The following is a 143,453-nucleotide window of genomic DNA, read 5'->3' on the forward strand; positions in this document are numbered from 1 at the left end:
CAGGTTTGCCTAAATGTAATTAGTTGAAAATGGATTTAATCTGCATGAGTAAAAAACGCTCTGTACTTTATACGAAATTAACAGTGTCTGCTATATTGAAAAAAATAAAATCGCACACAGTAGGCGCTGTGTAGGAGTTATCACCGTTCGTCTGTTAGTGAGCAAATCTCTTTTCCCTCCCACATCCCTAAAATCACAATTCCAGGTTCGTCCTCTTGGTGTTCGCTCAAAATCTCCTTCTCTTTCCATAAGTACTTTCTAATCTGCTTGCACCTCGAGTCGAATACTTACCTCCCACGGCCTCTCTCGGTGATGGTAATATCATAACAACTTGTTTCACAGTACGTGCTGTAGAGTACATACTTCTCTTTATAACGAGAGGATTTCTTAAATGATTAAAAAATTTGAGAATATGACAGGAATAAATGGCTCGCGCCACTGCATTCTCTGCTCATAATTTTAATTGAAAATTAAGCACTTAAATAATAGAGAAGTTTTCGCTTATATAAGTACTTTCATCAAGAAGAATCTTCACCGCCACTTCCTCATGGCGTGACCTTTTGCGCATGTTAAAATATAGCTTTGTGTGAAAGTTTACAAAATTGAATTAATAAACCAGGCGGGGGTTTGAATTTCGAAACATCGCCATTTTGCTGCCCCCAGCGTCAAAAAGCGCTCCGCTTAATAACACATATCTCCTCCTTTCTTCCCAGAATTCTACGTTTTTATGAAATAAATAGAAATAAAGAATTGGTAAATGTACTGCGACAGGAGAAAGGCCTATTTTGAGAAACGCGGGACATCACTAAAGTAAAAACGTTAACTGAATGGATGAGTGAGCAAAGCGACTGATCTTTCTCGCACCTAGAAATCACTATACATCATTCACCAAGTCAATATTTGAGATGTCATTACAACAATTAGCTCAAATGTGTCAATCGTAGTACTACCACTGAGTTGGACAAATACGGAAAGAGAAAGCATTCTACCACCACAGCCATGCTTATGGTCGAGTGTACTCTAGTACTTAGATATCAATGCCCTAAAACCCATTTTTAACCCAAAAAATGAAAACAGAGGAGGATGTTGAAGTAGAAGATGAGATGAGGTTTATGAATGGAGGCAACCTTGCAGTAAACTTTGAATGTGGAAATCAGCATGGAGGGCATTATGGTTGCCCAAGTTGTGATGGGCATTTAAGCATGTGCCACCATCTAAATTACATGGCCCAAAGAAAGAACAGAACATTAACCGAACGCCAACAACTTGTGTTAACAGGAACAAAAGGAAAAGAGGCAAGGCAACTCTTGAAACATTTTAAAGATATGAAGGTCAATGAGCTGCAAGCTGAAATTGAAGCTAGAGGACTCGAAGATTCAACCAAAACCAAACCGGAACTTGCACAAGTTTTAAATGAAGAACTTGTAGGGGCAACAAGAATTCCACCACTGTTATTTGGGGATGAGAGTGTAACTAAGGAAGGTCTTAACCTCCATTCCCATGTGGTACTGTATTTTGAAGCTCTTCACTGCTCCATGAATCACATAAAAAACATTCTGGAAAAAATCCCACAGTGCATTTCTGACATGATACACTGATAAAACTTAAAGAAATACTAGCTGTTTAACTTAGAACTAATCTAATTAATTATAGCCCTTTACCAGACAACATCCCACGATCTGAGAGCTTTGCTGGCCGCCCTGTAGTAAATGACGGAAATTTTTTATGCCCAGTACAGAAAGAGGTCACAAAGTTGATATTAAGGTTGCATAACCTGTGTTGGAGGCATGCAATTTTGTGCCAAAAGGTGATGACCCCAACTAGAGCCCTAACAGGTAGAAAGCTATTTGGAATATACTTCCATGCATGTGTATCTCATTCCACCTTTCTTCTTTGTCTTGCTACACCGTACAACTAACGCAGAAATGTTTGAAAGGTTGTTTGAGGAGCTCACCCACATCACCAGTAAGACCTGGAACGACCGAGTTCAAAGCTTAGTGAGCAATGCAGTTCTGCACATGCAAGCAGAGAGGAACTCAAGGGGAAACACAGCTGCGACCTGCATCATAGGGCAAGAAAAGGAAATCAGCAACATGAGCAAAGCCCTACCAAAGTTAGAAAACACAATTTGACCCAAAGATGTCATCAACACACATGCTGGGCATTGGGAGGCTTACATTGAGTTTATTGCTGACCTCCTCGTACTAGGAGAAGTTGTCTGATAGAGAGAAATTGTGGAGAAAGACCGCATCGAGTTCTTAAGAAAAAGACCCACGCTTGCAAAGGTAAACAAAACTTATGAATAGCATCGCCACAAAAATACCCTTGTCATAGTGCTACTGGTTGGAAAAATCCCCAAGATGAAATTTCTATTGTCTTGTACCTCTAGCCGGTAGGATCTCAGGAGGCTTAGAAAATACTACCGGCTAAAGGTACAGCTTACATACTTAGTCAACTTTGCTCAATTGTTACTACGGTTTGCTCCACACTTTACCCTTTCTGCACTCAAAATTGGTCTTACACTCCTTTGAATCACTTTTTTAAAAGGATACTATGCATTTATTTATTTTTATTTGGTCTTGTACATCTAGCTGGTAGGATCTGAAGGAACTTATAAAATACTATCAGCTAGAGGTACAGCTTGCCCAATTCTTATCAGGGTTTGCTCTACATTTTACTTTTCTGCGCTCTAAGTTATAGTTTTACACTCCTTGGAATCAGTTTTTACAAGAGTACATTTACAGTTATCTTTTTTTTCATTTGGTCTTGTACCTCTAGCTGGTAGGATCTTAAGAGGTTTAGAAAATACTACCGGCTAGAGGTACACCTTGCATATTTAATCGACTTTGCCCAATTTTTATCAGTTTTCTTTGAATTGTGCTTTTCGGCATTCCATTTAGTCTAACGCTAAATTAGAATCACTTTTTCATGAATATCTTCGTGTTTCTTGGTCGTGTACCTCTAGCTAGCCGGTAAGATCTTAAGTGACTGAAAATACTACAGGCAAGAGGTTTTTCGTGCATTTATGGTAAATTTAGCTTATTTTATTTACTTTTTGATTTATGGAAAAACCTTTCTACATTCCATGTTAGTCTTATATTGTTGTGTAGTCACTCCATAGGTATATTTTCATGCTTTGCAGTCTTGTTCATGTGGCTAGTAGGATCTTAGATCACCCAGAAAACACTACCAGCCAGAGGGCGGCTTATGCATGTATGCGAAGCTTGAAGTCATTAACATTGTTATGTTTCATATGAATTTCAAGTTAATAACTTTTAAACTAGCCTGATTTTGTTTTCTTCGGTTATGGATTTATTTTAACACAAATATAACCAGTTTCAGGTGACTTTGACTTGCAATTCATTTTAGACTTGAACATGTCAACCAGATTTACTGAAGTTTGTGATGTAATACGCTGCCTAAGTATGAATGGAATTTCTTCGAAAGGAATTGTCTCTATTCTTATGATATTTGAGTTTGATTAGAAGTATTGTTGACAAGGCCAACCATTGTCTGAAATACTAAAATCAATTCGTATTTAGGTAGTCACAGGATAACATGATTTTAATTCTCCAAACTGACATTTTCGCTTTGTATTTTCCATGATATTTAACAGCATGTATCATTGTATGAAAACCTATATATATATATAACTAACTGCAGACAGTACTGTTTCGGCCTTCTGGGCCTCATCAGTGCAGTGCTGATGCTAGGATGGAGGTGAGGCTATATAGCCACCCCAAGTGATCTCACATATGTGGTATCATCTAAGCCATGCCAGAGTGCTCAAACTAGAAAAACTAGTGAGCATGCATAATGCTAGCAGCAATGACTCATCCTAGTAGAGTGCTCAATTTGGACATGAAAGCAAAGCTTTGTATGCCAAAGAGCTATATATATATATATATATATATATATATATATATATATATACAGAATTTATACTACTATATAAATGAGATTCACCTGTACTTGTGTTATTTAATGTATCTTTTAATAACAAAATTGCTATTATTAAAAAGAAATCAAACCTTTCTCATTTGAAAACGAACCATAAACCCTTTGCTTATTGTTAAATAATGCTTGCTTTAGTTTCAGCCGATTCCCCAGAAAGAGTCATTTGATGCTCATAGCTAGTGTGCTGTGCTATCAAATAAGCAGTGGTAGGCACATGACTAGGGAACAAGAAGATATTCTCTGAAAAAATATTCCATTTTAGTATAAGTTAGACTAAACTGGAATGCCAAAAAGTAAAATACAAAGCAGACTGTAGTAAAAACCAGGCAAAGCAATTAAATATGCAAGCTGTACCTGTAGCATTTTCTAAGCATCCTGAGATCCTACTAGTTGGAGGTTATAGACTAAATAAGATTCCAAGGAGTGTAAGAATAATTTGGATTGCAGAAAAGTAAAATGAGCAAACCACACTAAAAATTGGGCAAAGTTGACTAAATATGCAAGCTGCACTTCTAGCTGGTAGTCGATTCTAAGCCTCCTGAGTTCTTACCAGCTCGAGGTGCAAGACCAAATGTAAGAAAAAAATTCAAATGTATTCTTAAAAATGAAATGATTCCAAAGAGTGTAAGGCAACAAATTGGAGAGTAAAAAAGTAAAATATGGATTTTCATTAGTTCTCCTCCTTCTTTACTCAGAAGAGCCTTAGGATGGGCAAATACAATTTCAACATTTCCATTCAGCAGTTTAGTTCCAGGATTTCTCAGCTTCAACTCATCGGCGTTGCTTCTGTTGCTGTTCTTCTCTGAATGAAATAAACTTTCAGTACCTTCCCACTCATCACTGGCAAGCTAGAGTACATTGGCAGTGACTTCAAAGGACAGACAACGATCATAATATTCTTGTCTGCCTTGACAGTTAAGATCTGTAGCTGGATCTTCTTCATTAGATTCATCTGAGAAAAGAATTAGGTGTAGGGTCTCAAAGATTGGACCCTCTCCTCTTCTTCGCTTGCCACTTTGAGTCTCTTATCCAGTTTCTAAAGGAAAATGTGTAAGAAGTTTTTATAATATTGAATAGCAATCAAATTCAAACCTTCCAAAATTTAAAGATACAAGCTGATATAGTAATTGAGTGTTAAGGAGACTCCTGCCAAACAACTTTTTTGCAAGCATCATGTTCCTAAATGAGAAAACCAAATAATTCAAATATTTAACTGAGTTATACTAGAGATACCCTTACCCCTTTTATTCTCTATCACTCCTTTTGCTCCCTCTGATACGGCTCATAGTACCATTTTTTTTCTCTGTCATCTACGTTTCTCTGATTATGAGAAATTATGAGAAATAGCATCTGAAAGGAAAGGTATATGAAAAAGATTGTCAGTTTTCAGGGCTGTAGTGAGAAAGGGGCAAGGTGGAGCACCTGTCTCATCTAAATATAACCCAAATGGCAAAACAATCCCCATTCAAACAAGATTGATTTCTCTAAAAAAAATTATTTATCAAAGTACTGTATGAGAAACACTCTTCCCTGGCTTATGCTTCTCTAAGCATTTCTCTTGAGTTCTTGCATGCTTATAAACCTCAACATAGCCCATGAACGGGCTTCAAAGTTTAGGGCAGCAAAGGAAATTATCAGGTAAAGCAAGCTGTATTTGGCTCACTTCATGTACCAATTTGCTTTACTATATATCCCCCACCTCGAGGCCTGTTTACAGGATATAAATATTATGATATTATAAATTGTTAACATGCCTTGGGAATTCTTCTTTCTGTACAGAGAGAATCATTTTGAGTCTGCTCTATTTCTTTGACCTCTTTCAAGATGGCAGCTAATACAGCTTGGTTTGGTGGTTAATTCCCTCTGTGAGAAATTAAAATAATTGCATATGTTCATATTACCAGTATGACAATCAAACTGAGACAAACTAATCATATAGTGTCATTCTAACCAACAAATGGAAGCTAACTGCAAGCAAACAGGAGTGGAACTAACCATACATGAACCAATGTGGAGTTGGCCGCAAGCAAATTCCTAGCCAAACATCCAACTCAAAAATTCAACTCAAAGTCCAACCATAAATCCTACTCGAAATCCTAACTAGGAGGATATGCAACTTCAATCAAGCTAGAGATTACTTAGGGTGTTCTAGAGAGAAAGCTAATCATGCACAAACTGAATGGCATATCCAATTAAAAACCCCTCAAGCTGATGCCGTCTGAGCTGTCAAAATTTGGCCAGTCAGCAAGAACCACAAAAGTGGTGATGCAAACAGAAAAAAAATGACAACTATACAACCAGCCAGCTTAAACTCACTATCAATTAATTTCTTTGAGCATCCAAAGGAAGACATTTCAATAAAAGAAACATTTCTTTTTCACTTTTCAACACTAAATTTTATTTCTACGCTGTTTCTACATTACATGCACTGTTAGTTACTGGTGTAAAATCTTACGGTATATGTATGTATCACCAACTGGAGAGCAAGGACCTTCCCTTCACCTCTTCTACTCCCCCAATATCAGAATAGAGAAAATGTATCTTCAACACTGCTGGGAAGAATGCATTGAAAGTAGAATCAAAATCCCAGCTACCAGAATTCACGACAACACTGGCAAGTGTATTTCATCAATTTCTTCCTTTACAGCCACAGACAAATAGACATAGAATGTCACCATGGAGAGGAATACATGGAACAGAGTGACTGCCAATGCAAGATCAGTTGTTGAACAAGAGTGACAGTGAACCTGAAGAGTAAGCTGATGATACAGCTCTTTTGAGTGATGAACAAGACAGCAGGGAAAACCTGGAGAATGATCTGATCCCAGAACCACAACAGCTGAGTGAAACAGTGCAAAATGATACAGGTGGACCACTGGCTGAGAATTACCAAAGTTATTTGGGCAGTTCCATGTTACAGACATTACATTCAGAGACCAATTTTTTGGAAACTAATTTCCTTATTTAGCAAAGTTTTGAATTTATAACTTTTTCAAACATTCCTCACAGGGTAATTGAATATTAACAGAAAAGAAACTTTCCTTTCTTTGACAGTGGTTGCCAATATTTTTGTTTGAAACTCTGTTATGGACATTACAAAAAAATCAACCTACAATTTAATGTGTTCACTTGACACTTATTTTCCTGTAAATTGACAATTCAGACAAAAATAATTTAATGATAATAAGAACAAAGCTACTTCATAGCTCTTTAAAATCTAGTTGTATCCCTTATTCTGTTGTTAGATTCTGCATGGGCTTGTGGTTATTGACTGTACATATACACAATTTTTGTTGCGGCCATTACACTATTTTTGTTATGGACATTACACAATTTTTGTAATGGACATTACAATGTGAAACTTTTTTTTTTTACATGGGTAAGAATAAAGGATTGTTTTTGTTTATTTATGAACTTTTGATAATTGACTTTGTCAGAACTGATCAATGTAATCTTAATCAGGCTCAATTACAAGTTAATTATCTTTTCTGGTTGTGCTGATAACCATAACATTAATACTACTACTACTGATAACCATAACATTAATACTACAGTATATCACAGTCACATGTGTGTACATGTGACTGTGGTCTGTGAAGTATCCCATATAGAGCATGCTCCTTACAATTCAGTTTAATTGAGCAAGTTCTTACTAGTGTTTCTGCTGTCTTTTGGTTCTTGCTCTCTGAGATACAGTGCAGATCAGATTTCTGGTATGAAACCAAGTTTTACATTCGGAAGAGGTTGAGATCAAATTCCTTTGTCAAGTTGTGGAAACATTTAACTGGCCTCTGAGGAGCAGTATTGATATTGTTCACAAGAGAAGAGTCTTCTATGGCTCCATAGAACTAAAACACTGGACCTTTCAATGTTCCAAGTCTGTCATATAATGAGAGGCTGTTTAAATATCTTCAAAAATGAAATTTTTTCAAATAACTAGTCAAACTAACTGCAGATTGTCATAATTAAACATTGCTTTAATTACTGAACTTGGATTGCACTGAACTCCTAGTCAAAGCACTAGACATTGAATCTTAATAAGCCAGTTGACACTATTTTGGAAAGTTAAACTGCACTGAACTGCATGAATTGACAATTTTCTCTGTAGTACCCTTGCGAAATGGCTTTTGGAATTCCTAGGAATTCCTAGGAATTCCTAGGAATAAAGGTGTGAATTTTCATGGTAAATTCGGACTGGGAATTCCTAGGAATTCCTAGGAATTCCCAACCATAACAACTCTGGTTCTAAAAACCTAGAAATTCCTAGAAATTCCCAGAAATTCCAAGTTTATAGCCAACAGGACTTGGAATTCCAACTCAGAGAACCAATGACTTTCCCTGAAAAGCTGTAAATCTAAAAAACTCCTAGGAATTTCTGGTAATTTCTGGTAATTTTTGGGAATTTTTGGGAATTTTTAGGAATGTTTAAGAATTACTGGGAATTTTTAGCAAAAATTTGAGGCTAATGATATAAAATAAATACTTTAAATTAAAAAAACCCAGCTAAAATTCAAGTATTCAATGAAATTTATTTAGAAGCTTAATTAAGGCTTACATGTAAAATATTTTTGATTAATTATTAACATCAATGTGTGGTAATATTAGGATGGAATTTGATTTATTTTTCTTTTCTTGAAAACTTCATATGGATTAATCCTCAATTACAGCTATTCATATAAAATAGTTCTAATCAATCATTAAATTTGGTTTGACACAAATTGTAAATAAAATCTGTTGATTCTTTTCCATAAAATACAATATCTTAAGTTATATTTATATAGTTTTATTCTTGGGAGTGAAGGGGCTAATTATAGACAAATAAAATGGATTTTTTGATTAAAATCTTGTTGTAACTGTAACAATAAATTAGAATGAAGTTATCCTAAACTGCAAACTTAGCTGCTGTTTGTACTGTTTGTATTTTTTTTCCTGGGCTCACAATGAGTTGGCCTTGAATGAGGTTGTCAACAAGAACCTTGATCATTTTGTATCTGGATTCCTTGACATCTGAATTTGAAAAAAAATAATATATTAAAATATGTATGTTTAAAGCTCAGACCAGGCTTTTAAGATGGCTATGAGGAAAAGGGCATTCATTGGATTCTCAAATTGAGAAATCTCTGTTATATTGAGTGACTTTTATATTGGAGTTAGTACATCTCTCTCATGGATTTTACTAAAAAAGGGCTGAATACATTATTTTGTTTTTACCAAGGAGAGCTTCTTTATGTACTAAGGTTTGTTATGAATCTTGAATGTTCCCAAACGTGACTAGAGTAATCTTGAAACCTTACTGATAGGTTTATTTCATTGTAAAGCATAAGCTTAAGAAACTGCGGCATGCAAGTGACCGATTCGATTCTCAGAATTATTCTAGTTTCAGTTGCGCCGAGCGTTATGTAAGCTTAATTCAACCCGCTACATCTATTCTTTTATAAGATTTTGATCACAACGAATATCGCAATCTTTACTCACCACAAACTTTCAAAATCGTAGCTTTACAGATGGCCACTCGACCCTTGTTTGTACCGGTCCATATGTCAACTGTTGTCCCTTCTTTTAACTCCACGGCGCCAACGACTTTCTTCTCTTTTACAACACTCACGCTATTCTCGTTTTCCCATTGAACCACAATAAAAGCTATCTTTAGAAATGTTATATTAAGCAAAACAGTTGAGAAAAGCGATCAACCGATGAAAAGTACATTCAAAGATGAGCGCCAAATGGAGTCTTCTTTGTTTCCGATCACGGGCATGATCACGTGGATCTTTTAGGACTTGTCATTGGCTAGCAAAGTGAATCCGCTGGCTTGCCGATTGCAGTGTTAAGAGAAGCGCCCAACTTTATTCTGACTTCTCCGACCGGTTCTCTGCTTCTAGAAGATGGATAGCCTGGTGATATAAATAAAGATGTGAGCTCACTCTATGTAGAAATAATCGACAAGAATCGATCGTATTGCAAATGCACGATTTGTGGCCGAAAGTTGTCGAGGAAACAAAGACTCGAAACTCACTTGAGTTGTGTTAATGGCAAAGGTGAGAAATAACATAAGCCAATCACAGTTTTGAATGCGACTACAAATCGCCTTTCACCCTCATGTTTATAAAAGAAGGATACCACATTCGGAAGTATAAGAGATACATAGATGATCCCAGTGTACCAGTACCTAAATCTACAAAGCTTGACCGTAGCAAGCGTTCAGCAACACGTTTCAACACCGCCATCTCGATTCCTCAGTCAGTCGTTTTCACTGAACTTAAAGCAGTATTGACAACAGAGTAGAGTGCGTCTTACAAAGGAGAAACATTTGTACAAGAGACAGAAGTAGCTATATGCGATTACAGAGGTGTGTTGGAACTCTGGTCCACAAATAGTTATGCGGTGCCCGAAGTACAAAACAATTTTGTTGATAGCTGACAGACAGAGAAGAACAAAAAGAAAACTTAAGAGCTGTTATTATTGGAGTGTGACAAGCACTTTTCATTTTTATATAAAGAAGGACTTGTAATTTGCACCAAAAATAAAAAGATGTAATATTTTTTGGGAGATCCAGTGATTGGGACATTTAAGAAATTAAGTTATGAAAGGAAACTTGGTTGGTACTTCTCACTACTAACAAGTCTTGTTGACAAATATTTTCAGATCAGAGTTTCAAATAAAGTAAATTGAAGACGTCATATAAAAGGTGTTTTTCCTCAAGGGAACATTGACTACCTCTGTCTTGTCTGCATGCCAAATGTTTGCAAAGTGTGTGGATGATCCACAAGTATTGGAATATTTCCTACAAAAATGTTTTGTAAGAATAAAAACAGCAAAACAAATTACAGCAATTAGTCATGAAAAGAGAGCAAAAAACTGAAAAAAAAGCAGCAACAACAATCATGAAAAAAGAAAGATTAATTAGGTGTTGAATTTGTTTGTCTAAGGCATGAAATTTCTACTAAAAGTATTGTCAACAAAAAGTCTCTGACAGCGTTTGAGGCAACTAAGCTTGACTGTTCCAAGGTTTTCTAACAAAGGCAACCAGTAATGTAGGTTAGGGAAGTAAGATAACAATGTAATTATTGTTGATTATTGTGGAAGTTGGCAATTTCCATTTAACATAACTGACAGCTGGTTTATGAGAAAATCCATATTAATGTAAAGATTTACTAAAACTTAGTTTGAGTAATAAATTTCATGATCTTTAAGTTATAAACATGTACATGTATTTATATCTCTTGGTAAGTTTTGCATAGCATACCCTTTATTGAGCCAAAGTTTTAGGTCTGAAATTACTCTTTTTCTTAAAACCTTCACATTCAAGGTATTGAGAATTTCTTAGAATTTATGTGGACCTCAGGGTATTAAAATTGCCTCAAATTAAATTCCCAGAAATTCCCAAGAGTTCCACACTTCTTAAATTATAGGTAGTTTGTAAAGCTGAGAATTCCTAGGAATTCCTAGGGATTCCAAGTCCTCACAAAACTGGAGTCTTCCTTTCCCAGAAATTCCCAGTAATTCCAAGCTTTTTAAATCAGAGTTAATTTGCATAGTTGGGAATTTTTGAGAATTCCCAGAAATTCCCAGAAAATTGGGAATTCAGTTTGCAAGGGTCATTTGCATAATTGGGAATTTTTGAGAATTCCTTGGAATTCCTAGGAATTCCTAGGAATTCCCAGAAAACTGGGAATTCAGTTCGCAAGGGAAATGTGGAGTTGGCCGCAAGCAATCCTAGCCAAACTTCCAACTCAAAATTCAACTCATATTCCAATCAGAAATCCTACTTGAAATCATAACTAGGAGGATATGCAACTTCAATCAAGCTAGAGATTACTTAAGGTGTTCAGTGGAATCCAGATTATCTAGAGAGAAAGCTAATCATGGACAAACTGAATGGCACATCCAATTAAAAACCCCTCAAGCTGATGCTGTCTGAGCTGTCAAAATTTGGCCGGTCAGCATGAACCACAAAAGTGGTGATGCAAACAGAAAAAAAATGACAACTATACAATCAGCCAGCTAACTCACTATCAATTAATTTCTTTGAGCATCCAAAGGAAGACATTTCAATAAAAGAAACATTTCTTTTTCACTTTTCAACACTAAATTTTATTTCTACACTGTTTCTACATTACATGCATTGTTAGTTACTGGTGTAAAATCTTACGGTGTGTGTATACATCACCAACTGGAGAGCATTAGGACCTTCCCTTCACCTCTTCTACTCCCCCAATATCAGAATAGAGAAAATGTACCTTCAACACTGTTGGGAAGAATGTATTGAAAGTAGAATCAAAATCCCAGCTACCAGAATTCACGACAACACTGGCAAGTGTATTTCATCAATTTCTTCCTTTACAGCTACAGACAAATAGACGTAGAATGTCACCATGGAAAGGAATACATGGAACAGAGTGACTGCCAATGCAAGATCAGTTGTTGAACAAGAGTGACAGTGAACCTGAAGAGTAAGCTGATGATACAGCTCTTTTGATTGATGAACAAGAAAGCAGGGAAAACCTGGAGAATGATCTGATCCCAGAACCACAACAGCTGAGTGAAACAGTGCAAAATGATACAGGTGGACCACTGGCTGAGAATTACCAAAGTTATCTGGGCAGTTCCATGTTACAGACATTACATTCAGAGACCAATTTTTTGGAAACTAATTTCCTCATTTAGCAAAGTTTTGAATTTATAACTTTTTCAAACATTCCTCACAGGGTAATTGAATATTAACAGAAAAGAAACTTTCCTTTCTTTGACAGTGGTTGCCAATATTTTTGTTTGAAACTCTGTTATGGACATTACAAAAAAATCAACCTACAATTTAATGTGTTCACTTGACACTTATTTTCCTGTAAATTGACAATTCAGACAAAAATAATTTAATGATAATAAGAACAAAGCTACTTCATAGCTCTTTAAAATCTAGTTGTATCCCTTATTCTGTAGTTAGATTCTGGGCTTAGGGTAAAAACTTGCTGTTATAGACAGTACATATACACAATTTTTGTTACGGACATCACAAAATTTTTGTTACGGACATTACACAGTTTTTGTTATGGACATTACACAATTTTTGTAACGGACATTACAATGTGAAACTTTTTTTTTTACATGGGTAAGAATAAGGGATTGTTTTTGTTTATTTATGAACTTTTGATAATTGACTTTGTCAGAACTGATCAATGTAATCTTAATCAGGCTCATGCAACTACAAGTTAATTATCTTTTCTGGTTGTGCTGATAACCATAACATTAATACTACTACTACTGATAACCATAACATTAATACTACAGTATATCACAGTCACATGTGTGTACATGTGACTGTGGTCTGTGAAGTATCCCATATAGAGCATGCTCCTTACAATTCAGTTTTATTGAGCAAGTTCTTACTAGTGTTTCTGCTGTCTTTTGGTTCTTGCTTTCTGAGATACAGTGCAGATCAGATTTCTGGTATGAGACCAAGTTTTACACTGGAAGAGGTTGAGATCAAATTTCTTTGTCAAGTTGTGGAAACATTGAACTGGCCTCTGAGGAGCAATATTGATATTGTTCACAAGACAAGAGTCTTCTATGACTCCATAGAGCTAAAACATTGGACCTTTCAATGTTCCAAGTCTGTCATATAATGAGAGGCTGTTTAAATATCTTCAAAAATGAAATGTTTTCAAATAACTAGTCAAACTAACTGCAGATTGTCATCATTAAACATTGCTTTAATTACTGAACTTGGATTGCACTGAACTCCTGGTCAAAGCATTCGACATTGAATCTTTATAAGCCAGTTGACACAGTGAATTGACAATTTTCTCCATAGTATGACAACTGTCAGTATCAGTGCAATGGTTTTTGATGGAAACTTGAAGTATTGCTTGTTTTAAGCTACAATTCTGAAATATTGCATGTTTTTTTTTAATTTGTTATCTTCAGGTATTTTTAAGAAGGTTCTGACTGTTACCATTAAATGTCTTTCAGTAAACTTAATTCACAGTTGGACTTAAACTTTTTGAAAATTTATACTCCTCATGTCACCATGGCCTTGCTACTGTTAATGTACAGTTTTTATGGTTATTGCAGTTATTAGTGTTTAGTTAAAAGCATTGTAAACTTGGATGGGATAAATTTTAACAAAATTGGTTCACAGAATTATGGTAATAAAATCTAAGATTGTGTACCATCACGCAAAACAGCAAAGGCTCTTTCAGAGATTCTTGGCATAAGCAAAGATGTTATGTCATATGAAAAACTTAAAAAAGATGCAACAAAAAATTCAAGCTGAAGATACGACAAAGAACACTTCTTAAATCACCTGGCACACATTCAAGTACAAGTTCTAAAGCAATTCGAGGAAATAAATGAAGCAAAAGTTGAGTGGTGAGCCAACTCCAAGGAAGTCTCTGATAAAACTCCCACAGAAAACCACATGAAAAGAGATCTAGTTATAGCAAAAAAACATGGAAGAAAAATAAAGTTACTACTGAACTGCTGAAAATATAGAAGATTACCTTTTACCTTCCTAAATAAATACACCTTCTTCAATGTTTTAACTTATAATACATGTATATGCTAATACAGGTATTTTGTGATTTGCACATTTTCCAAGCCCTGAAGGGGCATGGGAAAATATGAGCAACTGAGCAAAATGTCTGCTCATATATGTTCAAACATCAAATAACAGATTTTTTATTTGACCACTATTATTTCACTTTTAATTTTTTTAAGTTTAGTTTGCACAACACATCCTATGACCTTACATGTATCTGTGCATTGTATCAAAGGCATAAGGAGTACACAAAAGGCAGAAACAACACAAATGGAACCATAAAAGCGTTCTTTGTGACCAACGAAAAAATATGTTGTATTTAAACTTCTTTATTTAAGAGTCAAGCCTAAAAACGATTTAAAAAAAATCAAAGTTTGGATCATTTTGTGCAGCCATTTTGTTGATCTGTATTTTTGCCCTGTTTCATAGTGCAACCACCACAGCAATACTGTGGCACATTCTCATGACCTTTTTTGGTAAAATGACATTGTTGCAGAATAAGAAATAAACATTAATATTTACACTCCTAAACATTAAGTCCAAAGAAAAGCTATCTTCAGTGGGTTCCACATGTACTGTAAGCATGAAAAATGTACTATAAAGATCATTTAATACATACCATTTTAAGGAACTTTAATATAATTGTCCAACTGATAAATATGTGAGTATCCTTCATGTATGTAGGTCCAGATCATAACTGAAGACAATGTTGCATGGTGGAAATCTAAAAAAGAACAGCAAAAACATGATTTATTAAGTTACAAATGAATGTTTAATTTTGCACAGCAATCTTTAAATCATAAATTTATTTATACTTCTAAAGTACTCATTGAACAAAATTTGCTCAAAATGTAACATTTGCCAAGTGCATGTTATTCATGAGGAATGATTTTGAGCAAATTAAATCTTCTACTCATTAAGTGATTTTGAAACTTATTACTGTATTGCAGAAATAAGGCCCTCTTAAGTGGCATCCTTGAGGAAAAGTTAAGAATTGTTGTATTCTTTTTTAGTTTTGTGAGGATAGAGAAAACCATGATTATATTTAAACTCAAGAACCTTACAGCTTTTTATTTCTTGCATCATTTTGTTGAAGCATTTTGTTCTCAAGTGGGAAATTGAATAGTGCAGCAATCATACCTCATCACATTTTAATGAAGAACAATACAATTCACTTAAAATGTATACTAGCCATTTTCTCATCGGAAATATAGGTTGCATGTGTAAGTAACACTGCTAAACAGAAAATTATACACGATGTATATGTACAAAAAAGACTAAAGAGCTTTATACTTTGCCTTGTGAACTAGGCTTGTATTATCGTAATTTCCGGCCGTTTACCCGCACGGCCGATTACCCGCACCGCCCGATTATTACTTACGGCGAAAAAAAAGTCAACTGATTACCCGCACTGGTGGATAACCCGCACGTTATGTTATTCAACTTTTTGGTGGCGAAAACGTGACATTAAGGTGATACATTTCAGTCTTTTAAAAGTTGTCTGATCTAACTTTCGAAAACTTGAAAGCTTCTTTTTCGAGTCTAAGGGTAAAAAAAATTCAGACGCGTGCACAACGCTATGTCAATATTAGCATTTACTTTGTTGATGAAATTATACCGTAAAAACACTAGCGGCCCATGCCCAAATCTCAATGTTTCATACTCAACAGAATGCGAATTTGTGGCCACATTTTGTGTTAGCGATCGTCCAGCGCCATCTTGATTTGTTGAAAGAAAGCTAGGTCGGCGATTTCTGAAAAAATAGACATCTCCGGTTCTATTGGGCCTAACAAGTCCCTTAAAACGGGAAAATTCTCTTTAGCTCAAGCTAGTGTTAAATGGAAATTTTTTACTGATGCGCCGGATATCTTTGGATTATTTTTGTCACCATCAAGATTTTGTTTTCACGCGTGCCGTTAACAATTTGTTCGTCACGCAACTGATTATGCGTGAAATAAGTCGGCATCATATGTTTCCGTGCCGCTTTGTGGCACTCTTAATACAATAAAACTCATCTGAGAGGTGAAAACGCAGGTAGGTGAGAATTTTTCAATTCAACTACCAGCAGATTTTAAAATCGTCACATAACCCGCACCTCCCTATTACCCGCAGTGGCGTGCATTTAATGCAAAATCAACAGATTACCCGCGGGTAAACGGCCGGAAATTACGGTATGCTACCCACCACAAGATGAGTCTCACTAAAAAATAAAAGAACTTTGTCATAATTGTTTTGTCTGGTTATAAGTTCCCATTGTTAACTTTTCATATTTGGACTGTTGATAATAAGGCAACGGTTGACCTGAATCCTTAAAAAAACAAAAACAAAAAAAACTATGAATTCCTTCACGAAATATGATTTTAACCCTTGAACTCCCATGAGAGACTAAGACTGAATTTCTCTTTACAAGTTTAATATAATATCAATACAGTATCAAACAGATAAGTGATGAGAATAAAGACAAATATCAATTTTGGGAAAATAAGTTGATCCAATACTAAATTCTCTGCACTAACATTATAAGAATTGTATGATTGACAGTAAGGAGAATTGCAAATTTGATGTGGGAGTGAAAGGGTTAACTTAAACTAACAAATGCTATTTCTCTTAAAAATGTCCCTTTCTCTCGACGTATGTAAGTTGGAACTTAACAAAGGTTACGCTGATCAAAAGAAAGATTCTCTAACAACAAAGTTAAATCCTTGAAGGAGAATTTGATATTTTTCAAAATGATTTCAATTTCACACGCTTCGCCCGAAACATATTGAATTAAAAAAGCGTGGAACCAAATTAACACCTACTCGGCAATGAAAGTAATGCGTAGCTTTCCTGGCGGTCTACAAACCTATAAAGACTAAAACGATCTGGTCAGAACTCACACTGAACTCAATCGAAGAATGCTCAACAACTACAATCAACACTCTTTAAAAACGTTAAAAAGGAAGCAGTGATAAAACAATTTCTTACCTCCATGTTCTTAGCTTCTCAAGCGATTTCCAGACTTCTAACACAAACAAGCCTCGCCTCAGAATACAAGAGAGCGACAGAGTTTCCGAAACATCGATGTGCCACAATGTCCGCCATCTTGGCGGCCATTTAGAAATGTTTTGTTAAAGCGTGATTGACTTCGCGGCAGGGGGCTGGGGGAGGGAGGTTTATCTTCTCAAGCCAAGCCAAAACGAAAGTAAGCTCAAATTAGTTTGTGGTCGGCCCCACCTCGAAGCTTAGACACGGATTCGCTGGTTGTCATCTTCAGTCATTTGCAAGTTATTGCCTTCTCAACGGAAGAAAATTGGACAATTTTTGAAAGCCTCTGATATCACGATGGCTGGTCGTGGACCACAAAGTAAGACATGTTTTACTATGCTGTTTCCTCTATTGACTACGGTTGGTGGTTGATATATCTGAAAGTGTCGCGTGATCTTTGATTTGGACGATATAAATTTTCTTACACTTTCACACAATCGATCAATTGTATCTGTGTACAAATTTCAGAGTACACAAGCATACAAGCGCCCTTATATCTGCAAACGAGTTCATTCCATTCGAATTCAACCGTGAAAGGAAGAACTGTTTCGTAATTCACTCAGAGAAAAATGTGCCTTATGCTTCAAAATAGTTCTCATGTACGGTATTTCGCGATTGGTGTTATTGGTTTGTCTTGAATCTCAATTCAAGCCCATAAATCGCTTACTTTGCAACAACTTACTGATATATTTGAGTCACAAATGTGCGACAGATTGGAAATTGCGCGACAACATTTGATAGACCTAAAAATCACTCAAAAGCTCTGGTTTCCCTTAACTTATTTTCTGTTTTTACCTTTTTTCTTGGCCTTAGTAAGAAATCGTATTTGAGACAACCATAAAAGTGCCGAAAACAATTTACAATTCACACGATCCAGACATTCGAGTAGTTAATTTGCATTTAGATTTCACATTACAATGTAGGTCAACTTCTGCTTTTTACTAGGACGTGTGTGTTTCTCAAAGTTAAATTATCTTCCGAGATTGATCAGATCTATGGAATATAATGCACCAACCATTTCATTCTTTCTGTCTCATTAATTCCCTCATTGTTGCCGAAATAACCGTCGAAAGTAAAGAGTAAAACGATAACATCATGCAAAGAACTCCACAACATGACCCTGACATTTTAATAACGTTTCCAGTCAAGCGTAGGCTCAATTTGCGTCTCTGTTGCCAAATCAATCGCTACTCTCTGTTGGCTTTTAGAAATAAATCAAAGTTTTAACTTGTTTTATCTTTGCATTTTCAAGGTCAAGTTGAACACCCCCTCTCCTCCCCTCCCCTTCATTGTATGCTTTTCGAAATAAGCGGCTCAAAAATTTATGGGGGTGGGGGTAGCGAACTATGAGCAACAAAAAGGAAAAGGGTACAAAACAAAAGTACGCTTCTCTATACATGTGCCATTCAGAGAGGCGAGAGGACAAGAACAGGAGGAGACAGTCGTGGGAGGGTAGAAAGATCCTAACTAGGAAATTTTTACAAACGTGACATATGAATAAGAATGAATCGTGGATTATCATCACTTTTATAATTTTTGTTTTGCAAAAACAGGCAGAGAGGAGGAAGAACTTCTCAGCCTGGCGAATGAAACCCCGTCAGTCTGGAAATCGCTTGGAAAGATATTTGGCCTAACAGATCTGACTGTGATTGAAATCGAAAAAGCTGATTGTGAAGCGCCAGATAAAATTTATGCCGTGCTAAGAAAGTGGAAGGAGTCGCTTGGATCTGGGGCGAGTTATCAAGCATTAGCTCGGGTGCTAGATAGAGTATTAATCAAAAGGCCTGACTTGATAAAGAAACACTATGAGGGCATAGGTAAGTAACTTAGACTAAAAGAGCAACCATGCATTTTTAATTTTCCTCAACCTTCTTTGATCACTGATGCGAAACCAAAGTGAGCGTGGGAGGCGAATCAAGGCAATCACCAGCCGCTTTTCATGAAAGGAGCTCGCGCTCTGCGGATCTGAGGAAACAGCGGAAATCGAGCCTCTCGTCTCGGCCTTAGTCATAAATCGTAACTGAGATAATCATTAAGCTGCAAAGAAGAATTTGCAATTCGTACATTCCAGACATTCGAGTAGTAAATTGCATTCAGATTTCACATTACAATGTAGCTCAACTACCGCTTTTTTATTAGGAAGTGTGTGTTTCTCAAAGTTAATTTATCTTCCGAGATTGATCAGATCAGATCTGTGGAATGCACAAACTATTTCATTCTTGCTGTCTCACCAATTCCCTCACTGTCGCCGAATGACCGTCGAAAGTAAAGAGTAAAACAATGACATCATGCAAAGAAGTGCGCGACATGACTCGAACATAACGATTCCGGTCAAGCAAAGGCTCCAGTTTCCGTCTCTCTTGCCAAATTAATTGCTACTTTCCGTTGGCTTTTAGAAATAAATCAAAGTTTATAACATAGCGCGCGTGGTTGCCCTTTGCAAATCGTATTGAGCCGCAATGAACAAAATCGTTATTTACGCACGCCCGTGCGTAAATAAGATGATGTGTTTGTTTGTTTGTTTTTTTTATCTGGCTTCAGAGTTTCCGTCTTGTTGAGCTGCAGTGCAGGTTTTCTTCTAATGGAAAAATGAGATGAAACATGGAAGAAACCAACGAAGAACTGCCCAATTTTTCTATCGGCATTGGCCTTTTAGGTCCTGATGCAACGAGCAACAAAAATAAAAAAAACTCGCGAGTTGCACGTTCCGCAAATTTGTCGGAAGACCAGCTGCAGCAAATTTTGGCTTTGTTATAAAAGAATTTGCTCAAGCTGTGCGTATATCGAGTTATGGTGCACTTGGGAAGTTTGGAGGGCACTCAAAAAGGTAGAGTTGCTCTCGGCTGCGCCTCGAGCTACTCTTACGCATTTCACTATTTGACGGGTGAATTCCTAACTCGTCAAGCTGTGAATTTTCCTTGAATCGCATAATTGGATAAAAATAAGAAAAAAAGAAAACAGTTATAATATTATTTGTTTTTGTCCTGAGCGCGCGCCCCAGAAAGCTATTTCAAAGTCAACAGTCAGAACTGTCATTGCCGGCGTTAGCGAATTGAAAGCAGGGTCAGCCGTGCACGTTTGAATCTTCGACAACTTTATTCGTAACTTGCGCTTGTTTTTAAATTTGTTTTCAAACTTTTTAAACAAGCTTTACACTATCTTAAGGATAACAGTAGTGTTTCACTGAATTTACAAGCCGTTCATCTTTAACATCTTTGTCAAATTTCCAAATCATTTCCTCGAGAAGGAAAATAATTTACATCTTTTACCCATTTGGTGGAAAAACTGAAAGAGATAAAGTGTCCAAGCGAACGCACTGAAAGTTTAACATCTCGATTAAAGGTATTTATTTCTTCTTCTGTATATATGACAATCGACCTACGCATTTCTTCCGTTGTCGCTTCTTCGTCTTGTTTGGTTGAACTTTTGCTTGCCATTTTCTGGGCCTTGTTCACAGGATTTTCTCGCTTTCTCGCTGTCGCAGGCGAAAGAGATTTTTTATGCTTCTCCAAGAATTTGTAGTTCAATTCAAAACAAGGAAAAACCTCTGGCTCACTTTAAAAAACGCTTTTGTTTTTTGGCTCTTCACAAGTTGACAATGGTTTTGGAAACAATTTAAGATTACATTGTAGTAAACTTTGTTATAATTTGACGATAGTTGTTATGTTTACGTAGACGCGAAGCAATATCACTTCATGCACATGTGCAATTCCACGCCAAATACCCTCTCTTCGATAGCCAATCAGACCGCGAGTTTACTTTTAGTTTTCCATTTTTTTTCGAAATAGATAGCTCGAAAATTTATGGGGGTAGGGGTAGCGAACCATAGGCAACAAAAGAAAACAGTTGCTTAAGAAAAGCGTGCAAAACAAACGTACACTTAACTATGCATGTGCCATTCAGACAGACGAGAGGACAAAAATAGGAGAAGAGAGTCGGGGGAGGGGGGAGGTAGAAAGATCAAACCCAGGAAATTTTGAAATACGTGACATATGAATACAATGAAATTGTGGATTATCAATACTATTATAATTTTTGTTTTGCAAAAACAGGCAGAAAGGAGGTGTTCAAGAAGGGCCAACCAGGGGACGAAGAACTTCTCAGCCTGGCCACGGAATTTGCGTTTGATTGGATATCAATTGGTATGATGTTAAACCTAACTGATCTGACTTTGCTTAAAAAAATCAAAAAAGCTAATGTTGAAAAGGATGAAGAGTATGCCTTGCTAACAAAGTGGAAGGAGTCGCTTGGATATGGAGCGAGTTATCAAGCATTAGCCTGGGTGCTAGATAACAGATTTATCAATATGTATCACTTGGTAAAGAGATACTGTCGTGACAAAGGTAAGTAACTCAAACTAAAAGAGAAACCATTGTTCTTTTTTAATTTTCCTCAGCCTTCCTTGATCGCTGATGCGAAACCAAAGTGAACACGAGAGACGAATCAAGCTCGATCGTCAGCTGCTGGTCATGAAAAGAACCCGCGCTCTGCGGCTCTGAGGAAACAGCGGAAATCGAGCCTCTCGTCTCGGCCTTAGTCATAAATCGTAACTGAGACAATCATTAAGCTGCAAAGAAGAATTTGCATACATTCTAGATCATTCTAAAGTGATCTGAATGTGGAATGCTCTAGAATCTAGACATTCGAGTAGTTCATTGCATTGAGATTTCACATTACAATGTAGCTCTACTACCGCTTTTTGTTAGGAAGTGTGTGTTTCTCAAATTTATCTTATCTTCCGAGATTGATCAAATCTGTGGAATGCACAAACCATTTCATTCTTGCTGTCTTAGTAACGTTTCCAATCAAGCGTAGGCTCCAGTTTGCGTCTCAAGTTGCCAAATTAACTGCTACTTTATTATAATTTTTATTTTGCAAAATCAGGCAGAGAGGAGGTGTTCAAGAAAGGCCAACCGGGAGACAAAGAACTTCTCAGTCTGTCCCAGGAATTTGTGGTTAATTGGGGATTGCTGGGTATGATGCCAGGCTTAACACATATGACTTTGAATTACTTGGACGAAGCTTATCCTGAAGAGTCGTATAAAACGTCTGTCGTGCTAAGAGAGTGGAAGGACTCGCTTGGATCTGAGGCGAGTTATCAAGCATTAGCTCAGTTGCTAGATATCGCATTCACTTATATGCGTGACTTGGTAGAAACATACTGTCATGACAAAGGTAAGAAACTCAAGTTAAAAGAGCAACAAGGTTTTTTTCTTTTTTATTTTTCCTCAGCCTTCCTTGATCGCTGATGCGAAACCAAAGTGAACATGAGAGACGAATCAAGCTCGATTACCAACCGCTGGTCCTGAAAATGGCCCATGTTCTAAGGATCAATGAGAACAGCGGAAATCGAGCCTCTAATCTCGGCCATAGTCAAAAATCTTAACTGGGACAATCATAAAACTGCAGCAAAGAATTTGCAATCGCACGATCCAGATATTCGAGTAGTTAATTGCATTGGGATTTCATATTACAGTGAAGTACAACTTCCACTTTTTCATTAGGACATGTGTGCTTCTCAAAGTTAATTTATCTCCCGAGATTGATCAGATCTGTAGAATGCCCAAACCATTTCATTCTTGCTGTCTCACCAATTCACTCATTGTTGCCGCATGAACCGTCCAAAGTAAAGAGTAAAACGATGACATGCTTGGGAAATGCGTGAAAAACAAAAGTATACATCACTAGACATGTGGCATTCAAAGAGGCGAGAGGACAAAAACAGGAAGAGAGAGTCGGGGGAGAAGGGGGGGGAGAGAAGTAAAGATTACTATTTAGTGAATGTTGACAAACGTGACATACGAATACGATTGAATCGTGGATTATCATCACCATTATAATTTTTATTTTGCAAAATCAGGCAGAGAGAAGGTGTTGAAGAAAGGCCATCCAAAGGACGATGAACTTCTCAGTCTGTCCCAGGAATTTGTGATTAATTGGAGATGGTTTGGTATGCTGTCAGGCTTAACACAACCGTCTTTGAATGAAATCGACGAGGCTAATGGTGAAGAGTCGGATAAAATGTATGCCGTGCTAAGAAAGTGGAAGGAATCACTTGGATCTGGGGCGAAATATCAAGCATTAGCTCAGTTGCTTGATATCGCATTCACCTATATGCGTGACTTGGTAAAAACATACTGTCATGACAAAGGTAAGTAACTCAAACTAAAAGAGCAGCCATGCTTTTTTTTATTTTTTTTCTTCAGCCTTCCTTGATCGCTGATGCGAAACCAAAGTGAACACGAGAGACGAATCAAACTCGAATACCAGCCGCTAATCATGAAAAGAGCCCGTGCTCTGAGGATCTGAGGGAACAGGGGATATCGAGCCTCTCGTCTCGGTCTTAGTCAGAAGTCTTAACTGACACAATCATCAAACTGCAGAAAAGAATTTGCAAATCGCACGATCGCGACATTCGAGCAGTTAATTGCATTGGGATTTCATATTACAATGAGGTGCAACTTCCGCTTTTTATTAAAAAGTGTGTGCTTCACAAAGTTAATTTATCTTCCGAGATTGATCAGATCTGTAGAATGCACAAACCATTTCATTCTTGCTGTTTCACCAATTCCCTCATTGTTGCCACACGAATCGTTGAAAGTAAAGAGTAAAACGATGACATACTTGGGAAAAGCGTGATAAACAAAAGTACGCTTCACTAGACATGTGCCATTCAAAGAGGCGAGAGGACAAAAACAGGAGGAGAGAGTCGGGGGAGAAGGGTAGGGGGGAGAGAAGTAAAAGTCCTATTTAGTAAATGTTGACAAACATGACATATGAATACGATTGAATCGTGGATTATCATCACCATTATAATTTTTATTTTGCAAAATCAGGCAGAGAGGAAGTGTTCAAGATAGGCCAACCAGGGGACGATGAACTTCTCAGTCTGTCCCAGGAACTTGTGATTAATTGGAGAAGGCTTGGTATGATGTCAGGCTTAACACATCTGACTTTGAATGAAATAGACGAGGCTTATGATGAAGAGTCGGATAAAATGTATGCCGTGCTAAGAACGTGGAACGAGTCGCTTGGATCTGGGGCGAGTTATGAAGCATTAGCTCTGTTGTTAGATGAATTTGTTATCCTAAGGCATGACTTGATAGAGAGATACTGTTATGACAAAGGTAAGTAACTCAAATTAAAAGAACAGCCATGCATTTTTTTAAATTTTTCCTCGGTCATCCTTGATCACTGATGCTAAACCAAAGTGAACATGGGAGACGAATCAAGTTCGATTACCAGCCGCTGGTCATGAAAAGAGCCCGTGCTCTGAGGATCTGAGGGAACAGCGGAAATCGAGCCTCTTTTCTCGCTCTTAGTCAGAAATCTTAACTGAGACAATCATAAAACTGCAGAAAAGAATTTGCAAATCGCACGATCCAGACATTCAAGTAGTTAATTGCATTGGAACTTTAATTACAATGTGATGCAACTTCCGCTTTTTTATTAGGACTTGTGTGCTTCGCTTTATTAAGAAGTGTGTGCTTCACAAAGTTAATTTATCTTCCGAGATTGATCAGATCTGTGGAATGCACAAACCATTTCATCCTTGCTGTCTCCTCAATTCCCTCATTATTGCCACATGAATCGTTAAAAGTAAAGAGGAAAACGATGACATGCTTGGGAAAAGCGTGAAAAACAAAAGTACGCTTCACTAGACATGTGCCATTCAAAGAGGTGAGAGGACAAAAACAGGAGGAGAGAGTCGGGGGAGAAGGGTAGGGGAGAGAGAAGTAAATATTCCTATGAAGTAAATGTTGACAACCGTGACATACGAATACGATTGAATCGTGGATTATCATCACCATTATAATTTTTATTTTGCAAAATCAGGCAGAGAGGAAGGGTTCAAGATAGGCCAAGTAGTGGACGAAGAACTTCTCAGTCTGTCCCAGAAAATTGTGATTAATTGGATATGGTTTGGTATGATTTCAGATTCAACAGATCTGACTTTGAATGAAATCGACGAGGCTAATGGTGAAGAGTCGGATAAAATGTATGCCTTGCTAAGAAAGTGGAAGGAGTCGCTTAGATCTGGGGCGAGTTATGAAGCATTAGCTCTGTTGTTAGATGAATTTGATATCCTAAGGCATGACTTGATAGAGAGATACTGTTATGACAAAGGTAAGTAACTCAAACTAAAAGAACAGCCATGCATTTTTTTAAATTTTTCCTCGGCCATCCTTGATCACTGATGCTAAACCAAAATGAACATGAGAGACGAATGAAGCTCGATTGCCAGCCGCTGGTCATGAAAAGAGCCCGTGCTCTGAGGATCTGAGGGAAAAGCGGAAATCGAGCCTCTTCTTTCGCTCTTGGTTAGAAATCTTAACTGAGACAATCATCAAACTGCAGAAAAGAATTTGCAAATCGCACGATCCAGACATTCGAGTAGTTACTTGCGTTGGGACTTTGAGTACAATGTAATGCAACCTCCGCTTTTTTACTAGGACGTGTGTGATTCGCAAAGTTAATTTATCTTCCGAGGTTGATCAGATCTGTGGAATGCACAAACCATTTCATTCTTGCTGTCTCACCAATTACCTCATTCTTGGTGCATGAACCGTCGAAAGTAAAGAGTAAAACGATGACATGCTTGGAAAAAGCGTTAAAAACAAAAGTATGCTTCACTAGACATGTGCCATTCAAAGAGGCGAGAGGACAAAAACAGGAGGAGAGAGTCGGGGGGGGAAGGGTGGGGGGGGGAAGGGTGGGGGGGGGAGAGAGGTAAAAGTCCTATTTAGTAAATGTTGACAAACGTGACATATGAATACTATTGAATCGTGGATTATCGTCACCAGTATGATTTTTATTTTGCAAAATCAGGCAGAGAGGAAGTGTTCAAGAAAGGCCAACCAGGGGACGAAGAACTTCTCATGCTGTCCCAGAAATTTGTTATTAATTGGAGATGGCTTGGTATGATGTCAGGCTTAACACATCCGACTTTGAATGAAATCGACGAAGCTAATGGTGTAGAGTCGGATAAAATGTATGCCGTGCTAAGAAAGTGGAAGGAGTCGCATGGATCTGTAGCGAGTTATGAAGCATTAGCTCTGTTGCTAGATAAATATTTTATCCATGTGCATGACTTGAGAGAGAGATACTGTCGTGACGAAGGTAAGTAACTCAAACTAAAAGAGCAGCCATGCTTTTTTTAAAATTTTTTCTTAACCTTCCTTGATCGCTGATGAGAAACCAAAGTGATCTTGAGAGACGAATCAAACTCGATTACCATCCGTCACGAAAAGAGCCCGTGCTCTAAGCATCTGTGGGAACAGCGGAAATCGAGCCTCTCGTCTAGGCCTTAGTCAGAAATCTTTTCTGAGACAATCGTAAAACTGCCGAAAAAATTTGCAAATCACACGATCGCGACATTCGAGTAGTTAATTGCATTGGGATTTCATATTTCAGTAAAGTGCACGTTCCGCTTTTTTATTAGGACGTGTGTGCTTCTCAAAGTTAATTTATCTTCCGAGATTAATCAGATCTGTGAAATGCACAAACCGTTTCATTCTTGCTGTCTTACCAATTCCCTCATTGTTGCCGCATAAACCGTTGAAAGTAAAGAGTAAAACGATGACATGCTCGGGAAAAGCGTGAAAAACAAAAATATGCTTCGCTAGACATGTGGCTTTCAAAGAAGCGAGAAGACAGAAACAGAAGAAAGAGTCGGGGCAGAAGGGGAGGGGGGTGAGAAGTAAAAGTCCTATTTAGTAAATGTTGACAAACGTGACATACGAATACGATTGAATCATGGATTATATTCACTATTATAATTTTTATTTTGCAAAATCAGGCAGAGAGGAGGTGTTCAAGATAGGCCAACCAGAGGACGAAGAACTTCACAGTCTGTCCCAGAAAATTGGGATTAATTGGAGATGGCTTGGTATGATGTCAGGCTTAACAGATCTGACTTTGAATGAAATCGACGAGGCTAATGGTGAAGAGTCGGATAAAATGTATGCCGTGCTAAGAAAGTGGAAGGAGTCGCTTGGATCTGGAGCTAGTTATGAAGCATTAGCTCTGTTGCTAGATAAATGTTTTATCCATCGGCATGACTTGATAGTGAGATACTTTCATGGCAAGGGTAAGTAACTCAAACTAAAAGAGCAGCCATGCTTTTTTTTTTCTTTTTTTTCCTCAGCCTTCCTTGATCGCTGATGGTAAACCAAAGTGAACATGAGAGATGAATCAAGCTCGATTACCAGCCGCTAATATTGAAAAGAGCCCGTGCTCTGGGGATCTGAGGGAACATCGGAAATCGAACCTCTTGTCTCGGCCTTAGTCAGAAATCTTAACGAAGACAATCATAAAACTGCACAAAGGAATTTGCTAATCGCACAATCGCGACATTCGCGTAGTTAATTGCATTGGGATTTCATATTACGATGAAGTGCAACTTCCACTTTTTTATTAAGACGAGTGTGCTTCTCAAAGTTAATTTATCTTCCGAGATTGATCAGATCTGTGGAATGCACAAACCATTTCATTCTTGCTGTCTTACCAATTCCCTCATTGTTGCCGCATGAACCGTTAAAAGTAAAGAGTAAAACGATGACATGCTTGGGAAAAGCGTGAAAAACAAAAATATGCTTCACTAGACATGTGCCTTTCAAAGAGGCAAGAATACAGGAGGAGAGAGTCGGGGGAGAAGGGGAGGGGGGAGAGAAGTAAAAATCCTATTTAGTAAGTGTTCATAAACGTGACATATGAATACGATTGAATTGTGGATTATCATCACCAGTATAATTTTTATTTTGCAAAATCAGGCAGAGAGGAAGTGTTCAAGATAGGCCAAGTAGTGGACGAAGAACTTCTCAGTCTGTCCCAGAAAATTGTGATTAATTGGATATGGTTTGGTATGATTTCAGATTCAACAGATCTGACTTTGAATGAAATCGACGAGGCTAATGGCGAAGAGTCGGATGAAATGTGTTTTGTGCTAGGAAAGTGGAAGGACTGGCCTGAATGTAAGGCGAGGTATCAAGCTTTGGCTGAGTTGGTAGAAATCGCATTCACCTCTATGAGTGACTTGGTAGAAACATACTGTCATGACAAAGGTAAGTAACTCAAACTAAAAGAGCAACCATGCTTTTTTTTTAAATTTTTCCTTAGCCTTCCTTGATCGCTGATGCTAAACCAAAGTGAACATGAGAGACGGATCAAGCTCGATTACCAGCCGCTGGTTATGAAAGAGCCCTTGTTCTAACAATCTGTGGGAACAGCGGAAACCGAGCCTCTGGTCTCGGCTATAGTCAAAAATCTTAACTGAGACAATTATAAAACTGCAGAAAAGAATTTAAAAATCGCACGATCGCGACATTCGAGCAGTTAATTGCATTGGGATTTCATATTAAGATGAAGTGCAATTTCCGCTTTTTTATCAGGACGTGGGTGCTTCGCAAAGTTAATGTATCTTCCGAGATTAATCAGATCTGTGGAATGCACAGATCATTTCATTCTTGCTGTCTCACCAATTCCCTCATTGTTGCCTCATGAATCGTTAAAATAAAAGAGTAAAACGATGAAATGCTTGGGAAATGCGTGAAAAACAAAAGTATGCTTCACTAGACATGTGGCATTCAAAGAGGCGAGTGGACAGAAACAGAAGAAAGAGTCGGGGCAGAAGGGGGGGGGGAGAGAAGTAAAAATCCTATTCAGTTAATGTTGACAAATGTGGCATCTGAATACGGTTGAATCCTGGATTATCATCACCATTAAAATTTTTATTTTGCAATATCAGGCAGAGAGGATAGGGTCAAGATAGGCCAACCAGAGGATGAAGAACTTCTCAGGCTGTCCCAGAAATTTGTGATTAATTGGAGATCACTTGGTATGATGACAGGCTTAACACATCTGACTTTGAATGAGATCGACGAAGCTAATGGTGAAGAGTCGGATAAAATGTATGCCGTGCTAAGAAAGTGGAAGGAGTCGCTTGGATCTGGGGCGAGTTATGAAGCATTAGCTCTGTTGCTAAATAAATGTTTTATCCATGGGCATGACTTGATAGAGATATACTGTCATGACAAAGGTAAGTAACTCAAATTAAAAGAGCAGCCATGCTTTTTTTTTTCTTATTTTTCCTCAGCCTTCCTTGATCGCTGATGCTAAACCAAAGTGAACATGAGAGACGAATCAAACTCGATTACCAGCCGCTAATCATGAAAAGAGCCCGTGCTCTGTGGATCTGAGGGAACAGCGGATATCGAGCCTCTTGTCTCGCTCTTAGTCAGAAATCTTAACTGAGACAATCATCAAACTGCAGAAAAGAATTTGCAAATCGCACGATCCAGACATTCGAGTAGTTAATTGCATTGGGATTTTAATTACAATGTAGTCCAACTTCCGCTTTTTTATTAAGACGTGTGTGCTTCGCAAAGTTAATTTATCTTCCGATATTAATCAGATCTGTAGAATGTACAAACCATTTCATTCTTGCTGTCTCACCAATTCCCTCATTGTTGCCGCATGAACCGTCGAAAGTAGAGTAAAACGACTACATGCTTAAGAAAAGCGTAAAAAACAAAAGTATGCTTCACTAGACATGTGCCATTCAAAGAGGCGAGAGGACAAAAACAGGAGGAGAGAGTCATGAGATAAGTAAAAATCCTATTTAGCAAATGTTGACAAACTTGACATACGAATACGATTGAATCGTGGATTATATTCACTATTAAAATTTTCATTTTGCAAATCAGACAGAGTGGAGGTGTTCAAGAAAGGCCAACCAGGGGAAGATGAAGTTCTCCGTCTGTCCCAAGAATTTGTAATTAATTGGAGATCACTTGGTATGATGGCAGGCTTAACAGATCTGACTTTGAATAAAATCGACAAAGCTTATCGTGGAGAGTCGGATAAAACGTATTTCGTGCTTAGAAAGTGGAAGGAGTCGCTTGGATCTGGGGCGAGTTATCGAGCATTAGCTCTATTGCTAAATATGGCATTCACCAATAGGCATGACCTGGTAGAGACATACTGTCATTACGAAGGTAACTAACTCAAACCAAAAGAGCAGCCATGCTTTTTTTTTTATTTTTATTTTTCCATAGCTCTCCTTGATTGCTGATGCGAAACCAAAATGAACACGAGAGACGAATTAAGCTCGATTACCAGCCGTTGGTTATGAATAGAGCTCGTGCTCTGAGGATCTAAGGGAACAACGGAAATCGAGCCTCTCCTCTCGACCTTAGTCAGAAATCTTAACTGAGACAATCATAAAACTGCTGAAAAGAATTTGCAAATCGCACGATCCAGACATTCGCTTGGTTAATTGCATTGGGATTTCGTATTACAATGTAGAGCAACTTCCGCTTTTTTATTAGGACGTGTCTTCTTGGAAAGTTAATTTATCTTCCGAGATTGATCAGATATGTGGTTTCCACAAACCATTTCATTCTTGCTGTCTCACCAATTCCAATTCCCTCATTCTTGGCGCATAAACCATCGAAAGTTAAGAGTAAAACGATGACATTCTTGAGAAAAGCGTGAAAAACAAAAGTATGCTTCACTATACACGTGCCCTTCAAAGAGGCGAGAGGACAAAAACAAGACGAGAGAGTCGGGAGAGAAGGGGGGAAAGAGAAGTAAAAAAACCTATTTAGTAAATATTGATAAACATGACCTATGAATACGATTGAATCGTCACCATTATAATTTTTATTTTGCAAAATCAGGCGGAGAGGAAGTGTTTAAGATAGGGCAACCAGGGGACGAAGAACTTCTTAGTGTGTCCCAGAAAATTGTGATTAATTGGAGATGGCTTGGTATGATGTCAGGCTTAACACATCTGACTTTGAATGAAATCGACAAAGCTAAGTGTGAAGAGTCGGATAAAATGTATGCCGTGCTAAGAAAGTGGAAAGAGTCGCTTGGATCTGGGGCGAGTTATGAAGCATTAGCTCCGTTGCTAGAGAAATGTCTTATCCATGGGCATGGCTTGATAGAGAGATACTGTCATGACAAAGGTAAGTAACTCAAACTAAAACAGTAACCATGCTTTTTTTTTCATTTTTTCTCAGCCTTCCTTGATAGCTGATGAGAAACCAAAGTGAACTTGAGAGACGAATCAAACTCGATTACCAGCCGCTGGTCATGAAAAGAGCCCGTACTCTAAGGATCTGTAAGAACAGCGGAAATCGAGGCTCTCGTCTCGGCCTTAGTCAGAAATCTTAGCTGAGACAATCATAAAACTGTCGAAAAGAATTTGCAAGTCGCACAATCGCGACATTCGAGCAGTTAATTGCATTGGGATTTCATATTACAGTAAAGCGCAACTTCCGCTTTTTTATTAGGACGTGTGTGCTTCTCAAAGTTAATTTATCTTCCGAGAATGATCAGATCTGTGGAATGCACGAAACATTTTATTCTTGCTGTCTCACCAATTACTTCATTGTTGCCGCATGAACCGTTGAAAGTAAAGAGTAAAACGATGACATGCTCGGGAAAAGCATGAAAAACAAAAGTATGCTTCGCTAGACATGTGGCATTCAAAGACGCGAGAGGACAGAAACAGAGGGAAGAGTCGGGGGAGAAGTAAAAGTCCTATTTAGTAAATGTTGACAAACGTGACATATGAATACGATTAAATCGTGGATTATCATCACCAGTATAATTTTTATTTTGCAAAATCAGGCAGAGAGGAGGTGTTCAAGAAAGGCCGACCAGGGGACGATGAACTTCTCAGTCTGTCCCAGGAATTTGTGATTAATTGGAGATGGCTTGGTATGATGTCAGGCTTAACACATCTGACTTTGAATGAAATCGACAAAGCTAATGGTTAAGAGTCGGATAAAATGTATGCCGTGCTAAGAAAGTGGAAGGAGTCGCTTGAATCTAGGGCGAGTGGTGAAGCATTAGCTCAGCTGCTACATAAATGTTTTATCCATGGGAATGACTTGATAGAGAGATACTGTCGTGACAAAGGTAAGTAACTCAAACTAAAAGAGCAAGCACTTTTTTTTAATTTTTTCGCAGCCTTCCTTGATAGCTGATGCGAAACCAAAGTGAACACGAGAGACGAATCAAACTCGAATACCAGCCGCTAATCATGAAAAGGGCCCGTGCTCTGAGGATCTGAGGGAACAGCGGATATCGAGCCTCTCGTCTCGCCCTTAGTCATAAATCTTAACTGACACAATCATAAAACTGCTAAAAATAATTTTCAAATCGCAAAATCCAGACATTCGAGTAGTTAATTGCATTGGGATTTCATATAACATTGTAGTGCAACTTCCGCTTTTTTATTAGGACGAGTGTGCTTCTTAAAGTTAATTTTTCTTCCGAGATTAATCAGATCTGTGGAATGCAGAAACCATTCCATTCTTGCTGTCTCACCAATTCTCTCATTGTTGCTGCATGAACCGTTGAAATTAAAGAGTAAAACGATGACATGTTTGAGAAAAGCATGAAAAACAAAAGTATGCTTCACTAGACATGTGCCTTTCAAAGAGGCGAGAGGACAAAAACAGGTGGAGAGAGTCGGGGGAGAAGGGGGGATGAGAAGTAAAAATCCTATTTAGTAAATGTTGATAAACGTTACCTATGAATACGATTGAATCGTGGATTATCGTCACCATTATAATTTTGATTTTGCAAAATCAGACAGAGAGGATATGTTCAAGAAAGGCCAACCAGAGGACGATGAACTTTTCAGTCTGTCCCAGGAATTAATGATTAATTGGAGATGGCTTGGTGAGGTGTCAGGTTTAACAGATCTGACTTTGAATGAGATCGACGAAGCTAATGGTGAAGAGTCGGATAAAATGTATGCCGTGCTAAGAAAGTGGAAGGAGTCGCGTGGATGTAGGGCGAGTTATCAAGAATTAGCTCGGTTGATAGAGATATGTTCTCTCCATCGGTTTGACCTGATAGAGAAATATTGTTATGGCAAAGGTAAGTGACTCAAACTAAAAGAGCAGCCTTGCTTTTTTTTTCTTATTTTTCCTCAGCTTTCCTTGATCGCTGATGCGAAACCAAAGTGAACACGAGAGACGAATCAAACTCGAATACCAGCCGCTAATCATGAGAAGAGCCCGTGCTCTGTGGATCTGAGGGAACAGCGGAAATCGAGCCTCTCGTCTCGCCCTTAGTCAGAAATCTTAACTGACACAATCATCAAACTGCAGAAAAGAATTTGCAAATCGCACGATCCAGACATTTGAGTGGTTAATTGCATTGGGATTTCGTATGACAATGTAGAGCAACTTCCGCTTTTTTATTAGAACGTGTCTTCTCCTGAATGTTAATTTATCTTCCGAGATTGATCAGATATGTGGGTTGCACAAACCATTTCATTCTTTCTGTCTCACCAATTCCAATTCCCTCATTCTTGGCGCATGACCGTCGAAAGTAAAGAGTAAAACGATTGCATTCTTGAGAAAAGCGTGAAAAACCAAAGCATGCTTCACTAGACATGTGGCATTCAAAGAGGCGAGAGGACAAAAACAGGAGGAGAGTCGGGGGAGAAGGGGGGGAGGAGAGAAGTAAAAATCCTATTTAGTAAATGTCAAAATGTCGATAAACGTTACCTATCAATACGATTAAATCGTGGATTATCGTCACCATTGTAATTTTTTTTTTTGCAAAATCAGGCAGAAAGGAGTTGTTCAAGAAAGGCCCACCAGGGGACGATGAACTTCTCAGGCTGTCCCAGGAATTAATGATTAATTGGAGATGGCTTGGTGTGATGTCAGGCTTCACAGATCTGACTTTGAATGAAATCGACAAAGCTAATGGTGAAGAGTCGGATAAAATGTATGCCGTGCTAAGAAAGTGGAAAGAGTCGTTTGGATCTGGGGCGAGTTATGAAGCATTAGCTCCGTTGCTAGAGAAATGTTTTATTCATGGGCATGACTTGAAAGAGATATACTGTCATGACAAAGGTAAGTAACTCAAACTAAAACAGTAACCATGCTTTTTTTTTCATTTTTTCTCAGCCTTCCTTGATAGCTGATGAGAAACCAAAGTGTACTTGAGAGACGAATCAAACTCGATTACCAGCCGCTGGTCATGAAAAGAGCCCGTGCTCTAAGGATCTGTGGGAACAGCGAAAATCGAGGCTCTCGTCTCGGCCTTAGTCAAAAATCTTAGCTGAGACAATCATAAATCTGCCGAAAAGAATTTACAAGTCGCACGATCGCGACATTCGAGTAGTTAATTGCATCGGGATTGCATATTACAGTAAAGTGCAACTTCCGCTTTTTTATTAGGACGTGTGTGCTTCTCAAAGTTAATTTATCTTCCGAGATTGATCAGATCTGTGGAATGCACGAAACATTTTATTCTTGCTGTCTCACCAATTACCTCATTGTTGCTGCATGAACCGTTAAAAGTAAAGAGTAAAACGATAACATACGTTGGAAAAGCGTGAAAAACAAAAGTATGCTTAACTAGACATGTGGCATTCAAAGAAGCGAGAGGACAGAAACAGAGGGGAGAGTCGGGGGAGAAGTAAAAATCCTATTTAGTAAATGTTGACAAACGTGACATATGAATACGATTAAATCGTGGATTATCATCACCAGTATAATTTTTATTTTGCAAAATCAGGCAGAGAGGAGGTGTTGAAGAAAGGCCAACCAGGGGACGATGAACTTCTCAGTCTGTCCCAGGAATTTGTGATTAATTGGAGATGGCTTGGTATGATGTCAGGCTTAACACATCTGACTTTGAATGAAATCGACAAAGCTAATGGTGAAGAGTCAGATAAAATGTATGCCGTGCTAAGAAAGTGGAGGGAAAGGACTGGATCTGGGGCGAGTTGTGCAGCATTAGCTCAGTTGCAAGATAAATGTTTTATCCATGGGCAAGACTTGATAGAGAGATACTGTGGTGACAAAGGTAAGTAAAAGCCGTTGAAGCCCTGATTTTTTTTCAGGCTTCTTCTTTCCAATTGCTTAAATTGGAAAATTTACTGCGATGATCACATTTCACTTTCATCTACAACCGCAGTACAAATATGAATTATTTCATATAAACTTCACATCATTTCACTGCACGGGAAGATATGAACTCAATGAATTGACCTCGCTCCCAATGTGTGGCTTCATAGCTCAGTTGGTAGAGCATCGCACCGGTATCGCGGAGGTCACGGGTTCGAATCCCGTTGAAGCCCTGATTTTTTTCAGGCTTCTTCTTTCCAATTGCTTAAATTGGAAAATTTACTGCGATGATCACATTTCACTTTCATCTACAACCGCAGTACAAATATGAATTATTTTATATAAACTTCACAAAGGTAAGTAACTCAAACTAAAAGAGGAACTATGTTTTTTTTTTTAAAATTTTTTCGCAGTCTTCCTTGATAGCTGATGCTAAACCAAAGTGAACATGAGAGACGAATCAAACTCGAATACCAGTCGCTAATCATGAAAAGAGCCCTTGCTCTGAGGATCTGAGGGAACAGCGGATATCGAGCCTCTCGTCTCGGCCTTAGTCAGAAATATTAACTGACACAATCATAAAACTGCTAAAAAGAATTTGCAAATCGCACGATCCAGACATTCGAGTAGTTAATTGCATTGGAATTTCATATAACATTGCAGTGCAACTTCCGCTTTTTTATTAGGACGGGTGTGCTTCTGAAAGTTAATTTTTCTTCCGAGATTAATCAGATCTGTGGAATGCACAAACCATTTCATTCTTGCTGTCTCACTAATTCCCTCATTGTTGCTGCATGAACCGTTGAAATTAAAGAGCAAAACGATGACATACTTGGGAAAAGCGTGAAAAACAAAAGTATGCTTGACTAGACATGTGCCTTTCAAGGAGGCGAGAGGACAAAAACAGAAGGAGAGAGTCGGGGGGAGAAGGGGAGGGGGGAGAGAAGTAAAAATCCTATTTATTAAATGTTGATAAGCGTGACATGAATATGGTTAAATCGTGGATGATCATCACCAAAATAACTTTTATTTTGCAAAAATCAGGCAGAGAGTATATGTTCAAGAAAGGCCAACCAGGGGACGATGAATTTCTCAGTCTGTCCCAGGAATTTATGATTAATTGGAGATGGCTTGGTAAGATGTCACACTTAACACATCTGACTTTGAATGAAATCGACGAAGCTAATGGTGAAGAGTCGGATAAAATGTATGCCGTGCTAAAAAAATGGAAGGAGTCACATGGATCTGGGGCGAGTTATGAAGTATTAGCTCTGTTGCTAGATAAATGTGTTTTCCGTGGGCGTGACTTGATAGTGAGATGCTTTCATGACAAAGGTAAGTAACTCAAACTAAAAGAGCAGCTATGCTTTTTTTTTTTTTTTCTTATCTTTCTTCAACCTTCCTTGATCGCTACTGCGAAACCAAAGTGAACATGAGAGACGAATCAAGGTCCAATACCAGCCGCTGGTCATGAAAATGGCCCGTTCTCTGGGGATCTGAGGGAACAGCGGAAATCGAGCCTTTCATCTCGGCCTTAGTGAGAAATCTTCAGTGAGACAATCATAAAACTGCAGAAAAGAATTTGCAAATCGCATGATCGCGACATTCGCGTAGTTAATTGCATTGGGATTTCATATTACAGTTAAGTGCAATTTCCGCTTTCTTATTAGGACGTGTCTTCTCATGAAAGATAATTTATCTTCCAAGATTAATCAGATCTGTGGAATGCACGAAACATTTTATTCTTGCTGTCTCACCAATTACTTCATTGTTGCCGCATGAACCGTTGAAAGTAAAGAGTAAAACGATGACATGCTTGGGAAAAGCGTGAAAAACAAAAGTATGCTTAACTAGACATGTGGCATTCAAAGAAGCGAGAGGACAGAAACAGAGGGGAGAGTCGGGGGAGAAGTAAAAATCCTATTTAGTAAATGTTGACAAACGTGACATATGAATACGATTGAATCGTGGGTTATCATCACCAGTATAATTTTTATTATCAAAATCAGGCAGAGAGGAGGTGTTCAAGAAAGGCCAACTAGGGGAAGATGAACTTCTCAGTCTGTCCCAGGAATTTGTGATTAATTGGAGATGGCTTGGTTGGTTGTCAGACTTATCAGATATGACTTTGAATGAAATCGACAAAGCTAATGGTGAAGAGTCGGATAAAACGTATGCCGTGCTAAGAAAGTGGAAGGAGTCGCTTGGATCTGGTGCGAGTTATGAAGCATTAGCTCTGTTGCTAGATAAATGTGTTTTCCATGGGCGTGACTTGATAGAGAGATGCTTTCATGACAAAGGTAAGTAACTCAAACTAAAAGAGCAGCTATGCTTTTTTTTCTTATCTTTCCTCAACCTTCCTTGATCGCTAATGCGAAACCAAAGTGAACATGAGAGACGAATCAAACTCGATTACCAGCCGCTAATCATGAAAAGAGCCCGTGCTCTGAGGATCTGAGGGAAGAGCGGAAATCGAGCCTCTCATCTTGGCATTAGTGAGAAATCTTCACTGAGACAATCATAAAACTGCAGAAAAGAATTTGCAAATCGCATGATCGCGACATTCCCGTAGTCAATTGCATTGGGATTTCAGTTCAGTTTTCAGTTACAGTTAAGTGCAACTTCCGCTTTTTTATTAGGACATGTCTTCTCCTGAAAGTTAATTTATCTTCCGAGATTAATCAGATCTGTGGAATGCACGAAACATTTTATTCTTGCTGTCTCACCAATTACCTCATTGTTGCCGCATGAACCGTTGAAAGTAAAGAGTAAAACGATAACATACTTGGGAAAAGCGTGAAAAACAAAAGTATGCTTAACTAGACATGTGGCATTCAAAGAAGCGAGAGGACAGAAACAGAGGGGAGAGTCGGGGGAGAAGTAAAAATCCTATTTCGTAAATGTTGACAAACGTAACATATGAATACGATTGAATCGTGGATTATCATCACCAGTATAATTTTTTTTTTGCAAAATCAGGCAGACAGGAGGTGTTGAAGAAAGGCCAACCAGGGGACGATGAACTTCTCAGTCTGTCCCAGGAATTTGTGATTAATTGGAGATGGCTTGGTATGATGTCAGACTTAAGACATCAGACTTTAAATGAAATCGACAAAGCTAATGATAAAGAGTCGGATAAAACGTATGCCGTGCTAAGAAAGTGGAAGGAGTCGCGTGGATCTAGGGCGAGTTATAAAGCATTAGCTCTGTTGCTAGATAAATGTTTTATCTATGGGCATAACTTGATAGAGAGATACTTTAATTACAAAGGTAAGTAACTCAAACTAAAAGAGCAGCCATGCTTTTTTTTTTCTTATTTTTCCTCAGCCTTCATTGATCGCTGATGCCAAACCAAAGTGAACACGCGAGACGAATCAAACTCGAATACCAGCCGCTAATCATGAAAAGAGCCCGTGCTCTGAGGATCTGAGGGAACAGCGGATATCGAGCCTCTCCTCTCGGCCTTAGTCAGAAATCTTAACTGAGACAATCATAAAACTGCTAAAAAGAATTTGCAAATCGCACGATCCAGACATTCGAGTAGTGAATTGCATTGGAATTTCATATAACATTGTAGTGCAACTTCCGCTTTTTTATTAGGACGAGTGTGCTTCTAAAAGTTAATTTTTCTTCCGAGATTAATCAGATCTCTGGCATGCACAAACCATTTCATTCTTGTTGTCTCACCAATTCCCTCATTGTTGCTACATGAACCGTTGAAATTAAAGATTAAAACGATGACATGCTTGGGAAAAGCGTGAAAAACAAAAGTATGCTTGACTAGACATGTGCCTTTCAAAGAGGCAAGAGGACAAAAACAGGTGGAGAGAGTCGGGGGAGAAGGGGAGGGGGGAGAGAAGTAAAAATCCTATTTATTAAATGTCGATAAACGTGACTTGAATATGGTTAAATCGTGGATGATCATCACCAAAATAACTTTTATTTTTCAAAATCAGGCAGAGAGGATATGTTCAAGAAAGGCCAACCAGGGGACGATGAACTTCTCAGTCTGTCCCAGGAATTTGTGATTAATTGGAGATGGCTTGGTAAGATGTCAGGCTTAACACATATGACTTTGAATGAAATCGACAAAGCTAATGGTGAAGAGTCGGATAAAATGTATGCCGTGCTAAAAGAATGGAAGGAGTCGCGTGGATCTAGGGCGAGTTATGAAGTATTAGCTCTGTTGCTAGATAAATGTGTTTTCCATGGGCGTGACTTGATAGAGAGATGCTTTCATGACAAAGGTAAGTAACTCAAACTAAAAGAGCAGCTATGCTTCTTTTTTTATCTTTCCTCAACCTTCCTTGATCGCTGATGCGAAACCAAAGTGAACATGAGAGACGAATCAAGGTCGAATACCAGCCGCTGGTCATGAAAAGAGCCCGTGCTCTGGGGATCTGAGGGAACAGCGGAAATCGAGCCTCTCGTCTCGGCCTTAGTCAGAAATCTTCAGTGAGACAATCATAAAACTGCAGAAAAGAATTTGCAAATTCTATGATCGCGACATTCGCGTAGTTAATTGCATTGGGATTTCATATTACAGTAAAGTGCAACTTCCGCTTTTTATTGGGACATGTCTTCTCCTGAAAGTTAATTTATCTTCCGAGACTAATCAGATCTGTGGAATGCACGAACCATTTCATTCTTGCTGTCTCACCAATTCCCTCATTGTTGCCGCATGAACCGTTGAAAATAAAGAGTAAAACGATGACATGCTTGGGAAAAGCATGAAAAACAAAAGTATGCTTAACTATACCTATGGCATTCAAAGAAGCGAGAGGACAGAAACAGAGGGAAGAGTCGGGGGAGAAGTAAAAATCCTATTTAGTAAATGTTGATAAACGTGACATATGAATACGATTGAATTGTGGATTATCATCACCAGTATAATTTTTATTTTGCAAAATCAGGAAGAGAGGAGGTGTTCAAGAAAGGCCAACCAGGGGACGATGAACTTCTCAGTCTGTCCCAGGAATTTATGATTAATTGGAGATGGCTTTGTATGATGTCAGGCTTAACATATCTGAGTTTGAATGAAATCGACAAAGCTAATGTTGAAGAGTCGGATAAAACGTATGCCGTGCTAAGAAAGTGGAAGGAGTCGCTTGCATCTAGGGCGAGTTATGAAGCATTAGCTCTGTTGCTAGAGAAATGTTTTATCCATGTGCATAACTTGATAGAGAGATACTTTAATTACAAAGGTAAGTAACTCAAACTAAAAGAGCAGCCATGCTTTTTTTTTTCCTTATCTTTCCTTAACCTTCCTTGATCGCTGATGCCAAACCAAAATGAACACGAGAGACGAATCAAACTCGATTACCAGCCGCTGGTCATGAAAAGAGCCCGTGCTCTGAGGATCTGAGGGAACAGCGGAAATCGAGCCTCTCGTCTGGGCCTTAGTCAGAAACTTAACTGACACAATAACAAAACCGCAGAAAAGAATTTGCAAGTCGCACGATCGCGACATTCGAGCAGTTAATTGCATTGGGATTTCATATTACAGTAAAGTGCAAGTTCTGCTTTTTTTTTTATTAGGACGTGTGTGCTTCTCAAGGTTAATTTATCTTCCGAGATTGATCAGATCTGTGGAATGCACGCACCATTTTATTCTTGCTGTCTCACCAATTCCCTCATTGTTGCCGCATGAACCGTTGAAAGTAAAGATGAAAGCGTGAAAAACAAAAGTATGCTTCACTATACATATGCCATTCAAAGAAGCGAGAGGACAGAAACAGAGGGGAGAGTCGGGGGAGAAAGGGGGGGGGGGGAGAGAAGTAAAAATCCTATTTAGTGAATGTTGACAAACGTAACATATGAATACGATTGAATCGTGGATTATCATCTCTAGTATTATTTTTATTTTGCAAAATCAGGCAGAGAGGAGGTGTTCAAGAAAGGCCAACCAGGAGAAGATGAACTTCTCAGTCTGTCCCAGGAATTTGTGATTAATTGGAGATGGCTTGGTATGATGTCAGGCTTAACACATCTGACTCTGAATAAAATCGACAAAGCTAATGGTAAAGAGTCGGATAAAATGTATGCTGTGCTAAGAAAGTGGAAGGAGTCGCTTGGATCTGGGGCGAGTTATAAAGCATTGGCTCTGTTGCTAGATAAATGTTTTATCCATGAGCATGACTTGATAGAGAGATATTGTCATGACAGAGGTAAGTAACTCAAACTAAAAGAGCAGCTATGCTTTTTTTTTATTTTTCCTCAGCCTTCCGTGATCGCTGATGCGAAACCAAAGTGAACATGAGAGACGAATCAAGCTCGATTATCAGCCGCTAATCAGGAAAAGAGCCCGTGCTCTAAGGATCTGAGGGAAGAGCGGAAATCGAGCCTCTCGTCTCGGCCTTAGTGAAAAATCTTAACTGAGACACTCATAAACTGCAGAAAAGAATTTGCAAATCGCACGATCGCGACATTCGCGTAGTTAATTGCATTAGGATTTCATATTACGATGAATTGCAAGTTCCGCTTTTTTATTAGGACGTGTGTGCTTCTCAAGGTTAATTTATCTCCCGAGATTGATCAGATCTGTGGAATGCATAAACCATTTCATTCTCGATGTTTCATCAATTCCCTCATTGTTGCCGCATGAACCGTTGAAAGTAAAGAGGAAAACGATGACATGCTTGGGAAAAGCGTGAAAAACAAAAGTATGCTTCACTGGACATGTGCCTTTCAAAGAGGCGAGAGGACAAAAACAGGAGGAGAGAGTCAGGGGAGAAGGGGGGGGAGAGGAGAGAAGTAAAAATCCTATTTAGTAAATGTTGACAAACGTAACATGTGAATACGATTGAATCGTGGATTATCATCTCTAGTATTATTTTTATTTTGCAAAATCAGGCAGAGAGGAGGTGTTCAAGAAAGGCCAACCAGGGGACGATGAACTTCTCAGTCTGTCCCAGGAATTTGTGATTAATTGGAGATGGCTTGGTATGATGTCAGGCTTAACACATCTGACTTTGAATAAAATCGACAAAGCTAATGGTAAAGAGTCGGATAAAATGTATGCTATGCTAAGAAAGTGGAAGGAGTCGCTTGGATCTGGGGCGAGTTATGAAGCATTGGCTCTGTTGCTAGATAAATGTTTTATCCATGGGCATGACTTGATAGAGAGATACTGTCATGACAAAGGTAAGTAACTCAAACTAAAAGAGCAACCGTGCTTTTTATTTTATTTTTCCTCAGCCTTCCGTGATCGCTGATGCGAAACCAAAGTGAACATGAGAGACGAATCAAGCTCGGTTATTAGCCGCTAATCAGGAAAAGAGCCCGTGCTCTGAGGATCTGAAGGAACAGCGGAAATCGAGCCTTCTCATCTCGGCCTTAGTCAGAAATCTTAACTGAAACAATCATAAAACTGCCGAAAAGAATTTGCAAGTCGCACGATCCAGACATTCGGGTAGTTAATTGCATTGGGATTTCATATTACAATGTAGTGCAACTTCCGCTTTTTTATTTGGACATGTGTGCTTCTCAAAATTAATTTATCTTCCAAGATTGATCAGATCTGTGAAATGCCCAAACCATTTCATTCCTGCTGTCACACCAATTCCCTCATTGTTGCCGCATGAATCATTGAAAGTAAAGAGTAAAACGATGACATCATGCAAAGAACTGCACCACATGACCTCGACATTTTAATAACTTTCTGTTCAAGCGTAGGCTTTAATTTGCGTCTCTCTTGCCTAGTCAATTGCTGCTCTCTGTTGGCTTTTAGAAGTCAATCAAAGTTTTCACTTGTTTTATCTTCAAATTTCTAAGTTTTAGTCGTACACTCCCCTCCCCCCCCCCCCCCCGCCACCCCTTCCCTCCGCTCCGCTGTGTTAGTTTCGAAATAGATGGTTTAAAAATTTATGGGGTGGAGGTAGGGAACCATAAGCAACCAAAAACATTTTTGCTTGGGATAAGTGTGCAAAACAAAAGTACGCTTTTTTATGTATGCGCCAATTAGAGAGGCGAGAGGACAAGAACAGGAGGAGAGAGTCGGGGGAGTGTAGAAAGATCCTACTCAGGAAATTTTGACAAACGTGACATATGAATACGATTGAATCGTGGATTATCATTACTACTATAATTTTTGTTTTCCAAAAACAGACCAAGAGCAGCTGTTCAAGATAGGCCAGCCAAGACGCGAAGAACTTCTTAGTCTGGCCCATGATATTGTGTCATTCTGGAGAACACTTCGTGGTGTTTCATGCCCAACACCTTTGACTTTAGCAGCAATCAACACATTTAATTCTGCCGAGTTGGATAAAACATATTCCTGGCTAAAACATCAGAGAAAGGAGCTTGGATCTAGGGCGAGTTATCAAGCATTAGCTCTGAAACTAGATGAAAGATTTATCAGAATGCATCACTTGGTAAAGAGATACTGTCATGACAAAGGTAAGTAACTCAAACTGAAAGAGCAACCATGGTTTCATATTTTTTCTCAGCCTTCCATGATCGCTGATGCGAAACCAAGGTGGACGTGAGAAGCGAATCAAGCTCATTTAACAGCCGGTAGTCATAAGAAGAGCCCGCGCTCTACAGGTCTGAGGAAATAGCGGAAATCGAGCCTCCCGTCTCGGCCTTAGTCAGAAATCGTAACTGAGACAATCATAGCACCGCAGAGAAGAGTTTGCAAATCGCACAGTCCTGATATTCGAGTAGATAATTGCTTTCACGTTTCATATTACTCATATTGCTCAACTTCCGCTTTTTATTAGGAAGAGTGTTTCTTAAAGTTAATTTCTATTCCGAGACTGATCAGAAATATGAAATGCACAAACCATTTCATTCTTGCTGTCTCGTTGTTGCCGAATGAACCGTCGAAAGTAAAGAGTAAAACGATGACATCATGCAAAGAACTGCATGACATGACCCTTACATTTTAAAAACGCTTCTAGTCAAGCGAGTAAAAAATCATATTTAGTAACATAAATACGATTGAATCGTGGATTATCATCACAATTATAATTTTTGTTTTGCAAAAACAGTCAGAGAGAAGGTATTCAAGATAGGCCAACCAAGGGAAGAAGAACTTCTCAGCCTGGCCTATGATATCGTGTTAACCTGGAGATCATTTGATGTGTTTGTAAACCAAACACCTCGGACTTCAGCAGAAATCGACAAATTTAGTAACAAAGAGGAGGTCAAACCACATGCTATGCTAAAAGAGTGGAAGAAGGCGCTTAGATCTGGGGCTGGTTATCGAGCATTAGCTCGGTTGCTAGATACCGTATTTATCAATAGGCATGACTTGGTAGAGAAATACTGTCATGGCAGAGGTAAGTAACTCAAACTAAAAGAGCAACCATGATTTTTTTTCCGTCAGCCTTCCTTGATCGCTGATGCGAAACCAAAGTGAACATGAGAGGCGAATCAAGCTCGTTTAACAGCCGGTAGTCACGAAAAAAAACCCCGCCCTCTGCGGATCTGAAGGAAAAGCGTAAATCGAACCTCCCGTCTCGGCCATGGTCAAAAATCGTAACTGAGACAATTATAACACTGCTGAGAATAATTTGCAAATCGCACGATCCAGATATTCGAGTAGTTAATTGCATTGGGATTTCACATTACAATGTGGTTCAGCTTCCGCTTTTTATTAGAAGTGTGTGTTTCTCAAAGTTAATTTATCTTCCGGGATTGATCAGATCTATGGAATGCAGAAACCGTTTTATTCTTGCTGTCTCACCAATTCCCTCCTTGTCGCCGAATGAACCGTCGAAAGTAAAGTGTAAAACTATGACATCATGCAAAGAACTGCATGGCATGACCCTGACATTTTAAAAACGCTTCTAGTCAAGCGCAGGCTCCAGTTTGCGTCTCTCCTGCCAAGTTAACTGCTACTTTCTGTTGGCTTTTAGAAATCAATCAAAGTTTTTACTTGTTTTATCTTTGGATTTCCAAGTTTCAGTCGAACATGTCCCCTCCTTCTTCCCTCCCCTTTCGATGTATTCTTTTCGAAATTGACGGCTCAAAAACTTATTGGGTGGGGGTACCTAGCCATAAGCAAAATAAGACATGTTGCTTGGGAAAAGCGTGAAAAACAAAAGTACGCTTCACTATACATGTGCCATTCAGAAGACGAGAGGACAAAAACAGGAGGAGAGAGTCGGGGGAGAAGGGAGGGGGGGGGGTAAAAATCCTATTTAGTGAATTTTGATAAATGTGACATATGAATACGATTGAATCATGGATCATCATCAATATTACTTTTTTTCTCCATTTTGCATAAACAGTCAGAGAGGAGGTGTTCAAGAAAGGCCAACCAAGGTATGCTGATCTTATGGGGATCTGTACTCAACGGGGATTTGTGATTGATTGGAAATCACTTGGTATGATGTTAGGCTTCACCAATCGGACTTTGAAAGAAATCGACGAATCTAATCCTAATAAAAAGTTTGGCGTGCTACGAAAGTGGAGTGAGTTGCTAGGATCTGGGGCGAGTTATCGAGGAATAGCTCTGTTGCTAGATATCCTATGCACCAGTAGTCACGTCTTGGTAGAGACAAACTGTCATGAGGAAGGTAAGTAACTCAAACTAAAAGAGCAACCATGCTTTTTTTATTTTATTTTCCCTCAGCCTTCCTTGTTCGCTGATGCGAAACCAAAGTGAACATGAGAGGCAAATCAAGCTCGATTACCAGCCGCTGTTCATGAAAAGAGCCCGTGCTCTGAGGACCTGAGGGCACAGCGGAAATCGAGTTTCCCGTCTCGGCCATTGTCAGAAATCGCAACTGAGACAACAATAAAACTGCTGAAAAGAATTTGCAGATCGCACGACCCAGACATTCGAGTTGTTAATTGCATTGGGATTTCACATTACAATGCAGCGCAACTTCCGCTTTTTATTAGGAAGTGTGTGTTTCTCAAAGTTAATTTATCTTCCGAGATTGATCAGATCTGTGGAATGCACAAACCATTTTATTCTTGCTGTCTCACCAATTCCCTCATTTTTGCCGAAGGAAACGTCGAAAGTAACGAGTGAAACGATGACATTATGCAAAGAACTGCACGACACGACCCTGGCATTTTAAAAACGCTTCCAGTCAAGTGTAGGCTCCAGTTCAAACTAACTGCTACTTTCTGTTGGCTTTTAGAAATGAATTAAAGTTTTTACTTGTTTTATCTTTGGATTTCCAAGTTTTAGTTGAAAATGCCTCTCCCCCTCCTTCTTCCCTCCCCTTCGCTGTATTCTTTCGAAATTGACGGCTCAAAAAAATTTTTTGGGGTGGGGGTAGCGAACTATAAGCAAAATAAGACATGTTGTTTGGGAAGAGCGTGCAAAACTAAAGTACGCTTCTCTATAAACGTGCAATTCAGAGGCAAGAGGACAAAAACAGGAGGAGATAGTCGAGGAAGGGGGGGAGGGGAGTAAAAATCCTATTTAGTAACATATGAATACGATTGAATCGTGGATTATCATCGTTATTGTAATTTTCGTTTTGTCAGACAAAACAGACAGAGGGGAGATATTCAAGATAGGCCAACCAGGGGACGAAGAACTTCAAAGTCTGTCCCAGGAATTTGTGATTAACTGGAGATCACTTGGTATGATGTTAGGCCTCACAGATCGGACTTTGAATGAAATCGACGAAGCTAATAGTGAAGAGGAAGATAAAATATATACCATGCTAACACAGTGGAAGAAGTCGCTTGGATCTATGGCGAATTATCAAGCATTAGCCTTGTTGCTAGAAAACTTTTTTATCGATAGGCATGACTTGATAGAGAGATACTGTCATGACAAAGGTAAGTAACTCAAACGAAAAGACCAACCATCCTTTCCCTTTTTATTTTCCCTCAGCCTTCCTTGATCGCTGATGCGAAACCAAAGAGAACATGATAGGTGAATCAAGCTCGATTACCAGCCGCTGGTCATAAGAAAAGCCCGCGCTCTACAGATCAGAGGAAACAGCGGAAATCGAGCCTCCTGTCTCGGCCTTAGCCAGAAATCGTAGCTAAGACAATCATAAAATTGCAGAGAAGAATTTGCGATTTGCACGATTTAGACATTTGAATAATTAATTGCATTCATATTTGACGTTACAACGTAGCTCAACTTCTGCTTTTTGTTGGGACGTTCGTGTTTCTCAAAGTTAATTAATCTGCCGAGATTGATCAGATCCGTGGAATGCACAAACCATTTCATTCTTGCTGTCTCACCAATTCCCTCATTTTTGCCGAATGAACCGTCGAAAGTAAAGAGTAAGACGATGACATCATGTAAAGAACTGCACCACGTGATCATTATATTTTAATAACGTTTCCAGTCAAGCGAAGTCTCCAGTTTGCGTCTCTCTTGCTGAATTAATTGCTTTAGAAATCAATCAAAGTTTTTACTTGTTTTATTTTCGGATTTTTAAAGTTTCAGTTGAACACTCCCCCCTCCCCCTCCTTCTTCTCTTCCCTTCGCTGCATTATTTTCGAAATTCATTGGGGTGGAGGATAGCGAACCATAAGTGACAAAAGAAATGTTGCTTGGAAAAATCGTGCGAAACAAAAGTACGCGAGGACAAGAACAGGAGTAGACAGTCGTGGTTAGGGGGGAGGGGGGGGAGGGGTAGAAAGATCCTAGCTAGGAAAGCTAGGAAATTTTGACAAACATGACATGAATACGATTGAATCGTGGATTATCATCATTATTATAATTTTTGTTTTGCAAAAACAGGTAGAGAGGAGGTGTTCAAGATAGGCCGACCAGGGGACGAAGAACTTCTTAGCCTGGCCTGTGATATCGTGTCAACCTGGAGATCACTTGATTTGATTATAGGCCCAAGAAAAATTGACAGTTCTCGTCTTAGAATTATTACCAACGCATATGTCAAGCTAAAAGAGTGGAAGAGGTCGCTTGGATCTAGGGCGAGTTATTTAGCATTAGCTCGGATGCTAGATACCACACTTGTGAATATGAATGACTTGGTGGAGACATACTGTCATGACGAAGGTAAGTAACTCAAACTAAAAGAGCAACCGTGCTTTATTAAATTTTTCCTCAGCCTTCCTTGATCGCTGATGCGAAACCAAAGTGAACATGATAGGCGAATCGAATTCGATCACAAGCCGCTGGTCATGAAAAGAGCCCGCGCTCTGCTGATCTGGGGGAAACAGCGGAAATCGGGCCTTCCGTCTCGGCCTTAGCCAGAAATCGTTACCGAGAGAATCAGAAAACTGCAGAGAAGAATTTGCAAATCGCTTAATCACACATTCGAGTAGTTAATTGAACTGAGATTTCACATTTCAATGTAGTTTAACTTCCGCTTTTTATTAGAAGTGTGTGTTTCTCAAAGTTAATTTATCTTCCGAGATTGATCAGATCCGTGGAATACACAAACCATTTTATTCTTGCTGTCTCACCAATTCCCTCATTTTTGCCGAATGAACCGTCGAAAATAAAGAGTAAAACTATGACATCATGCAAAGAACTGCACGACATGCCCCTGACATTTTAATAACGTTTCCAGTCAAGAGAAGGCTCCAGTTTGCGTCTCTCTTGCTGAATTAATTGCTACTTTCTGTTGGCTTTTAGAAATAAATTGAACTTTTCACTTGTTTTGTCTTCGGATTTCAAAGTTTCAAGTTGAACATTCCCCCTCCTCTCCCCTTCGATGTATTATTTTCGAAATAGACGGCTCAAAAATGTATGGAGGTGGGGGTAGCGAACCATAAGTAAGAGAAAGAAAATGTTGCTTGGGAAATTCGTGCAAAACTAAAGTACGCTTAGCTATACATGTGCCATTCATTGAGGCGAGAGGACAAAAAACAGGAGGAGACAGTCGTGGGAGGGTAGAAAGATCCTAACCAGGAAATTTTTACAAACGTGACATATGAATACGATTGAATAAAGGATGATCATCACTGTTAAAATTTTTGTTTTGCAAAAACAGGCAGAAAGAAGGTGTTCAAGAGAGACTCACCAACGAACAAAGAACTTCGCAGCCTGGCGCATGATATTGTGTCAACCTGGAGATCACTTGGTGTGGTCATGGGCCTAAAAGCTCTGACTTTGGCGGAAATCGACGTAGCTTATCCTAAAGTGTCGGATAAAACGTATGCCATGCTAACGAAGTGGAAGGAGTCGCTTAGATCTGGCGCGAGTTATGTAGCATTAGGTGAGGTGCTAGATAACGCATTTATCAAAAGGCACGACTTGGTAGAGAGATTCTGTCATGACGAAGGTAAGTAACTCAAACTAAAAGAGCAATCATGCTTTTTTTTCTTTTTTCCCTCAGCCTTCCTTGGTCGCTTATGCGAAACCAAAGTGAACATGAGAGGCAAATCAAACTCGATCACCAGCCGCTGGTCATGAAAATGAGCCTGCGCTTTGCGGATCTGAGGAAACAGCGTAAATCGAGCCTTCCGTCTCCCGAGTTCGGCTCATTGTTGTTTCATTCCCTATGAGAGACGATTCTCTTCGGGAAAAGGCGCGTGAGGTTAAATCCCAAGTAGGGTCTGCTCGCCTTGCTTTCAAGTAGTTCAGTCTGCGTCAAACACACAGCGGTTGCAGGTCGGTCTAACGGGCAAGTGTAATTTGCTAAATTGTGGCCAATCACGTGTCAAATTCCCGTCGAATATAAATGAAAGTATAACTGAAACCCGGTGCCACTCATTCAAAGCTAATACTTAGTTAAGGACGCGATTAAGGGAGAGAGAAAAAAGGCTAATTCTGTATACCTTTCCGTTTATAGTCCCATCACAGGCAGACCATACTATGTGTTCGTGGTTAATAATTGTTGACATGAAACGAACAAAATCTATAAGGTTATGAAAACTCTCTGAAAGTTGCATATCTTCATCGCTTTTTGGTCTGAATGTCTTTATTAAGTTAAGCAAAATTACACTTCTCTTAACGGCCTCCGGCAAAGGTAATTTCATAAGATGCTTCAAAGGGCCCATGAAGGCGAAAAAATACTAAAAATGAGTTGATTAACATTTCATAAAATTTTATTGAGATATTCAACCCGAGATTTAATTTGGTGTAATAATATCCACAGTATTTAATAATTTTATGAAATAATATCCACAGCTTTATTCATAACCCTTATAAATTTTGTTCGTCTCATGTCAACAATTATCAACCACGAAAACATAGTGTGGTCTACCTGTGGTCCCATGAGAATGAAGTTTCTCTCCCAGACCCTAGAAAACAGCATAATAACCCGACCAAGGCTTGATCGAAATCTCGATAGACCCGAAACCTTTTGATTCAGTTCTATTGAGATTTCTTGCTAAGCTTACTTTCGTAACGGAGTATTTGGAAGATATACCTCCACTTTTTTCTTTTCTCTCTCATAGCCGTTGAGATAAGATTGGATCGCCGAAGATGATGCCAATCTTCAGGAAGGTAACGTATTCCGTCAGTAAATGTACTAGAAGTTTACGGAAATTAAGAGGACATGTTATATGGTATTAACTCTTTACACCTATCATCAATATCAGCATTCTTACCTATACAATTATTTTGCTGCTCACAAGGAGTAGCTTCTCAAGTTGGCGATCATTACCGTTATTCCCCTGATCAGTAATGAATGATTCAGAGCGGTGTTGCTTGTAAGGAGAAATTAGATGCTGGTCACTCTAAAGGTCAACGAACGTTTTATCGAGTTGAGACAGAACGTACCAAGCTCCATAGTCATTGGTTTATACATGAAAGGTCCGTACGGTTGTGGCCAGACACAATTAGCAAGAAAGGTTTGGTGAATATGAAAGCGACCTTCGCAATGAACACTATTTAAAGAGTAGTGAAAAGAAGGCCTGAAAAAAATTCAGGCCTGTACGGGATTTGAACCCATGACTTCTGTGATACCGGTGCAGTGCTCTACTAACTGAGCTAACAAGCCAACTCCCAGTTGGCTTCTTACAGGCCAGAACTTTTTTCAGTAGTGTTTAAGTAGTGTTCATAACTGAGAATATCGCTTTCATATTCACGTCTTTAACCGCAGTTCAAATATATGACTTTCATATATACACAGCCGTTTATTCACCACTTCACGGGTTTATTTGGAACCAACACAGTGACCAGCTCCCAGTTTGCTTGTTAGCTCAGTTGGTTTAACCGCAGTTCAAACATATGACTTTTATATGTTCACAGCCGTTTAGGACAGGTTGGAGAAGAGTTTATACAGAACAATGCACCGGGGGAACGTTTTGCAAATCTGCCTTGTGTCGTCGCTACGTTTCAAGCGCAAAATCCTGAGTCACTACCAGAATTATTCAAAGAATAACACGAGAAGTCAGAGATCCCTAACAAAAGCGAATATCAAGGAAGTGTCCGCGTATAGGACATAGTTCAGAAAGTAGAATGTATATTATTAGACATACTTTTGATGTTCTTTTTTAAATGTAATCATCTTGTTAAATGCAACCATCTTTGGTAGAAGAAAGTTATAAACTCTATATATGCTTGGACGAAGTCAACACTTGTGTACATGCACGTACAGGTCTAGCAGTGCACTTTGTGGCGTTTGAAAAGTTTTCATGGCTTTTGTTAAACACCAGCCGTTAAAGTTTTTAAAGAAGTTCTTTCAATTCAATTTTGCAATAAAACGTTACAAGGAAATTCACAAATGCTCAACTAATTTGAAATATCACAAGAATAGAGAATCGAAGAATCGAGCATACTGAGTCTTTTATAACTTTTCGTAAATATTTTAATAAAAAGTACGCTTGTGCATGTGTAAATATGGTAACTACACTTCTGAAGGTTACGATAAACAGGCTAACTTTGCATGGCAAACTTCGTCATCAGGCGAGCTCCCTTATGATCTGGTATCTAAGACTAAAGAGCTTTCTGAACATTACTGTAAGTTTACTTTTCCCTTTATGACTACATTAGTTTTGCTTAACCAACGACGCGGCGCGCTTGTGTGCGGATATAAGTACCTCAAAGTCGCCTTTTTGTACGCCAATCAACTATCATCCTTTTACAGGAAGTAAAATCATTTCCAATCAGCCTCATGAGCAAGAGCGAAGGGCGTCAGCAATTCGCGTTAATGTAGGAACAAAAGGCGAAAAAACTCGCGGAAATAAGAATTTTAATGGGCTTGATCGACACTGATCATCTGAAATATAGATTTGATCTTATTGGCTAAGAAAGCAGGTCAACATTGCACAAGTTTGCGTAAATGTGATTAGTTGAAAATTGATTTAATCTGCCTGAGTAGAAGACACTCTGTTCTTTATACGAAATTAACAAAGTGTCTGGTATGTTGAAACAAATAAATTCGCATGCAGTAAGTGCTGTGTAGGAGTTATCACTGTTCGTCTGTTAATGAGCAAATCTCTTTTCCCTCCCACATCGGTAAAATCACAATTTCAGGTTCGTCCTCTTCATGTTCGCTTAAAATCTCCTTCTCTTTCCATACGTACTTTCCAATCTGCTCGCAACCCGAGTCGAAAACGTACCTCCCACGGCCTCTTGGCTTGTTTTCTTCAAAATCACCTACATATCTGTGGTTTGAGTGAATGAGTTGACCTTCATCGTGCATTTTGCCTTGGAACCATCTCCCATCGTAACGCGAGCCGGTTGCTTTGTACGTATAAACTCCCTGGCCGTGTCTACGCCCCTGTATCCATTCCCCTTCGTAGGTGTCTCCGTTGGGGTAAGTGTAAGTACCAAAGCCGCTTCGTAAATCGTTGATCCAGGACCCTTCATACTTGGAACCATCTGGATATAAGAACACGCCGTCACCATTTTTCTTGCCCTCTATGTAGTAACCAACGTAGCGCGCTCCATTTTTGAATCTTAAAGAAAGAAATATTTTGGTTTTAATCTCGGTAAATGTTGCTGCCGATTAGACTCGGGTTGTAAGAGGAGGCTTTTGAGTAAAGAAGGTTCTGACTTGGAACGAGTTTTCTATTACCTCTACCCCTGTCTTAGAGGGATGTTGTGATTATTCTGAGCAGATTTTTTTTTTTGTTACGTACAGAGGAAAGAAATTTCTGTACATCATTTTTTTTTTAGATTTCCATTGCAAAATCTATAGTCTTGCAGGTCTTGTTGTGATGGCGTTAGCTCCTTACAGTTCCTAGCTGATTTGAACTCAGTCCTCTCCAAAGCGGTTCATCTGTAGTTTACTAATAGGTAGAAAACATTTCTTCAGAAATAAGGGGGGGGGGGGGCGGAAGGGGAGGGGGAGGGTGATGGTAATATCATAACACCTTGTTTCATAGTACGTGCAGTGAAGTACATACTTCTCTTTATGACGAGAGGATTTCTTTAGTGGTTAAAAAAAATAGAGAATATGTCAGAAATAAATGGCCACTGCATTCTCTGTTTAGATTTTTAATTGAAAATTAAGAACTTTAATGGCAGAGAGGATTTCGCTGATATAAATACCTTATTCAAGAAGAGTCTTCACCACGACTTTCAAAATAAGAATATTTCACGGCGTGACTTTGTGCGCATGACTGAACACTGCTATGCGTGAAAGTGTTCAAAAATTGAATTAATAAACCAAGCGGGCTTAACTTTCGAAACATCGCCATTTCGCTACGATCACCTGTCTCTAGCGTCAAAAAGCTACGCCTAATAACACTTATATCTCCTCCTTTCAGGCCAGAATTCCGCATTGTTATAAACAAGCGGCAGGAGTAAACCACGGGACATCAGTAAAGACCAAACGTGAACTGAATGGATGAATGAGCAAAGCGACTGATATAGTCACGATACACTATTCACCAAGTCAACATTTGAGAGGTCATTATAAACATTAGCTCGAATGTGTCAACAGTAGCACAACTACTGAGTTGGGCAAATGCGGAAAGAGAAAGCATACTACCACAGCTGTGGTTATAGTCGAACGTGCCCTAGAACTCTAATATTAATGCCCTTGGCCTTCATTGAAACGCGCCTTTGTCAAAGCATCGTAAGATGTTAATTTGTTGCCACGTAAATATCTTCGCTAAACAATAAACAATCGCTTTTATTTCACGTAGCAAAGTCAATGTTAATTTGTTGCCGCGCAAATATCTTCGCTAAACAATAAACAATCACTTTTATTTCATGCATCAAAGTCAATGCTGGCAGAGATCGTTGAGACCATGCAAGGAATTTTTCAACTCCGATGGCAGAACGGAAGTTTAATCGACTTCAAGCAAATTATGTTTTTACTAAGAAAGGCCAAACACACCCGATGGGTTCTGAAAAAAAACCGCGATGTCAAATCATGATTGCTTGATGCAAAATAAGACTTAAATCTTCACCTGTAGGTTCCTTTCCCGTGCCGCTTGCCATTTTCATAATATCCCTCGTAGGTATCACCGTTGGGAAGCTTCGCTCGCCCAAAACCATGTCGTTCATCCAGTTCGTTTCTTTCACCATCGTATTCTCCTAAATATGGCAGACCATCGTCATCTGGAATGGTTTCCTCATCAGACGACATCTTTATGCGGGAAAACTTCGTAAACACTCAAATTTAAGCGCAAACCTCCGAGGTTCGAAATGGCCGTAGCCGTAAATATAATGTTGATTTCAAACGATTCCGTCTCCAAGAGATACAAACGCCTGATCAGCCACAACATTTTAACCTCAGGGTATTATGTTACAAATTCATGGGGTGTCCAAATTCCAAGACCGTGACAGAAATTTTTCGCGACATCAGTCGAGAAAAATGGCTTGAAACTTCTCATGCATAAGTCGAACGGAACAAAACACATGCATATGGTTCATTTGACATCTTGCCGAACGATATGAGGGAACTTGAACGCAACTACCTCTACTGATTGCATTCTCAGAGTACGTCTCATCTCTTGAAGTTTTCTATGAAATCGTTGACTCAGGTTTTTTGTTCCTTAATCTACAGGCTAGTTTACTTTAAAATTGCTCGGAAAAAGCAAAAGTTGCTCGTGGTTGATAAAACCGCCAAAAGGTGTTCAAAAGTTACCGAGCACCTTCGTGTCGGGTTAGGCCTCAGGACAGTGTTGTAATTATATGGGCTTTAAATGCAAGAAATTATTCAGTGAAAAATTTTTTTCTTTATTCACAATTGTCCATTTATGGCTTACTATAATAAGATGTCAGTAGCCCATTCATGGGCTCCCAAAGATGTCTTTGTGATCACATGTGAAGCCATTTTTTTTCTCAAAAAAAATGAAGGCAATGCTTAAAGGAGGATAGAATATTAAAGATGTTTCGAACATTTGAAACAGGATGTTCACAAAGAATTATCTTTACCCAATGAATTACGGAAAAGAGAGAGAAAGTCGTGAAACAGAAATTTAGTTATTCTTTGTTAAAATTTTCTTGACGGACAAAATTACCGCATCCCCACCCGGAGAGTCAGTCTACATCTCGTTCCAGTCTTTTCGCCATTCTAATTCAATATGGCGGAATCGGCAGAAGAGGAGATCGATGTCGAAGATATTTCCGATTGTCAGCAAGTATCAAATTTAAAAGACTTGGCTGACGACGATCACAAAGATAAGTGGTACGAAAACTATGATATTATATTATGTTTTACAATAACTCTTTTTAACATGTCTTACATTGATTAGTGATAAAAATTGAGCCATGTAAAATCGAAGGTAGGAGATGGTCATTTTAAGCTGTTTGTTTATACATAATGTAGGCTTTAAATTTAAATATTGACTTATCATTTTCAGGTATGATAAGGACGCCAGCAATCAGAATTTTTTTAATCCCTCTGGAAGCCCATTCTCGTCGGAATATTGCGATCCTAATTCATGGCTTTTAGACACAAATTCGGTGAGAAGTTTACATTTTGTGTGTTAATGTGTTATTTGATGTAAGCAAGATTGACAGTGTTAAAACCATTAACCATAATCCAATGAAATATTTCCAAAACATGAACAGATGAAATATTGAAATTTTGGGGAAAATCATTCGTTGAAGCTTTAGGTCATGTTTGAAATTTTACTGACTTGAAGAGTCCTGCATCTTTTCCAAAACAGCTATTGTTTATATCACAAACCTCGAGTGTATATTTTAAAGCTCGCCTACGCAACATAAAATGAACGCGATGAAAAAAAAAGACGAAGAAAAAAACAGTGTACGAATATCTTAAAAAGTTCAGTCTGAATTTTCTAGTGTGATTCTTTTGCTTATGACAAAATTGTATTTGATCACAATATTTCTTTTTTTCAGAATTATATTAAATCAGGGTTCCATCTAATATTATTATACTACTAAAGCAAGTAACACACAAGCTCAAATTGATTATTTGATTGGCCTGAGGGCTTTCTCAGTGTGTGTGCCTTACCTCTGGAACTCAGTTCCATTTGAGATTAAAAGCAGCGCATCTGTCTCTATTTTAAAAGCTAAGCTTAAGACCTATCTTTTTCGACAAGCATATTTTTAGACTTTAAATTTTTATATAATTATAGGTTTTGATAATTTGTCACTGTAAAGTGCATTTGGGCGTTAGGAAAATGCGCTATAGAAATGAATTATTATTATTATTAGCTTCTTACTTTGACTTATAAGCGTTAAAATTGAACAGGTTTGGTCCTTGGATCCTTGCACTGATGACAAGAGTCATACAGCCATTGAGAAAATGATTCTAGAGGAACAGTATCCTTACTACATGTGTTGAAAAATCTAAAGTCATTGTACCAGATTTTTGATATATAAGTTCAACTGAACCCTTTCATACCAGAGGTGATTAACTGGCAGTTTCTCCTAAGTTCAAAATGATCCAACAGTCAAGTAATGAGTCAGAATAACCCAAACCTTTTCAGTTAGAGGTTGTTTCCTTGATCACACATGAACTTCTCTCTACTAATATACAGGGAAACATATAGCTGATAGTATAGAGAATCATGGGAAAGATCTCAGGTTAAGTGCAAGAATCAACCCTTTAATATCATTATGCATATTCTCCATACTGATCTCTATACTTTTCCTAAGATGCTGACAAGGAGAGTTTGTGTAATAATCAAGAGGTTCTTTAGTCAGGGATCATTACTTTCATTCTCATGAACTTAATGTGTGATTCAGGGGTGATTTTGTGTGGAGAAATTAGATGCTGGTCACTCTTAGGGGTGGAAGGGTTAGGAGACTGGAGATATATGGTTCTGAATTTAAGTGTTATTTTTGTTGTACGGGCTTCAATTTTTTAGAAGTGAAGTAAAGAGGATTTAGAAGTCGTGGCTTACATTGTGTATAATTTATTTAACCCTTTAACTCCCAAAAGTGATTAACATGTAACTTCTCCCTATAACATCTACACATTATCCAGCTAACAGGTCATGAGAATATTCAACCTTATCAGGTAGAAGTTTTTAACTTGATCAAACACCAAATTCTTGTAACTATCCTACAAGGAACTGTGTAGCAGCCAGAGAAGAGAATTAAGAATCAGATCCTGGGAGTTAAAGGGTTAACCAGAAACAACACAAACTATCTTCATTTCATTTCCTTTTCCAAGAATGCAGACTTTTGAACATCAACAGGAGAATTATTTTTATATATATCTCCTTTTAATATACAGTGTTGCTCCTTAACTTGAATTGTAGAATGTATGCTTACAGGTCAACACCAATCAAACTGGACAAGATACCAACAGGTAAGGCATGCGATTAGTTTTATTACTGAATTATAATCTTTTGATTTTAAACAGGCACAGAATTTCAAAATGTTCTGCAAAATTCGGGGGGTTTTGGTTGAGGTTGGGGCATGGACACTGATTTTGAATTTAGTTTGGTTTTATTGTTTTGTTTGTTTGTTTGTGTGTTTGTTTTTACAGCAGTAACCATATTAATGTACTGTATTTAATTTTGCAGGGGAGAAGAAAAGACAAACTTGTGTTGGAAGGTATAACATTTATTTGATTATTTACCTCAATAAAAAATGCTGATTGCCACCAGGTTGTGGTATTTACTTTTATAGGCTTCCTTACTTATTCACCTCTGGTTCACCAAAAAAACATATTAATCTATTCTTACCCTAGTTATAGTGAACCAACTGCGTTATACTTTGCTTTCTTGTATGTAGAAATTTAACCCTTATCAATCCCAGATCTGATAAGTAATTTGCCATACTGCCTACACAAAAGCCAAAAGGTCACAAATTTTTATTGCCATTTTTCACAATGTACTACTCTGCTGTTAAAAATTAAAAAAATATATATTGATGGAACATTGGAGTCTGATACACAATCAGCCCTTACTGAAAAAAAATTTTTACAGATCGTCTATCACAAAATGGGGAAATCCCTTAACCCTGTAACTCCCAAGATCTCATTAGTAATTCTCCTAACTGTCTGTCATACAATTCATATAATGTTAGATTGGAGAATTTGGAATTGGATCAACTAATAATCCCCCAATTTATATTTTTCTTTATTCTCATTACTTGTCTACTTGATATTGTACTGATAGTGTAGGGAGAAAGTCTGTTTAGGTCACTAGTGGGACTTAAAGGGTTAAAGACACGCTAGTGAGAGCAAAACTATAATAAGGCATTGATGTGACGTGACCACAAAAACCACATGGGGAGTCCATGCTGGTCTGTGTTTACCTTTATTCTCAATTTTTATGTTGTTACTTCAAATATTTCAGTATTTAATCAACTTATAATCCCATAATTGACATTGTTTTTTATTCTCATGACTTTTCTGCTTGATATTGTATTGATATTGTAAGGAGAAATTCTGTCTTGATCGCTCATGGGAGATAATGGGTTACAAAGTGATTCCAAAATTCAACTTGTGATAACTTTTTGAAGTAGATTGCAATTAAAATCAATACTTTTAGATAATAATAATTATTTTAAACATTTTTTTTCTTCAAGGAATTCAAATTCAAATGCGAAAAAGGGCATCACCAAGTTGAACCCCAAAAGGTAAAAGTTATTTCAAAAAAAGCTTCAACTAGGATATCTTGATTTACATGTAACAAATTGATGAAACCTTCTGTCTTGATGTGTTTCAATTTTTTTTTTAAATTCATTTTACAAATATTTTGGTCTTGTACTAAAACTGTGCAGACATAAATCAGCTTTTTGGACGTGTTAGGTCAGGAGGAATTTTAGAAACCAAAAAATTTTACCTGAACCTCCTGATTCCTGAATGGTTAAAGCATTATGTCATCCACATAAGCAATGCTCTATCTTTTTTGAAAACTGTGTTGTTGTAGGGAACAACCTTCTGCAACTCACAGAAAACCTTGGACAATTGAGGAACAAGAACTCTTTGAACAAGGATTGGTAAGTTTACTCAAGAATCAAAATCAATTCTTTATTTGCAGTAGGTTAAAAATTGAAAAGAGTAGAGCTGGTGTGGACCTACATGGACTTAATACAACAGTACTCCATTTATAAACATTTGTAAATTTAAATTATAGTAAATAGATATCTTTAATAAATATAATCATGGTGTTATTCAGAGATAATAGAGGCTTCTTTCTTAAATGACATATTGACCATGTAAATTTTGTACTTATTTCTTAGAGTATACTACAAAGTACTTATAGACTGAGGGAGTTCTACTCTCAAAACTTGATCAATTGTTCTCCTTTTAGTTAAGAGAATTTGGTTTTTTATCCAGGTACACTGTCACACCTCTTGTTAATTATTGTAATCGTCTTTAAGTCATCTTCCCTTGGGTTTTTTCATACTTCTGTCGTGTTTGCCCACACTCATAAAGTGTTGTGTTGAGGTAAGGTTTTAGAATTTGAAACGCCATGTCTTTGAAATCATGTCAGCCCTTCAATTCCAATGAGTGACCAGAACAGAATTTCTCCTTACTATATCTGTATAATATCATTCAGACAAGTGATGAGAATAAAGAAAAATATCATCATGGGATTACTAATTGATCCAATACCAAATTCTCCAAAATAACGGAATGAGAATCATTTGGCAGACAGTAAGGAGAATTACTAATGAGATCTTGGGAGTTACAGGGTTAAGTGATATGCTGTGTATATGTCCAAGTGCTTTATCTAGAATACAATCTTTGTTGTTGATAACAAATATAAAAATTGATAGCAAAGTGATTTGTTGCTGTAGGAATTGTATGGCCGAAGTTGGACAAAGATCGCCAGCATGATTGAAACACGGACGGCTCTGCAAGTGAAGAATTATGCTAAGCAATATTTTAGACAAAAGGTACCGTGTGCCGCAGCATTATACGCGCTTCACGCGCATGCAATTCCCACGCACTGCACGCGTGAAACACGCGCACTGCTTGGAATAAAAAATATGCTCGTACGTAATGTAATCCATCAACTAGAGTTACTGCAAACTGTATTTTTTTTTCTGAGTTGTTCGTTGGTACAAGCAGTTACAACACAGCTAAACGACTAGTCTGCTCGTAGACCTTCAGATCTATTGTCTAGTTTTGACCAGGGTGCAAGCTGAATAAAAGCCGCCGAAGTTGTTGTTTTTTCCCTTCCTCTCCGCTGTCCACCTTGCGCTTGGCGCTTGCTCTGCCCTTCTCCGCTCAACTAAAGGAACAATGTTCCTTTTCATTTCTGCAGAATAAAACTTTCGCACAGTCAGGAGCAGCTAAAGAAGGACAGTCCAATGAAACTATTTTCGTTTCTGAAGTACAAATACAGCAAGTCCTAGATGACAATATCATTTCGGAAGACGATCCAGTGATCCATTCTACATCTGTACTTCCTACAGTTGTCGTGGACAAGGCACAGGATGAATCTGATGACGAAGATATTGAGGTGGACGTGGACGGATCTGATAGCGAACAGTCAGATACTCATTTAATTCCCGGTAATTTGAAATATTCAGTATTGTTATGAAAATTTACTGGTGAAAACAGTGTTTTTTTTTTTTTCTCTTTAAGTCATTCTTCTGAAGGCGTAAATTTAAAGTGCAGATAGCAATTATCGCGTTAGGATGAGTGCCTGACTATAATAATAGCTTTTCTCAAATTTCTTGTTTCCCTTCTCTTAGGAAAATTTTGTTTTCCTGTCATCTACTCGTTTCTGTTGTTTTTCTTCCTCTCGTCCCATTACATTTTCGTTCCATTTTCTCCTCTCATCCCAATTTACTCTGGCTCCTATTTCCTCTCGTCCCAATCCATTCTCGTTCCCATCTCTTCTCGTTCCAATCTGTTCTCGTCCCCCTCTTCTCTCCTCCCAGTCTATTCTGAATCCCATCTCCTCTCGTCACAATCTATTCTCGTTCCCCTTCTCCTCTCGTCTTAGTTTGTATTCATTCCCGTATTCACCAATACAAATCTTAGGGTTAATCCTAATTTTTTGTATCCCAATCTGTTCTCGTCTCAGTCTCCCCTTTTATTAATCTCTTATCGTTCTTATATTTTCTCGTCCAATTATTTCCTCGTTTTAATCCTCCTTTACTCTTCTCATAACGACATACGTGAAACATAGCGCTATTAACACGTTTACGAGCTTTTTTTGATTTCAATGAATTCGCTTTACTGCAGGTCAAACGACATCATGTCCCGAGGCTGTTTATTCGGCCCTGGTTCACGCTGCAGAAGTAGAAAACCAACAGATTACTTTGGAAGAGAATCCTGTCACTATCCTTCCAGAAAATATGTCGCCAAACTCTTTGAAAACAGAGGCCAGTATCTCTGCTATCGATGTCAGAAGTTCTCCGAATTTGGATAAAAAATCGCTGTCTGAAAATAGAACTTCTTCATCTTTATCAAAACCATTCCTGGAGATGGCTTCTTTAAACGAAACCAAATTTAAAGAGGGGAAGAGCTATGATCGTTTATGTGTGGAATATGGAAATCGTTTTTCAAATGAATGTGAAGATGAATCATCTCTAGAGAAGCAGTGTTTTCCAAACGGACTTGCTAAGAGCTTAGAAGTAATTGCGGACAACGATTGTGTTCAAAATAAAGATACAGGCCACAATTCTCGAGCGCTAGTCGCAAGTGAAAAAGAAGGTGATGTATCTGCTAGAGACTGGGAAGCAGTAACAAGTGGTGAAGTGACTAGCTCTGAACTGATAGACTCTTTAGACCGGGAGCAGCCTGGGGCTGACGTGACTTCACTTAAACCAATCACTATCGACAGAAATGTTATACAGGACTTAGAGAAAGATCACAATGTGGAATTTTTCATGGGGCGTGCTCTAAAGACACCAGAGCGGTATATGAAAATCCGCAACTACATTCTCGACATGTGGGAAAAAACTAAACCGAATTTCCTTTTCAAAACGGCGGTACGGAGTGGGCTTCGAAACTGCGGCGATGTCAACTCTATCGGAAGAGTTCACGCATTTTTAGAAGATATTGGGGCTATAAACGAAGGTTGTTTGGATAGACCAGTTCCTCGCGTCCGACAGCAAGACGAGGTTACAGATGCAAAGGTAAACGTTCATATGGAATCTTGGGTAAATTCACTCAGACCGAGGAGAAAGCGACAGAGGAATGAAGAGGGAGACTGGATCGACCCGAGTAAAGCTGAAGGGATGACGATACAGGTATCTTGTGGCCTTTTTTCTAAAGAACTATGTTTACTCTTGGAGGATTTTACACGCGGTGGTCAAATATAGAGCCCAAAAGGCCTGGGTTAGAGACCAGGGGAGGCCTTTGCGTTGTGTTCTTGTGTTCTTTAAACTTAAAATTTTGCACTTGTTTTTTATCTGAAAACTTTAATTTCCAGCACTTGTCTCCTGACAAAGAAGCTTCACCCAATGGATCCTTGAACGAAAAGGGCTCCCCGTCAGTCCCCAGGAAAAGACCTTCCCGAAGCAAGCCCTCGTACGATCCGTTCTTACTCGTTCCCTGCCGGAAGTTTCCTTCACTTGGTGCTGTGCCTTTTGATGTTCACATCCAATCAGAGACCTTGGTGGTCATGGACACGCATGCGCACATGTCAACCACTGAGGTGATAGGTCTGCTTGGAGGACATTACTCACATGACTCGAGAGTATTGAAGGCGAGTTGTCAGTTATGTTCCTTACAAACTTGAAAACTGATCGATCGCATCTGTTGCAAAAATGGTCTCAACCGTTTATTCATTGTTTTGCTCGTGTAGGTTTCCAAGGCGATTCCTTGTCGTAGCTTAAGCACAGGACTGCAGTGTGAAATGGACCCCGTATCTCAAACGCAGGCCTCTGAAGACTTAGCGCTCCGAGGATTGGCTGTGGTGGGCTGGTACCATTCTCATCCCACGTTCGCTCCCATTCCCTCCGTGCGAGACATAGAAACTCAAGCAAAATTTCAGGTAACTCTTGATTTCGTAAATGGGGCTAGGTAGGATTTGAAAGGGGGGGGGGGTATTTCAGTTCGATGGAATTTCTCGGGGGTAGGAGAAAAAAGTAACGTCTTTTCTTGTTTTTGCTCCACTCTTTCTGTCCTTGCTTGGCATGGGAGTCTACCTATAGGGAGGGAAAAGCAGGGGTATTCGTAGCCTATCTCCTTACCTTTTCTTTTTAAAAAGATTTGTAAGAGGTACCCCTTTCAAAGAGCTAACATTGCTTAATGCCATACCTTTTGCACACTCACCTAGGAAAACTACTTCTCTTTTCCAAACCGGCAGACTAGGGTTAAACGATGTTATGAAACGGCATTGAAGCATCCCCCCCCCCCAACATCCAACATCCCATCCCCATGACCCGAAAATTGTCTCGATCCCGGACCACCCAGCCAAAAGGTCAGAGCCCAGTTGTAAAAAGGATGGATAACGTTATCCAACGGATAGATCGCGATCCAGCGGATACGTGATGGCAAAACGTGCTGCGCTATCCACCGAATTGAGATTTGTCTAGTAAATAGTGTTATTCAACCTTTGAACTGGGCTAGTTTATTTCTTTAGTAGACAACCAGATATCTTCATATTTTTAAAATTTATTCTTTCTGTGAACAGGAATGGTTTGGAAAGGGCGGAGCACCCTTCATTGGAATAATTGTCAGCCCGTACAATTACAGCAATCTGTCTAACCAATCACAAATAAGATGCTTGACAATCAGTGACGAGTGGGAGTCGGCTGGCCAGTATAGATTGCCGTATCAGTTTGATTACGAGGTGTTCAGAAACGAGGCCGATGAAGATGATACGGTCGAACAAGTGAGGAACATCGCAGACGACTACAGGAGATATCCATTGTGAGATTTTTTTTCTTTTTCTAACTGCACTTTACGAGCTGAAACAACGTCCTATTGTATGAAACTTTCCGATGATTTTATAGGAGAACACTTTGTCTGCAATATAACTATTTTGTAAAAAATTTTCATTAGATTGAGCGAGTTTCAATTGTGTTGGGATTGCAATGGTTTTGCTTTCCTTCGCTATTTGATTGGTTCAGAAAACTCGCGCCACTCTCGCAACCAATCAGATGCGAAATCAATCTCAACTTGGTCACCCGCGATTTCCCGCGCTTCGAGGAGTTTGCTTGTGGTTCATCTGAGTTATCATCGGCTCCTTGTGATGTTTTCTTTTGTTGTAATTGACCTGTCGTGATAACCTAGGTTTTGAATTGCAGTTACAAAATGCTCTTGATTGACTTCTGTCATCACTTATCTCATTTTCAGCCGTGTTCAATTCAGCAGACGATTTGGTGCATCTGCAAACTTGGACCTCTTAGACAAGCTTTTGGACTCATTGCGCGTCCGTCTAAGTGTTTCATCCGAAGGCCAAAGAGAAGGATTCTTAACCAGGTTAAAGAACGCCATCTCGGAGAATATCAAAGCTCATACGCCCATATCAAACAACAAGCCGCAAGAAGCGCTCGGGGCGACTTGTAACGACCATTAAATGAATTTTCGGATCGTTCCGTTGCAGGAAATACTCAAGACCATTCTACGTATTGATTTTATTATAATAATAATGATAATTATTGTTGTTGTTATTATTATGATTATTAATATTATTACTAATACTACTGCGGTTGATATTACTCTCAGCTCATACATATTAAAGAAATTTTCTTTAAGAATTATTTACATTTAACGAGTTCTTAATCATAAGATTAGCTTGACTCATTATGAAATGATTTTTGTAAAAATGTTTAAAGAAAGTTAAATGGTATAAATGTGTGCGGTGTACAAATTCAATGCTAAAGAAATGTCTTATTCCAAAATCTAAGGTGAAAGGGGAGTGTTCATTGCTTAGTTTTTGAAATATTATGATGGCTGTATATTGTTGTAAATAGATATTTAAAAACGAGAAAGCTATTTAAGTCAAGGATATCTGAATAAAAGATTAATCATAAATTGTAAACCAAAACGCCGTTCTAGTAGAATGAGGAAAGGTTTTTTCCTATGCTTTGTCAGACTTAATGTAAGGTTGAAGCATCCCTATACGATAGGAATTTTCTTTCTAGCAAAGTGATCTCCACCCCTACTCCCCACACAACTACTCGGCTTGTTTGTTTCGCTTTTTGAACTTTGTTCGCTGTTTTCATTTTTTGAACCTGTGTTTCTCGTTGTTGTTGTGTTGTGTTTTGTTTTTTTTTAACCAACGGATTTTGTAGTCCTATATCTGCGATTTTAATTTTGCTGTGAAAAAAAATTGGAGGTTTTCTGACTCTGCGTTAAATAAAAGTACGGGAACAAAGAAAATATTAACAATAGTGAACTGATTAGAGATCTAGAGCTATGGAAAATTCACCAACATGCTTATTTCTTTCTTTAATGATATGATTAACAAGAAAAGGGTTTTGTATCCCCAGTTTGAAGAAATACCCTCACTCGCCTCCAGTTCATTAATTTGGACTGACCCAGTTATTTCTCAAAACCTTAAATGGCAAAAACTCTTCGTTCCTCTGTTCCTTTGAGACGACAATGGCACGCTGTTGAATGTCTCCTCTCTCGTTTCTGGTGCTTTTGGAGTCGAAGACGCTTTCTGACCTCGGATCCAATTCGACGTGACTTGTTCCTTCCGCGACAAGTAAAACTTCTGTTGGAATGCAGCCCGGAGGCAAAGAGACGCAACGGTACGTGGGCATTCTCTTCACTTGAGTGATTATAACGTTGTCCTTTACTTCCTTCGAAGTTCTGTTGTGAGCAGTGCCCATGGGTGCTGTCAACCACGTTCGTACCTCAGACTCGGAGTCCAACGAAACACGTTTTCGCAGCCAAGTGAGTATTCCAGCTTGCTTCTTCTGTTTAGTCTTTTCCGTTTGATCCTCGGTAAATTGCTGTAACTCCTCCTGGCGATCATGTGGTTCGGTCTGTTCCTTGGCAACGCTTCGTAAAGTTTCGGAATTAAAGTGATAGAAATGTGAAAACTGATCACAAGTCGGCGCTGTGTTCGTCGTACGGACGACATTGGTGTCGTTTCTTTCGCTCATTGTGAAAATTATGATAGAAACTTCCTCACTATGTCCCAAAATGAAATCCAAATGATTTGCAACTCAATTTTAATTCTGTACAATTAGCTAAAAGGAATGTCTTAGATAGGCTTTGCACTAATTGTAAGATTCCTCTCTAATTAATCAGATCGCAGCTAACTAATTAATGGCCGGTAAATTTAACTCAAAATATCAACATTTTTAATTTAAAAGAAAAAAAAGACATTCACTTCATATTTTCATTGTTGAGCGGGAAGGGGAGGTTATTCAAAGTTATACTACACTTATTTACTACGTTTACTTTAACTGTTACCATTAAATTTCAAGTGGGTAAGAAGATTCGAGCCATCCACAATTACACCCTTCACAAACTGCAACAACTCAGCAAAATATCTCTTCGAGTTTGTCATTTTTGAATAAATTGTCACTAATTTAATTAGTGACTTCGCGGTTAGAAGTCTAATGAAGTATTTCCCCTATGATTATGACGTTGGTAACCGTTTTAGCGGCAATTCACTCTTTTCATTACATCAATTGAAAGAAAAAAAAGGCTAATTAACGCCAAATAACACTTAAACTGTTAATTTCAAAGCAATTACTGCTTGCAGTGACCTCCACACGGAGAAGGTAAATCATAACGCTGTATTTCGACGAACAATTTCACATAAAAAACACATCATCGAGATCAGCGTTATAAATAAAATTTAGGAGAGAAACATTCCCCATTCACTTGCACGAGCGTTAACAACGAGGACCTAAAAAAATAAGTTTCGAGACATCCTCTGGTTTCATATTATGTAACAAACTTTTCAAAATTACTTGCATGAAGCACGTATACCTAAAATCTGCTCTGGTTAATGGAATTGTGTTCCACAAACCATCATTTTTAACTCCGCCACTTTAAAATATGTATATAGAATCAAATCCTTGCGGCGTTCCGAGATTTCAAACAGAGACTGTAAAGATCCAAAATTGTTTTGGATGTGCTTATAATTCGATTATGGCGTGCAAATTGGAAAAAAAAAATTAGTAAATCGCAACGCTAGGTTCACAAATAGTTACTCTTCTAATTATTGCAAAGTAATAATAATAATAATATTAATAATAATAATAATAAATCAAATTCGGGAGTCTACAGCAGACTAGATTACGTCACAAGAAAGTGGCCGGGCTGCTGAGCACGATTCAAAGTGCCGCTCGAAGTTTTCCCTAATTCGAAGACAACTGTCGAAAAAAAAGAGGGTTACTCTTTGGAATCTCAAAACGCCGTAAGTGTCACAATTTTATAGATACTAAAAGTGATTAAAATCATCTGGACTCCAAAGCATAAATCCCCTTTAAACAACCATACAGCTCCCCTCATTAGAGGAATTATTTTTTCGCTGGTAGGTTCGTCGAAACTTGTCATCCACATACGTCAAATAATAAGTCCCTGGAAATAAATCTTCCTCAGAGCCGATCGGCGTGTAACTGCTATTGTTATGAGTATGTTCGCGTATTTTGAGAGTTTCCAGAAACTCGGCGGGTTCCACTTCTTTCCGGGACGCCAAGCGTGCTGGGATATCCTTCAGTGACGTCACCAGTGTGTTCAGTGGGGAACTGGGTCCAAAATCGTCTGAGATTCGAAACGAAAACATGGCTGAAGCGAGTCCAGAGCCATAGGAAAACAACATCACTCGTTTGCCGGCCAATTCATCGAGCGATTCGCTAAAAATAAAAAAAAGGGAGATAACCAGAGAACTTTGTCAAGACGAATTTGCTCGGGTACAAAGAGAACGCTGTTTAATCTGTAAATATAAACAGGAAAGCAGAAATTCACACAAACTGTCATCCGTCAAAAATAGAAAAATGTTTCATAAAAACTGTAAGTTAAAGCGGGTAGGATCAGGTGTTAAATCTCTTACAGATCTTCTATCAAGAATTATTATGGTGTCATTTTCTTTGAGTTCTAGATGAGCAGAGACTGAACAGAGACAGAAAAGCAGGCAGGCAGACGCACAGACAGACAAAATAACAGCTTGACGGAATAACTCACCAACAAAAAGCCAAACAGTTCTACGAAGAAACACACGCACTTACAGAGACAGACATGCAGACTGACAGACAGACGGAAAAGTTAACGTAGCAAGTTAATCTAGAATATAAGCAGTTCCTCCTTCCTGGCGAAGTCTGTCGCGCAAATAAAATAATAATAATAACATAACAATAATCACGATAATAACAATAATAATAATAATTAAAATAATCGGAAAAAAATATGTCAGCGCGCCGCGCAGTACGTCCTTATCTCTGCCAAAGTTCTGCGCGGCGCGCTAACATCATTTTTCGCTTTTTTTTTCGTTAATTTTTTTTTTAGCGCGACGGATATCGCCGTCAAGGAGTTGGTTGTAGCCTTGCACTGGTCGTTTGTGATCACATGACAAGTGGCCTGTGCAGCGCTTTTTATGTTCTTGAATGTAGATATCGATCTAGTTTCTTGTCAAATCACCATAACACAATATTGAATATGTTTCCTAGTTTTCATGACTCGACGCTGGCCATTACCTGAACAGGAGGGAAGCTAAACAACCATAAAGTGAAGGTGTATACATATTTCCAACGTTACGAGAAATACACAGAGATGGCGCTGTCTTTCTGTCGTAAGCATCTTTACTACATTTCATTGACGCTTTCTCGATTTCCTTGGCTTTACCCTCGTCTTGAAACGTTTCTTCCAATTTGACATCTCTGCATGAAAGGGAATGAGAGACAAATGAGCCCTAGATGATCGTTGTTATGAACTGCTAAATAGGCATGTCTGCTTATTGTTAAACTGAACAATACATTACGTGAACAGAATGTAAGGAAGAGAATAAGAGAGAAGCTAACCTCTAACTGCGGTCTTCAGATAAAGAAAGAAGTTATTCTCAGTAGCGCGCTTTTCGATTGAGTGTAGTAAAACCAAACCAAAAAAAGAGATAACAGCCAATCAAATGAAAAGGAAAGAACCCTGAAGAGCCCCAATGAGAGCTCAGAGTTAAAACACGCAAACTGCCTAGAGCGCGGGAAAACGCAGGCAACCAGCTCGCACTTGGTGTTAGCTTTGCATCTGATTGGTTGAGAAAATGGCGCGAGTTTCCTGGACCAATCAAAGAGCGAATTAAAGCAAAAACCAATGCAATCGCGGATTATTTTCGACACTCGGTTAAAAATTTGCTCTATTCTTCTGGCCCCTGTTGTTCGAAGGTCGGATAGCGCTATCCATTGGATAAATCTCTATTCGGCGGATAACGCTATATGTTTTGCTATCACTTATCTGCTTGATGGTGATTTATCACTTGGATTGCATTATCCGCCCTTTATACAACTGGCAGCTGGTGTTTATGGTTACATGAGTGTGACAGTAACAAGTGACATACAACTCACCTAAATTTTGCTAAATCAGAATATTTTTCTCTCTCAGAACTCTCACACCCAATGTCAGCAAGAAAATCCTGAAGCATCAACCGGGCCAGTGATTTCTGAACAATCCGACAGAAAGGAGTGTGAAACACAGCATAATCGATATCATCCAGTGTAAATGATGCCTTTTGACAGAGCTGCTTTCCTTTCTCTTTGTATCTCTTATAACACTGGTCCAGTGCATTAAAGTAGCATTGAACTGAGAGTTTGCCATCAACAACAGGATACTCAGAGGACATGTTTGGCTTGTAGAAATCATATGCATGCTGCATGTGAACTGACCTCAATCCTAATGCAATGAAGGAAATGGTAAATAAGTAATTTATAAGAATAATGATAATAATAATAATAATAATAATAATAATAATAATAATAATAATAATAATATTGACTATCATTATGATCGTCATATATCTAATGAGCAACCTCAACTTGCCGAGGCGATTTTCAGTGGGACCTTCACAAATGACATCTTCACAAATTAATTAATAACCTAGTTGGTCATGTAATGAAATAAAAAAAAAAAAGAATTAAAAAGTAGAATATGTTTCTAATATCTAAAAGAGTCACATTCCTAAAATATGGATATAAACAGAATATCTACGCAGAAAATACTTGAAATTAATCCTTAACGTACACACTGTACAATGCAATTCTCAAGGGCACATGACCCTTCCAATAAATCCCATGAAAAATGGGCAGCACTTTGTCTTCCTTAATTTCTATTTCTGTATGATAAAACAATTCTTTATAAAACCCCTAAATCCTTTTTAATATGTTCAGTGTAAAAAATTTCTAGAATTAACTACCAGCTGATTCAAAAGCTTACAATATTGGACATCAAATGATAAGCTGAATAACACATGAAGTTTGATCAGTTCTTCCTTACGATGCATTGATGACAAACATATAGATGAAGTCACCATCAACAACATTTTGCCTTTTCTATCATATAGTTAGCAGATATATTCCAGGTTGCTGTGGGTCTTTGCATCAGTAGATCACAGAAAATGCTCCCTCACCAACTTTCCCCTCCTCCATTTGGTGGATTTCTCTAGATCCCACTGTTTCTTGCAAATTAACAGCTACTGACACTGCATCCCCCTAACCTTTTACACTCTAACATCAAAATACCTGTTCTCCATACTGCTTCCTACACATTTCCTAATGGGCTGGCAAGGAGAATTTGTTTAACAATCAAGAGCTTCTTTAGCTGGTGATCATTTCCTTTATTCTTGTGACCTAAATGTGTCATTTGGGGGGTAATCTTGTGAGGAGAAATTTGACTCTGGTCACACTTAGGGGCTTAAAGGATTAAGTGGTGTTCAATTATGTAACCTACAATAATGTCAGGGTTAACCCTTTAACTCCCAAGATCTCATTAGTAATTCTCCTTACTGTCTGACAAATGATTCTCATTATGTCAGTTTGGAGAATTCAGTATAGGATCAATTAGTAAGCCCATAATTGATATTTTTCTTTATTCTCATCACTTGTTTACATGATACTGTACAGATATAGTAAGGAGAAATTCTGCCTTGGTCACTCACAGTAGTTTAAAGATTAAAAGTCAACTCACCTCGTTCCATAACCACAGGAGCATTTGGTCCAACCAGCATAGCAACTGCTCCTGCTCCACCAGTGCTACGTGCATTGCCAGCTGCATATACAGCAATGTCAGCAGCAACAACAACAGCTAGTCGACCTGTGCATCAAACCAAAAGAAGGAGTCAGGCTTGTGTGGGAGAGTAAAAAATTACATGGCCTACTTCAGCCCCACATGTGTGCCCAACTGAACAGTAATAATGAACATTTCAAAAGTACACTGGTGATAAATGATAGCCACCATTTTGTAAAGAAATATGACAGAATATTTGTATGTGGACTTATCTGTCCTGAGAGCAAAACTCTTGAAACCAAAACTTATCACTTTAAGAAACAGATACTGTCCAAAGATAAGTACACAGGCATATTTTTTGTGCCACATAGAGAATGTTTTTTTTTGTTTTGTTTTGTTTTTGATTTTTTTTATCATTTCCTCCACTTCATTACATTAAAAAAAGAGTAGATTATTACATGAAATTTTACAAAAAGAAAAAGACATGAAAAATACGACCAGTAGAGACTTAGAGAATGATTGGGAAGGCTGGGCTAGTACATTTTTGGCTCAAAATCATGACTTTAGGATTGAAAAGTCTGTGCATTATGACTGAGAGCCAAGTACTTTACCATCTGGCTGGATCAAACTCTATCAATAAGTATTTTAACATATGAACGTTACGTGTTGAAAATCTCAAAACTTTTGTGTCAAGCTAGATAAGACATGGTAGACAGGTAGGAAAGGGACGACCACATAAAGATTCTATGATAAAAACTTCCTTTAGTTTTAAAATCAAAACAAGACACTCACAATTAATAAAGATATATATATATATATATATATATATATATATATATAGATGTTTTCTTATAGTTTTTGCAACATAGCCAAGTGAGTGCAAAAGCCACATGGCTTTTTCTTGACTGTTCAGCCAAATGACACATTTAAAAGCAGTTACACATCAGCAAAAATATCCAATTGATTATAAGCATACATATTTACATAGATATTAATATACTAAGAAATACATATTCATTTCATTTTCTACTAGAATGAACCAAGAAATCGTGATTAGCAACACTGAATGGTCTACATAAACTTGACAACACTGTACCTGAGAAGTCTGAAAAATAATTGAATTATCATGTTTCAACATTGGGAAATAATATTCAGACAATATCAGCGGATATCCGTATGTGTTTGCCGGGGCATGTTGGGTCAAAAGATGAAGCTAAAATAATCAGCGGAAGTCTTTGTTAGGTCATTAATTCAATCACGATGGCACACTCGAAAGTGCTTATGACAGCACTTATCGTACGAACATAAGTTTTACTCAGAAGTTTCATCTACGTCCCAACTAGTGTCGATAAAAAAAGGCTTTCCCGAGGCTTTCATTATTTTAATTGCTTTCTTTAGTTACATTTTCTAAGCGAGACAGTCTCTTCGCTTTCTAATGAAGCCATAATGTGATATTGTAAAAAAAAGCTCTGGGCTTTAGTTTGAGAACTTTGAATCCGCAAGGACTGCAAGTTGAAACCTGACAACTCGGAATGAAATGATCGACCTTTGTACTTAATAAAAGTCTAAAGCTCAATCAAACAACATTCTTTCCTTTAATTTTCAGTGTTCAATAAATTTAAAACTCACCATCCCACGCACTGCTTTCTATCCACGCAATTGAATTAAAGAGCGCTTGTGTACCACCATAACAAGCGTTGGTCGTATCGATCCCTTCAATGTTTGTGTTACCACTCTCCTCAAACAGCTGCATCAGAAAGCTTTTCACAGATTTCGATTTGTCGATCAACGTCTCTGTTCCAACTTCAAGCCGGCCGATATCATTTGGATCGATTGAGTTTCTCTCCATCAGTTTGTGAACAACCGTAAGCGACATCGAGTTGATGTCTTCGCGGTCTCCGCAGAAACCCATGTTTCGTTGCCCCAAACCAATCGTATATTTCCCTTTACTAACGCCATCAAACTCTTCCAATTTTTCCTGGTTGACACATGTAAAAGGAAAGTAAACTTCCATCGCAATAATACCCACATTTTCTGGCCATTTTTGACCCGTTTCGGGGATTATCTTGTCGACCGGCATATTGTGTTTGATTTCGATGACTGAAGAACATCCACGTGTGCTCGCTTTTTATATATACCGCTGACAACCTGAGATAAAAATAGATGTTTCGTCTAACTAGTGTCCAGATTTCTAGCAGCTGAGGAACCCTCGATAACATAACATGTTACTACATGTTACTAGGACTACTGTATCCCGTGAAGTTATTTTAAGATTAGGAAAGTAAGACGAAAACTCGATTAAAAGAAATTATTTTTAAAAAAGCGTTTTAAGCATTTTATTAGTGTAAGAGTCTCCTCATCAGGCTCAAATAAAAGATCATTTTCAACATCAGCCGAGCCAACCCAGTGCACTTAACATTACGGAATCGCGCCCATTGAAAAGCGTCGCCCGAGAAAAGTGGGGTACCCATGATGCTTTGCGGGCGCAATGACCTAGGAATGAGGTTGCAAACGCTCACCGCCAACTTCGGTCGCTTTAGATCTGAATTGACAAATTCCCAAACGGGAGTTGTAAAATTTCGCTTTGCGTCCGTTTAGAGACAATGGAGATACAATTGGAGCAATTAGCATTGTTTCAAAGTGACGAAATGCTCTTTTCGTCGGTAAAGAGCGAGGGCCGCGTTTGCATATCAAAAGAGCGTGAAGTGTTCATCCGTAAGCTTATGAGCGTGAGCGTGCACCTACGTGGAGCGGGAATCTACAACGTATACTTAAGCTTTTCGAAAAGTAATTAGACTACCGACGTGTTATCTGAAACTGACGGCAATAACGGGCCAAAAAGAAAGGTAAAATTCCGCACATCCCCACACTACATTATACGTTCAGTTCTTGGATAGAGTGACAAAAACAATACTTTACCATTGGGAAAACAGATTTGTTTTACGATAGTATGGGGCAGTACGGAAATTTTACTAAAAGGAATATTTCTGTGATGTTTTGCTTTCTTGGCGAAGTTGATGGTCGAACCTCGCAAATCTGCCGCATTTGAGTCTTAACACAAATTGAAAACCCGGCATTTGAAAGGTAATTTAATTTTACATCTGACCGATTTTTAAACAATATAACCTAATCAAGATAACGCCACTAATTACGTCTATTCTTCTTCGATGAAAAGCGCTACGTTTCGGTTGTCTGCACAAGAAACAATACTTTCGAACACTGCGTACACGGGGGATTACATGATTGACAGTCGGATTGACAGGCCTGCGTGAAGTTACGCATGCTCTCTTTCTCTTTTCTAGCTTATTTGCATTTTCCCGTGCGACGTGTTTCAATGGGCGCGATTCTGTAATGCATTGCGCGATACAAAGAGGCAGTGATTATTGCCCTGTGGGTACACGTAGCATTAGTTGTTTGCTATGTACCACGTTTTATAATGTTCCATGAGATCGCTCATAGTAAAAGAAAATTCTTCACATATGGTCGTCATTTACGGAATGACGGCAGTTGTGCCGTATTTAAACTCCACGTTGAACCTGTTTCTTTACTGCTGGAAGATCAGGGGCCAAGTTCTTCAAAGCTAGGTTAAGATAACCCAGGGTTAGCGTGAAATCTGACCTCAGATCTGAAAGCTTTAAAGGCACATTCAGTATATCTATTTTTGCCTACAATTTGATGCCTGGATGTTCTGAAAAGAATTGAAGAAAATATCTGAAGTAAGCCTTTGAAGAAAGGAATAAAGACACCCAGATTAAAACTTAACCCGAGTTAAACGGCCTTTGAACAACTGGGCACTGAGCAGTAAGACAAGCAGTGAAACAGACAAATCAGATAAGCATTTTGCTTCACATGGAGTTATACTGAAAATAACACTGAAAATATCGTTTAACTGAAAACTCATGTAAATAAATAACTTTACACAAACGGAACGTTTGACTTAACTATGTTGTCTATGTTTCCAAATCATGTGAATAAATACAAAAAAACATGTCTTAGTTATTTCAATATTTTGATATGAATGGCCGATATCCAGTTTCTTATCTTGTCTATCAAAATTGTTCGTTCAACTTTGTTTTAAGTAATTCTCCAGTAATCGATCGATTTTCATCTTGTTTTTGAATAACTTCAATAGACAAAACAGAAAGGTAGGACAAGGGAAATATATTTGGCGAACACAATCACCTGCCTAATGCATTGTAACTCGTCTAAGAAATGAGCAAATTGGGAACGTTTTTCATCTTGCTGCCAAATAGACACCAGAAAGGAATTGATAACGTAGTAATAACATTGCTTCTGATTTAAAAGCGTATATCATATATATATATATATATATATATATATATATATATATATATATATATCACACACACACACACATATATATATGATATATAAATATTATGAGAGGAAAAAAACGACGCAACTACATTTCCCGACAAGCCTGTTTCGTGAATCGCTTCACTCTTCAGGGGTTTAATATGATATATGATATATATCATATATGATATATATCATATATGATATATATATATATATATATATATATATATATATATATATATCATATATGATATATATATATATATATATATATATATATATATATATATGCATGCTCACTAGTTTATCTAGTTTGAGCACTCTGGCCTGGCTTAGATGATACCACACGTGTGAGATCACTTGGGGCGGCTATATAGCCTTACCTCCATCCTAGCATCAGCACTGCACTGATGAGGCCCAGAAGGCCGAAACAGTACTGTCTGCAGTTAGTTATATATATATATATATGATATATATATATATATATATATATATGATATATATGTATATATGATATATATATTTTTTTTTGGGGAGTGAAATATGTTTCAGTTTAGACAGGAAAATGGTACAAGGGGTAAAAAATGGGAGAAATGATGGAGATCTGGGGACGAATAAAGATGAAAGTTGCGTGGAGGTTGTGTTAGTGGTAGTTACGTAATATTTTGTACCTGATTGATTGCGGCAACTAATTCAAAAACACACGAAACAGAGACGATTAATTATCGAGAAATCATGTACTCACCCACTGATGTGGGGAAAGAAAGACAAATCTCAATTTTTTTTCTCGGCAGTTAACATTTTCCTCTCCATCACAGCATTTCTTGGGAATTCACTCATCCTTGCTGCCCTTAACAAGGAAACTTCCTTTCGTCCGCTGTCCAAACTCTTGTATCGCTGTCTGGCAACAACTAATCTGTTTGTTGGTCTTGTTAGCCAGCCTCTCGTTGCTACTTATGGCATGTTCTTGGTTTGCAAACAATGGGGTCTTTGTCGATACGCAAGGGACGCGGTTTACGTATCAAGCTTTGCATTATACTCATTGTCTTTGTTAACGTTGACGGCCATAAGGTGGACATACTTCTCGCTCTGTTAATGGGGATAAGATACAGACAAATAGTAACTTTAAAGCGCACATGTATCATTACAGCTACGTTTTAGATTTTATCCGTCGTCCCGGGATCATTTTCCATTTCACATACTCGAATAACCCGTTGTTATAGTACTATAGTTATACTGTCATGCTTAGTGATCTCAATCACCTCGTACACAAAGATATTTCGCACTCTTAGACATCATCAGGCTCAAATACAAAATCATGTTTAACAAAAGCCGAGCCAAACAACTGCTCTGAACATGGCGAGATATAGAAAGGCGGTAAGCAGTGCACTGTGGGTGCAGTTAGCATTAGTTTTTTGTTATGTACTAAAATTTACAATGCTGGTTGTGATCACTTATAGGAAAACTTGTTCTTCATATGAAGTCGTTATTGATGGAATTACAATTATATTAATGTATTTTAACTCCACTTTGAATCCTTTATAACTGTTCTATAACAATTTATTTCAAGACTGTTATAATTTAATAATGAATAAATAGTTTGAATTTTTATCATTTCCTTCTTCCTTTTTTTTTTTTTTTTCAATATTCCAACTTCTCTATATTTTTACAGAGAGGAGATACACAGCTGGTCGGTGATTCGTAGATCGTGTTTCAAGTAAATCCAAAAACAAAGAATGTAGTCTGGATACTTGCAATTGATTCGCTTTTGTAGTTTCTCATTTGGCTGAAGATAACATAATTTTCAATGTTTTATTGAACGCTATTTTACAGCGGGAACGTAATTTTGCGGATCGACAAATATCATCAAAATCAAATTAGGTTTACCGTTTCTGACCAATTCCTATTTTTTATCTACAGAAAGGTTTTTTAAAAAAAGTAATAAACTAACAGATATCTTTATTCCTACAATTTTTATCAGCTCTCATTCAGAATGCTTTCTTGAATGAAATTTATCAGCCAGAGGGACACCTTTTATGGGGTTGATTTATGCAAGGCATACCCTCCAAATTTCAAGACAGGTGTATATGTATAAATATGTAATAATCTCGACAGACAGTTTTTTCAACCAATTTAAAACAATTAGGATACATTAAAGAAGCTTTTAGTGTTGATGATACAAAGAATGATAATATTTCACTAATTCTTTGCCAGGTGGTTGCTGTGAACAAGTATTATTCCGTGTTGCCAGCAGTTCCGAAAAACAGCAGCGAAAGGAGAAAAACCGTTTTAAGAGCTGCACAATGATTACAACGACAAACTCAACAGTGGGTGGAATGGAAGGATTTAAAGTATTGCTATGTTCCCCCTCCTTAGTAGTTGGGTTTCAACAACAATCGATTTCTTTCTCAGCAATTAACATTTTCCTCTCCATCACAGCATTTCTTGGGAATTTTCTAATCCTCGTTGCCCTTAACAAGGAATCGTCCCTTCATCCACCGTCCAAACTCTTGTATCGTAGTCTGGCAACAACTGATTTGTTGGTTGGTCTTGCTACTCAGCCTCTCGCTGCTACTCATTGGATGTCCTTGGTTCACGAACATTGGAGTCTTTGTCGATACGCAAGGGACGCAGTCATCATATCGGGCTTTGTATTATCTGGAGTGTCTTTGTTGACGTTGACGGCCATAAGCGTGGACAGACTTCTCGCTCTGTTAATGGGAATAAGATACAGACAAATAGTAACTTTAAAGCGCACATGTATCATTACAGCTTCTTTTTGGATCTTATCCGTCGCCGCTGGGTCATTTTCCATTTCGCATACTCGAATAGCCGTTTGGTGTAGAATTATAGTTATACCGTCATGCTCAGTGGTCTCAATCGCCTCGTACACAAAAATATTTCGCACTCTTAGACATCATCAGGCTCATGTACAAGATCATGTTCAACAACTGCCGTGCCAACCAAATGCAATGAACATGGCGCGATACAGGAAGGCAGTAAACAGTGCACTGTGGGTGCAGTTAGCATTAGCTGTTTGTTATGTACCAAAATTTATAATGTTGATTGTGATCTCTCATAGAAAAACTTATTCTTCTCATGTAGTCATTATAAATGCAATAGCAAATATTTTAATATATTTTAACTCCACTTTGAACCCGTTTCTTTACTGTTGGAAAATCAAAGAAGTGAGACAAGCAGTAAAGCAGACAATCCGACAAGCACTTTGCTTTCCATGGACTTAGATGCATTAATCAGGCGTAATTTGAAGGGAAAGAAAAAAAGAAGATGGAATGAAACAAACACCATTTTGAGCACTTGTTGTGTTCTAGATGCCTTGGTGTTTGTCAATTCATGCTAATAAGTATCAAATCAAAACAAAGTACCATTAAATATTCTAACCTCGTTGGCACACAAAAAAATTGAAAAGCAAAAGTAATATCATCCAGATGCCGAGAGGTGCTATATGTTTTACTTTTCTCCGATATACTGTATGGCAGGGCATCTGTAAGCTCGCTGCTCAGTTTCTTGCCAAATCCTAAAGCTGTCTTCTGCTCTTCTGCCATATAATAACAAGACGCTATGGTGGACTAAACTGCTTCAGATTATAAGAGGACAAGTTATCAAAATTGAACGAAATGAACTCTTTAAGAAAGAAATATACCTCAGCCTTAAAAGAGATATCGTAGAAGTTAGGAAAGTTAATAAAGATGAAAAATGGATGGACGGTTTGATGGCTTAGTGACTTTATATTTTTGACCTATTATAGTTCCATCGCGTCCTTGTCGGACGCGAAAGGAAGATCAAATAGCTTGTAGATGTTTCAATAACGAGACATCAGTGAGACACTGTTTGAAATTGTTAGGAATCTAAGTCCACGGAATAATTTTGAATAATTTTATATGTTCAAAGATATTAACGGTTACGACTTTTATCTGAGAGGTATTTCCGCGTAATATGCAAAGATTGCAGTGGAAGTTTAAGTCATGTAATTGGAGATCATTTATGCTTTGCGGGAACAAATGCCTCTCCGATTCCAGATGCGTTAAATTCTAAAATTTATTCTAAGAACGAGGAGAATCTTGTAGAATCTGAGGAAGACTTTAGGGAATCATATGGTTTCCAGTACGGAACTGAGGAGAGGTCAGTCGTAGCTAACAGAGTACAACGAGGAGACTAAAGAAAAGAGTTCTATTGTTTATGTAGTCTAGAAAACGTGGGAAATTGGCCGTCGCGGTTTCTGAGACGACTTTCTTTTGATGATGGTTTTTCCGAAGGAAACTTTAAAGGGAAAGGAAAAATAAGATAATATTGACACATATTGAACATATTAAAAGGAAAATTCAAAACGAATGGTCGGTAAACACCATTTTATATTGCAGTAAAAAGAGAAGTACGGAATTTAATTATAGGATAATTTCTCGTGTTACTGGTATGTTTGCAAAAGAAGCAAGATCGTGACTTTCAAAATTAAATTTGAATTTCGAATTAAATTTCATTCCAAATAAATGTGACTGCAATGAATGGTTCTTGATTGCGGATAATTCAAAAGCCCAATACCATTTTCTCAAAAAACAGAAAAATGCACATTGCAAAAAAAAGAAAGTTATAATTTCTTGAATATTCCAAGATTTTGACATTTAAATAGGCATTTTTGCTATCCAGTATTTTACTGTAATGAATCAAAGTGGTCGATCCATTTTAGCAATTCGTAACCATAAATCGATCAAATTTTGCTTCTCAGCGTTCACGCTCGAGCAACTTTCAATTTCGAAAACAAAGACAATGCAACGGAAGAATTAAAGATTGCAACCAGCTGCCGCTCGAATGCGACTGAGAGAAATTAAAGAGGATGGAATAATGAATAAACATTGAAATGGCTTTCTAAGGGTCTGATGGATTAGTTAAGTAACATTTTGCAAGGTTCCTTATAATAATAACTGCCGGATATTTTTAGATAACGAAACGAAACTTCAAACATTTTTCTCAAATTTCTTGAAATCTACGGCCATGGATCGATTTTCAGTTGTCAGTTAAATGTGTTCGGTATTATGACTGTTTTCAATTTACTTTACAAGACTGTTTTTCGTGTGCCCTAAAGAATTTATGAGTCTTATTTTTGCGGATTGAGACAATTTGTGCATTGAGGAAAAAATCATGTCCGCCTCTACATAACATAACTGAAAATTTCATAAGTAAAACATTAGCCTGAAGGCGGATGTTCTACTGAAAGGACAGAAAGGAAGGAAGGAAGGAAACAAATCATTTGACTTTTTATTATTTCCTTTTTCCATCTTCTCTATAGTTTTACAAAGAGGAAGTAAGCAGCTGGTAGGCGAGTAGTCGATAGATGTTTCGAGTAAGTCCGAAAACAAAGAACGTGCTCTGTATACTTCCAATTGATTCCCTTTTGTAGTTTCTCATTTGGCTGAAGATAAAAAACTTTTGCAATGTTTTATTAAACGCGATTTTTTAGCGGGAATGTCATTTTGCGGATCGACAAATATCCTAAAAATCAATTTAGGTATACCGTTCCGGGCCACTTGTTATTTGTTCTTTTAACAGAAACATTAAAAAAAATCATAAACTAACAAATGTCTTCATCCATAAAATTTTTATCAGCCAAATGGACACCTTATATGAGATTGATTGATACAAGGCATACCCTGCATACTCTCTAAATTTCAAGAAAAGTATATATGTATTTTTATGCAGTAATCTCGACGGAGAGTTCGTTCAAACAATTTAAAACGAGTAGGATATATTGAGGAAGTTTTAAGTGTCGATGATATAAAGAGAAACAATATTTATTTGTTTCTTGGCCAGGTAGTTACTGTGAAGAAAAATTATTCCGTGTTGCCAGCAGTTCCAAACTAAACAATAGCGAAAAGAGAAAAACCGTTTTAAGAGCTGCACGATGATTGTGACGACAAATTCAACAGAGGGAGGAACACAGACGGAAACATATAAAGTATTGCTATGTTCCCCATCCTTGTTAGTTGGGTTACAACAAGAATCGATTTCTTTCTCAGCAGTTAACATTTTCCTCTCCATCACAGCATTTCTTGGGAATTTTCTAATCCTTGTTGCCCTAAACAATGAATATTCCCATCATCCACCCTCCAAACTCTTGTATCGTTGTTTGGCAACAACTAATCTGTTGGTTGGTCTTGTTAGGCAGCCTCTCGCTTTACCTATTGGATGTCGTTGGTTCACGAACACGGAAGTCTTTTTTGATAAGCAAGGGACACAGTCTACATATCAAGCTATGCATTATGTTCAGTGTCTTTGTTCACGTTGATGGCCATAAGCGTGGGCAGACTTCCCGCTCTGTTGTTGGGAATAAGATAAAGTCAAATAGATACAGTCAAAGCTCGGTGTGAAATTTCGAGAGAAAATTCGCTCTACTTATTACATCAAAGTGTAGTCCATGTATTGTTGTAATGCATTGCCGAAAAATTCGAAATCAGTATCATCCACTTAAGTAACTATTCTATCACACCTTCCTGTTGAAACTTCAACGAATGTTTGATTGTTGGTGTGATCCGAACAGCCAGGTGTTCGAGTCTTAGTACAAACGACCGCGCACACACATCCAGGCAAGTGGAACTTGAACTGGGCGCCATTTCTTATGACTAATCTTTTCACATAACAACACAGAAATTCCCAATTTCTAGGCGAGACTCCGCGCGAGGAAGCGTGACGTGAACTGTTCGCGACCGCAGGCAACACAAGGCATACCAATGCTTCGTATACAATTCTCTCATTCATTCACTGATCTCGTAACACTCTGGTAGTTATTATACCAATAATATCAAATATCTGCGTCTTACTAGCTCCCTAGCAAATTTACTCAAATTTTGCTCGGGGAGACCGAAAAAGCTGTCTATGCTTGAAGTGCACAATGCACAATACTGAAATGCACAATACTGTAGTAACAGTTACCATACATCAGGATGATTTATTATTATTAACTGAGGTGATAACATATATTAGCCACCTTAAAAGAGTTTTAAAGCTGACGTTTCCAGCCTTAGCAGCACCACAGATTCTTTAGAAAGTACGTTGCATTGTTAAAATTATTAAGCTTAATTGTCAAATGTATAATTTTTTTTTCGGGATTGTGACATTTTTCATTTTTTGCTTTGCACGAAAAAAAACAATCAAGTCCGTCCCCACATAACTGATATTTCTTCTGGGAAATAACTAATTCGGTTTCCGCTTCCATTAGCACCAGTATGATATCAACCTGAGGGCAAATTGTTGGTCTTTCCCTTTTTCCTCAAATTTTCTAAATAACCTATTTACATCAAAGGGGAGGTACATAGCTGGTTGGCGATTCATAGAGTACGTTCGAAAACAAAAATATTCTCTGAATACTCCAATTGGTTCGCTTCTGTAGCCTTTCGTTTAGCTGACGATACCAGACTTTTGCAATGTTTTAACTAACACGATTCTTCAGCATCTATTGTGTTCTAGAGGCTTTGGTGTTTGCCTATTTATGCCAATTAAACATCAAATAAAAACACAGTACCATTGTTTAGTATTCTATCCCCGTCGGCAAAAAGAAAAATTGAAAAGCAGAATTAATTGCCGCACGCATTTCGACTCATCAGTAATAGGCAAATTCTGTAAGACTCACTCTGGCTTTAAAAACGCAGGAAAAGATGCCAAAGCTAATTGTGATTGTTTAAAGTTGCTTCCCTAGCTGCTGTTTTCTTAGAGTTTTCTCCAAGAACTTTCTCTAAAAAACCGTTTCTGATTTTACAGAATATGGGGAGAAGTTTAAGCCACAAACAAGCGTTCTTCTTGTCAGTTAGGTTCAATTAAAGTTGACCGTCCCTAATCAAATTCTAGTTTTGTATAAACAGATAATTTTCTCATCGTATCATCAAATAATAGTTAGACATATCTTTAAAATGTTTGTCAGTTCCTATTAAAATTCGTTTTTCAATTAAATTTGTTAACCATATGGACACCTTTGTGGTGCACACCATTTGTTATGGTTTGATTGATAAAAGACACTCACGAGAAAGGATTATACTTAATGTTATTGAACAGTCTCGAAAGACAAATCGTTCAGTCACTTTGAAACGAGTAGAATGCATTGCGAAAGTCGATAGTATCACTGAAGGAAAGGAGTTTTAACTGTCTCATAGTTGGGTGGCTGCTGTGAATTCTAAATATATCAGTTGCCAGAAATTCAAGAAGAACCATAGCCGGAAGGGAAGGACACTGTTTCATTAGCTGCAGAATGATTGCGGAAACAAATTCAACAGTACAAGAAACACGCACAATAACTTATCAGGAAATAATGTGCTCACCCACTTATGTGGGAAAAGTAGGACAAATTGCAACTTTTTTCTCAACAGCTAACATAATACTCTCCATCACAGCATTTCTTGGGAATTTCCTGATACTCGTTGCCCTAAACAAGGAATCTTCCCTGCATTCATCGTCCAAACTCTTGTATCGTTGTCTAGCAACATCCGATCTGTTGGTTGGTCTTGTTAGCCAGCCTCTCTATGCTGCCTATTGGTTGTCCTTGGTTCACGAGAAGTGGAATCTTTGTCGATTCGTAACTGATGCAATCTTTATAACACGCTCTACATTATGTGAGGTTTCTATGTTGACAATGGCGGCCATAAGCGTGGATAGACTTCTCGCCCTGTCGTTGGGGTTGAGATACAGACAAATTGTAACGTTAAAACGCATGTATATTATTACAGCTATCTTTTGGATAGCATCCATTCTTGCTTCATCACTTTATAATTCTCAAATACCTCTTTTGTATAATAAAATAGTTATCTTGTCATTCTCAGTGATCTCTTTCACTTCGTACACAAAGATTTTGCGCACTCTCAGTCGTAATCAGGCTCGAGTACAAGATCATGTTCAACAACAGCCTAGCCAAGCAACTGCACTGAACATGGCAAAATACAGGAAGGCTGTGAGCAGTGCACTGTGGGTGCAGTTAGCATTAGTTGTTTGTTATGCACCAAGTTTAGCACTGTCAACACTTGTGATCATCTGGAGGTCTTATTCATCACATTTACTCATCACTTCTGGAATAACGACTCTTTTAGTGTATTTAAAGTCCACCTTAAACCCGTTCATTTACTGCTGGAAGATTAGCGAAGTGAGACAAGCAGTGAAGCAGACAATCAGACAAGTCTTTCGCTGTCCATGGAGTTAGATCTTTTCTCCCAGAGACACTCGTGCGTCATGATGCGTGCAAGCTCTTAGTTTAAATAAAACTAGAGCCATAAGTGCAAGAGGAACGGACATGCCTGCTATCGGAAGAGATATGAATAATTTGTATCTTCATTATGATTACTTGGTTTCCAAGTCACTTCATACTTAGAAAATCGGGGTAATCAAGCTCTGATGGAGCATTTCTGCTCGAGAGCAGACTCAGATTAACTTGCAGGGTTTTAAGGCCACACTCAACCGACGTATTTTGCACGTCGCTGTTTATGTTATCCGGGAATTCAATACTTTTTTAACGGCAAAGTAACTTTTGCCCATATATTCATGGCAAAAATAGAAAAAAGGGTAGTATCGCACTGAGCACAACTAAACCGCTACTTTGGAAGAGGCATATTGACCACGTTTTCTGTCTGTGGAACAGGAGCAAAGACAACATTGCAGAGTTCGTATGACGAGAAAACAGCCTAAATCTGTACATTTGATGTAGATTGTAACACGATACAATCGCTTTTCGTGGCTGAGATATCAGACTCAGAATTTATATTGCTGGACACAAAAGTGTACAAAAGCGAGAGTTTTAATAGGGAATCGACTCTGGATACCCAAACACAAATTATAAAAAGAAGGAGACCTTCGAATACTTGAATTTTCATCCTCAGGTGCCGAGAGGTGCTATCTGTTTGACTTTCTTCCGAAATACTGTATGGCAGGGCCTATGCAAACTCGGTGTTTCTTTTCTCTCCAAATGCTAAGGCTTTCTTCTGCTCATTCCGTGTTCCTGAAATTGATTTAATGAGCCATGCATATAATAACAACGCACTATTGTGGACTAAACTGCTCCTGATTATAAGCGCACCATTTGTAAGAATTGAACGAAACGAACTGTTTCAGGTTGGAATATGCTTCAGCCTTCAAAGAGAAAGGGTAAATAGTGAATGCCAGATATTGTAGAAGTTAGGAAAGTTAATAAAGATAAAAATTGGATGGACGGTGTATTGGTTTAATCACTTTATATTTTCGCCACTAGAGTAGCTCCTTCGCGTCCTTGTCAGACGCGAAAGGAAGAGAAAACAGCTTCTGGATATTTTTCAATAACGAGACATCAATGAGACATTCTTTAAAATTGCTTGAAATTTAAGTCCAACGAATGATTTTGAATAATTTTTTTTATGTTCGGAGATTATAACTGTTTTGACTATTATCTGAGAGGTATTTCCGTGTAATATGCAAAGATTGCAGTGTGAATTTTAGTTATGTCATAGGGGATCATTTATGCTTTGCGAGAGCAAATGTCTCACCGAAGCCACATACGTGAAATTTTAAAATTTGTTGTAAGAAATAGGAGAATCTGGTGGAATTACATGAGGAAGGCTCAGTCGTCGCTGACAGAGTAGAACGTGGAGACTAAAGAATAAGGAGTCCACTGTTTATGTAGCCTTAAAAACGCGGCAAATTGACCACCGCGGTTTTTTAAGATGGCTTTCTTTTGAAATAAATAAATTTGGAGGCCAAGAATAAAATAAGATAGAATTGGCACAAATTGAACATTCTGAAAGGAAAATTCGAAACGCACTACATTGCGGAAAAAGAGAAATACGAAATGTATGGGATATTTGCTCGTGTTATTATATGTTTGCAAAAGAAGCGAGACCTTAAGTCAAATAACTGTAATTTAAATTTCGAATTAAAATTTCATTCCAAATATTTGTGACTGCAGTGAATGGTCCTTAATTGCCGATCACATAAAAGCCAAAAGTAATTTTTCTGAGTGACTCAAAAACTAAAAAAATGTATATTTCCTAAAAACAAAGTAACAATTTCTTGAATATTCGAACATCTTGACATTTTAATATGCATGTCCGCTATCCAGTATTTTACCATAATAATTTTGGCTTCTCAGCGTTCACGGTCGAGTAACTTTAAATTTATAAAAAGAAGACAATGTAAGAAAAGAATTTAGGATTACAACCAGCTGCCGTTCGAATGAGACTGAGAGAAATTAAAGAGGATGGAATAATGAGAAATTATAAAAATGATTTTCTAAGGGTCTGATGGTTTAGTTTAGTAGCATTTTTTACCTGTGATGGTTCCTGTTATAAATTCTGATCAGATGCGACAAGGAGAGAAAATAATTGAAGGATATTTTCAAATAACGAAACGAAACGTCAAATATTTACTCAAATTTCTTGACATCAACGGTCATAGATTAATTTTCATTCGTCAGATAAATGTGTTCGGAATAATAACTGCTTTCAATTCATTTCAAGACTTTTTTCGTGTAGTATGAACATTTTGTGAGAGTTATGTTTTTGCGGATGGAGACAGTTTGTGAAACATTAGTCTAAGGGTGGATTTAACACTGAAAGGCAGGGAGGAGGAAAGGAAGGAAATAAATAATTTAAATTTTTATAATTTCCTTTTTCCAACTTTTCTATAGTTTTACAAAGAGGAGGTACACAGCTGGTAGACGATTACTTGATAAGTGTTTCGAGTAAGTCCGAAAACAAAGAATATGCTCTGGATACTTCCAATTAATTCACTTTTATATTTTCTCATTTTGCTGAAGATAACAGACTTTCGCAATGTTTTATTGACACGTTTTCAGCGGGGAACGTAGTTTTGCGGATAGACATATATCCTCAAAATCAATTTAGGTTAACTGTTCCGGGGCAATTTCTATTTATTCGTCTACAGAGAGGATTTTTTTTAAATATTAGACTAACGGTTGTCTTTAACCTTAAACTTTTTATCAGCTCTTATTTAAAATGCGTTCTTAAATAAAATTTATCGACCAGATGGACTCCATATGGGGTTGGGGGGTCGATTGATGCAATGCATACCCTCCAAATTTCAAGAAAGGTCTCTATGTATTGTTTTTTTATTTTCTCGACTGGCAGTTCTTTCAACCAATATAAAACAAATTGGATGTATTGAGGAAATTTTTAGCTTGAATGATGTAAAAAAAAAATAAGATTTCACTGTTTCATGGCCAGGTGGTTGCTGTGAAGAGGTATTATCCCGTGTTGCCAGCAGTTCCGAAAAACAGTAGAGAAAGGAGTAAGACCGTTTTTAGAGCTGCACAATGATTGCGACGACAAATTATACAGAGGGTGGAACACAGACGGAGACATATAAAGTATTGCGATGCTCTCCTTCCTTCTTGGTTGGGTTACAACAACAACAATCGATTTCTTTCTCAGCAGTTAACATTTTCCTCTCCATCACAGCATTTCTTGGGAATTCCCTCATTCTTGTTGCCCTTAGCAAGGAAAATTCCCTTCAGCCGCCGTCCAAACTATTGTTGTCTGGCTACAGCTGATTTGTTGGTTGGTCTTGTTAGCCAGCCTCTCGCTGCTACTTACTGGATGTCCTTGGTTCACGAACACTGGAGTCTTTGTCGATACGCAAGGGATGGAGTCCAGATATCAAGCTATGCATTGTGTGGGGTGTCTTTGTTGACGTTGACGGCCATAAGCGTGGATAGACTTCTCGCGGCTTTGTCAAGTTGGTGGGAACGAGATACAGAAAAATAATAACTTTAAAGCGTACATATATCATTACAACTACCTTTTGGATTTTATCCGTCGCCGCTGGATCATTTTCCATTTTGCATACTCGAATAAGCATTTGGTTTGGTATTATACTTATACCGTCATACTCAGTAATCTGCACTGAGCATGGCAAGATACAGGAAGGCACTTTGGGTGCAGTTAGCATTAGTTGTTTGTTATGTACCAAAATTTATAATGTTGATCGTGATCACTAACAGAAAAACTTATTCTTCACATCTAGTCGTTATTGGTGGAATTACAAACATTTTAACGTATTTTAACTCCACTTTGAACCCGTTTCTTTACTGCTGGAAAATCAAAGAGGTGAGACAAGAAGTAAAGCAGACAATCCGACAAGCAGTCTGCTTTCCATGGACTTAGATATGTTTTCTAGGAGTCGTCAGACTTGCATTAATCAGGCGTAATTTGAAGGGAAAGAAAAAAGAAGATAGAATGAAACAAACACGATTTTTCAGCATCTATTGTGTTCTAGATGCTTAGTGTTTGCCTATTTATGCTGATTAAAACACAAATAAAAACACAGTACCATTGTATAGTATTCTAACACCGTCGGCAAAAATTAAGAAAATTGAAAGTCAGAATTCACATCACATAGATGCCGAGGTACCATCTGTTACTTCACTCCGATATACTGTATGGCAGGGCCTCTGTAAAGTCGCTGCTCATTTTCTTGCCAAATTTGAACAACATAACATGTAGCTTGGGTAGTCAGGCTGGTTTCGTAGAATATGTTGTCTTTGTGACAACTGTGGTGTGCCGGCAAGGGTCAGCTATGTCAGAACAGCAACTTTAGCACCGCTTGACATTTCTAAGTAAACATCTCATACTCTATAGCACTTTGAAGGAACCTTTCAGTGGCATTTTGATGAAAAGTTCTAAACTCAATTTAGTCAATTTGAGACCGTGCCCGACAGTTTGATCAGAAGCGTTAAATTTCCAAGTTGTCGACAGCCGAGCGATCTTATAGTATGCACAAGCTCGAAGAATTTGTCCACTAAAAAAAACAAATACATTTAGTCACTAAGTTTTCAATAACGAAACCAAACGCTTGACATTGCGTTGTTAAAATCATTTAGATTAATTGACAATTGTATGATTTGTTCGGGATTATGACGATTTTCAATTGATTTCAGGACTGTTTTTCGTGTGGCATAAACATTTTACGGGAGTTTTACTTATGCGACTAGAGCCAATTTTTGCTTTGCACGAACAAAAAATTAAGTCTGTCTCTACATGACTGACAGTTTCATCAGTGAAACATCAGCGTGAGGGTGGATGTTACTGAAAGGACAGACAGGAAGAAAAGAAGGAAATAGATAATTTAATTTCTTATTATTTCCTTCTTCCATCTTCTCTATAGTTTTACAGAGGAGGTACTCAGCTGGTAGGCGATTAGTCGATAGATGTTTTGAGTAAAAAAAAAAAATGTAATTTTTTTTCCTGAGCTGGAGGTTATGTTAGCGGTAGTAACGTTTAACAGTTGGTTCCTACGTCAGCGTGCGTTCATCGAGATTTGAAGCACGCGGGAAGTTTGGAGAGCACAAAAGATGCGTAAGGGTAGCTCGAGGCGCAGCCGAGAGCAACTCTAGCTTTTTGAGTGCTCTCCAAACTTCCCAAGTGCATCCAAAACCCGATATACGCGCAGCTAAAAGCATGAGCAAATTTTTTTTATAACAGAGCGATAACAAGGATCTTTCGACAAATTTGCGAAACGTGCCACTACCGAGCACTCAAGAAGCAAGAGTTGCTCGAGGCGTAGCCTCGAGCAACTCTTACGCATAGTTCGTGGTCTCCAAACTTCCCGCTTGCTTCATATCTCGATAAACGTACAGCTGACGTATGAACCAATTGTTTTATAACATTTTCAACTCGATGGTTTAAGTATTGTAGAATTAAGAATTTGTTTATGCTTAGCGTGCGTATATCGAGTTATGGATACACGCGGGAAGTTTGGAGAGCACGAAAAATGTCTAAGAGTTGCTCGAGGCGCAGCCTCGAGCAACTATAGCTTTTTGAGTGCTCTCCAAACTTCCCAAGTGCATCCGTAACTCGATATACGCACAGCTAAAAGCATAAGCAAATTCTGTTATAACAGAGCAACAACAAGGATCTTCCGGAAAATTTGCGAAACATGCAACTTCCAAGTTTTTTTCGGCTTTATTTTTGTTGCTTATTGGATCAGGACCTAAAAAGTCAATGCCGATTGAAAATTGGGAAGTTCTTGGCTGGTTTCTTCCATATTTCAAAGAGAAGGAAAACTGCACTTCAGCTTAACAGGACGGAAACTCTGAAACCAGGTTAAAAAAAAATGTTCACGTCATCTTATTTACGTACAGGCGTGCGTAAATAAAGATTTTGTTCATAGCGGCACAATAGGACTTATATAGGCAGGGACGCGCGCTATGTTATAAATGTTATGTTATACTCGAGGCGTAGACGAGAGCAACTCTAACCTCTTGAGTGCTTTCCAAACTTCCCAAGTGCTTCATATCTCAATGAACACACAGCTGACGTATGAAGCAATTTTTTTCATAAAATTTTCAACCCGATGGTTTAAATATTGTAAAAGGGTTAATATTCCCTCAGCTACGCTTCAGCGCGTTGATAATTTTGTTTCAGGAAAACATTTCGCTACGCTGTAAACAATCTTGTTTCCATGTTTAGCTTAAAATGCCGCCGAAGACTTCACCAGTTTCTTTATAGTAAAATCTCAAAGTAAAAAATCGCGGAGAAAATTTTTTTTTCTCGAGGGATATGTTTGCTGACGTCATGAGCGTGCACAATAGGAATATGGAGCACGCTCACGCAATTGAATTTGATTAGACAAATTTACTAGCTATGTTATGATGAAAAATCAATTTTGAAAGATGGGTTGCTAAAGTCATTTTCAATTTTCAGCTAAAATGAAATTTTCATTTTTAATTTTTCAAATTCTCAGAAGAATGAAATGGAACTCGGGTACACGCATTAAGCGATATTCGTTGCTGAAACCAGACTCAGAATTTATATGCTTGGACATAAAAGTGTACAACAGCGAGAATTTTAACAGGGAATCGACTCTTGACATCCAAACGTATCACGAGGAGACGGAGACCTTCAAGTACTTGAATTTTCATCCGTGTGAGGCAAAAGAAAAAGATTTCGTGAGAGGAGAAGCACAATGCCTCCAAGGAAAAGAATCCTCATGCTCTACGTTTCATAAAAAATATATAGTCTTTTTAATTTCCCATCTTGAATATTCCAATATTTTGACATTTAAATAGGCTTGTCCGCTATCCAGTATTTTACTTCAATATATGAATCAAACTTTTTGATCCATTTTGGCAATTCGTAAAAAATGCATCGATCAATTTTGGCTTCTCTGCGTTCGCTAGAGAAACTATAAATTTGGAAAATGAAGACAATGTAGGAAAAGAATTTAGGATCAAAACCAGCTGCCATTCGAATGAGACTGAGAGAAATTGAGGAGGATGGAATGATGAATAATTATTGAAATGGCGTTCTAAGGGTGTGATGATTTAGTTAAGTAGCATTTTTTACCTGTCATGGTTCCTTTCATAAATTCTGATCAGATGCGACAAGAAGAGAAAATGATTAGGGGATGGTTTCAAATAACGAAACGAAACTTTTATTAAATTTTTTTTTTTACATGTACGTCCATAGACTAATTTTCAGCTGTCAGTCAAATGTGCTCGGAACTAATTTCAAGACTGTTTCTCGTGTGCCATGAACATTTTGCGGGAGTTTTATTTTTACGTACAGAGACAATTTGTGCTTATTAAGCAAAAAAGTAAGGCCGTCTTTAAATGACTGACAGTTTCATCAGTGAAATATCAGCCTGAGGGCGGATGTTGTACTGAAAGGACAGAAAGTAAGAAAGGATGGAAAGAGATAACTTGAATTTTTATTATTTCCTTTGATAATATGAAGAATTATTACATTTAACTTTTTCTTGGCCAGGTGGTTGCTGTGAAGAAGTATTATCCCGTGTTGTCAGCAGTTCCAAAAAACCGTAGCGAAAGGAGGAAAACCGTTTTAAGAGCTGCACCATGATTGCGACGACAAACTCAACAGAGGGTGGAACACAGACTGAAGCAAATCAATTATTGCCATGTTCTCCCTCCTCGGTAGTTGGGTTACAACAACAATCCATTTATTTCTCAGCAGTTAACATTTTCCTCTCCATCACAGCATTTCTAGGGAATTTTCTAATCCATGCTGCCCTTAGCAAGGAATCTTCCCTTCATCCACCGTCCAAACTCTTGTATCGTTGTTTGGCAACAACTGATCTATTGGTTGGTCTTATTAGCCAGCCTCTCTATGCTACTTATTGGATGTCCTTGGTCTACGAACACTGGACTCTTTGTGAATACGCAAGGGGCGCAGCTTACATATCAAGCTTTGCATTATGTGGGGTGTCTTTGCTGACGTTGACGGCCATAAGCGTGGACAGACTTCTCGCTCTGTTGTTGGGAATAAGATACAGACAAATAGTAACTTTAAAGCGCACATGTATCATAACCGCTACGTTTTGGATTTTATCCGTTGCCGGTGGATCATTTTTCGTTTCACGTCCTCGAATTACCATTTGGTATAGTATCATAGGTATACCGTCATGCTCAGTGATCTCAATCGCCTCGTATACAAAGATATTTGGCACTCTCAGACATAATCAGGCTCAAGTGCAAGATCATGTTCAACAACAGCCGAGCCAAACAGATGCACTGAACATGGTAAGATACAGGAAGGCAGTGAACAGTGCACTGTGGGTGCAGTTAGCATTAGCTGTTTGTTATGTACCAAAATTTACAATGCTGGTTGTGAGAGCTTATAGAAAAACTTATCCTTTTCATGTAATTGTTATTGAAGCAATAACAACTACTTTAACATATTTTAACTCCACTTTGAACCCGTTTCTTTACTGCTGGAAAATCAAAGAAGTGAGACAAGCAGTAAAGCAAACAATCCGACAAGCACTCTGCTTTCCATGGACTTAGATACATTTCCTCGGAGTCGTCAGACTTGTATTGATCAGGCGTAATTTGAAGGGAAAGAAAAAAGAAGATAGAATCAGACAAACACAACTTTTCAGCATCTTTGGTGTTAAAGATGCTTTAGTGTTTGCCTATTTAAGCTAATAAATATCAAATAAAAACATAGTACCATTATATAGAATTCTAACCCCGTCGACAAAAAGCCAAATTAAAAGGCAAAATTAATATCACCCAGATACCGAGAGGTGCTATCTGTTTGACTTTCTTCCGATATACTATACGGCAGGGCCTCTGCGAACTCGCTGCTCAATTTTTTGCCAAAGAATGCTGTCTTTTGCTCAGTAAGCTGTTTAATAACAACGCGCTATTATAGACTAAACTGCTCCTGATTATAAGCACACAATTTATAAGAATTGCACGAAATAAACTGTTTTAGATAGGAATATGTCTCAGCCTTTAAAGGGAAAGGGTAAATAGCAAATGGAAGATATTTTAGAAGTTAGGAAAGTTAATAAAGATGGAAATTGGATGGACGGTTTGTTGGTTTAGTTACTTTTTATTTTTCACCTCCTGTGTAGTTCCTTTGCGTTCTTGTCAGACACGAAAGGAAGAGAAAATAACTTGTAGACGTTTTTCAATAACGAGACATCAATGAGGCATTGTTTGAAATTACTTGGAATCTAGGCTCACCGAATATTTTTGAAAAATGCTGTATGTTAGGTCATTATAATGGTTGTGACGTCTATCTCGGAGATATTTGCTTGTAATATGTAAAGACTGCGGCTGGAGCTTTAGTTATTCAATTGGAGATCATTTGTGCTTTTCGGGAACAAATTTCTCTCCGACCTCAAAAATGCATGAGATCTAAAAAATTATGCTTTAGTGTTTGCCCTTTTATACTAATTAATATCGCATAAAAACACAATACCATTGCTTAGTATTCTAATCGTCGGCAACAAGACGAATTGAAAGGAAGCATTAATATCACCCAGATGCTGAGAGGTGCTATTTGTATGACTTTCCTCTGATATACTGTATGGCAGGGCCTCTGCGAACTCGCTGCTTGTTTTCTTGCCAAATCCTAAAGCTGCCTTCTGCTCATTCCATGTTCTTAAAATTGAACAAGTACGCCATATGGTAACAACGCGCTATTGTGGACTAAACTGCTCCTGATTATAAGAATTGAACGAAATGAACTCTTTGAGATGGGATATGTTTCAGCCTTGAAAGAGAAAGGGTAAATAGTGAATGAGGGATATTGTAGAAGTTAGTAAAGTAAATAAAGATGAAGATTGGATGGACAGTTTGTTGATTAAGTTACTTTATTTTTTTCACCTAGTGTGGTTCCTTCACGTCCTTGTCAGTTGCGAAAAAAAGAGAAAATAGGTTGTAGATGTTTTTCAATAACGAGACATAAATGAGACATTGTTTGAAATTGCTTGGGATCTAAGTCCACTGAATAGCTTCAAATAATTTCATATGTTCGGAGATTATAACGGTTTTGACTTTTATGTCAGAGGTATTTCCGTGTAATATGCAAAGATTGCGGCGGGAGTTTTCGTAATGCAAATGAAAATCATTTATGCTTTGCGGGAACAAATGTCTCTCCGATTCCAGATGCGTGAAAATTTAAAATTTATTTTAAGAAGTAGGAGAATCTAGTAGAATCTAAGGAAAATTTTTAAGGGATCGCATGATTTCCAATACGGAACTAAGGGGGAGTCGTCGCTAGCAGAGTACAAAGGGGAGACTAAAGAATAACGGTTCTATTGTTTATGTAGTCCAAAAAAATCGGGAAATTGACTGCGCGGTTTCTAAAATGGCTTTTATTTAATGATAGATCGTTTGTCCGAAAGAAAAGTTTGAAGGGCAAGAAAAAATAAGATAGAATTACACATATTGAACATGCTAAAGGCTAATTCGAAACGGATGGTCGATAGTCACTGCACGCGAAAAAAAGAGAAATACGGAATATGTAGGAAATTTTCTCTTGTTATTATATGTTTGCAAAAAGAGCGAGACCTTTAGTCAAAAAAATTTATTTTAAATTTAGAATTCAAATTTCGAATAACTGTGACTGTAATGAAAGGTCCTTATTTGCCGATCACTTGAAAGCGCAAAACAATTTTTTCTCAATGACTAAAAACAACAAAAAAATGTATATTTTAAAAAAAGAAAGTAATAATTTCTTGAATATTCCAATATCTTGACATTTTAATGAGCATGCTCGTTATCTAGCACTTTACTTTAATAAATCAAAATTGTCGATTCATGTTGGCAATTCGTAACCGTATAGCGATCAATTTGGCTCGTCACGATTGAGTAAATTTAATTTTTTTAAAAGAGAAGACAATGTAGGCGAAGAATTAAAGATCACAACCAGCTGCCGTTCGAATGAAACTGAGAGAAATTAAGGAGGATGGAATAATGAATAAATATTAAAATGGATTTCTAATGGTGTGTTAGCTTAGTTAAGTAACATTTTTCATTCATCATGGTTCCTTTCTTAAATTTTAATCAGATGCGAGAAGAAGACAAAATAACTAGGGGATGTTTTCAAATATCGAAACGAAACGTTAAACATTTGAAATCTGAGGCAATAGATTAATTTTCAATTGTTAGTTAACTGTGTTCGGAATTATGACTGTTTTCAAGACTGTTATAAATCAATAATGAATAATTTGAATTTTTATCATTTCCTTTTTAATTTGTAAATTGCGCGCATGCGCAAGAGCGAGTTGTAGATATGATGTGGAGAATGGTACTCGCTCGCACGCTCGATTGGTCGATTCCTTTTTTGTCGATTTTAGGCTTTTGAGTGCATTTGATAGTTTTTGGCGAGTAATAAACAAACCAAATGGCGACCTTTGTTGCTAAGAATAGTGGTGGGGTGGAAAAGAAGCCAAAGATAATCTTAAAAGAGTTGATTTTTTTTTCGTTTTAGTTTCAACAAGCGGCGCCAGCGACTGGCAGGCGTGCGAGGACTCACACTGAAATAAGAGAACAACCTTCGTTTTTCATAAAATTGTAATTTACAATTCTTGAACTTGAAAAAAATCCGAAGATTCATTAAAAATATCACTTACTCCGAAGCGCTCGGAGTTTACTGGCGTTCAAAAGCTTTTTCTGTTATGGCGTAACGTTGGGAACAAAATCGATCATTACATTTCGTATCGTGTGTTTTTTCTGTGTGAAGCAACAAAAGGTGCCGGCGACTGACGAAATTACAGGTTAACACGAAAATCAAATAACACCTAAACAAATAATTTTGGCTACCGATTTTCAGTGAATTTTTAAAGAATACTTTACTTTTAAGTTTTAAGACAATTTGAAGATTCAAAATAAATACTACGTACTAAAATGCGAAAGTTATACACGACAAAATTGATGAATAGGCCTAAAATGATATTCTATCTTGTTCTCGATTATACGTTGCTTAGCACGTGACCAAAATCTACCCAGGCGGATATCCAAAATGACAGTGGGGCAGTCTAAGCTTAATTATATCACTCAAAACTCGTTCCCGTTTGTCTTACTTGATAAAGAGGGAATCATTAATGTTTTCATTAAAACAGTACTGCCTTGATTTTCCAACATTTACAGTAATAGACAGTAAATTTCACTTTTCACCCATATTTACTTCCAACCTTTTCTTTTGAACAAGAAACAAAAATGATGTATGTTTAAAACACATGACATCATCCACCCTTTTCAAATGTAATAGCATGATCATTTCAATTATAATGCCTTCTTATCCCAACGTTACTTTGTTTCTTTCCTATATTAGCGAACACTGAACTACTACTCGTACTCTAAACATGACAATCAACCACAAAATTCTCCAAACCAGATAACATTAAACATAATCCAAAAAATCATGTAAGTCATCTGTCAATTCACCAGTTTGCTCACAGAGCACTTTGATTTGGTTTGTTTTTGTTTTTCAATATTCCAACTTCTTTATAGTTTTACAAAGAGGAGGTACGCGATTCGTAGTTAGATGTTTGGAGTAAGTCCTGAAAACAAAGAATGTGCCCTTGATACTTGCAATTGATTCACTTTCGTAATCTCTAATTTGGCTGAAAATAGCAGACTTTCACAATGAAGTATTCAACGCGATTTTTCAGCGGGAAAGTAATTTTGTGGATCGACAAATATCCTCAAAATCAATTAAGGTTTACCGTTCAGGGCCAATTTCTATTTATTTATCTAAAGAGAGGTTTTTTAAAATATATATTCAACTAACAGTTGTTATAAACCTCAAAATTTTTATCCGCTTTTTTTTAAAATGCGTTCTTGAATGAAATTTATCAACCAGATTACACCATATGGGGTTGAGGGGTTGATTGATGCAAGGCATACCCTCCAAATTTCAAGGAAGGTGTATATGTATTGTTATCTAATATTCTCGACTGACAGCTCTTTAAACCAATTAAAATATAAAAGAAGGACATATTGAGAAAGCTTTTAGAGTTGATGATATAAAGAATTATAAGATTTAAGAGCGAATTTTTTTTATCACCGCGTGGGAGGTGGCACATGATCGGAAAAATCACTATCCTCATATTTCGCTCAGAGATACCTTTGGGTAAGTCTATAAACGTGGTATAATTTTTTTGTTCAGAGCTGTTTTTATTTTCTAGAAAATCACCAAACACTGTATCGAGCCCCAACCGCCATAAAATGGCCGAAATGAAGTCGAAGTGTAGGGCAACAAAACCTTTATTCCTCAAAAGCGCAAAAGAAAGCAAGTCTTTCTGAATTTTACCTATTTGTATACGAGGTATTAAAAAATGATTTGAATCTAATAACGGGCTTGTTAACATAACTATGAATTATTGGCGAATATTTGAAAATAGCCAAAATTTGATTGATTAAAAATGACATTTTGGAGCAGTTTTTCAATAAAAAATTTTTTTAGTTGGTATTACTCGGAATCCCTTGAGATGAGCATTTTTACAAAGTGGAAAGAATGTTCTTTCCATGGATATAAAAATTAATTTGGGGCTCTTAATTACTGCGAAGAAGTAGCCCGGTCTATTTCGTGCAAATTCGTAATGCCGCCATGTAAACAACCGCAGATAATCCAATTAGGCTTTTTGTTATCGAAGCCATAATTCCAACAAAATCTTATCGCTTTGACCTATACTAGATTGTAAACTGGATTTCTTAAGCTCACCTGGCGAAAAACACCTTTCTAAGATTGGTTCCTTGCCTCAATCTTGTTATAAAGATACTTGACAACAGCTTCGATAGTACAGCACTACAGGCGGTGTATACCAAATCACAGTGAAAACATCTCACGAAGGTTCCTGCCGGAAACGTCGCATTGCTGGACAGTTATAACCATATTTCAGCTTGGAACACTCACATTTTACAAGTCTTCCTTTCACAATAAGAATGGAAGTTTTTTTTTATAGAACGAGCCAGAGCATCCTGACAGATGAAATGAATCATTGACGTTCGTTTTTTGCGATGGTGTCACGCAATAACATGTCACTCGAAAGGAGGCTCGGTTACCAATATACTTATTTTCTTTCCTTCTAATCCCCTATTTTTTATTTCCGGGAAAAAGTTTTAAATCCAGAATTTAAAATTACCGTTGTTTGCATTTTTTAAGCGCGATACCACTCATGCATCACCCTAGACAGCTAAATCTGATTAATCGATCAGCGTAGGTTGTTTACCTTGCAACAAAGCTGATTCCACCTAAAAATTCTTTCCTTAGCGGCTCCACGTGAAGCCCTCGTACAACGCTTAACGTTGTGCCCGCGGTAGGCTGCACCTAAGTTCGGCACTCTAGCATTCGCTTTTAATCATATTCTACCAGTGTTTCCTGAGGCACACGAGTGGAATTTTCAAGTTGCGCTCGCAATCGCGCCGACACATTACCTTATCCCTCCCCTTTCCAGTTACTTAATGGCTAAACTTGTGCCGCATTCCAGTTGGCCGCGGATGTTAATAGTAGCACCTTGTACGGACGTACGGTCGAATACGAAACCAAATTTTTCGGCTTGATGGTTACTACCATTTCTTATAAGTATACTGCGCGCCCTTTGCGCGCTGTGAGTTCCCTGATATGTTTGGAGAGAGCAGCTAAAATAGTGCGTGAACATCGAGCAGGCCCAATCCTTTCAATGATAACCTATATTTTCAGATCGTGCTGCTTTTTAATTTGCTAACCTGAAAAAGTGAATTAACCTTGCCATTATCTATCTAATTAATAACGTTTACTATCTACAGTCTTTCCTGTGACTCTCCATTCAAATTGCAGATACGAGCAGGCACAACGACGACATCGATCTCCTTTCAATGATAACCCATATTTTCAGATCGTGCTGCTTTTTAATTATGCTAACCTGAAAAAGTAAATTAACCTTGCCATTATCTATCTAATTAATAACGTTTACTATCTACAGTCTTTCCTGTGACTCTCCATTCAAATGCAGATACGTTTTTGCTTCAGCTTCAATTCAACTTTACTAGCTGAAGATAATTTTTTTTGACGCCTTAAAAGATCTTGTTTGTTTACATGTAATGGCGCGGTAATCCACGAGTTGGTTTCAACAAAAGTAAAGAACTTTGATGATATATAACTCTGTTATGTCCATTTATCTCCAGCCAAATTTTTTCCTAAATCAACGAAAACTTATCGCTTTATAGCATGTGTAGGATTTGGGGGTGGAAGGAATTGGGAACAGTCGCTTTTCCGATATACGCGGGCAACAAGGTCGTGATCCGAAGCCAAAGCAAACTTTTGAAAACTTCAAAGTGAAGTAGAATTTTTAGCCACTTGCACCAAGAAATATCAATAAAAATTAATGCAGATATAAGCTGATTGAGCAGCGTGTCAAGGCCGTCAAACACTTGCTTAACCAAGACTAAGAAATGTTTTAAAACGCATATGCTGAGCTATTGTTCTGCCCATTAGATCTTCTATTTTGCCAAGTCCTCGTTGCCGTCGCAGTCGTGGTTTGCTAAAGGTCCCTAATAGGGACCATACTGAAGCAGTCAGGACAGCAGCGCCAAGGAAGACTTCGATTAAAAAATAAATTTCTGCCTTTAATTAGAATTTCAAAAGTGGTGCATGTGTTTACTGTCTCATACGGCACCACGCCTTAACTTCAGCATAACGTATAAAAGAAACGTTGAGTTCCAAATAGAAATAAAAACAATTTGCCATCGCGGTTTCGGTTCGCAGAGGACGCAAATTGTGGTTATTTCACGTTGTTGTTTTGCATAGGACGGCTAAGAAATGTACAAAGTTTTTCAACGCACGTGCTGAGCTATTGTTCTGCCAATTAGGTCTTTTGTTTTTCCAAGTCCTCGTTGCCGTCGCAACCGCGTAGAGACTCCCGTGCCAGTTCTACTCTGTCACTTTACACGAGGAGTGGACCGCTCGTTTCATCACCCAACCTGGTATTTGTAAGTTACGCGCGCAATCGCGCATTCTGTTTTGCGCATGCTATCACTGTTTCCCTTGTGCTTACGTAATGGTAAGATTTGATCCCGCAATTCAGTTGGTTGCGCAAACTAAAAGTTGCACCTTGTACGTACGGACGTACAGTCATACCCTACCAAATTTTTTGGCTGGATTGGTTACCACTATTTTTGTTAACATGGGGCTACGCTGCGTACACTTCGCGTGAGCCCTGCTTTTATTTTCAGGAAGTTATGAAATCCCACAACAGTCTAGCTGACAGACCTTTGGTGATGAATTAATGTCGCACTTGGGCGAGCAACAACCAAATAAACTCTTCAGGCCTTCTCGGTAATTACCGCTGAATATAAAACAGATACATGGGTTGATAGCACAATTCGCGTAAGCCATGAATCTTGCAAAGAAAGCAAAATGCTGTATGCTGCAGCTTGGCTTAGGAGGTTTGTGCCATACAAAAAAGTTCAAAAACGCAAAAATGTTGAACGGAGCCCAGCACAATGCAAATCCCATAACGATGGCTAGGACCATCTGAAGCACGCTTCTGTCCCTCTTCATTCGTTTTTCAAGTTCTTCTGCCCTCACTGATTCCCCTCCTGGTATCTTTTGAGCCCTGAGATTCAGGATGATGATGGAATAAAGTATTGACATCAACGCGAAAGGAATCACCGCCAATAATAGAAACATTGCTACATAGTAGCTCGCTTTAGAGGATGATTCTCCGAAGGCTTCCTCCCACTGCAGAGCACATCTTAGTAGTCCTTCCGAGTAGTCAAGCTTGCGGGCAAAGAAGTATGGGGAATGAAGAGCCATGGCAACAATCCACGTCGATAATATAAAATACGGGCAAAGCTTGGCGCTGACAACTGGTCGACGGAGAGGAAACACTACGGCTCCAAATCGATCCACTGCTATCAAGACCAATGACTGTATAGATACAGCGTTGGAGACGTCTTGTAAGAAGTACACCAGTTTACAAAGCGCCGAACTAAAATGTCCATCTATGAGCCAGTAGCCGAGGTACAATCGTGTAAGAATCCTCGGGACAGCAAATATTGGAAGAATAAGGTCGGACATAGCCATGTTAACGATTAGGTAGTTGATGGTTCTTCTCATGGATTTTACTTTGAACACGATTGATCCGATAAGAATATTTCCAGTGAGAGATACAACGATTATAACACAGTATGCCAAGGTTTTAGCCACCCTTTCCGCTGTGGGATACTCTGAGCAATTAATAGATGTCGCAGTTCCGTTAGCTGTGGCGTTATTGCTCATCTTGACTGGCCAATTGCTTTAAGCTACGATTTTATATTCGGGTTCAAGAACGCCGATCGACTGTGCTCGTAAAGATTGAAAGACGTGTGGCAGGCCATTAACACGCGGGCGACTATAAAAGAAACGTTCTGTTAGGTTTTCTGAATGTTTACCAACCAAAGTCAATATTGGTATCCGCCCATGTCCAAAAATTTCAGATTAAATTAAAATTGTGTTTAAACTTGTAAGGGATGGGAGATCACATTCTAGAAACAGATTAACGATCAATCACGATTAGCAGCAAAAAAAAAATGCTTTTCAAAGTTTAAATAAACCTTAGCTTCTGCTGTTTTCCCACGTATTGTTCTTTTCCAATAAAGTTAAAAAAAAAAGCATTTAAACAATATGCATACTCTTGTTTCCTCGCTGAGGGGCGCGCAACCACAGATACATTTTAAATTATGTTTGCGTAAGGTCGCTTTTCTTTAATTGGTTTGACAAGGACATAGGGCTTTTTGTTCTTCCAGTTTACAAAAAAACCATGGATAAGCCATTGCTTGCGTTAAGCTAAAAATAAAGCAATGGCACACAATGAAAATTAACGTAAATCCAAGAAAGGCAGGCCTATTTTGTTGACACTTCTCACCTAATACTTTGAGATTACTAGTGAATATGTGTTAAATGTGTAAATATTTTAAAAATGTTTACTGCCACGCGGAATCGTTTACATCAACTTAAAAAAGAATCCAGATGTTTCACCTTTTTGAAAACTCAAATTCGGAAGCACATCCTTCCTGTGAGAGGAAAAGTTATAAAAATGCGCTTTCTTTATCAAAGGAATCGACCGGCGGATATACGTCAGCGACACCTCGAACGTGCAGTACTATTGCTTCACCTGTTCTTAATTTTTGTAGTCATATTTTAGTCGGTTCAATAAGGATGTCGTATAGATCATCAAATACAAAGATGGCTCAAGGATCAGCTGCAGGATAGCATAGCTAATAAAGAAATGGCATGGCCTTCACGTTACGCCACGACGATTCGCCACAACATCGAAATATTTCAAGTAATACTAAGCAATTTAATGTTCAGATAGAGCGTCTGATGTTTTGCAAAGCTATTCGACCTAACGCTACACTATTTGTGTCTACGCTGTACCATTCGACATTACGCTGAACCATTTCACACAACGCTACACTGTTTTTATGTATGCTGTACCATTCGACATTATGCTAAGCCACTTCACGCAACGCTACTCTGTTTGTATGTACGCTGTACCATTCGACATTACGCTAAGCCATTTCACGCAACGCTATACTGTTTGTATGTACGCTGTACCATTCGACATTACGCTGAGCCATTTCAGACAACGCTACACTGTTTTTATGTACGCTGTACCATTCGACATTACGCTGAGCCATTTCCAGCAGCGCTACACCATATGTGTGTACGCTGTCATTCTAAATTACGCTGAGCCATTTGACGCAACGCTACACCGTTTGTGCGTACGCTATGCTACTCGACGTTTCCCTGAGCCGTTTGACGCAACGCTACACCGTTTGAGTACTGTATTGCAAATGAGTGCTAAGCTATTCGTAATTAAGCTAATCCATTTCACAATCTCATGATCCAACTCAACATGGGCTACTAGACCGTTTCTCGTTTGGCTAAACTATTCATGTTTAGGGTGTTCTGTTTCACGAAGGAAAACTAGACTGTCTATAATTTGACCATGCCATTCCTTTATTAGCTATGCTATCCTGCAGCTGATCCTTACACCATCTTTGTATTTGCTGATCTATTTGACATCCTTGTATTTTTGGTGGTGACGGCCGCCCATTTTCATCCCTTAGCTAAACGTGCTCAAATTGTGGCAACGTTTAAATACTGCTTTTGAAGTTAAAATTCTGTAATTTTCTGCATAAAACACAGCATTAGCTTTGGATAATTTCAAAAGGGTCCAATTTGTCAGAAGTTGCTTTTCGAGTGGAAAGCTGATTTAGAAGGTTTATGATATTTCTGCAACAACAAATAATCAGAAAAGTTGGCAATTCAAATTTATTCATATCTTACTTGGTGATTGGCATTCACAACTAATACCCCCTTGGCGTTAAGAAAATAAAAACAAAGCATAAGAAAGATAGGCCCAGTTCAAACGTTCAACCTTAAATGAACCGAACCTAATTTTCAACTGACCCTGTCGACTAGAACGATAAAAGATCAACTTCGATTCATACGTGTACCTTTCACATGCCGAACCAAATACACACACTATGCATACATTAGTTTTGAAATTAATTCCCACAATCTCGTTTGTCTTTGGCTACATGGTTTGTGTGCACAGTAGACTAAATTTGTGAAAAAAAAATGCTGATTACATTGTGGTGGATGGCAGTAAAATAATTTATGTTAATGAATGGCTGAGTCAGACGGATGAAGAGGGTAAGGGAGTGGGGAATTGGACGCATCTTTCCAACTTTATACGACGTAAACAAAGAGGAAAAGGAAGCCAGTTTCGAAAGCCAAATGGTCTCCATGAGCACTTGATGATGTTATTTATATCATTGTGAGTAACAGCACATATATAAAATTAAAACCTATTGTCACAAATACCAAGCATCAGAAAAAATAAACAGCTGCATGGAGAAATTTTAAATAAGTTTGGAGTGGGAGTCTGCTTAGGATAGACGTTTTTTTTTTTATTTTTTATTTCAAGTCAAACTATTTTTACTATAGTTACCGAGAAAATTTTTGTTAAAATATGGAAAAGCGTGTGTGACTTATTTACAAAACCGTATTTTCGAACTGAATTCTTTGGCTCGCCAAACAGTGAATACCCAATTTTAACATGTCAACAGAAATGACTCCCGAACGCTTTCTTGCGGAAAAACATCCTGGTCCTTGGATTTCAATCGCGAAAACATCTGATTTCTGTTGCGCGTGGAGATCTTTATTCTCTGTCTGCTTTTGAGTAGAATGTTTATTTGTGCGGTCAAATCTAATATGGGATTAATTCGCTCAAAGAAACATGGTCCATTTCGAGTTGTCGCGCTCTATTCGGTTCACGATGAGATCAAGCTAAAACGAAATAGCTTCGGTCAAATAGTGCATTTCATAACGTTTCTATTGATATTTAGTTTGTGGTGGTTATGCTTCAAATAGCGTGTTAATTTTTTTTTTGCACCCGCTAAGGACTACACTTTGATTTATCTGCGAATCAAGATAAGGCAGGCAGCCTCGACGCAAAAAACTGCAACTGAAATCAACAGATTTCAAGCAGATGAAAGATTTGGCAAGTGGCTCACCACCCTGTTTAAAAGTAGTTGGCAAGGCGAAAAAGAAAGGCTCTTTATTATATTAAAAACGAAGAAAGCAGTAATCAAAAAAGCGCTGCACTGGTATCGCAGAGGTCATGGGTTCAAATCCAGTACAGGCCTGAATTTTTTCCAGGCCTTATTTTCGCTACTGCTCAAGTTGTGTTTATTACTGCGAGGATCCCTCTCATATTCACGGAACAAACATTGTCCACAAATATGGCGTCTGTGACCGTGTGCTTATTAGAGAAGACTGGAACTGAGTTAAGAGCGAATTTTTTTAATCACCGCGTGGGAGGTGGCACATGATCGGAAAAATCCCTATCCTCATATTTCGCTCAGAGATACCTTTGGGTAAGTCTATAAACGTGGTATAATTTTTTTGTTCAGAGCTGTTTTTATTTTCTAGAAAATCACCAAACACTGTATCGAGCCCCAACCGCCATAAAATGGCCGAAATGAAGTCGACGTGTAGGGCAACAAAACCTTTATTCCTCAAAAGCGCAAAATAAAGCAAGTCTTTCTGAATTTTACCTATTTGTATACGAGGTATTAAAAAATGATTTGAATCTAATAACGGGCTTGTTGACATAACTATGAATTATTGGCGAATATTTGAAAATAGCCAAAATTTGATTGATCAAAAATGACATTTTGGAGCAGTTTTTCAATAAAAATTTTTCCTAGTTGGTATTACTCGGAATCCCTTGAGATGAGCATTTTTACAAAGTGGAAAGAATGTTCTTTCTGTGGATATAAAAATTAATTTGGGGCTCTTAATTACTGCGAAGAAGTAGCCCGGTCTATTTCGTGCAAATTCGCAAGCCGCCATGTAAACAACCGCAGATAATCGAATTAGGCTTTTTATTATCGAAGCCATAATTCCAACAAAAGCTTATCGCTTTGACCTATACTAGATTGTAAACTGGATTTCTTAAGCTCACCTGGCGAAAAACACCTTTCTAAGATTGGTTCCTTGCCTCAATCTTGTTATAAAGATACTTGACAACAGCTTCGATAGTACAGCACTACAGGCGGTGTATACCAAATCACAGTGAAAACATCTCACGAAGGTTCCTGCCGGAAACGTCGCATTGCTGGACAGTTATAACCATATTTCAGCTTGGAACACTCACATTTTACAAGTCTTCCTTTCACAATAAGAATGGAAGTTTTTTTTTTATTTTTTTTTTTATAGAACGTGCCAGAGCATCCTGACAGATGAAATGAATCATTGACGTCCGTTTTTTGCGATGGTGTCACGCAATAACATGTCACTCGAAAGGAGGCTCGGTTACCAATATACTTATTTTCTTTCCTTCTAATCCCCTATTTTTTATTTCCGGGAAAAAGTTTTAGATCCAGATTTTAAAATTACCGTTGTTTGCATTTTTTAAGCGCGATACCACTCATGCGTCACCCTAGACTGCTAAATGAATTAGGTATATGTTACTACAGCATAGAGGAAATTTCACTGCATTAACTTTTATCGACGTAAAAAAATGTGTTATCCTATTTTGTAAATTGTGACGGCTTGCAGGGTAGACAGGTGCGGGAGTGGAAAAATTAAATTGGGAGTAGCTTTCTAAAATACTCAGCGCTAAAAAAATAAATTAGATTAGGCACAGTTTCTAACCATATAATGAGCGTCGCGCCATAAATTTTCCAAAGCAAACTAAAATGGTGTTTTCGTTTGGCCGCCGATTTTCTTAAGAGGTGAGCGTACCAAATGGAAATCAATTGCTCCTTTCAAAGATTAGTTGGGGGATGCTGCTCCCAAGATAAGCGAAGTCGAGTTGCAGGAAAAGCTTCTCTTATGGTCCCTCTGCGCTTATGTGAGAAAGACATCTCAGCACACAAACAGGCTGTGGGCGTGAATGATGTTGAATCGTAAGTCGATCTCATTTTAGCACGGGCATCGATATTCACGTTGCCTTCCAGTATTTCGGACATGACTATCTGTCCAGCCCATCGCTCCTCTTTGGGCATTGGATGGCGAAGAGGCTCGCAACGGTGCCGTGTTCCATCCGAATTATCGAGGTATGCCAAGGAAGGGAAATCACAAAAGGGTGACCGTGGTATAAACAAAGCGCTTTCGAAGGCAATCCTTCGACGCACGGGAATATTCCTCCCTGTTGGGTCTGGTAAGTCTTTGTAATGTTGTTAATTTACAATAGGACGCTATGACAAACAGGACAAGAAGTTACTAGTAAAAACAAAATTGGCACATTTAAATTAGTACTACCACTGAAGCACACCTTTAACCAGCCATTTAATTTTGTAGCGTGAGCTAGTTTAATCAAATTATTTTTTATCAGAGTGTTTTCTTTTTTAAACTTGTGAATTGCGCGCATGCGCAAGAGCGAGTTATAGATACGATGTGGGGAATGGCATTCGCTCGCTCGCTCGCTCGCTCGCTCGATTGGTCGATTCCTGTAAACTTTTTTTAGATTTTAGGTTTTTGAGTGCATTTGATAGTTTTTGGCGAGCAATAAACAGACGAAATGGCGACCTTTGTTGCTAAGAATAGTGGTGGGATGAAAAAGAAGCCAATGATAATCTTAAAAGAGTTTTTTTTTTCGTTTTAGTTTCAACAAGCGGCGCCAGCGACTGGCAGGCATGCAAGGATTCACACTGAAATAACAGAAAAATCTTCGTCTTTCATAAAATTGTAATTTACAATCCTTGAACTTGAAAACAATCCGAAGATTCATTGAAAATATCACTTACTGCGAAGCGCTCGGAGTTTACAGATGTATAAAAGCTTTTTCTGTTATAGCGTGAGATTGAGGACAAAATTGATCATTGCGTTTCGTCGCGTGTGTTTTTCCTGTGTGAAGCAACAAAAGATGCCGGCGACTGACGAAATAACAAGTTAACACGAAAATCAAATAACACCTAAACAAACAATTTTAGCCACCGATTTTCAGTGAATTTTTAAAGAAAAATTTTCTTTTAAGTTTCAAGACAATTTGAAGATTCAACATACCTACAACGTACTAAAATGCGAAAGTTACACACCACAAAATTGATAAACAGGCCAGAAATGAAATTCTATCTTGTTATTGACTATACGTTGCCTAGCACGTGACTTAAATCTACCCAGGCGGAGATCCAAAATGACGGTGGCAGGCTTGGCTTTGTTATATCACTCAAAACTCGTTCCCGTTTGTCTCATTTGATAACGAGGGAATCGTTAATGTTTTCATTAAGACAGTATTGCCTTGATTTTCTAATATTTACAACGAAAGACAGTAAATTTCACTATTCACCCACATTTAGTTCCAACCTTTTCTTTTGAGCCAGAAACAAAAATGATAGACGTTTAAAACACATGACATCATCCACCTTATTAAATGTAATAGCATGATCATTTCAATTGTAATGCCTTCTTATCCCAACGTTACTTTGTTTCTTTGCTACATTAGCGAACACTGAACTACTGCTCGTACTCTAGATATGACAATCAACCACAAAATTCCTAAACCAGATAACATTAAACATAATCTAAAAAATCATGTGTCAATTCACGAGTTTGCTCACAGAGCACTTTGATTTGTTAACTTCTTGTCGCCAAAAACCAATACACCTCTTTCGTTATCTCACCATGCGGCCTGGGACCGAGATATTTATTTCGGTCAGGGGCTCAGGGCTACTCACTATACCGCAAAACCGCTCTTAGGGAAGAGTGATAGATTTAGGGGACGTTGTTGCGTTGTTGCGTTGTTGGTGCGAGGGGACGGGCAGGTGATTTGAAAAGCGAAACGGAGGGTAGGATTAAAAAACTGTTTTTGTCTCTGTCAATAGACCATTTTACAGTTCTGTGATATTTAACCAGGCCTCTGTATGAAAGCGAGGTTTGTGTTGACCTTGACACGACAGAGATCAAAAACTGGTTAGCATAACAATTAAAAGATTTGCATATCAAAAGTAACAGGGTTTGTAGCAAAACAAGGTCAACTTGAGCCTCACGTAGGTGATGTATACAATCACAGAGCACTAGACAATTAACCTCCAGTTGTTTTAATTAACTGGGAAGTTCGTCATTTGAGAGGTTACGCATGACGTTTGTTTTTCCCGCGAACGTCAAAAATTCAATTTCTGTCGTCTGTCTTAAGGCGTGTGTACACGGAATTAAGTAGGTTTGTGTTTGTCGTGAATGTGTTATTTTATTTTATTTTATTTTTTGTGCAGGATTTTTTTAAGAATTCCATAAATAGGTAACAAAATGAAAGGCAAGCTTGCGTTTGCCGTTTGCCGTTTGCCGTTAAACGTCATGCTTAAAGTGCCTATTGATAAATATAATCTTTGCAAGCGCGAGGTCGTGGAAATAGAGTCGATAACAACGCATGTATAGTCAGTACCAGGGGGTGACTAAATTTACGAAAACGTCAAAAAGTAGTTTTTCAGAATGGCACTGATTCAAAACACTCAAAAGAGATCTACAGCGTTTTTTAAGTGAATTCGGGCAGGTTTTTGTTTAAAACATAACACTGACTAAGAAATAAATACTAGTTGGCCCTGCACTCGGTACAGCGATGTCTGCAGACGAATGCCTGTCTGGGTGTCCTGTGCACGTTTAGCGTGATTGCGTGACAAACATGAGTGATAACACACGACTTCGTTGGTGAACATCGTTGTGCCATTTGGGGAGCCAAACGTTTCTTAACTGAAACTGTAAGCAATCAAAGCATCTTGGTTTATCGTGCAAAAAAGACTTTTGTATATACTGGAGTTGTATGGAAGCAGAAATAAGTCAAGAGTTGCGATGGTCTGCGATGATTTATGAACAGCTTCGAGTATTGTAAATGGTCAAGCCGGACGTTGTAAACACTTTTCAAGTGAACATGGCGATTTGAAACAAAAATAATGGAAACATCGCTCCTTAATCACTGGTTTCAGAAGGTAAGGGTAACATATTGAGTTTCTGATAAAACACAGCTCAAAGCGGTGAGATTTGCAGAAATTATGGCTTCGATAATAAAAGAATAATTGGATTATCTGCGGTTATTTACACGGCGGCGTTGCGATTTGCACGAAATAGATCGGGCTATTTCTTCGCAGTAATTAAGAGCCCCAAATTAATTTTTATATCCTTGAAAAGAACATCGATTCCAATTTTCAGAAATGCTCATCTCAAGTGATTCCGAGTTATACCGAGTAGGAAAAATTTTAATTGAAAAACTGCTCCAAAATGAAATTTTTAATCAATCAAATTTTGGCGATTTTCAAATATTCGCCAATAATTCATAGTTATGTCAATAATCCCGTTATTAGATTGAAATAATTTTTTAATACCTCGTATACAAATAGATAATATTGGGAAAGACTTGCTTTCTTTTGCGCTTTTGAATAATAACGTTTTTGTTGCCCTACTCGTCGGCTTCATTTCGGCCACTGTTATGGCGGTTGGGGCTCGATACAGTGTTTGGTGATTTTCTAGAAAATAAAAACAGTTCTGAACAAAAAAATTATACCACGTTTATAGACTTACCCTAAGGTATCTTTGAGCGAAGTATGAAGGTAGGGCTTTTTCTAGTCATGTGCCACATTTTTTTGATTTCACGCGGTCTCCAGAAAAATTCTCTCTTAATTAATTATTTGCCTGGTGTTTTCTGAGAAGAAAAATTATCTCGTGTGGCCAGCAGTTCCAAAAAAACGTAGCGAAAGGAGGAAGACTGGATGAGCTGCCCGATGATTGTGACGACGAATTCAATAGAGGGTGGAACACAGACGGAAAAACATGAAGTATCGCCATGTTCTCCCTCCTTGGTAGTTGGGTTACAACAACAGGTGATTTATTTTTCAGTAGCTAACATTTTCCTCTCCATCACAGCATTTCTTGGGATTTCCCTCATCGATCCTTGTTGCCCTTAACAAAAAATCTTCCCTTCATCCACCGTCCAAACTCTTGTATCGTTGTCTGGCAACAACTGATCTGTTGGTTGGTCTTATTACCCAGCCTCTTTATACTATTTATTGGATGTCTTTAGTTCACAAAAACTGGACTCTTTGTCAATACATAAGAGAGCAGTGCACTGTGGGTGGAGTTAGCATTAGTTGTTTGTTATGTACCAAAATTTACGATGCTGCTTGTGATCACTTGCAGAAAAAAAATTATTCTTCACATGAAGTCATTATTGACGGAATTACAAGTATTTTAATGTATTTTAACTCCACTTTGAACCCGTTTCTTTACTGCTGGAAAGTCAGAGAAGTGAGACAAGCCGAAAAGCAGACATCCGACAAGCACTGCTTTTCATGGACCTAGATATAGATTCCAGGAGTCGTTAGACTTGTATTAATCAGGCGTAGTTTGAAGGGAAAGAGAAAAAGAGATAGAATGAAACAAACACGATTTCTCAGCATCTATTGTCTTTTAGATGCTTTAGTATTTGCCTATTTATTATTTTAAATAGCAAATAACAATACAGTACCAGTATATAGTATTCTAACCCTGTCGGCAAAAAGAAAAATTTAAAGGCAGAATTAATATTACCCAGATGCCGGGCCTCTGCAAACTCGCTGCTTGTTCTCTTGCCAAATCCTAAATTTCGATGTTTTTTTAAAAAAATTGATCTAGTGGGCCATATAATAACAACGCACTATTGTGCGCTAAAACTACTCCTGATTATGAGCGCACGACTCATAAGAACGAAATGAACTTTTTTATTTGGGAATATGACTCAGTCTTAAAGATGAAGACATATGTTCAACTATTTTTGATGAGACGGTAAGAAAATTATCTTTTTTATGCAAAACTAGAAACTAATAAGGAACGGTTAACTTTACTTGAACAGCTGTTTGTGGCTTATACTTCTGCCCGCATTCTGTAAGATTAGAAACAGGTTTTTAGAGAAAGTTCCTGGAGAAGACTCCAAGAAAACGGCAGCTAGTGAAGCAACTTTAAACAATCAAAGCAAGCTTTGACGTATTCTCTTGTGCTTTTAAAGCCAGATTAACTGTGAAAGAATTTGCTTATTGTTGATGAGTCGCGATACGTGCGGCAATTAATTCTCCCTTTCAATTTTTCTTTTTGCCGACGGGGTTAGAATACTAAAAAATGGTACTGTGTTTTTATTTGATATTTATTAGCATAAATAAGCAAACACTTAAGGATAAATTTTTAGGCGTCCTTGTCAGACGCCAAAGGAAGAAAGAATAACTTGTAGATGTTTTTTAAAAACGAGACATCAATAAGACATTGTTTGAAATTACTATGAATCTAATTCCACCTAATAATTTTGTATAATTTCATGTGTTGGGATATTTTAATGGTCGTGACTATTATTTTAGAGTTATTTCCGTGTAGTATGAGAAGATTGCGGTGAGAGTTTTAGTTATGCAATTGGAGATCATTTATGCTTTGCGGGAACAAATATCTTTCCGCTTCCAGATGCGTGAAATTCGAACATTTATTCAAAGTAACTTAGATTTTTCTGAAAATTGAAAAAATTAATTCGTTAAATTGTCGTTTTTTTAATGAAAAAAATAAGAATATGTTCATGCTTAGCGTGCGTATATCGAGTTATGGATGCACGCAGCAAGTTTAGAGAGCACGAAAAATGCATGAGTAGCTCGAGGCGCAGCCGAGAGCAACTTTAGCTTTTTGAGTGCTCTCCAAACTTCCCAAGTACATCCATAACTCGATATACGCACAGCTAAAAGCATAAGCAGACTCTTTTATAACAGAGCTACAACTAGGATCTTCCGACAAATTCGCGAAACGTGCAACTTGCGAGTTTTTCGCGTTCGCTAGAGAAACTTTAAATTTGAAAAACGAAGACAATGTAAGAAAAGAATTTAAGATCACAACCAGCTGTCGTTCGAATAAGACTGAGAGAAATTAAGGAGGATGGAATAATGAATAAATATTGCAATGGCTTTCTAAGGGTGTGATGGTTTTGTTAAATAACATTTTGCACCTGTCGTGGTTCCTTTTGTAAATTCTAATCAGATGCGACAAGAAGAGAAAATGATTAGGGGATGGTTTCCAATAACGAAACGAAACTTTAATTATAAAATGTCTTTACATCTACGGTCATGGATTAATTTTCAGTTGTCAGTTAAATGTGCTCGGAATTAATTTCAAGACTGTTTTTCGCGTACCATGAACATTTTGCGGGAGTTTTATTTTTGCGGATGGAGACAATTTGTGCTTTTTAAGCAAACAAGTCAGTCCGTCTCTAAATTACTGACAGTTTCATCAGTGAAACATCAGCCTGAGGGCCGATGTTCAACTGAATTGACCAAAGTAAGGAAGGAAGGAAATGAATAATTTAAATTTTTATTATTTCCTTCCTCCATCTTCTCTATAGTTTTACAAAGAGGAGGTACACAGCTGGTAGGCGATTAGTCGATAGATGGTTTGAGTAAGTCCGAAAACAAACAAAGTGCCCTAGATACTTGCAATATATTCACTTTTGTAGTTTCTCATTTGGCCGAAGATAACAGACATTTGCAATATTTTATTAAACGCGATTTTTCAGCGGATCGACAAGTATCCTTAAAATCCAGTTAGGTATACCGTTCCTGGCCAATTCCTATTTTCTTATCTACAAAGAGGTTTGTCAAAAAATAACAAACTAACAGATGTCTTCATCCTTGAAAGTTTTATTAGCTCTTATTTAAAATGCGTTCTTGAATGAAATTTATCAGCCAGAGGGACACCTTTTATGGGGTTGATTTATGCAAGGCATACTCTCCAAATTCCAAGAAAGGTTTACAACTATAAATATGTAATAGTCTAAAAGGACAGTTCCTTCAACCGATGTAAAACGAGTAGGATGCATTGAGGAAGATTTTAGTGTTGATGATAAAAAGAATTATAAGATTTAACTGTTTCTTGGCCAGGTGGTTGCTGTGAAGAAGTATTATCCCGTGTTGCCAGCAGTTCCGAAAAACCGTAGCGAAAGGAAGAAAACCGTTTAAAGAGCTGCACAATGATTGCAACAACAAACTCAACACAGGGTGGAACACAGACGGAAGCATATAAAGTATTGCCATGTTCCCCTTCCTCGGTAGTTGGGTTACAACCACAATCGATTTATTTATTGGCAGTTAACATTTTCCTCTCCATCACGGCATCTCTTGGGAATTTTCTAATCTTTGTTGCCCTTAACAAGGAATCTTCCCTTCATCCTCCGTCCAAAATCTTGTATCGTTGTCTGGCAACAACTGATCTGTTGGTTGGTCTTTTTACCCAGCCTCTCGCTGCTACTTATTGGGTCTCCTTGGTTCACGAACACTGGAGTCTTTGTCGATACGTAAGGGACGCAGTCTACATATCAGGCTTTGCATTATGTGGGGTGTCTTTGTTGACGTTGACGGCCATGAGCGTGGACAGACTTCTCGCTCTTGTTGGGAATAAGATACAGACAAATAGTAACTTTAAAGCGTACATGTATTATAACAGCTACGTTTTGGATTTTTTCCGTAGCTGCTGCATCATTTTCCGTTTCACATACTCGAATTACCCTTTGGTGTGGTATTATAGTCATACCGTCATGCTCAGTGATCTCAATCGCCTCGTATACAAAGATATTTCGCACTCTTAGACATAATCAGGCTCAAGTACAAGATCGTGTTCAACAACAGTCGAGCCAAACAACTGCTCTAAACATGGCAAGATACAGCAAGGCAGTGAGCAGTGCACTGTGGGTGCAGTTAGCTTTAGCTGTTTGTTACGTACCAACAGTTTTAGTGTTGCTTGTGCAAGCTTCTAGAAAAACTTATTCTTCACATGTAGTAGTTATAACTGCAATAGCAAATATTTTAGCATATTTTAACTCCACTTTGAACCCGTTTCTCTACTGCTGGAAAGTCAAAGAAGTGAGGCAAGCAGTAAAGCAGACAATCCGACAAGCACTTTGCTTTCCATGGACTTAGATATATTTTCTAGGGGTCGTTAATCAGCCGTAATTTGAAAGGAAAAGAAAAGAATATCGAATGAAACAAACACGATTTTTCAGCATCTACTGTGTTTTAGATGCTTTAGTGTTTGCCTAATTATGCTAATAAATATCACATAAAAACACAGTACCATTGTCGAACTCGCTGCGTGTTTTCTTGCCAAATCCTAAGGCCGTTTTCTGCTCATTCCATGTTTTTAAAATTGATCTAATGAGCCATAGAACAACAACGCACAACTGTAGACTAAACTACTCCTGATTATATGCGCACGATTTATGAGAATTGAACGAAATGAACTGTTTTTGATGGGAATATGTTTCAGCCTTGAAAGAGAAAAGGTAAATAGTGAATGGGAGACATTGTAAAAGTTAGGAAAGTGAATAGAGATGAAAATTGGATGAACGGTGTGTTGGTTTCATTAATTAGATATTTTTAACGGTTTTGACTTTTATCTGAGAAATATTTCCGTGTAATATGCAAGGATTGCGGTGGAAGTTTTTGTCATCAAATTGGAGATCATTTATGCTTTGCTGGAACAAATTTCTCTCCGATTCCAGATGCGTGAAATTCTAAAATTTATTCTAAGAACTAAGAGAATCAAGTAGAATCTGAGGAAAATTTTGGGGGATCATATGGTTTCCAATACGGAACTGAGGAGGGTCAGCCGTCGCTAACAGAGTACAACGGGGAGACTAACGCATAAGGGTTCTATTGTTTATGTATATAGTCTTAAAAACGCAGGAAATTGACCGTCGCAGTTTATAAGAATAGATGGCTTTCTTTTGAGGATAGATCGTTTGTCCGAAAGAAACTTTCAAGGATAGGAAAAATTGAGGAAAAATTGACACAGATATATTCAAAGGAAAATTCGAAACGAATGGTCGGTACATACAAAATTATATTGAAGGAGAAAAAGAAATACGGAATTTAATTATAGGATATTTTCTCGCGTTATTACATGATTGCAAATAAAAGCGAGGCCTCTAGACAAATAATTCTCATTTTAATTTCAAATTAGACTTTCATTTTAAATAATTATGACTGCAATAAATGGTCCTTATTTACTGATCACTTGAAAGCCCAAAACAATTTTTTTCTGAGTGACTCAAAAACGAAAACATTACATATTTCAAAAAAAAAATAAGAATTTCTTGAATATTCCAATATTTTGACATTTTAATTAGCATGCATGTAACCATATATCGATCAACTTTGGCTTCTCAGCGTTCACGATCGAGTAACTTTAAATTTCAAAAACGAAGACAATTTTAAAGAAGAATTTAAGATCACAACCAGCTGCCGTTCGAATGAGACTGTGAGAAATTAAGGAGGATGGAATAATGAATAAACATCGAAATGGTTTTCTAAGGTTGTGATGGTTTAGTTAAGTAACACTTTGCACCTGTTCTGTATACCCAGAAAACTGTGACAGAAAGACAAATTGAAAGCAGAATTCATATCACCCAGATACCGAGAGGTGCTATCTGTTTCACTTTAACCAAATATACTGTATGACAGGGCCTCTGGAAACTCGCTGCTTGTTTTCATGTCCAATGCTAATGCTGTGCTCTGCTTATTTCATGTTTTTGAAATTGATCTAGTGAACCATGTAATAACTACGCACTATTATGAAGGAAACTTCTCTTGATTATAAGCGCACGATTTATAACAATTGAACGAAATGGACTCTTTTTTTAGAAGGGAATAATATGTTTCAGCCTTGAAAGAGAAAAAGTAAATAGCGAATGACAGATATTGTAGAAGTTACGAAAGTTGATAAAGATGAAAATTGGATGGACGGTGTGTTGCTTCATATTTATCATCTGTTGCAGTTCCTCCAGGTCCTTGTCAGATGCGAAAGGAAGAGAAAATAGCTTGTAAATGTTTTTCGACAACGAGATATCAATGAGATATTGTTTGAAATTGCTAAGTCCACCGAATAATTTATGCTTTGCGGAAACAAATGTCTCTCTGATTCCAGATGCGTGTAATTCTAAAATTTATTCTAAGAACGACTAGAATCTATTACAATCTGAGGAAGATGTTGGAGTATCACGTGGTTTCCAACACGGAACTAAGGGGGGGGGGGGGGGTCAGTCGTCGCTGACAGAGTACAACGGGCAGACTAACGAATAAGGGTTCTATGGGCGGCCGTCACAATCTTTTATATAAGGATGTCAAATGGATCAGCAAATAAAAAGCTGGTTTAAGGATCAGCTGCAGGATAGAATAGCTAATAAAGGAATGGCATTGCCAAATTATAGACGGTTTAGTTTTCCTTCATGAAACAGAACACCCTAAACATGAATAGTTTAGCCAAATGATAAACAGTCTAGTTGCCCATGTCGAGTTGGAACACGAAATTGTGAAATAGACTAGCTTAATTACTAGCTTAGTATTCATTTGCAGTACATTACACAAACGGTGTAGCGTTACGTGAAATAGCTTAGCGTAATGTCGAATGGTATAGCGTGCACACAAATGGTGTAGCATTGCGTGAAATGGCTCAGCGTAATGTCGAATGGTACAGCGTACACACAAATTGTGTAACGTTGCGTGAAATGGCTCAGCGTAATGTGGAATGGTACAGCGTACATGCAAACAGTGTAGCATTGCGTAAAATGGGTCGGCGTAATGTCAAATGGTACAGCGTACACACGTCTTTGCAGAACATCAGACACTCTGGTTGAACATTCAATTGGTTAGCATTACATGAAATTTTTCGAATCGTAGAGCTTGAGGCGTGACGTGAAGGCTATCTCGCCGAAACCACCAAAAGTACAAACCGCAAATGGAACAGCGATCTGCTGGGGGGCATGACGTCATCGAATGAGAAGACTGTCGCGAAACCATCACATCGTGTAGCTGCTGTGTTGAAGAGTCTTTACTTCGCCTTGCCGTAAAGCAGAGCCAATTCGGTAAGTTTTTCCTTTTTTTTGGGATATTTTGGGATATTTTGGGATATTTTCTCGTGTTATTATATGTCTGGAAAAGAAGCAAGACCTTTAGCCGAAAAAGTAGAGTTTAAATTTAAATTAAATTTATCGTTCCAAATAATTCGGACTGCAATGAATGGTCCTTATTTGCCGGTCACTCCAAAGCCCAAAATAATTTTTTCTGAGTGGCTCGAAAACAGAAAAGTGCATATTTCAAAAAATAAAAAATAAAAATAAAAAATTAAGAGCTAATGTCAGCATGCATCAAACAAACAGCGACAAGTCACCCAAACTTGTTTTCCCTCCTACTTTCATATTTTGTAGCCCAATAAGTTCGTATAACTGTGGTATAGTTTTTTTGTAAAAATTTATTTTAGTTTTCGAGAAATAATTTTTTTCGTTCGACCGCTCAAATATGCAAATTTTCACCGTGAATATTACACCAGTTGTGTGACCTCATATAACGAAGTACTAGACCTACGGTAATTTTATCAACATAATCATTTGTTTTATCATCTAAACTTAATCCCCTGTCGTTATTGAAGCTGGCAAAGAAATATTTATTTTTTGATGAATATTTTTGTCCGACATACTTTTCCCATGTCGAAAAGTAGCATCAAAACAAAGGCATTTTTAACAATGACCGATATCACACAATCTACTGAGCTTCAAGCTTTTATAAGACAAAAGGACTGTTATAAAGTTACTGTAAAAATTTCTTTGTGTATTTTTGTTGCTCCATCTTGAAACGAACTCAAAGTCCGGCAAAATTTACTTGTGACTTGCTACAATGTTCCAAATTTGTTCGATGAGTGCTAAAAATCCTCTCTTAATAATTTATTGAATATTACGATATTTTGACATTTTATTAGGCATATTCGCTATTCAGTATTAAAGGCTGTCATGAATTAAAATTTTCGATTCATTTTGGCAATTCGTAACCTTATATCGATCAATTTTGGCTTATCAGCGTTCGCAAGAGGAAATCTAGAAAATAATTTAAGATCAGAACCAGCTGCCGTTCGAACGAGTTGTAGTTGGGTTACAACAACAATGGAACTCTTTCTCAGCAGTTCACATTTTCCTCTCCGTCACAGCATTTCTTGGAAATTTTCTAATCCTTGTTGCCCTGAACAAGGAAACTTCCTTCATCCACCATCGAAACTCTTATATCGTTGTCTGGCAACAACTGATATGTTGGTTGGTCTTATTACCCAGCATCTTGCTGCTACTTATTGAATTGTTCTAAATGCTTTAATGTTTGCCTATTTATGTTGATAAATATCAAATAAAAACACCGTACCATTGTTTAAAAGTCTAACCCCGTCGGCTAAAAGACAAATTGAAACGGGCATAATTAACATCACTCAGATGCCGAGAGGTGCTATCTGTTTGACTTTCCTCCGACATACTTTATGGCAGGGCCTCTGTGAACTCGCTGCTTTTTTTCATGTCAAATACTAAGGCTATCTTCTGATTATTTCATGTTTTAACATTGATGTAGTGAACCACATAATAACTACGCGCGATTGTGCACTGAACTGCTCCTGATTATAAGTGCACGATTTATAAGAATTGAACGAAATTAACTCTTTTAGATGGGAATATATCTCAGCCTTGAGAGAGAAACGGTAAATAGCGAATGCGCAATATTGTAGAAATTGGGAAAGTTTATAAAGATGAAAATTGGATGGACGGTTTGTTGGTTTAGTTACTTTACATTTATTAACTGTTGCAGTTCCTTCAGGTTCTTGTCAGAGGCGAAAGGAAGAGAAACAAGCTTGTAGATGTTTTTCAATAACGAGATATCAATGAGATATTGTCTAAAATTATTAGGAATCTAAGTCCATCGAATAATTTTGAATAAATTGATGTGTTCGGAGATTTCAACGGTTGTGACTTTTATCTCAGAGGTATTTCCGTGTAATATGCAAAGATTACGGTGGGAGTTTTTTCTTGTGCAATTGGGGATCATTAATGCTTTGCGGAAACATATGTCTTTCCGATTCCAGATGTGTAAAATTCTAAAATTTAATCTAAGAAATAAATTTTATTTAAATAACAAAACAAAACTTTATTTTTAAAAATTTCTTGACATCTACGTCCATAGATTAATTTTCAATTGTCAGTTAAATGCGATAACTATCGAGTACTTTAAATTCAAGAAGCAAAGAAAAGAGTTTAAGATCACAATTAGCTGCCGTTGGAATAAGACTGAGAGAAATTATGGAGGATGGAATATTGAATAAACATTGAAATGGCTGTTTCAGAGTGTGATGGTTTAATTAAGTAGCAGTTTTCACAGTTTTTGTTTTGCAATTGGGGATCATTAATGATTTGCGGAAACAAATGTCTTTCTGATTCCAGATGCATGAAATTCTAAAATTTATTCTAAGATCTAGGATAATCTGAGGAAGATTTTGGAGAATCATATGAGCTCCAATGCGGAACTAAGAAGGGGGGGAGGGGGATGGGGGGGGGGGTGGTCAGTCGTCGCTGACAAAATACAACGGTGTGACTGAAAATAGAGGTTCTATTGTTTATGTAGTCTTAAAAACGCCGGAAATTGACCGTTGCGGTTTCTAAGATAGGTTTCCTTTGAGGATACATCGTTTGTCCGAAAGAAACTTTGAAGGGCAAGAAAAAATAAGATAAAAGCGACGCATGTTAAACATATAAAAGGAAAATTCGAAACGAATGGTCGGTGCACATCAAGTTATATCGCAGAAGAAAAAAAATACGTAATTTAAATATGGGTATTTTCTCGTGTTATTATATGTTTGCAAAAGAAGCGAGACCTTTAGTTAAATGATTTTAGTTCAAATTTGCAATTAAAATGTATTTTTAAATAGTTGTGACTGCAATGAAAGGTCCTTATTTGCCGATCACTAAAAAGCCCAAAATATTTTTTTGAGTGACTCAAAAACAGAGAGATGCAAATTGATAGTTTAGTTAAGTAACATTTTGCACCTGCTATGGTTCCTGTTATAAATTCTGATCAGATGCGACAAGAAGAGAAAATAAATGCGGGATATTTTCAAATAACGAAACGAAACGACAAACATTTTTTTTTTCAAATTTCTTGAAATCTACGGCCAAACATTAATTTTAAGCTGTCAGTTAATTGTGTTCGGAATAATAACTGTTTTGAGTTTATTTTAAGAATGTTTTTCGCGTGGCATGAACATTTTGCGGGAGTTTTATTTTTGCGGATGGAGACAATTCGTGCTTTGTGGGAAAAAATCATCTCAGTCCCTATATGACTGACAGTCTCGTCAGCCTGAGGGTGAATATTCAACGAAAGGACAGAAAGGAAGGAAGGAAGGAAATAGATAATTTGCATTTTTTATTATTTCCTTTTTTTCTTTTTGTTTTTTTTGTTCAATATTCCAACTTCTGTATAGTTTTACAAAGAGAAGGTAAAAAGCTGGTAGGCCATTAGTCGATAGATGTTCCGATTAAGTCGGAAAACACAGAATGTGCTCTGGATACTTGCAATTGATTCACTTCTGTAGATTATCATTTGGCTGAAGATAACAGACTTTCGCAATATTTTATTGAACCCAATTTTTCAGAGGGAATGTAATTTTGCAGATCGACAATTATCCTCAAAATTAATGTAGGTATACCGTTCCGGAGCAATTTCTATGTGTTTATCTACAGAAAGGTTTTTTCTTTTAATATTAAACTAACAGTTGTCTTTAACCTTAAAATTTTTATCAGCTCTTATTTAAAATGCGTTCTTGAGTGAAATTTATCGACCAGATGGACACTAAATGGGTTTGGGAGCTTAATTGATGTCAGGCACACCCTCTAAGTTCCAAGAAAGGTGTATATGTATTGTTATCTAATTGTCTGGACTGACCGTTCGTTCAACCAATTTAAAACAAGTAGGATGTATTGAGGAAGTTTTTAGCGTGGATGATATAAAGAAAAATAAGATTTAACTGTTTCATAGCCAGGTGGTTGCTGTGAAGAAGTATTATGCCGTTTTCTCAGTAATTCCAAAAACCGTACCGAAGGGAGGAAAACCGTTCTAAGTGCTGCATTATGATTTCGACGACAAACTCAACAGAGGGTGGAACACAGACTGAAGCATATCAAGTATTGCTATGCTCTCCCTCCTTGATGGCTGGGTTACAACAAAAACAATCGATTGCTTTCTCAGCAGTTAACATTTTCCTCTCCATCACAGCATTTCTTGGGAATTCCTTCATCCTTGTTGCCCTTAGCAAGGAAACTTCCCTTCATCCACCATCCAAACTCTTGTATCGTTGTTTGGCAACAACTGATCTGTTGGTTGGTCTCGTAAGCCAGCCTCTCGCTGCAACTTATTGGATGTCCTTGGTTTACGAAGAATGGAGTCTTTGTCGATACGCAAAGGACGCAGCCTTCATATCAAGCTATGCGTTATGTGGGGTGTCTTTGTGGACGTTGACGGCCATAAGCGTGGATAGACTTCTCGCTCTGTTGTTGGGAATAAGAAACAGACAAATAGTAACTTTAAAGCGCACATGTATCATTACAGCTACTTTTTGGATTTTATCCGTCGCCGCTGGATCATTTTACATTTCACATCATCGAATAGTTATTTGGTGTACTATTATTTTTGTACCGTCATGCTCGGTGATCTCGATCGCCTCGTACACAAAGATTTTTCGCACTCTTAGACATCATCAGGCTCGAGTACAAGATCATGTTCAACAACAGCCGAGCCAAACAAATGCTCTGAACATGGCAAGATACAGGAAGGCAGCAAACAGTGCACTGTGGGTGCAGTTAGCATTAGCTGTTTGTTATGTACCAAAATTTATAACGCTGCTTATGATCAATTATAGAAAAACTTATTCTCTACATGTAGTCGTCATCGATGGAATTGCATGTATTATATTATATTCCAATTCCACTTTGAACCCGTTTCTTTACTGCTGGAGAGTCAGAGAAGTGAGAAAAGCAGTAAAGCAGACAATCCGACAAGCATTTTGCTTTCCACGGAGTTAGATATAATTTCACGGAATAGTCAAACTTGCATTAATCAGGCGTAATTTGAAGGGACTGAGAAAAAAGGATAGAATGAAACAAACATAATTTTTCAGCATCTGCTGTGTTCTAGATGCCTTAATGTTTGCCTATTTATGCTGATAAATATCACATAAAAACACCATACCATTGTTTAGAAATCTAACCCCGTCGGCTAAAAGATAAATTGAAACGGGCAGAACTAACATCACCCAGATGCCGAGAGGTGCTATCTGTTTGACTTTCCTCCGACATACTTTATGGCAGGGCCTCTGTGAACTCGCTGCTTTTTTCATGTCAAATACTAATGCTATCTCCTGATTATTTCGTGTTTTAAAATTGATATAGTGAACCATATAATAACTACGCGCTCTTGTGGACTGAACTGCTCCTGATTATAAGCGCACGATTTATAAGAATTGAACGAAATTAATTCTTTTAGATGAGAAGATGTCTTAGCCTTGAGAGAGAAAGGGTACATAGCGAATGCGAGATATTGTAGAAGTTAGGAAAGTTTATAAAGATGGAAATTTAAATCGACGGTTTGTTGGTTTAGTTACTTTACATTTATTACCTGTTGCAATTCCTTCAGGTTCTTGTCAGAAGCGAAAGGAAGAGAAACTAGCTTGTAGATGTTTTTCATTAACGAGATATCAATGAGATATTGTCTGAAATTACTAGGAATCTAAGTCCACCGAATAATTTTGAATAAATTGATATGTTCGGCGATTTTAACGGTTGTGACTTTTATCCCAGAGGTATTTCCGTGTAATATGCAAAGATTACGGTGGGAGTTTTTCTTGTGCAATTGGGGATCATTAATACTTTGCAGAAACATATGTCTTTCCGATTCCAGATGCATAAAATTCTAAAATTTATTCTAAGAACTAGGAGAATCTGAGGAAGATTTTGGAGAATCATATGGCTTCCAATGCGTAACTAAGAGGGGGAAGGGGGGGGGGGTGGTCAGTTAGTTTAGTTTTGCACCTTTCATGGTTCCTTTGTAATTTCTGATTCTCAATTAAGCATGTTTTTAAATAACAAAAAAAAAAAAAAACTTTATTTTTAAAAATTTCTTGACATCTACGTCCATAGGTTAATTTTCAATTGTCAGTTAAATGCGATAACTATCGAGTACTTTAAATTTAGGAAGCAAAGAAAAGAGTTTAAGATCACAACTAGCTGCCGTTGGAATAAGACTGAGAGAAATTATGGAGGATGGAATATTGAATAAACATTGAAATGGCTGTTTAAGAGTGTGATGGTTTAATTAAGTAGCAGCTTTCACCTGTTATGGTTCCTTTTATAAATTCTGATCAGATGCGACAAGAAGAGAAAATAACTGAGGGATTTTTTCAAATAACGAAACGAAACAAAACGTTAATTTCAAATTCAAATTTCTTGATATCTACGGCCATAGATTAATTTTTCAGTTGTCAGTTAAATGTTTTCGGAATTATAACTGTTTTCAATTTAATTCAAGACTATTTTTCGTGTGGCATGAACATTTTGTGAGAGATTTATATTTGCGGATGGAGACAATTTGTGCTTTGTGGGAAAAATATTTAGTACGTCTCTACATGACGAACAGTTTCGTCAGTGAAACATCAGGCTGAGGGCGAATGTACTACCGAAGGGTCAGAAAGGTAGGAAATAGATAATTTCATTTTTTATTTTTTCCTTCTTCCGTCTTCGCCATAGTTTTTCAAAGAGGAGGTAAACAACTGGTAGGCGATTGGTCGATAGATTTTTCGAGTGTGTCCGAGGACAAAGAATGTACTCTGGATACCTGCTATTCATTCACTTTCGTAGCTTATAATTTGGCAAAAGATAACAGACTTTCGCAATTTTTTATTGAATGCGATTTTTTAGCGGGAACGTCGTTTTGCGGATCGACAAATATCCTGAAAATTAATTCAGGTATACCGTTCCGGGCCAATTCCTATTTTTGTATCTACAGAGAGATTTATCAAAAAATAACAAACTAACAGATGTCTTCATGCTTTAGAGTTTCATTAGCTCTTGTTTAAAATGCATTCTTGAATAAAATTTATCAGCCCGAGGGACGCCTTTTAGGGGGTTGATTTATGCAAGGCATCCCTCTAAATTCCAAGGAAGGTTTACATGTATTAATATGCAATAGTCTCGGTTAACAGTTCCCTCGACCAATTTAAAACGAGTAGGATGCACTGAGGAAGATTTTAGAGTTGATGACATAAAGAAAATTAAAAACGAAGACAATGCAAGAGAATAATTTAAGATCACAACCAGCGACCGTTCGAATGAGACTGAGAGAAATTAGAGAAGATGGTTCTTTTTATAAATTCTGATCAGTTGCAACATCAAGAGAAAATAATTGCGGGATATTTTCAAATAACGAAACGAAACGTCAAACATTTTCCTCAAATTTCTTGATATCAAAGGTCCTAGATTAATTTTAGTTGTCAGTTAAACGTGGTCGGAATGATGATTGTTTCTGAATTTATTTCAAGACTGTTTTTCGTGTGGCGTGAACATTTCGTGGGAGTTTTTATTTTTGCGGATGGAGAAAGTCTATGCTTTGTACGAAAAAGATTAGGTCCGTCTCTACATGACTACTGGTTTCATCAGTGAAACATCAGCCGGAGGGGGGATGCTCTACTGGCAGGACAGAAAGGAATGAAGGAAGGAAATAATTTGAGTTTTACTATTCCCGTTTGCCATCTTCTCTATAGTTTAACAAAGAGGAAGTAAAAAGCCGGTGGGCGATTTGTCGATAGATGCTCCGAGTAAGTCCTAAAACAAAGAATGTGCTCTGGATACTTGCAATTGATTCCCTTTTGTAGTTTCTAATTTGGCTAAAAATAACAAACTTTCGCAATGTTTTATTGAACGCGATTTTTCTGCGGGGAACGTAATTTTGCGGATCGCCAAATATCCTCAAAATCAATTTAGATTTACCGTTCTGGGGCATTTTTTATATATTCATCTACGGAAAAGTTTGTCTGTTTTGTTTTGTTTTATTATTATTATTATTATTATTATTTTTTTTAATGTGGAACTAACGGTTGTTAGCTTTAAAATTTTTTACCAGCTCTTATTTAAAATGCGTTCTTGCATGAAATCTATCGACCAGATGGACACCATATGGGGTTGAGAGGTTGATTGATGCAAGGCACATCCTCCAAATTTCAAGAAAGGTCTATATGTATTGTTAACTAATTGTCTCGACTGCCAGTTCGTTCAACCGATTTAATATAAGTTGGATGCATTGAGGAGGTTTTTAGCGTGGATGATACAGAGAAAAATAAGATTTCACTGTTTTTTGGCTAGGTGGTTGCTGTGAAGAAGTATTATCCCGTGTTCCCAGCAGTTCCGAAGAACCGTAGCGAAAGGAGAAAAACCGTTCTAAGAGCTGCACCATGATTGCAACGACAAACTCAACAGAGGGTGGAACACAGACGGAAACATATGAAGTATCGCTATGCTCCTCCTCCTTGTTAGTTGGGTTACAACAACAATCGATTTATTTCTCAGTAGTTAACATTTTGCTCTCCATCACAGCATTTCTTGGGAATTTTCTAATTCTTGTTGCCCTCAACAAGGAATCTTTCCTCCATCCACCGTCCAAACTCTTGTATCGTTGTCTGGCAACAACTGATCTGTTGGTTGGTCTTTCTACCCAGCCTCTGGCTGCTACTTATTGGATGTCCGTAGTTCACAAACACTGGAGTCTTTGTCGACATGCAATGGACGCAATCTACATATCAAGCTATGCATTATGTGGAGTGTCTTTGTTTACGTTGACGGCCATAAGCGTGGACAGACTTCTCGCTCTGTTGTTGGGAATAAGATACAGACAAATAGTAACTTTAAAGCGCACTTACATCATTGCAGCTACGTTTTGGATCTTACCCGTCGGCGCTGGATAAATTTCCATTTCACACTCTAGAATAATCCGTTGGTATAGTATTATAGGTATAGTGTTATGCTCAGTGATCTCAATTGCCTCGTACACAAAGATATTTCGCACTCTTAGACATCATCAGGCTCAATTACAAGATCATGTTCAACAACAGCCGAGCCAAGAAACTGCTCTGAACATGGAAAGATACAGGAAGGCAGTAAGCAGTGCACTGTGGGTGCAGTTAGCATTGGCTGTTTGTTATGTACCAAAATTTATAATACTGGTTGTTATCAATCATAGCAAAACTTATTCTTCTCGTTTAGTCGTTATTGATGTAATTGCATCCATTTTAGTATATTTTAACTCCACTTTGAACCCGTTCCTTTACTGCTGGAGAATCAGAGAAGTGAGACAAGTAGTAAAGGAGACAATTCGACAAGCACTTTGCTTTCCATGGACTTAGATATATTTTCTAGGGGTCGTTAATAAGCCGTAATTTGAAAGGAAAAGAAAAGAATATCGAATGAAACAAACACGATTTTTCAGCATCTACTGTGTTTTAGATGCTTTAGTGTTTGCCTAATTATGCTAATAAATATCACATAAAAACACAGTACCATTATCGAACTCGCTGCGTGTTTTCTTGCAAAATCCTAAGGCCGTTTTCTGCTCCTTCCATGTTTTTAAATTGATCTGATGAGCCATAGAACAACAACGCACTACTGTAGACTAAACTACTCCTGATTATATGCGCACGATTTATGAGAATTGAACGAAATGAACTGTTTTTGATGGGAATATGTTTCAGCCTTGAAAGAGAAAAGGTAAATAGTGAATGGGATATATCGTAGAAGTTAGGAAAGTGAATAGAGATGAAAATTGGATGAACGGTATGTTGGTTTCATTAATTGGATATTTTTAACGGTTTTGACTTTTATCTGAGAAATATTTCCGTGTAATATGCAAAGATTGTGGTGGAAGATTTTGTCATCCAATTGGAGATCATCTATGCTTTGCGGGAACAAATTTCTCTCCGATTCCAGATGCGTGAAATTCTAAAAATTTATTCTAAGAACTAAGAGAATCAAGTAGAATCTGAGGAAGATTTTGGGGGATCATGTGGTTTCCAATACGGAACTGAGGAGGGTCAGCCGTCACTAATAGACTACAACGGGGAGACTAACGCATAAGGGTTCTATTGTTTATTTATATAGTCGCAGGAAAAAACGCAGAAAATTGACTGTCGCAGTTTCTAAGAATAGATGGCTTTCTTTTGAGGATAGATCGTTTGTCCGAAAGAAACTTTCAAGGATAGGAAAAATTGAGGAAAAATTGACACATATTAGATATATTCAAAGAAAAATTCGAAACGAACGGTTGGTACATACAAAATTATATTGAAGGAGAAAAAGAAATACGGAATTTAATTATAGGATATTTTCTCGCGTTATTACATGATTGCAAATAAAAGCGAGACCTCTAGACAAATGATTCTCAATTTAATTTCAAATTAGACTTTCATTTTAAATAATTATGACTGCAATAAATGGTCCTTATTTACTGATCACTTGAAAGCCCAAAACAATTTTTTTCTGAGTGACTCAAAAACGAAAATATTACATATTTCAAAAAAAAAATAAGAATTTCTTGAATATTCCAATATTTTGACATTTTAATTGGCGTGCATGTAACCATATATCGATAAACTTTGGCTTCTCAGCGTTCACGATCGAGTAACTTTGAATTTTAATTTCAAAAACGAAGACAACGTAAGAGAAGAATTTAAGATCACAACCAGCTGTCGTTCGAATGAGACTGAGAGAAATTAAGGAGGATGGAATAATGAATAAACATCGAAATGGTTTTCTAAGGTTGTGATGGTTTAGTTAAGTAACACTTTGCACCTGTTCAGTATACCCAGAACACTGTGACAGAAAGACAAATTGAAAGCAGAATTCATATCACCCAGATGCCGAGAGGTGCTATCTGTTTCACTTTAACCAAATATACTGTATGACAGAGCCTCTGGAAACTCGCTGCTTGTTTCCATGTCCAATGCTAATGCTGTCCTCTGCTTATTTCATGTTTTTGAAATTGATCTAGTAAACCATGTAATAACTACGCACTATTATGAAGGAAACTTCTCTTGATTATAAGCACACGATTTATAACAACTGAACGAAATGGACTCTTTTTGTTTCAGCCTTGAAAGAAAAAAAGTAAATAGCGAATGACAGATATTATAGAGGTTAGGAAAGTTGATAAAGATGAAAATATTTATTCATATTTATCATCTGTTGCAGTTCCTCTAGGTCCTTGTCAGATGCGAAAGGAAGAGAAAATAGCTTGTAAATGTTTTTCAACAACGAGAAATCAATGAGATATTGTTTGAAATTGCTGAGGCCACCGAATAATTTATGCTTTGCGGAAACAAATGTCTCTCTGATTCCAGATGCGTGTAATTCTAAAATTTATTCTAAGAACGGCTAGAATCTATTACAATCTGAGGAAGATGTTGGAGTATCACGTGGTTTCCAACACGGAACTAAGAGGGGGGGGGGGGGTCAGTCGTCGCTGACAGAGTACAACGGGCAGACTAACGAATAAGGGTTCTATGGGCGGCCGTCACAATCTTTTATATAAGGATGTCAAATAGATCAGCAAATAAAAAGCTGGTTTAAGGATCAGCTGCAGGATCGAATAGCTGACAAAGGAATGGCATTGCCAAATTATAGACGGTTTAGTTTTCCTTCATGAAACAGAACACTCTAAACATGAATAGTTTAGCCAAATGATAAACAGTCTAGTTGCCCATGTCGAGTTGGAACACGAAATTGTGAAATAGACTAGCTTAATTACGAATAGCTTAGTACTCATTTGCAGTACATTACACAAACGGTGTAGCGCAAAGGGAACAGCGATCTGCTGGGGGGGCATGACGTCATCGAATGCGAAGACTGTCGCGAAACCATCACATCGTGTAGCTGCTGTGTTGAAGAGTCTTTACTTCACCTTGCTGTAAAGCAGAGCCAATTCGGTAAGTTTCTCCTTAATACTATAAACATATTCAGGCTCACCAACGCGTGCAAACTGTGGTAGAAACTATAGCCACAACACCAAGTGATGGTTTCGCGATAGTGTTCACTTTCAATGACGTCATGCCTCCCAGCAGATCGCTGTTCTATTTGCGGTTTGTATTTTTGGTGGTTTCGGCGAGATTGTCTTCACTTCACGCCATAAACAAGCTCGACAATTCGCCACAACATCGAGATATTTTATGTAATGCTAAGCAATTGAATGCTCAGCTAGAGCATCTGATGTTCTGCAAAGACGTGTGTACGCAGTATCATGCGACATTTCGCCGAGCCATTTCACGGAACCATTCTACATTACGCTGAGCCATCTCACGCAACGCTACACCATTTGTGTCTACGCTGTACCATTCGCCATTACGCTGACCCATGTCACGAAACGCTACACTGGAATTTTATCACTGTTTGTAATAGCTCATTGTTTTTCTTGGTGGTATTAGCTCATACTGATGAACAATACAATAATTTACTGGATACTAGAGAATCAATTATAATGATCAACGTACGCCTATCAAACAGATATTTTACGCGATTAATTTGACAAAGGCTACCAATACATTTCGAAGTTACTTGAGTTACATGTTCGTCGCACGTGAGATTACAGTATATTGTAACTCCCAGGTTTTTCGCAGATTTAGATGATGTAATCTCCTTGCTGAGTAGTGTAATGCTTAGATCACCTGGTATCTTCGTCAGCATCTGCGGAGTCCCCAGAACCAGAAGTTTTGTCTTGTCCGGGTTAATGAGTAGACTGTTCTTGCAACACTATGCGGCTATGTTCCGAAGATCTTCTGTCAGCTGATCTACTCACTCGTGATCAGGCTCAAGTACAATATCATTTTCAACAACTGCCGAGCCAAACAACTACAGCAGTGCACTGTGGGTGCAGTTAGCATTTATTTTATGCACCAAGTTTAACATTGCCAACAGTTGTGATCATCTGGAGGACGTATTCATTACATTTACTCATCACTTCTGGAATAACGACTCTTTTAGTGCATTTAAAGTCCACCTTAAACCCGTTCCTTTACCGCTGGAAGATTAGTGAAGTGAGACAAGCAGTGAAGCAGACAATCAGAGAAGTACTTTTCTGTTCATGGAGTTTAGATCTTTTCCCTCGGAGATACGCATGTGTCATGATGCGTGTGAGCTCTTAGTTTAAATAAAACTAGAGTCATTAGTGCAAGAGGAACGGAAAAGCTAGCCATCGGAAGATATATGAATAATTTGTATCTTCATTATGATTACTTGGTGGGTTCCAAGTCACCCCGTGCTAAGGAAATCGTGGTAATCAAGCTTTGATGGAGCATTTTTAGGCCACGCTCAACCAATGTGCTTTGCGCGTCATTGTTACTGTTATTATCTGGGAACTAAATACTTTTCCAACAGCAAAGTAGCTTTTGCCAATACTTTCATAGCGAAAATAGAAAAAGTGTAGTATTGCCCTGAGTACAACTAAACTGCTACTTTGGAAGAGGTATATTGACTACGTTTTCCGTCTTTGTAACAGAAGCAAAGACAAAACAGAAGAGTTTGCAGATCTTATTTTCGATGTACATTGTGCCATCAGACTCGGAATTTATACTCTTGGACACAAAAGCTTAAAGCGTTAGTTTTAATAGGAAATTGACTCTTGAAGGGTAGGAAAAAAGGAAGATAGAATTGACACGTATTGAACATTCTAAAAGGAAAATTCGAAACGAATGGTTGGTACACACTACAATGCGGGGAAAAAAAACCGGAGTTTAAAGGATATTTTCTCGTGTTAATATACTATTGCAAAAGAAGTGATACTTTTAGTCAAATGATTTTAGTTGAGATTTGAAATTAAAAATTCATTCCAAATAATTGTGACTGCAATGAAAGGTCTTTATTTGCCAATCACTCAAAAGCCCAAAATATTTTTTTCTGAATGACTCAAAAACAAAAAGATGCATTAAAAAAAAAAAAGATACTATTTCTTAAATATTTCCAATGTTTTGACGTTTTAATAGGCATGTCCGCTATCCAGCATTTTAATTTTAATGAATCAGATCCATTTTGGCAATTCGTAATATAACCATATATCGATCAATTTTGGCTGCACAGCTTTTCACGATCGTGTAACTTTAAATTAGAAAAAACGAAGACAATGTCAGAAAAGAATTTAAGATCACAATCAGCTGCCGCTCGAATGAGACTGAGAGAAATTAAGGAGGATGGAATAATGAATAAATATTGAAATGGATTCCTAATGGTGTGTTAGTTTAGTGACATTAGTAATATTTTGCACTTGTCATAGTTCCTTTTATAAATTCTGATCAGATGCGACAAGAAGAGGAAATAACTGGGGGATTTTTTCAAATAACGAACGAAATGTTAAAAATTTTTAAAAAATTTCTTGACATCTTTGGCCATACATGAATTTTTAATTGTCAGTTAAACGCGTTCTAAATTATGACTGTTTTCCATTTCTTTCAAGACTAATTTTTGGTGTGACATGAACATTTGCGAGAGTTTTAATTTTGCGGATGGAGACAATTTGTGCTTGGTTGGAAAAATAAATTGAAGTTCGTCTCTACATAACTGACAGTTTCATCAGTGGAACATAAGCCTGAGGGCGGATGTTCTGCTAAGAGAACAGAAAGGAGGAAGGAAGGAAATAGATAAATTGAATTTTTATTATTTCCTTCTTCCATCATCTTTATAGTTTTACAAAGAGGAAGTTAACAGCTGGTGGGCGATTCGTAGATTGATGTTTTGAGTAAGTCCCGAAACAAAGAATGTGCTTGGATACTTGCAATTGAATCCCTTTTGTAGTTTCTAATTGGGCTGAAGTAACAGACTTTTGCAATGTTTTATTGAATGCGATTTTTCTGCGGGAAAATAATTTTGCGGATTGACAAATATCCTCAAAATCAGTTTAGGCTGTCGCTGACAGAGGTCAGCTGGGAGACCAAATAATAAGGGTGCTATTGTTTATGAAGTCTTAAAAATTCTTGACCCTTCTCGGTTGTTGGGTTACAAAAACAATGGATTTATTTCTCAGCAGTTAACATTTTCCTCTCCATCACAGCATTTCTTAGGAATTCCCTCATCCTTGTCGTCCTTAACAAGGAAACTTCCCTTAATCCAGCTTCTAAACTATTGTATCTTTTTCTGGCAACAACCAATCTGTTGGTTGGTCTGTTAACTAGCCTCTCATTGCTACTTATTGGATGTCCTTGGTCCACGAACATTGGAGTCTTAGTCAATACGCAAAGGACGCAGTCTACATATCAAACATTGCATAATGTTGGGTGTCTTTGTTGACGTTGACGGCCATAAGCGTGGACAAACTTCTCGCTCTTTCGTTGGGAATGAGATACAGGCAAATAGCAACTATAAAGTGCACGTGTATCTTTTAAGCATTGGATTTTATGTGTCAGGTGAAAAATATAAAGTAACTAAGACAACAAACTGTGTGTTCTATATGCTTTGGTGTTTGCCAATTCATGCAAAAAATAAAAACACAATACCATTGTATAGTATTTTTACCTCGTCGGCAAAAAGAAAATTGAAAGGCAGAATTAATATCACCCAGATGCCGAGAGGTGCTATCTCTTTGACTTTCCTCTGATATACTGTATGGCAGGGCCTCTGTGAACTCGTCGTCTATTTTCTTGCCAAATGCTAAAGCTGTCTTCTGCTCATTCCGTCTTTTTAATATTGATCAAGTAACCCAGATAATGTATACGCGCTATTGTGGGCTAAATTGTCACTGATTATAAGCACACGATTTGTGAGAATTGAACGAAATTACGGGGTTAGAATACTAAACAATGGTACTGTGTTTTGATTTAACATTTATAATAAAAATAGGCAAACACTGAAGTATCTAGATAATGATAAAAATACTGAAATAAAATGTTTAAGATTGGAATATGTCTCAGCCTTGAAAGAGAAAGGGTAAATAGCAAATGAGAGATATTGTAGAAGTTAGGAAAGTTAATCAAGATGAAAAATGGATGGACGGTTTGTTGGTTTAGTTACTTTATATTTATCAGCTGATACACTTCCTTCGCGTCCTTGTCAGACGCGAAAGGAAGAGAAAATAGCTTCTAGATTTACATTAACGAGACATCAATGAGACATTGTTTGAAATTGCTTGGGATCTAAGTCCACCGAATAACCTCGAATAACTTTATATGTGTTTTATTTGTTTGGAATTTATAGCGGTTTTGACTTTTATCTTAGAGGTATTTCCGTGTAATGTGTAAAGACTGCAATGGGAGTTTTAGTTATGCAATTAGAGATCATTATGGTTTCATTTGTTGTTTTTCATGTACCAAAATTTACAATGCTGGTCGTGATGACTTATAAAAAAACTTGTTCTTCAAATGTAGTCGTTGTTAATGGAATTACAATAATATGAAATGAATGTATTTTAACTCCACTTTGAACCCGTTTCTTTACCGCTGGAAAGTCTGAGAAGCGAGACAAGCAGTAAAGCAGACAATCTGACAAGAACTTTACTTTCCATGGACTTGGATGTATTTTCTCGGAGTCGTCAGACTTGTATTAATGCGTAATTTGAAGGGAAAGGGAAAAGAAGATGAAATGAAAAAAACAGGATTTTTCAGCATCTATTGTGTTTTATATACTTTAGTGTTTGCCTAGTTATGCTGATAAATATCAAATAAAAACACAGTGTTCTAACCCCGTCGACAAAAAGACAGATCGAAAGCCGGAATAAATATCACTCAAATTGCCGAGAGGTGCTATCTGTTTGACTTTCCTCCGATATACTGTATGGCAGGGCCTCTGCGGACTCCCATGCTATCTTCTGCTCGTTCCAGGTTTTTAAAATTGATCAAGTAAGCCATACAATAACTACGCGCTATCGTGGGCTAGACTGCTCCTGATTGTAAGCGCACGATTTATAAGAATTGAATGACATGAACTTTTTTAGATGGGAATATGTTTCAGCCTTGAAAGAGAAAGGATAAAAAGCCATGAGAGACATCGAAGAAGTTAGGAAAGTTGACAAAGATGAGAATTAGGTGAACGGTTTGTTGGTTTAGTTACTTTATATTTTTCACTTGTTTCAGTTCATATGCGTCCTTTTCAGACGCGAATGGAAGAGAATTATTTTCTAGATTTGTTTTCAATAACGAGACATCAATGAGACATTGTTTGAAATTGCTTGGGATCTACGTCTACTGAGTAACTTTGAATAACTTTATATGTTCGGAGTTGATAACGGTTTCGACTTTTATCTGAGAGGTATGTCCGTGTAATTTGCAAAGATTGCGGTGGGAGTTTTAGTAATGCAGTAGGAGATCATTTTTGCTTCCCTGGAACAAATGTCTCCCTGACTCCAGATGGGTTAAATTTTAAAATGTATTCCAGGAACAAGGAGAATCTAGTACAATCTGAGAATGATTTTGTGGGATCACATGGTTTCCAACACGGAACTGAAAGGGGGGGGGGGGGGGATTCAGTCGTCCCTAACAGAGTACAAAAAAAAAAAAAAGCAGGAAATTGACCGTCGCGGTTTCTAAGATGTCTTTCTTTCTCGAATAAATCGTTTTTCAGAAAGAAAATTTAAAGGTAAGAAAACAGTAAGATACAATTAACACGTATTGAACATTTCAAAAGGAAGATTCGAAACGCATAGTCAGTACACACTACATTGCGGAAAAACAGGAAATACGGAATCAATAGGATATTTTCTTATGTTATTATATGTTTGAAAGGAAGCGAGACTTTTAGTCCAAAAATTTTCGTTGAACTTTCGAATTAAAATTTCATTCCAAATACTTTTGACTTAGAATATTCCAATATTTTTAACTTTAAAGCGCACATGCATCATAACAGCTACGTTTGGGATTTTACCCGTCGCTGCTGCATCATTTTACATTTCGCATACTCATCTAAGCATTTGGTGTAGTATTATAGTGATACCGTCATGCTCAGAGATCTCAATTGCCTCGTACACAAAGATATTTTGCCCTCTTGGACACCATCAGGCTCAAGTGCAAAATCATATTCAACAACAGCCAAGCCAAACAACTGCTCTGAATATCACAAGATACAAGAGGGCAGTGAGCAGTGCACTGCGGGTGCAGTTAGCATTAGCTGTTTGTTATTTACCAAAATTTATAATGCTACTACTTGTGATGACTTATAGAAAAACGTATTCTTCTCATGTGGTCGTTATTAATGGAATTGCAACTATTTAATGTATTAACTCCACTTTGAACCCGTTTCTTTACTACTGGAAAGTCAGAGAAGTGAGACAAGCAGCAAAGCAGACAATCCGACAAGCACTTTGCTTTCCATGGACAAAGTTATATTTTCTGGGAGTCGTCAGACTTGTATTAATCAGGCGTAATCTGAAGGGAAAGAAAATAAAGATAGAATGAAACAAATATTTTATATGAACAGTGATTATGCATTCGAAAAGGAAAATTCTAAGCAAATGATCGGTACGTAAATTATAGCGTAAAAAGGAAAGATGCAGAATTTAAAAGATATTTACTAGTATAATAACTTTGCAAAAGAAGGAACACTTTCACTCGAAAACTTTCAGTTTAAATTTTGAATTAAAATTTCATTCGGAATAATTGTTACTGCAATAAATGGTCTTCTTCTGCAGGTCGTTCGTCAGAGCGAAGGGCTAACGCCTGATAGGTCAGCTTTAAAACTCTTCTAAGGTGGCTAGTTTACTTAATCAACTCAGTTGAGTGATATTAGATTACCCTGTTATACTCTCCCCACCAACACAGCACCACAGTTTCTTACTTAAGAAACTTACCTCCGTTACCATATATCAATGGATTTCAGCTCCTTTGCGTGATCGAGTAACTGCAATTTAAAAACAAAGGCAACGTATGGGGAGAGTTTATGAGCACATCCAGCTGTCCTACGTACGTATACATGGCACCTCCAAATTCTAATTTCAAAAAAAACTTCTTATCTTAATGTATTTAACAAGGAAGGGTATAAAACTGCGCGCTCTCGTAACTTTGCCTCTCTAAAAGCACTTTAAAAGCAACAACTAAAATACATTTCCCTGTCAGAGGCAGTATATTTCAGTCTTGAAAGAAAAAGGGGCCAATAGAGAATGAGACTAAGAGAAATTAAGAAGGATGGAATAATAAATAAAATTTTAAATGGCTTTCTACTTGTGTGCAAACTAGTTAAGTTATGTAATATTTCACATTTAATGTTGTTCCTTTTATCAACCTAGTCAGATGCGAAGAGAAGTGGGTGTTTTTTAATAACGAAACATTTTTTAACGTTGCATTGCTAAAATTATTTTGGTTTCATTGTCAAATGCATTATTTTTTTCGGGATTATGACGATTTTCAATTAAATTCAGGGCTGTTTTTCGTGTGGCATGAACATTTTGCTGGAGCTTTATTTTTTTGCGGATAGAGCTACTTTGTGCTTTGCAAGAAGAATCAATTAAATCCGTCTCTAAATGACTGACATTCCTGCTGCGTAACAACTAACTCAATTTCCACTTTCATTGGTACCAGTATGATATCAACCTAAGGGCAAATTGTTGGTCTTTCCCTTTTTTCTCAAATTTTCTTAATAACCCATTTCCATTATAGGGGAGGTACATAGCTGGAAAACAAAAACACTCAATGAATACTCATAATTGATTCGCTTTTGTAGTCTCTCGTTTAGCTGACGATAGCAGACTTTTGCAATGTTTTATCTAACGCGATTTTTCTGCATCTATTATGTTCTAGATGCTTTAGTGTTTGCCTAATTATGCTAATTAAATATCAAATAAAAACACAGTACCATTGTTTACTATTCTAACTCTGTCCGCAAACAGAAACAATTGAAAGGTAGAATTAATTGCCGCACGTATTGCGACTCATCAGCAATGAGCAAATAAGTTATTGTTCGTCTTTCATGTGCTGTTGAATTTGTTTCCGCAATCATTCTGCAGCTAATGAAACGGTGTCCTTCCCTTCTTGCTATGGTTCTTCTGAAATTGCTGGTAACTGATTTATTTAGAATGCACAGCAACCACCCAACTATGAAACAGTTAAAACTCTTTCCGTCAGTGATAATATCGACATAAGGATTTTCTCAATGCATTCCACACGTTTCAAAGAGATTGAACGATTTGTCTTTCAAGACTGTGAAATAACATTAAGTCATTAACAATTTTTTCTTGGGAGTGTTTTTTATCAGGAAACGATGTGCTCACCCACTTATGTGGGAAAAGTAGGACAAATCGCATCTTTTTTCTCAGCAGCCAACATAATACTCTCCATTATAGCATTTCTTGGGAATTTCCTGATCCTCGTTGCCCTAAACAAGGAATCTTCCCTTCATTCATCCTCCAAACTCTTGTATTGTTGTCTAGCAACATCCAGATGTGTTGGTTGGTCTTGTTAGCCAGCCAGTCTGTGTTGCCTATTGGTTGTCCTTGGTTCACGAGAAGTGGAACCTTTGTCGATTCGTAACTGATGTAATCTTTATAACACGCTTTACATTATGTGGAGTTTCTATGTTGACCATGGTTGATCATAATTCTTGAATACCTCTTTTGTACAATAAAACAATTATGCTAGTATTTTCCTCGTACACAAAGATTTTGCGCACTCTCAGGCGTAATCAGGTTCACGTACATGATCATGTTCAACAACAGCCGAGCCAAACAACTGCACCGAACATGGCAAGATACAGGATGTCAGTGAGCAGTGCACTGTGGGTGCAGTTAGCATCGGTTGTTTGTTATGCACCAAGTTTAACATTGCCAGCACTTGTGATCATCAGGAGGACTTATTTATAACATTTACTCGTCACTTCTGGAATGACGACTCTTTTAATTAGTGTGTTTAAAGTCCACCTTAAACCCGTTACGTTATTGCTGGAAGATTAGTGAAGTGAGAAAAGCAGTGAAGCAGACGATCAGACAAGCACTTTGCTGTCCATGGAGGTATATCTTTTCCCCTGGAGACACGCATGCGTGCGAGTTCATTGTTTAAATAAAACTAGCGCCATAAGTGCAAGAGGAAAGGACATGGTGGCTATCATAAAAGATATGAATAATCTATATTATTAGGATTACTTGGTTTTTAAGTTAATTCATGGTATGGAAATCGGGGTAATTAGGCTCTTCTGGAGTGGACATTCCTCTCAAGTGCAGACTTAGATTCAATTTTATAGCTAGCACGGGTTTAAAGGCCACGCTTAATCAATGTGCTTTGCGCTTCGTTGTTATTATTATTATACAGGAGATCGATACTTTTTTAACAGCAAAGTAGCTCTTGCCAATATTTTCAATTCCTCCGCCAAAGGAATAGTGCTTTTCAAGCTGTAACATAAATTGTATTTATATGAAGACAGGCATCGAAACAGCGTTCGAGGAAAACAAACAAGAATTGCATGTGCTTGACCAAACGCGAGAAAAGAGCGCAAACCTATGATCTCTGAACTCACCGAAAACATAACTGCAAGTCGTTCTGTATTTACCTGAGATATTCTAATTTTTCTTTCGATTCTTCCTTCTCCCTGTCCTCTTGAGATAAAGACCATATGCTCGGTAGGATCTCGATCAGCCATGTTTACAGCGGATACAACCAATACGTGATCGGCGTATTTTTATTCCCAGCTCACCGATCAATGAAAATTGAGTTCGTAAAAGCATTTCAATTTTCCTATTTTTTTTTTTTCGGAAAATTGAAAAATGAATTAGAAAAATTCTGTTTTCAATTTTTTGGAAAATTGCATTTTACCCGTAACCTAGATTTGTTGGAAAATCGAAAAATTAATTCGTTAAATTTTCATTTTCATTATTTCAAAAATAAATCGAAAAATTTATATTTTTATGAAAAAAAATTATATTTTGAAAAAAGGATTGTTACAGTCGTTTTCAATTTTCAGCAAAAACGAGATAATGAAAATGAACTAAAATTTTCATTTTTAATTTTTTAAATTCTCAGAAAATTGAATTGGAACTCTGGTACACCGCGCATTAATCACTATTCGTGGCTGGAATACCAGACTCAGAATTTATATGCTTGGACCCAAAAATGTACAAAAGCGACAGTTTTAATAGGAAATCGATCCCTGACACCCAAACGAATTACAAAGACACAGAGACCTTCGAATACTTGAATTTTCATCCGTGTCGGGAAAAAGCAAAAGATTTTGTGAGAGGAGAAGCACAATGCTTCTTAAGAAAAGACTCCGCGTGTTCTACGTTTCATAAAAATACACAGTGTTTTTAATTTCCCATCTTGAATATTCCAATATTTTGACATTTTCATAGGCATGTCCGCTATCCAGTTTTTTACTTCAATATATGAATCAAACTTTTTGATCCATTTTGGCAATTCGTAAAAATATGTCGATCAAATTTGGCTTCTCAGCGTTCACCAGAGAAACTTTAAATTTGAAAAACGAAAGCAATGTAAGCAGAGAATTTAAGATCCCAACCAGCTGCCCTTCGAATAAGACTGAAAGGAATTAAGGAGGATGGAATAATGGGTAAATATTGAAATGGCTTTCTCAGGGTGTGATAGTTCAGTTAAGTAATATTTTGCACCTGTCATGGTTCCTTTTATAAATTCTGATCAGAAGCCAGAAGAAGAGAAAATGATTAAGGGATGGTTTCAAATAACGAAACGAAACATTATTTTAAATTCCCATTTCCAACCTTGATGCAACGCTGTCGTTTGTTTTTGTTTTGAACCACCGCCTTTGTTTAAATAGCGCCTCTGATTGGTCAGTTATTTTAACTTTATCACGTTTTCTTAAAATATTTTCTGCGTTTTCTCCGATGAGTTTGGTGAGCTTTTCAAAATAATTCTTTTTAAAATAGTTCTATACGTTTTAATCCGATATGGAATCAGATGAATCCATTGATTTAGTAGATTCCGAGGCAGTAAACACTTAGGGATCGGTTGTTGCGAAAGAGGAACACGAAAATCCTTGCGAGCATTCCGAGGAATGTGAAATTGTTGATCCACCACGTTTTCATTCATATATCATTTTTTTTTTTTTTAAATTGAAGTTTGCCATCTTTGTTAAATAGGAACAAGGGTCAGTTGAAGTTTCCCGTCCGTGGAGAGAAGCTTGCGCTCGAAAGAGTGATCGAGGTTGTTATCTATGCAAAGCAGGAAATAAGAATTGTAATGCAAACTGTCAGTGCCACTAACGTTCCTGCAATGAAGTGACTTCAAGTCCGGCAGCCGGAAAGGGTCTTAAAATAATTAAACACCTGGCAGTCCGATATTTTTCCATATTTCTCTTCGAAATCCAGAAAATATTTATACGAAAATGTTCTACTTTTATTTACAATCCTCGAGCGCTTCCAGGCAGCCTAAAATTTCGAAATTGATGTTTCTCGCTAACTCTGCATACAGAGTATGAACCCATCCAAGCGCTTGAAACTGAAACTTTTCAATGACACGGCTGGACACGGTCTTCAAATAACTCCATGATTCTCTTTGAAATATGCCAATTTTTCCTTGGAAAATATTCTATCTTCATCTACAATCCTCAAGCGCTTCTAGAAAGTGAAAAAATTCGAACGTTGTCCGTTTCGCCGACCCTGTACACAGAGTGCGAAGAGATCCAAGCGTAACACGTAGAGAATTTTGATCGTACACTACCGGACACGATCTTCGAATAACTAAACGTCCGGCAGTCTGACATTTTCCCATGTTTCTCTTTGAAAAATACCAATTTCTATTGGGAAATATTTTATCTTTATTTAGAATCCTCAAGCACTTCTAGAAAGTGAAAATATTTGGACCTTGTTTTTTTCGCCAACTCTGTTAAAAGAGTGCGAAGTGATCCAAATATATATATCCTTCCGGACAAAATTCAAAATACTGTTAGGAAACTGTAAAATAACGAACGGCAAATTTACTTTTTTACGGCGAATGTACTTTTTTCCTGTAAAAAAGTTGACGATATGTCCAGGATGGCTCTTTCGAAAGACGACTTAAGAAGGTTTTCAGTAATCTGGGAATTTCGTGTTATAGGAAATTGGGTCGAGACGCACGTTGCATCAAGGGTGAAAATGGGCCTTTAAGAAATTTCTTGACATCTACGTCAATGGACTAATTTTCAGTTGTCAATAAAACGTGCTCGGAATTATAACTGTTTTGAATTAATTTCAAGACTGTTTTTCGTGTGGCATGAACATTTTGCGGGAGTTATATTTTATGCGGATGGAGACAATTTGTGCTTTTAAGGCAAAAAAAAGTCAGTCCATCTCTATATGACTGACAGATTCATCAGTGAAACATTAACCTGAGGGCGGATGTTCTACTGAAAGGACAGAAAGCAAGGAAGGAAGGAAATGAATAATTTGAATTTTTATTATTTCCTTCTTCCGTCTTCTTTATAGATTTACAAAGAGGAGGTAAACAACTGGTAGGCGATTAGTCGATAGATGTTTCGGGTAAGTCCGAAAGCAAGGAACATGCTCTGGATACTTGGAATTGATTCACTTTTGTAGTTTCTGATTTGTCTCAACAGACTTTCGCATTATTTTACTGAACGCGATTTTTCAACGGGAACGTAATTTTGCGGATCGACAAATATCCTCAAAATCATTTTAGGTATACCATTCCGGGCCAATTCCAATTTTTTTTAGTTTCATCAAAAAAAAAAAAAACAAAGAAAAAAAAACCAAACAAACAAACAAACTAACTGAGAGATGCAATAGCCTACTCCTATTTTTTTTTTTTCTATAGAGAAGTTTTTTAAAAAAAATCAGAAACTAACAGATGTCTTCACCCTTGAAATTTTTATCAGCTCTTATTTGTGTGCGGTTTTGAATGAAATTTATCAGCCAGAGGGACACCTTTTATGTGGTTTATTGATGCAAACCATACCCTCAAAATTTCA

General features: G+C 37.7%; 11 protein-coding genes, 1 long non-coding RNA gene and 2 pseudogenes across 14 annotated transcripts in view; 10 read left to right on the forward strand and 4 right to left on the reverse strand.

Moving 5' to 3' along the window:
- Nucleotides 1-143, forward strand: part of LOC113668924 (uncharacterized) — a 10,357-nt gene extending 10,214 nt beyond the window's left edge. The window contains exon 4 of the mRNA XM_027184902.2: nucleotides 1-143. This exon is cut by the window's left edge and continues 3,376 nt beyond it. The gene's annotated coding sequence lies outside the window, so the exon portion shown is untranslated.
- Nucleotides 144-3,972: 3,829 nt separating this feature from the next.
- On the reverse strand, nucleotides 3,973-17,623 carry LOC149037880 (uncharacterized). Of its 2 annotated transcripts, none has more exons than XR_016181277.1 (4): nucleotides 17,459-17,623; nucleotides 15,111-15,215; nucleotides 5,197-5,820; nucleotides 3,973-4,993 (listed from the first exon to the last, which is right to left on the reverse strand). It is a non-coding gene; the product is annotated as an uncharacterized LOC149037880 (long non-coding RNA). The 2 variants fall into 2 exon arrangements; XR_016181276.1 differs by lacking the exons at nucleotides 3,973-4,993; nucleotides 5,197-5,820 and adding exons at nucleotides 8,475-8,964; nucleotides 9,433-9,848 and having other exon boundaries at nucleotides 17,459-17,604.
- A 22-nt stretch (nucleotides 17,624-17,645) lies between these two features.
- LOC149037881 (uncharacterized) lies at nucleotides 17,646-32,304 on the forward strand. The gene is made up of 14 exons (XM_089188065.1): nucleotides 17,646-17,837; nucleotides 19,072-19,335; nucleotides 21,571-21,861; nucleotides 22,403-22,693; nucleotides 23,379-23,669; nucleotides 24,355-24,645; nucleotides 25,457-25,645; nucleotides 26,348-26,638; nucleotides 27,318-27,608; nucleotides 28,393-28,581; nucleotides 29,265-29,555; nucleotides 30,223-30,513; nucleotides 31,198-31,488; nucleotides 32,156-32,304. Exons 1-14 carry the CDS (start codon nucleotides 17,816-17,818, stop codon nucleotides 32,302-32,304), a joined length of 3,432 nt encoding a protein of 1,143 aa, XP_089044191.1. The 5' UTR covers nucleotides 17,646-17,815.
- Nucleotides 32,178-52,635, forward strand: LOC149037882 (uncharacterized). The gene is made up of 19 exons (XM_089188064.1): nucleotides 32,178-32,446; nucleotides 33,125-33,415; nucleotides 34,114-34,404; nucleotides 35,072-35,362; nucleotides 36,448-36,738; nucleotides 37,413-37,703; nucleotides 38,383-38,673; nucleotides 39,360-39,650; nucleotides 40,317-40,607; nucleotides 41,280-41,570; nucleotides 42,256-42,546; nucleotides 43,510-43,800; nucleotides 44,394-44,684; nucleotides 45,639-45,926; nucleotides 46,852-47,151; nucleotides 48,071-48,346; nucleotides 49,287-49,577; nucleotides 50,695-50,743; nucleotides 51,491-52,635. The coding sequence occupies exons 1-18, from the start codon at nucleotides 32,317-32,319 to the stop codon at nucleotides 50,724-50,726; spliced, it is 4,809 nt and encodes a 1,602-aa protein (XP_089044190.1). The 5' UTR covers nucleotides 32,178-32,316; the 3' UTR covers nucleotides 50,727-50,743; nucleotides 51,491-52,635.
- Nucleotides 52,027-55,022, reverse strand: LOC113668929 (radial spoke head 1 homolog). Its single transcript, XM_027184908.2, has 2 exons — nucleotides 54,604-55,022; nucleotides 52,027-53,142 (listed from the first exon to the last, which is right to left on the reverse strand). The coding sequence occupies exons 1-2, from the start codon at nucleotides 54,780-54,782 to the stop codon at nucleotides 52,653-52,655; spliced, it is 669 nt and encodes a 222-aa protein (XP_027040709.2). The 5' UTR covers nucleotides 54,783-55,022; the 3' UTR covers nucleotides 52,027-52,652.
- A 684-nt stretch (nucleotides 55,023-55,706) lies between these two features.
- On the forward strand, nucleotides 55,707-65,523 carry LOC113668930 (deubiquitinase MYSM1). Its single transcript, XM_027184909.2, has 14 exons — nucleotides 55,707-55,826; nucleotides 56,002-56,104; nucleotides 56,859-56,929; nucleotides 57,874-57,923; nucleotides 58,141-58,171; nucleotides 59,150-59,200; nucleotides 59,494-59,563; nucleotides 60,368-60,466; nucleotides 60,838-61,087; nucleotides 61,767-62,776; nucleotides 62,959-63,234; nucleotides 63,334-63,522; nucleotides 64,165-64,403; nucleotides 64,830-65,523. Exons 1-14 carry the CDS (start codon nucleotides 55,723-55,725, stop codon nucleotides 65,050-65,052), a joined length of 2,766 nt encoding a protein of 921 aa, XP_027040710.2. The 5' UTR covers nucleotides 55,707-55,722; the 3' UTR covers nucleotides 65,053-65,523.
- A 1,118-nt stretch (nucleotides 65,524-66,641) lies between these two features.
- Nucleotides 66,642-73,748, reverse strand: LOC113668931 (hydroxymethylglutaryl-CoA synthase 1). Its single transcript, XM_027184910.2, has 5 exons — nucleotides 73,278-73,748; nucleotides 71,610-71,735; nucleotides 69,995-70,319; nucleotides 69,134-69,316; nucleotides 66,642-68,296 (listed from the first exon to the last, which is right to left on the reverse strand). The coding sequence occupies exons 1-5, from the start codon at nucleotides 73,726-73,728 to the stop codon at nucleotides 67,927-67,929; spliced, it is 1,455 nt and encodes a 484-aa protein (XP_027040711.2). The 5' UTR covers nucleotides 73,729-73,748; the 3' UTR covers nucleotides 66,642-67,926.
- Nucleotides 73,749-77,178: 3,430 nt separating this feature from the next.
- LOC149037883 (melanocortin receptor 5-like) lies at nucleotides 77,179-79,685 on the forward strand. The gene has a single exon (XM_089186314.1). The coding sequence runs from the start codon at nucleotides 78,272-78,274 to the stop codon at nucleotides 79,211-79,213; it is 942 nt and encodes a 313-aa protein (XP_089042440.1). The 5' UTR covers nucleotides 77,179-78,271; the 3' UTR covers nucleotides 79,214-79,685.
- Nucleotides 79,686-82,985: 3,300 nt separating this feature from the next.
- Nucleotides 82,986-86,107, forward strand: LOC149037884 (melanocyte-stimulating hormone receptor-like). The gene has a single exon (XM_089186299.1). The coding sequence runs from the start codon at nucleotides 84,223-84,225 to the stop codon at nucleotides 85,162-85,164; it is 942 nt and encodes a 313-aa protein (XP_089042425.1). The 5' UTR covers nucleotides 82,986-84,222; the 3' UTR covers nucleotides 85,165-86,107.
- A 4,635-nt stretch (nucleotides 86,108-90,742) lies between these two features.
- Nucleotides 90,743-94,271, forward strand: LOC149037885 (histamine H2 receptor-like). The gene is made up of 2 exons (XM_089186300.1): nucleotides 90,743-91,047; nucleotides 92,711-94,271. The coding sequence occupies exon 2, from the start codon at nucleotides 92,800-92,802 to the stop codon at nucleotides 93,745-93,747; it is 948 nt and encodes a 315-aa protein (XP_089042426.1). The 5' UTR covers nucleotides 90,743-91,047; nucleotides 92,711-92,799; the 3' UTR covers nucleotides 93,748-94,271.
- A 5,602-nt stretch (nucleotides 94,272-99,873) lies between these two features.
- Nucleotides 99,874-103,084, reverse strand: LOC149037886 (substance-P receptor-like). Its single transcript, XM_089186868.1, has one exon. The coding sequence runs from the start codon at nucleotides 102,458-102,460 to the stop codon at nucleotides 101,417-101,419; it is 1,044 nt and encodes a 347-aa protein (XP_089042994.1). The 5' UTR covers nucleotides 102,461-103,084; the 3' UTR covers nucleotides 99,874-101,416.
- An 11,145-nt stretch (nucleotides 103,085-114,229) lies between these two features.
- LOC149037887 (melanocortin receptor 5-like) lies at nucleotides 114,230-116,036 on the forward strand (annotated as a pseudogene).
- Nucleotides 116,037-121,600: 5,564 nt separating this feature from the next.
- On the forward strand, nucleotides 121,601-123,781 carry LOC149037888 (melanocyte-stimulating hormone receptor-like). Its single transcript, XM_089186531.1, has one exon. It carries the CDS (start codon nucleotides 122,652-122,654, stop codon nucleotides 123,600-123,602), a length of 951 nt encoding a protein of 316 aa, XP_089042657.1. The 5' UTR covers nucleotides 121,601-122,651; the 3' UTR covers nucleotides 123,603-123,781.
- A 1,962-nt stretch (nucleotides 123,782-125,743) lies between these two features.
- LOC149037889 (melanocyte-stimulating hormone receptor-like) lies at nucleotides 125,744-128,111 on the forward strand (annotated as a pseudogene). The gene has a single exon (XR_016180844.1). The product of XR_016180844.1 is annotated as a melanocyte-stimulating hormone receptor-like (transcript).
- The last annotated feature ends 15,342 nt before the right edge of the window (nucleotides 128,112-143,453 follow it).

Source organism: Pocillopora damicornis, chromosome 11 (genome assembly GCF_964200805.1).
Source record: "Pocillopora damicornis chromosome 11, jaPocDami1.2, whole genome shotgun sequence".
Lineage (NCBI taxonomy): Eukaryota > Metazoa > Cnidaria > Anthozoa > Scleractinia > Pocilloporidae > Pocillopora > Pocillopora damicornis.

What these genes read in the sequence shown, in the direction of transcription:
- LOC149037882 (XM_089188064.1), top strand. Translation starts at nt 32,317, where the DNA reads ATGTATGCCGTGCTAAGAAAGTGGAAGGAGTCGCTTGAATCTAGGGCG. An exon ending in GAGATACTGTCGTGACAAAG is followed by an intron (nt 32,447 to 33,124) that starts GTAAGTAACTCA and finishes TTGCAAAATCAG; the next exon opens with ACAGAGAGGATATGTTCAAG. An exon ending in GATATACTGTCATGACAAAG is followed by an intron (nt 34,405 to 35,071) that starts GTAAGTAACTCA and finishes TTGCAAAATCAG; the next exon opens with GCAGAGAGGAGGTGTTGAAG.
- LOC113668929 (XM_027184908.2), bottom strand. Translation starts at nt 54,782, where the DNA reads ATGTCGTCTGATGAGGAAACCATTCCAGATGACGATGGTCTGCCATAT. An exon ending in CACGGGAAAGGAACCTACAG is followed by an intron (nt 53,143 to 54,603) that starts GTGAAGATTTAA and finishes TCTTTCTTTAAG; the next exon opens with ATTCAAAAATGGAGCGCGCT.
- LOC149037886 (XM_089186868.1), bottom strand. Translation starts at nt 102,460, where the DNA reads ATGAGCAATAACGCCACAGCTAACGGAACTGCGACATCTATTAATTGC.
- LOC149037885 (XM_089186300.1), top strand. Translation starts at nt 92,800, where the DNA reads ATGATTGCGACGACAAACTCAACAGAGGGTGGAACACAGACTGAAGCA.
- LOC149037881 (XM_089188065.1), top strand. Translation starts at nt 17,816, where the DNA reads ATGGCTGGTCGTGGACCACAAA. An exon ending in AACATACTGTCATGACAAAG is followed by an intron (nt 23,670 to 24,354) that starts GTAAGTAACTCA and finishes TTGCAAAATCAG; the next exon opens with GCAGAGAGGAAGTGTTCAAG. An exon ending in GAGATACTGTTATGACAAAG is followed by an intron (nt 25,646 to 26,347) that starts GTAAGTAACTCA and finishes TTGCAAAATCAG; the next exon opens with GCAGAGAGGAAGTGTTCAAG.
- LOC113668930 (XM_027184909.2), top strand. Translation starts at nt 55,723, where the DNA reads ATGGCGGAATCGGCAGAAGAGGAGATCGATGTCGAAGATATTTCCGAT. An exon ending in AGACAAACTTGTGTTGGAAG is followed by an intron (nt 58,172 to 59,149) that starts GTATAACATTTA and finishes TTTTTCTTCAAG; the next exon opens with GAATTCAAATTCAAATGCGA. An exon ending in CTGAAGGGATGACGATACAG is followed by an intron (nt 62,777 to 62,958) that starts GTATCTTGTGGC and finishes TTTAATTTCCAG; the next exon opens with CACTTGTCTCCTGACAAAGA.
- LOC149037888 (XM_089186531.1), top strand. Translation starts at nt 122,652, where the DNA reads ATGATTTCGACGACAAACTCAACAGAGGGTGGAACACAGACTGAAGCA.
- LOC149037884 (XM_089186299.1), top strand. Translation starts at nt 84,223, where the DNA reads ATGATTGCGGAAACAAATTCAACAGTACAAGAAACACGCACAATAACT.
- LOC113668931 (XM_027184910.2), bottom strand. Translation starts at nt 73,728, where the DNA reads ATGCCGGTCGACAAGATAATCCCCGAAACGGGTCAAAAATGGCCAGAA. An exon ending in AGAAAGCAGTGCGTGGGATG is followed by an intron (nt 71,736 to 73,277) that starts GTGAGTTTTAAA and finishes TTTGATGCACAG; the next exon opens with GTCGACTAGCTGTTGTTGTT. An exon ending in TCTGATTTAGCAAAATTTAG is followed by an intron (nt 69,317 to 69,994) that starts GTGAGTTGTATG and finishes CCTTTCATGCAG; the next exon opens with AGATGTCAAATTGGAAGAAA.
- LOC149037883 (XM_089186314.1), top strand. Translation starts at nt 78,272, where the DNA reads ATGATTACAACGACAAACTCAACAGTGGGTGGAATGGAAGGATTTAAA.